The 144179-nt window shown below is 37.7% G+C and overlaps 2 protein-coding genes across 2 annotated transcripts in view; both read left to right on the forward strand.

Moving 5' to 3' along the window:
* Positions 1–7064: 7064 nt before the first annotated feature.
* Positions 7065–72649, forward strand: LEMD3 (LEM domain containing 3). The gene is made up of 13 exons (XM_039234291.1): positions 7065–8640; positions 37952–37989; positions 41959–42025; positions 44230–44297; positions 59794–59873; positions 59959–60104; positions 61190–61291; positions 61391–61493; positions 62161–62339; positions 69022–69103; positions 70653–70758; positions 70867–70945; positions 71172–72649. Exons 1-13 carry the CDS (start codon positions 7080–7082, stop codon positions 71333–71335), a joined length of 2775 nt encoding a protein of 924 aa, XP_039090222.1. The 5' UTR covers positions 7065–7079; the 3' UTR covers positions 71336–72649.
* Positions 72650–96511: 23862 nt separating this feature from the next.
* Positions 96512–144179, forward strand: part of MSRB3 (methionine sulfoxide reductase B3) — a 162353-nt gene continuing 114685 nt past the window's right edge. The window contains exons 1-3 of the mRNA XM_039234285.1: positions 96512–96610; positions 125192–125318; positions 143495–143603. Of these exons, the coding sequence (XP_039090216.1) occupies positions 125243–125318; positions 143495–143603 (185 nt within the window). The 5' untranslated portion in view covers positions 96512–96610; positions 125192–125242. The remainder of the gene's footprint in view (positions 96611–125191; positions 125319–143494; positions 143604–144179) is intronic.

Consider the following 144179-nt stretch of genomic DNA (forward strand, 5'->3'; position numbering starts at 1 on the left):
TGATGTCACTTTTGTTAATTGTAGTATCCCCATCACCTAGAACAATGTTTGGCCCACAATAAGCACTGGATAATATTTGCTGAACAAATGAATAAACAAATCCTGTAGTTTTAATCAGAGACTGACAAAATATACGTGAGCAGGTAAAAAGTAAAGGTGCCAGTTATTGATTTGATACAGTGAAAATGACTGAACTGCTTGCATGTGTCTGAATCTCACAAATAAAATATTGGGTAAAAATGTAAACTGCAGAAGAATTTCATAAGAATATATACATGTGTATGTGTGTATATGTATGAGTGTATGTATATATGTATACACATATATAAATGACATCATATATAAAATGCTTAAATACACATGTTATATATATATACATAGTGTGAGATATATATGTATACAGAAAGAGAGACACAGAAAGACAGAGGGGGGGAAAGACAGGAAAGAGATGATGCCTGAGAATGATAAATACCAAATTCAGAGGATAAAAATGGCAGATATCCAAAGGGGTAGTATGAGCGCAGATGTTCATGATATTCCTCTAACTTTTTGTATGCTACAGTTAAAAAATCAGTTATGTAGACCTTACAGAAAAATTCTCAGGGTCTCAAAAGAGAGACTTTTACATCTCATGGATGATACGACTGCATAAAATTCTCGTTACCCAATACTGTTATCCTGAAAAAACCTTCTATGCTACTAAGCATCAGATCTTCGTTTTTTTTTTTTTTTTTAAAAAAACAGGAAAAAAAACCTTTTATCTTGGAGTATTTCAAACATGTAGAAAATGTAGAGAGATTAGTATATTAAACCCCCACGCACTGGGATTTCTTCTTTTCGTCAAAATGGAGTAACAGGGATTAGATTTATCCTCCAGCATGAAACAACAGAAAAGAAACGGAAACAACAGTTCCAAACCACTGGACATCAGGCAATGAAGAGCAGTGAGCACTAAGAAAAGGGCAATGAATGAGGTGAGCCTAACATGGTCCCAGCGTCGTCGCAGAGAAGTTTCAGGCTTTGTAGCAGTGACAGAACTTAACGACATTGCTGCTCATTGTGGACCTGTGCTTCAGAGACCAAAGGAACAATGAAAAAACACACACCAGCCAGAAACACTCCTCTAGGGTGGATGGGAAGAAAATGTTCTCACTTGGAGGCAACATCAGAGGTCAAGTCTCAGCTATGAGTGATGGAAGAGGAAGCTTTCTATCCCGTCATCAAAAACTAAAAGTAGCACTCTCCCCTGTTCTCTCCTCTGTCCATGCTTAAAGTTCTGGGGAGAATAGATAAGAAACATCAAAGGATATGTAAACCAAAGTTTGAACAAACCTGATGATTCCCTATTCCTGTTTCATACAAAGTTCTCTTATAACAAATAAAGCCACATTTAAGGAAAGGGTTGTTTTGAAAAGAATGGGTAATCATAAGCTGATGTGTTCAGATCTCTTTGTTCTCTGTGTTCAGATTCATTGCTCCTATGATGTGAGACAGGAAAACATCAGTATTAAAATGTCTTTTGCTGCTTAAGGAAACCAATCTCTATAACAGCCTGAGCCACGAGCCTCTTTGCAGGTATATGCCTTAAACGTTATGCTCTTCCCCCTCTACTTCTAAATAATCCTACAGGAGTCCTATCCCTAATGTACTTCTTTGTGTGTTGCCTCAAAAATCTTCTTAATGCTATTTTGGGACATGTGGCATTACTTGACTATTCATTCAACACATTCACAATAAGGGGTGCAAATTTCAATCAGAAATACATGCTTGTCTCAAAGAACATAGAGGGAGAAATAAGGCAAATATATAAGTGAGTTTAACATAGGAGCACCTGGGTGGCTCAGTTGGTTGAGCCTCCGACTCTTGATTTCTGTTCAGGTCATGATCTCATGGTTTGTGAATTCAAGCCCTGAGCTGAAGCCATAGAGCTCACTTGGGATTCTCTCTCTCCCTCTCTCTCCGCCTCTCCCCCACTCACATTCTCTCTCTTTCTCTCAAAATAAGTAAGTAGTCTCTAAAAATAAATAACTATAATAAAAAAACACAGTAATATATACTATAAGAAAGTGCTTATAGTATATAAGTTTTGGACTTGTAAGATATCTTAATGGTCGAACATTCTTACTTCCTCATTTTAGAGATGGAGAAACTAAAAGAAAAAAGGTTAAATGACTCATTCTTTGGGAGAGAATCTGCTCATGTGAGGAGGCAGATTCATGGTGGACCAGATTCAGGCATTTCATGGTGGACCAGAAAGAACAGTGAATTCAGGGCCAGACAACCTAGGAATGATTTTTTTTATGAAAAAAATTTTTAATGTTTTATTTATTTCTGAGAGAGAGAGACAGCATGAGCAGGGGAGGGTCAGAGAGAGAGAGAGGGAGACACAGAATCTGAAACAGGCTCCAGGCTCTGAGCTAGCTGTCCGCACAGAGCCTGACACGGGGCTCGAACCCGCGAACTGTGAGATCATGACCTGAGCCGATGTCAGATGCTTAACCGACTGAGCCACCCAGGCACCCCCAACCTAGGAATGATTTTGGATTTCAGTCCTTAGTAGCTCTTATAAAGGATAAATGGTACTTGAGCCTTAATTTTCTCATGCACAGAACTGGGATAATAATGCTTGCCCACTAAGGTTGATATAAAGACAGTGAGATAATGAAATGGTTTTGTGGACTATGAGGCAATATGAAAATGTAAACCATTACTACAATTAATAAACTGCAGAATGAGGAATAAAACTCAAATCTCCTAACTTTGAGACTCTTGTCCATTATGTGTTAATGTGAAACGCTCTCCATGACTTCCAGTATAGAACTTAGCAGTTCACCTTCTTGCATAGAATAGAATCTAATTACCAATCACACATATGCTCTTGACTCAGATCATATGATCACTTTCATCTGTTTGAGTTATATACAGAAAAATAAAATAGAAGCTCTTGCTAGAAAACTTTCTTGGCTAATTCTTACAGTAACATAAGATAAGAACTTTGTCCAACGTTTCTCAATACCGTGTTGTATTTTCAGCCTGTTTATTCTGGCATCTTCCTTAGAAGCAGTGTTAGTGTTGAATAAAAGTTGAGCAATTAAAAAGAAAAATAAACACCAGGAACTTTGTAGATCAAAACTTGTGAACACATCCTTGGGCCACTTTAAGAGAAGTTAAGTGATAACATCACTATAATATTGTGTTACTTCTTTGATCTGCTGAAAAGCTAAGTGATATAATCAGTATTTTATTTCTGAATTTTCTTTCCAGTTGCTGCATGTAGCAACAAAGCTAAGACATAGGTTAATTGTAAAAGCTTTTGTCCTTTTCTTCACCCTATTATAGTCTCCTTCCTGCATAAAGATAGAGGGAACTAAGTTTATTTTAGAGCATGTAAAAATAGAGGGAATTAAGTTTATTTTTACATATATTACTGTATGATTTAAGAAAGGTATTCAAGAGGTGGGATGTTATAGTGGAGAAACACGGGATTTGGACTCCAAAATTATAGGTTTCAGTTTTCCATCTGACTCTTTGAGGCTGGAATCAAGTAAGTTTTCTAGCCTTGGTTTCTTTATCTGTAAAAGATGAAAACTGATGAAACCTACCCCCTTGGATTGTCAGAGGAGTTATATGGTATTCCCCAAGTAATTAAAAGGCAGCTAAAAATGCATATCATGATAGGAAGATAAAATAAAATTAAAAATCATTTAAAAAATGAGGCACACAAGTATAAAGTCAGGAAATTTAGAGTGAGCAATGGAATTAATTCATAACACGTTTTGCTATGCCTGGGCCACAAAATTGAGTCTGAACTTCCTTGCTGTTGTTCCAAAGAGAAAAACATGGCCAGTCATAAAAACAACAGTGTTGATCCATAGGGTCAAAAACAAATCAGTAGTTTTGTGACTCCTCAAAACTTTGAACATTGAATTATCATCTGATATGAGATTCCTAGGTACATACCCAAAATAATTGAAGACAAGTATTCAAACAGATATACCAATGTTCACAGCAGCATTATTCACAATAACCAAAAGGTGGAAACAACCAAAATGTCTATCAGTGGAAGAAGAGATATACAAAATGCGGTATGTTTAAGTAATGAAACATTGTTCAGCGATAAAAAGAAATGAAGTACTGATACATGGTACATCCTGGATGAATCACAAAAACATTATGCTAAGTGGTCAGACACAAAAGGTCACATGTTGTATGATTCTACTCATATGAAATATTCGGAATAGTTAAATCCATAGAGACAAAAAGTAGATTAGTGGTTGCCAGGAACTAGAAAGAGGGAGAAATAGGAAATCCTTGCTTAAGGGTTTTCTTTGGGAGTGATGAAAAAGTTTTAGACATTTGCACAACATTGTAAATGTACTAAGTGCCACTAATTATATACTTTTATTTTTTTTAAGATTTTATATTTGAGTAATCTCTACACCTAACATGGGGCTAGATTTTACAACCTGAGATCAAGAGTTGTATTTTCTACTGACCGAGTCAGCCAGGTTTATTTATTTTTGAGAGAGTGAGAAAAAAAGAGAGGGAGGGAGAGAGGGAGCGGGGAATGAGAGAGAGAGAGTCCAAGCAGAGGAGGGGCAGAGAGAGAGGGAAACACAGAATCTGAGCAGTCAGCACAGAGCACAGTATTGATTCATCATTTTCAACTAACACTCATTGAACGTTAATTGTGTGCCATGGAAGGCAGACAATATTATCAACATTTTAGAAAAGAATAAATTGAGTTTTTGAGAGCCTGAGATTTGCCCTTAGTCACATAACTTAGACTTGAGATGTTGGTTCCTAGTTCATTCCAAACCTTGCTGACATGGGTTTGACAGAGGCTGACATCACCAAGGACCATGGTTGCCAAAGCCCTTTATCTTCATTAACTATTAAATGTGATTATTAAATGCGTTGGGCAAAGTTTCACCATTTCTATTTGTCTGTGCAGTGGCATTTTAGTTACTGTTGCACTGTGTTCTCAGGAGCCACGCTACCAAACGCACACAATGCTTGGGTTTACATTATTAGCTAACATTTATTGAGTGTACATTGTATGCTCAGGTGTGGTGCTAAGCATTATGCAGACATATTCTCATTTAATTCTTAAAACAGCCTTCTGAGAAATGTTTATCATCCTTCTTTTGGTTATACAGAAACTACGGCTCAGAAAAATTAAACAACTTGCCCAAAGTCACAGGTAGAAATATAAATATTGTGACAATCCTCATAGGAAGATACATAAAGGTTCATGAAAATCAGAAGCCAAACTAACAGACTTCTATGATTCCAGTAGAGTGTGGAACAAATGTTGAACTAAGAATAAAAGGAAGAGACAGAGCTCAGTCCGTATTCAGTTTTGTTTAACTCCAAAGCTCACAGCTTAACTGCTATGCTATACTGAGACATTGGTCTGTAAGTTTGTAATCATTTGACTTCACACCTAGACAATTATGGTAATAAATTCTGGGTCATTACCATCATAGTGGATGAAATGTACTGTGTCTAATGCTCTTATAAGTGTTTAACAGTCACAGATTCAGAAACATTTGTAAATTTTAAAGTTCTCTAATAAAGGACAAGGAAGTGCCCCTTCATTATAAAAACACATTTTTTTTTTGGGGGGGGGGGAAGATGGCAAGCTTTTGCTAAGAGGTCGAAACTTCAGGTTACTGAGTGTTATTCTGCTGTAGGATTTGAAATGTTGAAAAGCTAGTATTTATGCTTTTGACTAACATATATTTCTGTTCAGATGTGTATAGGGTAAAATAACCTATTTGACAAAACATTACTAGAGTGTGCCGAATATTGTGTCGGGTGCTACCGGATAGCTGCTAGGATTTAAGTTCTCAAGAAATGTTAGCTTTGCCAGGGTTTGAGGAAAAGGGAAGTGATCTTTATCAAACTGGGCAAACTTCACCTGTCTGGGATTCATTATCTACTGGGTAAATGAGGAGTTGTGTACCCAAGACTTACGGTTTCTGGTTTTCTGGGTTTGTGTTCAGGTTTCTTCTTCCCATTTGCCACTAGTCCCGTGTTAAAATACCCATTTCATACTATCCTAGCTTTGCAATTCATTAATTAGTTCAACAAATGTTTATCAACCTTCTGGTATCAAGCACGATAGGAATGACGTTTCTAATAATAGAAGTAATAATGGAGCTTACAATTCAAAGGAATGAGATAATAATTAAATATCATTTAAAAATAAATACGTAAAAATAATCATTAGCAATAACTACAGGTTGGAAAGATACTAAGAAGGAAGTAAGATAAGATGATGTGTTGTCCTTTTTATAAGTCACAAAATGAAGCAAATGATAGGTTCTTTCAAATACGAAAATGACCATCTATCGAGGTTACCGGATTTTAGAAGGCGGAAAAAAACATACTTTACAACCGACTAATGAATGAATAATAGTAATAAAAAGAATGAATAGCCATTCTTCTTGAAGAAAATTGTATTGGGACTGGTTTATTCTGTATCTTTTCTTTGTAATAGAATAGAGGCTTCTCAAAAAGAGCAGCGAGAGAAACTCTCTTTTTCTTCTTCTTCTTCTTTTTAAGTCAAGCGGAAAGACGAAAGTGAAAAGAAACCAGGAGTCAGACAGGGAAATTGTCAACCTAGTCTGGCCATGAGGATTTCTTTGGGTCTAGGTTCCCCGCGGCAGCGGAGACTGGATGGGAAGAAAACAATGTCCTGAACTTCAAGGCAGATTTTAATTACTATTGCCTGGTGGCTGGAACCTGGGAAGAGGTCAAGGTGTGGGTTAGGAAAATGGAGCTCCAAGGAAAAGGTACTAGGAACGGCAGGGCAGAGAACTGCGGAAGAAAGCGACAGAAAGGCGGGGGAGACTGCGCTGGCACCCCAAGGTGAGGGAGTAGACAAACTCTCCGCTTGGGGAGCCGCGCGCCGCTCAGGTGGCCCTTTCCCGCTCAGGTGAGCTCCTCCCGCGCCTCCCATTGGCCAAGGCGCCCGTGGCGCTGGGAGGGCGACGCAGCCCGGTCTAGTTCAGGGTCTAGTGCGGCGCGTCACTTCCGGTAGCGCGGAGCTTGTAAAACACCCTGGAGAGAAAATGGCGGCGGCAGCGGCTTCGGCGCCTCAGCAGCTCTCGGATGAGGAGCTTTTCTCTCAGCTCCGCCGTTACGGCCTGTCTCCTGGCCCAGTGACGGAGAGCACCCGCCCGGTCTACCTCAAGAAGCTGAAGAAGCTTCGAGAGGAAGAGCAGCAGCAGCACCGGTCTGGGGGCCGCGGCAACAAGACGCGGAACAGTAATAACAATAACACGGCTGCTGCCGCGGTCGCCGCGGCAGGAGCGCCGGCGGCCGCCGCGGGGCTGGGGGGCCGGCCGGTCTCTGGCGACCTCTCCTACTTGCGGACTCCTGGGGGCCTGGGCCGAGTCTCGGCCTCTGGCCCGGAGAGCCCCGTGGGAGGGCCCGGGGGCGCCTCGGCCGCCCCCACGGCTGGCAGCAAAGTGCTGCTGGGCTTCAGCTCGGACGAGTCGGACGTGGAGGCCAGTCCGCGGGACCAGGCCGGCGGCGGCGGCGGCGGCGGCGGCGGGAGGAAAGACCGGGCTTCGCTCCAGTACCGCGGGCTCAAACCGCCGTCGGCGCCCCTGGCCGCCAGCGAGGTGACTAACAGCAACTCGGCCGAGCGAAGGAAGCCCCACTCGTGGTGGGGGGCCCGGCGGCCGGCGGCTCCCGGGCTGCAGACCCCGTCGGCGAGGGATGCGGCCGCGGAGGACGAGGAGGAGGAGGAGGGGGACGACGGAGAGGACAGGGACCCAGAGGCCGAGGAGCCGCTGCGGGCGAGCCGGACGGTGAATGGCAGCCGGCTTCTCCCGTACAGCTGCCGGGAGAACTATTCGGACTCGGAGGAAGAGGAGGACGACGACGTGGCCTCCAGCAGACAGGTATTAAAGGACGACTCCCTTTCCCGGCATCGGCCCAGACGGAGCCATAGTAAGCCTCTCTCTTCGCTGACTGCAAAATCTGCCGGCGGCCGGCTGGAGACCTCAGTTCAGGGAGGGGGAGGAATCCCGATGAATGACAGGGCGGCGGCTGCGGGGAGTCTAGACAGGAGCCGAAACCTCGAAGAGTCGGCGGCGGCGGCGGCGGCGGCGGCGGCGGAGGAGCAGCAGGGAGGAGGGTGTGATCCCCTGGACTCCAGCCCCATTCCTAGGTACCGTGTCACCGCAAAGAAACTGGCCCCTCTCCTTCCCCCGCCACTGACCGACATGGACTCAACCTTGGATTCGTCCACAGGCTCCCTCCTTAAAACCAATAATCATATCGGCGGCGGGTCCTTCAGTGTGGACGCCCCTAGGATTTTTTCCAACAGCCTCCCTCCCGGTGCAGCGGTGGCTGCCTCTAGTGCACTCAGGATCAATCACTCCAATCATACGGGCTCCAATCATACCTACCTGAAAAACGCATACAACAAACCGAAGCTTTCCGAACCGGAGGAGGAACTTCTCCAGCAATTTAAACGGGAGGAGGTGTCCCCTACAGGGGGTTTCAGTGCCCACTATTTGTCGATGTTTCTCTTAACTGCTGCCTGCTTATTTTTCCTAATATTGGGACTGACTTACCTAGGAATGAGAGGGACAGGAGTATCCGAGGGCGGAGGACTCAGCAGTAAGTATTAAACCCTGTGGGTAAGGTAACCATGGGGGTGTTGGTGTCTTCTGCCCTTAAGAACATGTATTAATAGTGACACGCAGCAGATCGACTGCATTTGTGCCATCTCCCTTTAAGAAAGAGCATTACCATTATCAGAATGAGAATCCCGTGACTGATTTCAAAATTTTTCTGTATAATGTATTGGGAAATTCAGAACCTCTTGTAAAAGAACAGAATATTGCCAGCTTGTTAGTACAATGCATTTGCATTTCCATGTGGGTCTTAAATTCTCTTTTAGCCTTAAGTAACTATGTGTGCTGATGCCAGTGAACAGTTTTGAAGTATTTTGATTGCTATGGGACATCATAAATGCAATGGTTTTTCAAATTGAGTTGTGATTCTACAAGGTAATGTGAGATCTCTTGAAATTCCAGTTAAATATTTTGTAGTATTACGTTATACATCTAGGTGAATCTATGATTTCTTTAAAGTGAATGAGTATAGAAAGTAGGAAGACACAACTCTAAATTGAGTGCTGAGCTCAGAGCGTCTCCCTTCCCACCAGTGAAAAAAGTAGTGTTAAGGCAGGGCCGGAGAGTTTGCAGTGAGATTGATCAGGTATTGGTTTCTAGGCCGTGCCATTTACCTGCTCAAGGACTGTAGGGAGGATGTTGTGTTCATTCATTCATTAAGCCAGCATCATCTATGCTGAGCACTTAGGACACAGCAGTGGTAAGTCAGAGTATCTGCTCTTCAACACAAGAAGATACACCCAGGTCAATTTGTGTTTTGTGAAAGAAATAAGGATGGAGTAATTGATATGTGCTATTTAGAGGTGGCGAGGGTAGCTGCTGTTTGCTGTGAGACCTGAAGCAGGAGGAGACAATATTGAAGGGCGACAGGAGAGCCTTCTGGGCAGAGATTATAAGAAAGGCGTTGAGTTGAGCAAGAGCCTGCCTGTGGGTTAGAGCATCTTGAGCCAGGGGCAGTGAGCAGAAGTTTGAGCTTCCCTTTCTTATTGTAAAATGATGCTAATATTGATTAGAATGATTCCTATGCAGATTTCTTGAAAGAGGGAAAGTAAATGTGCGTGATGGACTGCTGACTATATAATGTCTCAGTGTTAGGGCCGTCTCCCCTCTCCCCCTGAACTACCCCTTTCATCCAATATGAAGTCACTTTATCGTGATTTGTATTTATAAAATCAGGCTTACTATTGTTCTGTTTGTTTGTTTCAAAATAGTAAATGATGCTGTTAGCAGATTTAAAAAGAGTACGAGTCAAAATAGTGTAACCTTTGATTTGGTTATAGCCATTTCTAAGATCATCAAATAACAGACTATATTGCTTAATTAGAGGGGTTAGAAGGGGACTGAAACCCAGCACTCACTTTAAAACTGGTTCCCTGGGAGCAAGAGTAATATATTGTCAACTGTCTCAGATAATTTGGGAGAAAAAGAAGTAGGTCATATTAGAAGTTAAACTAATCAAGTTCATATAAATTAAATGACATTATCAGCACTACCTATTTGTATCTGTTTCTCTAATAGCTAACCGTATGACCTAGCCCTTTTCTGGGTGCTTTATACATACTATCTCATTGAATCTCTCAACACATCACAGATGCAGATGGTGTTATCCTCATTTTATAGATGAGGACAGTGAGGCAAGGAAGTTAAGAAATGTAGCTAGTGTGTGATAGGACTGAGGTTTGGCTTCAGATTTTTTAAAATAAACTTAAATTTTTTATTTCTTTATTTTATTTATTTATTTATTTTTTAAATGTTTTTATTTATTTCTAGGAGAGAGAGAGAGACAGCGTGAACAGGGGAGGGTCAGAGAGAGAGGGAGTCACAGACTGAAACAGGCTCCAGGCTCTGAGCTGGCAGTCAGCACAGAGCCCGACGTGGGGCTCGAACCCACAAACCGCGAGATCATGACCTAAGCAAAAGTCGGACGCTCAACCGACTAAGCCACCCAGGCGCCCCAAAATAAACTTAAATTTTTTAAAGTTTACTTACATATTTTGAGGGAGAGAGCATGAGTAGAGGGGCGGAGAGAGAGAGAGGGTTCTTTCTCTCTTTCTGCACCATCAGTGCAGAGCCTGATGTAGGGTTCAATCCTGTGAAATGTGAAATCGTGACCAGAGCTGAAATCCAGAGTTGGATGCTGAACTGACTGAGCCACCGAGGAACTCTTCAGATTTTGTTTTCAACTGTTAAAGTCCATATTCTTTTTAAAAAATTTTTTTATTGTTTATTTTATATTTATTATTATTTTTGAGAGAGACAGAGTACAAGTGGGGGAGGGATGGAGAGAGAGAGAGAGAGAGACAGAGAATCCGAAGCAGGCTCCAGGCTCTTAGCTGTCAGCACAGAGTCCTCTGCGGGGCTCGAACCCACAAACTGTGAGTTCATGACGTGGGCCGAAGTCAGCCGGTTAACCAACTGAGCCACCCAGCTGCCCCTGGAGTCCATATTCTTAACACTACTTTGGATACTGTTTGTATGTAGAGAGCTTTCTAAATAAGAGAGTACTTTTATTAGGATTAAGAAAATAATTGAATATTGGTAGAGTTTCATAAAGAATTACTGATGAGCCCAATCCTCAATTAAGTGACTGTCACATCTGTTAAGATAAATGAATAATACTTCCTTAGGTACTAAAATTTCAAATAGAATAGGAAAGGATAGGACTGCTAGGGTTTTAGTAGCCCCCTCACCTTCACCAGTGTGACCGGGAAGAAATTTTAAAGTTTTTTTTTTTTTTTTTTTTTTTTTACTGAATGGTAAACGTAAGGTAGTTTGAGTGATGGAAACAACAGTGACTAAGAAGTTCAGGACCTGGCTTCTAGGACTTGTCCCAATGACTTTAGTCAAGGTCTGTATTAAATGGGAGTAATAATTTCTGCTGTCCACGGGGACGTTAAGAGGATCAAATGAGATAGTTTATTAAACAACCATAAAGTGGTATTATTCAAAAGTTTAGATAAAATTTGTTGTATTCCTGGTAAATTATAGTATGTAGGTAAAGTGAAATCATTTCTGTAATATTATTTAGTAGTGTTTATTCAACATTTAATTTTTATTAAATTCCATTAAAAGTACACTGTAGACATTGATACAGATATTTGAATCAAAGTTAGGGAATCCTTAAATGTATTATATATTTGACTTACCGTTTACCTTGGTGGAAAGACGTGCCTGCTAATTCAGTTAGTTTGCACACCTAACGGTGAATAATTTTCACTCCCTATATTTATGTGTTTTGAGTCCCTTGTCATGAGTATAATGGTTAACCAATGCTTAACCATAGGGTTCATTGGTCAAATAATGTGCTTGAGGAAATAGTTTTCCTTTGAGTAATAATTTCGCTAGAAGATTGTAGGTTATATGTGAGAGTAAGCTTTAATAAGCTTTTATTAGTTGTCATTTAAATTGTGTACAACGTATAATAGATTAGCCTTTCAAATAGTTCATATTCATTTGGTCCTTGAAAATTTTTATCAATATTCTAGTTTTATTAAATTACTTTTATTAATTAAATTACTATGAGTCTCTTCTTCCTCATCTGTAAAATGAGGTGGATTAGATGATCTCCAAGTTGTCTGTAGCTCTCAGGTTTAAGATTTTAACTCTGAACTGTCCTGCCCAGAGAACCCAAGGATCAGTCTGCGGTGAGGTTAGATCATGACAACCCAGTAAAAGGCAATGGAAATGCAGAATAGATGGACAATCTTCAGTGCATATGGTCATTATTTAAAAATTGTTTTCCAGTTATAAAAGACGTGGTTTTTGAAAAATACATGATTTAGAAAATTTGAATAGAGGTCTATGAAGCAAAAAACGAATAGATATTATGTATATCACCCTCTAGTCTTCCCACTTACTCCTGGTATAAATAAGTTCAAATAATGCCTTTCAAAACTTTCTTAATGCTTTTCATGTAAATACCTACATTCATATATATGTGTGTTTGTGTACATTTTCATTCAACTGTAGATAGAATGCCTACTGTGTGCCAAGCACCATTTTACGCATTCTAGGGATGAAGATGGACAAGTAAATAAGAATTTGAGAGAGTGATGATTGCTGATACAAGTTAATGATAATAACTTCGTGTGGGGTAGAGGGATATGTAGTATTACATACAGGTGAGCAGGCCTCTCAAAAGAGGTGATGTTTGACTTGAAATCTGAATGACTTGGAGGAACTAGCTGTTGACAGGGAGAAAAGCATTCCAGGAAGAAATAACATCCAGTGCAAGACTCCTGGGGCAAGAACCAGCTTGGCAAGTTGAAGCATCAGAATAGAATGGCCAGTAACATTAGGGTATAATGAATGAGAATGGCATATGATGAAGTCAGAAGTAGGCAGGGGCCCGTTGTAAAGGACCTAAAGGCCTTGAGGGCCATGGAAAGGACTCTGAATTTTATCTTAAGTGATACACTGTAACATGTCTTTTCACTTAACCTTGTATTATGGGTAGCTTTATACTAAGTTTAAGTACAAGGCATAATTTAAAAATCTCACTCTCCATCTGTCCCTTTCTCATCCTGTAAAAATGCTAAAATCTCTGCCATCCTGAAAATGTTGTTCTTCACTCCTCTGTTCTGCTCTAGCTGTTAACTCTCTAATAGGCAAAGATTGATATCTTTTTGCCTCTGCCATTGACTCAGCCCCTGTCTAGTCTAGCTTTGTTTACCATCCATTCCTCTGGAATCTCTACTTCAAGTCACCAGTTAACTCAATTGCCAAATCCAAGAGGCGTTGAAGTTCTTATCTTTGCTTCTTTGAAACATTCAGTGCATTGATAACTCTTTCTTCATGAAACTCTCCTTTCCAGACGTCTGCATCACTGCTCTCTCCCAGTTTTCATTTACTCCTGTCTGTCTGTGTTTTACATATTGGTGGTCTCTGGAACTCTCGTCTTTGTCTCTATCCTTTTGTGCAGTTTCCCTAGGCCCTTTCAATCACCTTCCTGGGTAATACCTCTTGATTTTATATATTCACCTTAAATGTTCTCTCCTGATGTCTAGAATTACCTACTTGTTTATTGGACACTTCTTTTTTCCTGGATGTTCCAGAAGTACCCACTCTCTCTACTCATCAGCTTTCCTTTCACCTTGTTTCCCCCATTCTGTTCCCTGTTTTAGTTCATGGCGCTTCTGTCTACCCAGGACTCAGCTAGATTTTACATAGATTCCTTCCTTTCCTTCATGATCCTACCAAACCTCAAACATCGATCCAATTGGTTACTAAGTCCAGTAGTTCTGCCTCTTACATATCTTTTGAATCTTTTTCTCTTCATCACTGTTGCTCTAAATTAGCCTATTGCCTGAATTGTTTAAGTATTCTTCTAATAGGCTTCTATGCTGTAGCTCTTCAGTCAATTTTCAGTGCCAGAGCAAAATTAAACATTTTAAAAAATTAAACATTAAACAAATGAAATAATAATTCACTCAAGAGCTTAAAATTACTCAATGCCTTTACCTACCTTATTGGATAAAATCTTAATTCTTTGGCTAAACTGTTCATGATCTGACTGCTTTTGCCAGCTTCATTTCCTACCAGTTCTCTTTCCATATTTTACTTTCTGGAAAACTAGAACTTTCTGGATACTACTTGGTGTTCACTGAACATGTCATGAAATGTTGTCCCTTTATGCCTTTGCACATTATTCCTTTCTTTAGGAAGATTGTTTCTTTCACTCTTAACTGCTGTTAATTCTTTTTTTATTTTTTTAATTAAGAAAATTTTTTTAATGTCTTTTATTTGTGTGTGTGTGTGTGAGAGAGAGAGAGAGAGACAGCGTGAGCAGGGGAGGGTCAGAGAGAGAGAGAGGGAGATACAGAATCTGAAGCAGACTCCAGGCTCTGAGCTGGCTGTCAGCACAGAGCCCGATGCAGGGCTTGAACCCATGAACCGTGAGATCATGACCTGAGCAGAAGTTGGCACTTAACTGACTGAGCCACCCAGGCGCCCCATTGACTGCTATTAATTCTTTTTTTTTTTTTTTTAATGTTTTATTTATTTCTAGGAGAGAGAGAGAGAGACAGCGTGAGCAGGGGAGGGTTAGAGAGAGAGGGAGTCACAGACTGAAACAGGCTCCAGGCTCTGAGCTGGCAGTCAGCACAGAGCCCGACGCGGGGCTCGAACCCACAAACCGCGAGATCATGACCTAAGCGAAAGTCGGACGCTTAACCTACTAAGCCACCCAGGCGCCCCGACTGCTATTAATTCTTAAAAGTGTCACCTCTGGATATTTTCTCTGACTTCTGTCTTCGTTTCCCTGGTTTTTGGGTAAGCTCAAACTCTGCTCAAATAAAATCTAATGTATGCTTCATAGCACTTATGATAGAATATTATAATTTTGTATGTTCATTGTGTCAGTTAGATCACAGCTCCTTTAGGGAATGTTTCTGTAGGATGAATTGACTACACTGGTAAAGAGCATAGGCTTTACATTCAGCTCTGAGTTTGAATCTCATTTCCCTCTTATACCTGCTCTGTGACTTTACTGGAAAATACTCAGTTACCTCATATTAAAAATGAAGTTGATAATACTGCCTCAGGGTGCCTTTAAGCATTACGTGAGGTATGTGAAGTTTTTAGTGTTGTTGCCTGGCATATGGGAATTGCTTAATAGACCCAAGTCACATTAGTATCCTGGCACAAGTTCATTCCTCAGTAAATACTTATTGAGAATGATCACATATCTGATACCCAATTTATATGCACTGATTAACTCATCATGTAACTCAGTTACTGGCTACCTATTCAGTACCTAACTTAGTACTCAGTACTGGGAAGGATGCAGAAGAAATCTCATTCATGCAAAAGCCTCCACTCCACAAATAGTAGCAGAAAATGGTGAAGAAGGATACTAGACATTAGGTGATCAGTGACACACTTTTGTAAAAGAGGGGTAGGGAATTCACAGTGAGGTGGGTCAGTCTCAAATGGTCAAAAGTTCTGATTCCAAATTTGGACTTGATTCTGTGGGTTGAGCAGTGGGAATCCATGGAGGCTTTAACGCAGAGGACCAACATCAAGTTGATCTTTGAAGAAGGATAAACACGTGGTGGTGGTATGGGAAATGGAGTGGTGGGGCTGGAGAGCAGGAGTGGGGTGATAGGCACTGTAAGCACACATGGAGTGATGAACACCTGGGGAGGCTGATCATGTGGCCATGGAGCAGCGTCTCTGATTTGAGGAAGGTCATATAATATTTGGTGACTATTTGGATCCAGAGAATAAAGGAGAAGAGTCAAAGATTATTCTGAGTTTATGAGCCTAGATGACAAGAGAGAATACTGATACCATTGACTAGTGGATTAGAGATGTTGAAGAGGGATCTTTTTGGGGAGAAAAGTAGTATAGAGAAAATAAGTTTTGGGGGGACTTATTTTTTGAGTTGTTCAACCAGAAATATCCTGTAGGTTATTGTAGTTATATAATTGGATTGAAGATGAGAGAGAGATTGGTGCTGAGTTTACTAGTACTGTTTACTAGAGGAATCGATACCTTTTTAATACTTATTTTTTTATTAAAAAAATTTTTGTTTAATGTTTACTTTTGAGAGAGAGAGAGACAGAGCCTGAGCAGGGTAGGGGCAGAGAGAGAGAGGGAGACACAGAATCTGAAGCAGACTCCAGGCTCTGAGCTGTCATCACAGAGCCTGACCTGGGGCTCGAACTCATGAACTGTGAGATGACCTGAGCGGAAGTTGGACATTCAACTGACTGAGCACCCCTGATATTTATTTTTTGTAATGTATGTGTTTTCTTTTAAAGCCAAGATGAAGCATTACAAAAAGGTACCATAGTTTGTTTTTAATATATTTTTACTTTTTCAAATAATTACACTAGCCTCCTGGTTCACAACTTGATATCTATAATGAAATAGGTGTAGGGATTTTGAAAAATAGTTGTTTTCCTCATTCTTGGTTTTTTTTTTTTTTTTTTTAATTTCTTTAATGTTTGTTTATTTTTGAGAGAGGGAGAGACAGGGCATGAGCAGGGGAGGAACAGAGAGAGAAGGAGACACAGGCTCCAGACTCTGAGCTGTCAGCACAGAGCCTGACTCGGGGCTTGAACTCATGTACAGTGAGATAATGACCTGAGCCAAAGTCAGACACTTCAGCGACTGAGCCACCCAGGCGCCTCTGTTTCCCTCATTCTTGAATAATGAAAGCTGAGTGTTACAGAATAGTGAACTTTGAAAAACTTTAAGGAAGAAAAAAATTTCTAGGCCTCTAAGAATATTCCTGGGAACACCAGGGCTTTGCATATCCCAGCTGGATGATTTAAATAAAACCTACTCTGAAAAAAATGTCTTTCATTTGAAAATTATCTCTAGAATAACTTAAAATCATCAGAGTGAAAACATATGAATTCCCCGTGAGTATATCCAGGGAGCCTAGTTTGAGGAAAATGGGCATAGATATCAGGGCTTGGATTAAGGAGGCTGACCTGGGTTTGGCTCTTGCACAAATTAGCTTTTCTGTGAAAGGCAAGTTGCTGAACCACTGTGATCCTCAATATCCTCATCTGTAAAAGAGAATTCAGTGAGAATTAAGTGGAATAAGGCATGTAAAGTACTTGGCACAGTACATGACACATAGTAATAACGATAGCAGCTGACCCTATGTAGCAGCTGGTGCCAGGCACTGTGCTGAACAATTTTAACTGTTACTTAATCTTCATGAGGCAGATATTTGTCTCGTTTTGTAGATGAGGACAAGTGATTCCGGGCGAAGTTGAATTTCCTGGGGGTCCTGTGGCTAGTAAGTGCTGAGGCAGTGTTTGGATTCAGATAGTGTCTCTTCACCACTCGGCTCGAGTTTAAAAAAAAAATTTTTTTTTAAATGTTTTATTTATTTCTGAGAGAGAGAGAGAGAGAGAGCGCGTGAGAGCGTGAGCAGGGGAGGGGCAGAGAGAGAGGGAGATACAGAATCTGAAACAGGCTTCAGGCTCTGAGCTGGCTGTCAGCACAGAGCCCGACCCCGGGCTTTGACTCACCATCTGTGAGATCGTGACCTGAGCCGAAGTCGGACGCTTAACTGACTGAGCCACCCAGGGTCCCCTCGGTTGATTGCCTTTTATCATGTGTAAGTACATGAGGACTGTGTATATGTTCTCTACCATTACTGTTATCTAGAAAATTATGAAAAGATATGGATGGGTGAAGCAGATTAATGCATGAAATCCTAGAAATGCCAGGAATAATCTATGAAATCTAACAACTTTAGGATAAGAAAGCACAAATTTGTACTCAACAATTAGGAATCTTGTGTGGGACTATTTATCCTTACTTTAGATTGATTTGTTAATTCGTTGATATATGAGCAGGTCAGTCTGCTGTAATTAAATGCAAACTATACTAAACTATGTAAAACTAAGAGACATGGGGGCGCCTGGATGGCTCAGTCGGTTAAGTGTCTGGCTTCGGCTCAGGTCATGATCTCACAGTTCGTGGGTTCGAGCCCTGTGTTGGGCTCTGTGCTGACAGCCAGCTCAGAGCCTGGAGACTACTTTTGATTCTGTGTCTCCCTCTCTCTCTTACCCTCCCCTGCTCATGCTCTCTCTCTCTCAAAATAAATAAAACATAAAGTTTTTTTTTTAATTAGGAGATAAGCTATTTCTAATTTTTAAAAGATATGCAGAGTCTCAAAACTGGTGGGTAAAGGGGTCCTCTGATTTTGCATTAGCGCTTTCATACATGTTTTCCATTGTTCCAGTTTCAAGATGTAAAGACCTTTAAGTATAGCACATTTGTTCCTCCATTTTTGACTCTTTTAAATAAACTTTGTATGTGTTTTTTTCTTTGTTTATATTTCTTTTAGTGGAAGTGATCCATTCTGTAATTTCAGGGTTAATTTTAAAAGTCAGATATTTTTCATGATTAATCAGTAGAATTGTAAAGTTTTAAAATTAGCTGCTTCTTGTTCGTTACTTTATATTAACTTGACCTATCTGAAAAATATTTTCTATAAATAAAAGGAACCTTAATGTAAGGAGATTTATAATAACAGTACAAAGAGAGAGTTAATCTAGTTTATAAGTAGTCTAAAAATGAAGTATACCTTGAAGTATTAGAAATTGTCTCCCAAATTTATCGTAAGCAAGTGGTGGTAGTAACTTCTTTATGGAGATTATAATGATACATCTTTATTTTAATCTGGTATTTATTATACACTAAAAGTTACAACCATTTGGGATCCCAGCCTAATCTAACTGGAAATCATTAATGGCAGTTTATTGTCTGTTAATTTTAGATCTTGACTTCCATACTCAGATTTTATTTTTAAAAGATTTTAAACCTAACAGGTAGCAGTGTATTTAAGCAGTAACCTTGATTTTTGCTGTTTTAATAATGCATGCTTTAACCTGACTCTCACAGGTGATAGTTTTATTTATTTATTTTTTGAGACAGAGTGTGTACAAATGGGGGAGGGACAGAGGGAAAGAGAGTCTTTTTTTTTTTTTTTAAGTTTATTTATTTTGAGAGTGAGAGTGTATGTGCATGTGAGTGGGGGGAGAGGCAGCGGGAAGGGGGGTGGGTGTCCCAAGCAGGCTCTGAGAGGTCAGCATAGAGCCCAGTGCTGGGACTTGAACTGCTGAAGAACTCACAAAACCTGAGCTGAAATCAAGAGTGGGATGCTTAACCCACTGAGCTACCCAGGTGCCCCAAGGGAAAGAGAACATTAAGGAGGCTCTACACCTATCACAGAGCCCAACATGGGGCTTGAGCATATGACCCTGCGATCATGACCTGAGCCAAAATCAAGAGTCTGACATTTAGCTGTCTGAGCCACCCAGACACAACTACAAGTGAGAGTTTTTTTTAAATCTTGATTTAATTAATATTCTTTATTAACAGCGCTGCCAAAATAATTTTTAAACAAGTGTTCACCAGGAAGAAAGTGCTTATGTTTTAATATTTATTTGACATAATTAAATTTTACATGTTTGACCTCATTCCTTTGAAACTTCATTTGTAAGAAAATTAACTTTTTAAAAGGATTATAAAAATTTATACCGGGGTGCCTCAGTGACTCAGTCGGTTGAGCATTTGACTCTTGATTTCTGTTCAGATCATGACCAGGGTCATGAGATCAAGCCCCATGTCAGGCCCTGCACTGAGCGTGGAGCCTGCTTGATATTCATTCATTCTCTCTCTCTCCCTCCCTCTCTCCCCCTCCCTCCTTCCCTCTCCCTCCCTCCCTCTCTCCCTCTCTTCCTCTCTCTCTCCCCCTCCCTTCCTCTCTTCCTCTCCCTCTCCCTTTCCTTCTCCCTTTTCCTCTCCCTCTCCCTCTCCCTCTCTCTCTCTCCCTGTCTCTCTCTCTCTCTCCTTTTTTCCCTCTGCCCCTCGCCCCTGCTTGCTCATGTGTGCTCTTCCTAAAACAAAACAAAAAAATTATACTAACAGATAATAATGTCTGAAAATAGGATAACAGATTTATCATGTGGAAGCTATAATGTGTTAATTTTATGATGTCTTAATTTTTTCTTTGTTTTGGAGGTATAGATTTAAAATCATACTACATTTTTTGTTTGGTGGTAGCAGATTTATTGCTCTATGTCCACAGCTTTTTGCTTCAGGTAATATCAGATGGGAAGCTAACATTTAGAAACAAGGCTTGAGTGCAGAACTATGCAAGTTCAACTGTCCTGAACTAATTGAATGATGAAAATGAAACAACAGTTTCTTCCTGTCTTGAATGTGACATGAATAGAAAAAAAATGGCTTTAGGACCAATGAGCATTTTAACACATAGCGCAACATTAATTTTGTTTTGCAGCTAGAGACTCCTTTTATATGTCTATGGAATTTGCTGATTGTGGCTAATTTCTGAAAGTACTTATACTTATAAAGGAAGCTCTGTAAGAATTAACCTAGATAGAAAATTTTAAACTTCCAAATAGAGAGGATCACTGAAATTAATTAGGAGAGGGGAAATCTTATAACATCTGTTTCTTCTAGTCCCTAGGTTATGGCTTAGACCCTTGGTCGGCCTTATAATGACTTTATAAGGGTGCCTTCCATAGTATCAAAGTTGTTTTCTTGTTTGATTTAGTTTACTTGAAGCAGAATTCAGTTTCTCCTATTCACCCATTCACACACTCATAAATTATTGAGCACCTACTATGTGCCAAATAATGCCAGAAGATGAGTACATACTTTCTGGAATTACGGGAGTGAAACTCTTCTTTCAGACATACTGCCTCCCTTTCTCCCACATGGTAGTGGCATTCTCTTCTTTCTCCTGAATATTTATACAGTAGCTATCCTCCAGAATTGAGATTTGGTTACCATGCAACACTGTTTAAGTTTTGTATGTTGTGACTTAGGAAACATAACTTTAAAAATTATTTTCTGGGGGCACCTGGGTGGTTCAGTAAGTTGAGTGTCCGACTCTTGATTTTAGCTCAGGTCATGATCTCATGGTCATGAAATTGAGCTCTGTGTGGGGTTCTGCGCTGAGCATAGAACCTGCTTCGGATATTCTCTCTGTCTCTGTCTCTCCCTCTGCCTCTGTCTCTCTCCCCTGCTGGCATTCTCTCTCTCTCTCTCTCAAATTAAAAATTACTATTTCGTGCAAATTTGAGTATGCCCTATGGTAGAGTTTACCACAATGTGTACTAGTATACAAAGAAATAGTTTCATTTCTTGCAGGTTTTTAGAAGTACTTTAAAAAGTAAAAAAGGAGGAGACATCAAGAATAAATTTGCCAAAAATGGAAATGTTATCAATATGAAGTGTTTATGATTATAATTCAAGATGTTCTAGAAGTATTCTTATGCTTATGACAAAAAGTCTTGTTTTGTTTTTAAAACGTGTCATCTCCAAATGTTCCTTCTTTCAGATTTTAAAGCCTGAAATGATAAAAGCATTTATTGAGAACTTTGTATGTATAAGCACTTCATCTTAATTTTTATGAGTGGAACTGCTGGTATTATCTCCATGGGAATACTGAAATGTAGAGGGAGTACAGTCACAAGTGACTTGCCTAGGATTCCACAGCTACTAAGTTTTGCGGCTAGCATTTGAACCCATCATCTGACTTCAGGGTCCACAACCTAAACCACTAGGCAGCAGTAGATTTTTTTATGCATCTTTTCTCACCTGCTGACTTTATTTGGGCAGGTGAGTCACTCATAACCTCTGGGCCTTGGTTTTTGCCATCTGTCAAATTAGGGGATGGTAAAATCAACTTGACTTCTAGTGAGTGACTTTTGTAGGGAGCTTACGCGATAGTGTTTATGGAAATTCTTTGGAGAAATTTGAAGTGATACAAAACTGTATATTTTTAATACATTAAGTTAGAATTTCCTGGCTATAGTAGTCTAGTTAAAAAAACACATGGTCAGCACTGTGTAACTGTGTATGACATGTCTTGTCAATGATGTTAATAAGTAATAGAAGAGTCCTTTACGTTTATAATCCTTATCAGTATTTTTCAACCTTTATCTCAAGCTGTCGGAGCAGATTAAAGGAGTCCTCTTTTTATGTTACCTAATTATTGCTTTACCTCTGGGTGCTAAAAAGGAATGTTCTTATTTTTGCAGTTATGTTAATTTAGTAGATTATGAAGCACAACTTGAAATTAGAGTTTAGTCTTGTTGACCACTAGAGGCTTGACTTGCTGATCGGAGAGTCAGAGATGGTAATGTTGCTCTAATCCAAAATATAGTAGTGCATTTGAGATAGAAAACCATTTCTTGGGAATGTGGACGGTGTTAGAGTAAGCTTCTGTGAATATTATCTGAAGAACAGACTGCGTGTGCAGCTGGGAGAGAAGGGTGGCCTGTTGCGTGTTCTGCTTCAGCTGGTCTGTAAGATGCCATGAGGACTAGTATTGCTGAAGTGGGAAAATAAGGTGCGTCCCTGGGAATAGGCAGTAGGCTGCATGGGGGGTAATCAAGAGATTGGGAGGTATAAAATAATGAAACGAATTTGATAAACAGTATATTAAAATCATGCTACTTAAATTATAAGGAATTTAAAGTGCATTAGGATCTTCAGTCTCCTAGATAATTGATATAAAGCACATAATGAAATTTTCATCCCATTTCACATTTGAAACTGTATCAAAGATGTGATTTGTTAAGACCAGAGCTGCCTAATAGAAATATAATACAAATATGGAGTAATTAAATCTGAAGTAACTACAGTGAATTAGAAATAGCTGAGCAGTGGTAGAATTAAATCTCTCACCCACCTGTCCTAGATAAATGGCCATGCTTGATGGTATAAAGGAATAAAGTGGCATAAAGGAATCCTTAGCTTAAAGTAGAAATGGTATCACCTAAATTCTCACTCATTTTTTATTGGGAATATTTCTATGTATTCTTTTCACCAGTTTCTTATTATAAACTGCTTTGTATAGCTTTTCAAACTAGACATGTAGGAGGGAGGGATGGCCTTTTGATTCTGGCACATGACTCCCTGGAAATAAGGGGAAAGTTAGCTCCTATTTAGGAAAATGAAAACAGAATGACTAATAAAGCATCTGTTGGCATGAGTAAATTTTTAAGCGTTTCAATATCTTTTTGAGAAAGATTTTGGGGTGCTTTGATTCATCATTTTTGAATTTTAAAAATTACCTCAGTTCTTTTACAAGGTGCTATTTTATGGTAGATTTATACTTAGCAACATCTCCTAATGGATTTGAATAAATTTTTGAATTACATTCAGATTACTAGAGAATGTTTGCTTACAAAGTCAAGCAATTTACTTCCAAAAGGAAAACTGGGCTGTCCTTAGTTTTTGAATGGGTTGTCTTCCAGATCATGTGTAAGATACTTGCTTGAACTTGGAAATGTTTAACTAGACTATTTAAAAAAAATTTTTTTTAAATATTTATTTTTGAGAGAGAGACAGGGTGGGAAAGTGACACAGAGAGAGGGAGACACAGAATCTGAAGCAGGCTCCAGGCTCTGAGCTGTCAGCACAGAGCCTGATGCAGGGCTGGGACTCATGACTCCCGAACCACGAGATCATGACCTGAGCTGAAGTCAGATGCTTAACTGACTGAGACACTCAGGTGCCCCTTAACCACACTGTTTTTTAAGTTTAAGTTTCCAGGCTAGTCCACAGAAGCTTATTTAAAATTGTATCCTGTGTTAGCACTTATATAGTCTTGGTTTAACTTTTGAGTCCTCGGTGCAGTTGGTCATGTTCTGTGGGAGTTGGATTAGGAAGCAAATTTATTTTTGGCTTTTTATGTTTTCTTATACTTTTTCATCTCTTAATTCTTGTTCTTATACTGGCCTAAGCTTCCTGCTGTTTCTCTATAATCTTGGCCAAACATCTAAGTGCTCAATACTTCAAATCTTTTCTTTTTTTAAATTGAGAGATAACCAACATGCAACATTATATTAGTTTTAGCTGTACGACATAATGATTTTGTATATGTATATATTGCAAAATGATTACCACAATAAATTTAATTAATTAACATCCATCACCATACATAAATTATAGTTCTTTTTTCTTGTGATGAGAAGTTTTAAGATCTGTCCTGGCAGCTTTCAAATATACAGTATAGTGAAGTTAATTATAGTCACCATACTGTACATTACATCTCGAGGACTCTAATAATCTTTTTATAACTAGAAGTTTGTGTCTTTTGACCATCTTAACCTGTTTTACACCTCCACACAAATGAACCCCCATCCCTGCCTCTTGCAACCAACAGTATGTTCTTTATACCTATGAGTTTGGTTTTTTAGATTACACATATAAGTGAGATAATACAGTATTTGTCTTTTTGTGACTTAACAGCAAAATGCCCTATAATAAAATAGTAGGTCCATGTTTTGGGTGTTGACAAGTATAAACATTTAGTGTTCTTAAGCAGTTTTAACATTTTACAGATGAGGACTCTGTAATGGAAGATTAGGTTAATGACTGTCCAAGGTGATAGTTCAGAGGAGTTGATTGATTATGTCCTTGGTTGAACCCCAGCAGCATGACCTGAGAGCTCATCCACTAGCCATTGTACTCTGCTGCATTCCTTTTTCACATTCCCTCTCCTTTACGCAATTTCAACTCCTTTTTATTCCCTCAGTTCAGCTACTTTTAGCCAAATATTAGGGGAAGCCATTTGATTGAATTCACAGCATTGTAGAATTCTGATAGTATAATCATATGACTTTATGATAACATTTGATAATATGATTTTCTTTAGTGAGAATTGAGCCAATATAGAATCAGAGCTTAGCCCCACCTCTCTAAATCATCCTCCTTCTTTATATGTATAGTAGTTGGGTTGCTTACATTTTTCATTTAGAATTTATGTCAGCGGTTCTTAACTTATGGGCTGAGAACGTCTTGGGGACTGTACCTATTACAAAGTGTTATCTGAGGATCTAACAAATGATTTGTTTCTCTCATATTATGCATTGTTTTCAACTGTATATCAATACTGCTGTGGTTAGAATCCAAAGTATTATTCTTCATAGAATTTTGTCATATTTTCTTAAGAAGTGAATGTTAAAAATACTGTTGTGGGGATCTGAACATCTTTTTTTTTTTTTTTAATGTTTTTTATTTATTTCTAGGAGAGAGAGAGAGAGAGAGACAGCGTGAGCAGGGGAGGGTCAGAGAGGGAGGGAGTCACAGACTGAAACAGGCTCCAGGCTCTGAGCTGGCAGTCAGCACAGAGCCCGACGCGGGGCTCGAACCCACAAACCGCGAGATCATGACCTAAGCAAAAGTCGGAAGCTTAACCGACTAAGCCACCCAGGCGCCCCGGATCTGAACATCTTGATATGAATGAAGAGATTCTTTTACTTAAAAAATGGAGAACCACTGGGGCTCCTGAGTGGCTCAGTCAGTTAAGTGTCTGACTTCAGCTCAGGTCATGATCTCACGGCTCGTGAGTTAGAGCCGTGTTGGGCTCTGTACTGACAGCCCACAGCCTGGAGTCTGTTTCGGATTCTGTGTCTGCCTCTCTCTGCCCTTTCCCTGCTCATACTCTGTCTCTCAAAAATTAATAAATATTAAAAGTGGAGAACCATTGCTTTTAAAGCTTACTATAAGGAAATTATATAGACTGGTTATATTTTAGAATTTGTTTTTAAGACATTCATAATGAATGGCAAGGGATCAGTTGAAATGTTCAAATGACTGACTGGCAAACTTACCAAATGGTGAAAACTCTAATCTTCTCAATGTAATTGTACTCTAAATACAAGATCTTTATTATCTCAGATTCTATCTCTGATAAATGAGAAGTTTGGCAATTAGTAAAAAATTCAGGCATTATGAAAAGTTTTGGCAGGGAGTTTTACCTTGGGGTCTTCCATTTCATCCCTTCTTAACTTACAGATTTTCTTAATGTCCTTTCTTCCCAGTAGCTCCAGGGTAGAGGCAAATAGAGTGGAGTAGTGGTGTATTGTAGTATTTCGTAACCTGAGTGCTGTTTACTTTTTGTTTTGTGCTAGGGTTGGGAAAAGAAGAAAAAGCTAGGATTTAGTAATCTGCCCTCTCCCCACCAGTATCTCTATGCTTAGTTACAAAACATTCCATTTTACATTAGGTTACGACAGTGCCCAACCAAGATCCCAAGTCATACATGTTGGAACTAGCATTCCGTGCTCCAGATTTTTACCCCCACTGCCTTTTCAGTGTGAAGAGATACTTTTTATTCATCTCAGAAGTTAGATGTCAGGTGAAAATCTGATACGATTCCAATATCTACTGTGTTCATGTGGAAGCATGTGTTTTATTCTTAAGGTTCTGTATATTACTACCAACCAAAAAAGTCTTATTTCGTCTAGTTCACCACATGTCGTAACTGCTTACATTTTGATTTATTTAGTGGTTTTGTCTTTGACCTAATAATGACATACTCAAATACCTCTGTTTCCCAAGTGGCTTTCCATTTCTGTTTTTTTCCAGAGCCAAAAGTTAAGATGTAGTGTTGAAGCACATTGGTCATAAAGCCAATGATGGGGATTTTCTGTTCAGCTCAAAATTAAGTTCATATGTTTGTTTTGATCATACTTTAATCTTTTGCTTTGTTTATACATATAATGCCCTTTTCACAGTTACACTTCTTGTCCCCATTAGAAAAATGGAAAGAGAACTGTCATTTAAATTTTTTTTGGTAGTACTGTGCACCTTTTCATTGCAACTGCAGCTTTTCTCTCTCCAGTTTTCTTGTCTGCTCATTGCCTTTGTGAGACCCAAAGCTAATTATCTCTAATCATTTTCAGTGTTATGATACAGTGCATTGTAATTGAGAGTATAAACTGGAAGACCTCTTGTGTGTAAGTGTATGGGAAATGCGTGTTGCTTTGCTCGGGGCATAGGTTGTCCAGGGCATCACGAGGTCCTTTTGGATCTCTAGATTCTCATTTAATAATATTCTTTCAGAACAGACCTTGTTATAATACAGTTCCACTTGTATTCTTGGCAGTGTAAACCTTGAGGAAGTGTCATAGATAGTCTCTAGTGTGTAACAGTTAATGTTTAAAATCTCTTAATACAGGGAGCTGTCACCATGTTTAATAGATTACAGTATTGCATTAGCCTAAATTTGTTTGGGTGCCAAGTTATCTGTTGCACAGATGCTTGGTATTATTTATAGGTTTGTTTCTAACCTTTGTGGGTTGACTTGCTTTTATTTTTCTATTCACTTGTCACCATGCAATAGCATAATTCTTTAACTGGCATATGTGCAGAAGTGATTTTCAAGAAGAGATCTGTGAAAGTACTGAAAAAGCAGATTGCTCAAACTTTTGGACTTTGAGCAGTGTAGTAAGATGAGGCTTCTGTGACTTAAGTAGACACACTGCCTTGTCTTTATTTGAGTGTGTTATACTACCTTTCCTTCCAGCAGGCAGGCTCAGGTCAGTAAGTGCCTCTAGCTGACCAAATTAGATGGAGACAGCAGCCTGGTTTTTTCCCCTCTTAAGTTCTGAGACACTAAAACTTAAGGGTGTGTGTGTGTGTGTGGTGGGAAGGGACTCTTTATTAACTTTAGATTTTATCTTAAAATAAGTTTTGAAATTTTCTTAAAGTGTCAAAGTCTTTTGGATTAAACATTTTTGTTTGAATGGGAACTTCACTCTTTTCTAATAAGTCTGATTCAGTAATCAATAATTCTGTCAAATCTTGAGTTATGGATGCTCTATTAAGATATCAGAGTTTATTTTGAGAAGAAATAGACTCATTAAAGTCTTTTAAATGTGTAGTATTTTGATGTTTCCTTGATTTTCTAGTCATCTGGCCTTTGAATTTGGTAATAAATTGATTTTTGGTAAATAACGTCAGTCTTATAAAATCACTGGTAGGTGAATTACCTCTTAAGAGTGAAGCGTGTAAGAAAAGAATTTTGAATATTTGTGAAATGTTTAATCTTTAAAAATTACTAGACACAAGCTCCTATGACTATTTTTCTATATGCCAAGTTTCTGACATTATTTTAGTAAAAAAGATAAATGTATTTTGAATTTGTAAATGTAAAATACATGAAACAAGGCAAAACCAAAAAAACCTTTATATTACAATAACTTTTCTAGTTTTTGCAAAGGAAAAGGATATTTTCTTCTTCAGTTTTTGATTTGTTATAAATTTAGATTGAATTGGAAGAAAATATTTTTCTTGTAGAATATTTAAAATTAGGGTTTTTACCTCATGTATCTAGGTATCAAAGTGATCTTTTGCTAGCTTTCTGATTGGATTTTAGCATCATCTGTAAATATTTTGTTTTAATACTTTTTCTCTCCTAGCGTTTATGAAAACTTTCAAGCAGAAAATTGAAATAATTGGTGCTGTAAGCACTCATATATCCACATGTAGATTGTACAGTTGACATTTTCTCTATTTGCTTTGTTATATATCTTAACCATCACTCTGTCCATCCATCATTCTCTCTTTTAAATAAAAAAAAAGAACTGTATTTCAGAGTAAGTTGAAGACATTAGGATACTTCATCTTTACATATGTCATGCATAGTATTAACAAGAAGGGTGAGGTGGGGTGCCTGGGTATTTCAGTCGGTTAAGTGTCTGACTTCAGTTCAGGTCATGATCTCATGGTTTGTGGGTGTGACAGCTCAGAACCTGGAGGCTGCTTCTGATTCTGTGTCTCCCTCTCTGTCTGACCCTCCCCTGCTCATGCTGTCAGTCTCTCTCTCTCTCTCTCTCAGAAATAAATTTAAAAAAATAAAAATTAAAAACAAAAAGGGTGAGGTGTTTATTTTTTAAGGTAAAATTCACATACAGTCAACTGTATCAGTCTTTAATGTACCATCAGATGACTTTAGACAGATGCATCCAGCTGTGCAGCTTGAGTCCCTGCAGATACAGACCATTGACTTCACCTCCAGGAGTTTACTCATGCCACATCAATACTCTGGCACTGTTTTTGTCACCGTAAATTAGTTTTGTGTGTTCTAAAACTTCACAAGTGGATTCATAGCATACTCTTTTGTGAGGCTTTTTTCAGCATATTTTTGAGGTTCATTGATGTTCCATTTTCTCATAAAATACTTTCTCAAAAGTATTTTAGGCAGAAATTATTTATCCCTTTCTGAATTCCTGAAGTACTTGATACTACACTCTAAGGTTGTATTGATTATGTTATATTTCATAGCTACTCGTTTATCTCCACTAGTCCTTAAACACTGTGTTCTCAGAACACAGGTTATAGAATAAGCTTCATAAATACTTGTTGAGCAATCTGTAGTTAGCAGTCTTTCTTACAGTTTTTGTTGTAGAGATCTCAAACTTGAGGTATAACTATGATGTGAAATTAGTGCTTGGATAAAGACAGACACCTCAATTACAGTCTGTTCTCCCCGCCTGCCACCCCGCCAGCCAAGGAATCTTCATTTTTATGGTGAGCAAATGTGAGATTTGCAAAGAGACCATAATTGTTCTTTATTATACAGAGACGAAGAATAAGAACCAACCAAATAATAAGGCCATTGCCAACTTAATTATAAGTTTTGACCTTTTATTTTCTTGGACACATTATTTCAGTTTCTATTACATTCTTAGTACTTTGATATTCATATTTAAGGCTCCTTTGATTTTATAAAATCACGGTGTACTGTTTTTTGTTAAGAATAGCTTTTTTTTTTTTTGGGAAGTAGCACACATTGTTGCCTCTCTTAAAGCAGGGCAACTGAAAAGTTGAGAGTCTTATAGATCTGAAAAGTGGAGGAGCTTTTGAGGTTTTGCCCTCTTTTCTTCGCTTGCTATCCCCATCTAGGTCTGTACCTCTGTAAATCCAGGTAGATAGGTGGAGTTAAAATGGAAAGTTTATTTATGAGTAGAACAGGGATAGTACAAGAGTTCACCTTAGGCAGGTTTTATAGTAGCCAGTTTTTATCCATAAAACTTTGTTTTGCTTGCTGATTTAATCTCCATATTCATAGTAATTTATTAAGTATACTTGATGTGAACTGTTCCTGTCTTTTGGAATAACTATATTTAATAGAGCTATGAAACTATTAGAGAACTATCAGAGGACAAATGGGCAATGTGCTGTGTTGTAGAAGAATTGCTGCCTTGTTCACCCTGTCCATTTTTAGATCGGTCTGGCTGATGGTGAAATGTAGAAGTGTTGCCACACACACAGGTGCAGTGTTCTGCAGCTGTTGGAAACATTTGCCCCCCACTCCCCATTTCCTCATATATAATTATGCTCTGTTTAAACCCCTGAAGCTAAAAGACGGGATTTGAGAGCTTAAACGTCTGTTTACAGAAAGGTACGACTCAGAGAGACAATTGGTCATTTAAGTAGCTGAATTTAACTGTACCTAGACGCCTTGAAGTTTCCAAAGACTAAAACCTAGCCTTAAGGTCATAGAGTTCTAGAATTGTAAGAGACTGCCTTTGAAGGTGCATGTCTGCAGTTACTGCTTTCCAGACTGGACTTTTTGTTTTTTAATTTCTAAGTTTTTAAATTTATTTTGAGAGAGAGAAAGCACAAGAGGGGAAGGAGCAGAGAGAGAGAGAGAGAGAGGGTGTGGGAGAGAGAGAGAATCCCAAGTAGGCTCTGCACTGCTGGTACAGTTCAGTGCAGGGCTCGAACTCACAAACCGTGAGATCATAACTTGAGCCACAGTCGGACACTTAACCGAGTGAGCCACCCAGGTGCCCCCAGACTGAACTCTTTTTTTTAATGTTTGTTTATTTCTTGAGAAAGAGAGATCACATACGAGTAGGGAAGGGGCAGAAAGAAAGGGAGACTCAGAATCCAAAACAGGCTCTATGCTCTGAGCTGTCAGCAGAGCCTGACGTGGGGCTTGGACTCATGAACTGCGAGATCATGACCTGAGCCTAAGTCAGATGCTTAACTGACTGAGCCACCCAGGTGCCCCTGTAGTAGTTTTAATGAACAAAGTGTCGTGGTGGCAGAGCCCAGGAGAGTGACCAGTCCTGCCTCTGGTGAACATGGGACACTTTATGGTTTGATATACCATGGAAAATCTTTGCCTGGACTAAAGTTAGGGAACTTGGTTTTGAAGAGTTTTCCTCATGTATTCTCTAACAGCAGTGTCTTTCTTCATCCCCATTTGGGCATTTTTCATGAATTCCATCATAAGGAGATTAAAGTTTAATAATTCTGTATCAGAGAGTTCTAGAGAAGAATGCTTTCCTTAAACCAAAGAAAACAAGTATTTTCTTTTCTGTAGTTGTTTTTTATATAATGAAAAGAGTGTAGGCATTGGAGTCAGATGTAGGTTTGAATCTCTGCTTTAAAACTATGTTTACTGCAAGAAAGCAACCTAACCTCATCATACCTTTGTTTTTCCCTCCATAAAAATGGGAGTAATACTTGCTTTAAAATAGTGGTGAAAGTTAACCTCCTGAGTACATGGCATCAGTATACCTGGAATCTACTAAGAGTTTAATAAATATAATTTCCTTTTTATTCAAAGGAGAAGGTTGTAGAGTAATCAGGATTATAGTACATACTCCTCTGGCATCGGTGAAGCTGTTATTCTTGAGGCAGCAGTATGCCTTCAAGCTGCTATTTGTTCAGTATATATGTAGCATCAAGTATCTGCAAGGCATTGATATAGGTAGAGATGTTTCAGTCTTGTTGGGGGAGGAAACAAACAACAAATAGTTAAATTTTTAAAAAAAGTTTACTTATTTATTTTGAGAGAGATAGGAGCTCAAGTAAGAGAGGGGCAGGGAGTGGGGACAGAGGATCCGAAGTGGGTTCTGTGTTGACAGCAGAGAGCCTGAGGTGGGGCTCAAACTCACAGACTGCAAGATCATGACCTGAGCTGAAGTCGGACACTTAACTGACTGAGCCACCCTGGCGCCCTGACAGATAGTTAAATTATAATATAAGTTAGAAGAGATACTGGTAGTAAACACAGAGGGGTTCTGAGAAGGGGAAGGTCACAATGAGCCACAGTGGTTAGGCATCTTTTGTGACTATAGCATAGCTGCACATGGGACCTTGAAGACAGAATAAGGAGAAGGAAGACCAGAAAGGTCAAAGGCTCAACGTCTTGCAGGCAGAACTGTTTCTCAACTTCATTGAAATACAATTGACATATAACAGTGTGGAAGTTTCAGGTGTACAGTAAGTTGACTTAATGCGTTTATGTATTGCAAAAACGATCACCACCATAGCATTAGCTACCACCTCCATCTGTCACATAATTACCGTTTTTTACGTATGTTGAAAACATTCAAGATCTACTCTCTTAGCAACTCGCAGTATTACTAGCTATAATCACCATGCTGTACATTAGATCCCCAGAACCTGTTAATCTTATAACTAGAAATTTATGTCCTTTGTCCAGTAGCTCCCTGTTTCTCCCACTGCCCACCCTGGTAACCACTACTCTACTCCTTTTTTCTGGGTTTGACTTTTTTAGACTCCATAAATAAGTGATATCCCCCAGTATTTGTCAGACTTTATTTCACTTAGCATAGTGCCATGAAGGATCCATCCTTGTCACAAGGGGCAGGATATCCTTTCTCATGGCCGAATAGCATTCCATTGTGTGTATGTATGTGTACGTCTTCTTTATCCACTTATCTGTTGATGGACAGTTCGATTGTTTCCCTGTCTTGGTTGTTGTGACCAGTGCTGCAGTGAACATGGGATGCAGACATCTTTCGAGATCCTGTTTCATTTCCTTTGGTTACATATACCCAGAAGTGGGATTAGCTGGATCATATGATAGTTCTGTTTTTAATTTTTTGAGGAACCTCCATACTGTTTTCCAGAGTGGCCACACCTACGGTGTACAGGATCCCTTTTCTCCACACCCTCTCCAGTACTTATTATCTCATCGTATTGAAAGCAGCCGATCTAACAGCTGTGCAGTGATACCTCTCTGCGATTCTGATTTGCATTTCCCTGATGATGAGTGATGTTGAGAACCTTTTCATGTACCTGTTGATTATTTGTATGTCTTTACAAGAATGTCTATTCAGTTCCTCCTGGCAGAGTATTTTGTATCCAGATTGATAATTGATGGTAGTGTCAGGTATTCAGAACAGAAAGATGGCGAGGCTGACTGAAATTGGCTGTGCCGATCCAGAGAAAGCAGGAGGGAAGCGCCCTGAATGTGCTACTTCCTCATTTTTCCTGAGGCATGAACAGCAGATCATTTCTTTTCTAAATGCTTAGGATTCTTAAACTTGATCGAGAGTGGCCCAACCCCTTTATTGTATGTACTTTGCTTTTTCAAACATAAGCCACATAAAATGCTTCTAATTCTATGAGGTTTCTTGCTCAGAGTAATATATAAAAGTCTCAAAGGCCCTACACTATCTGTAGCTACTGACTCGGTTAAATATAAATCTTACCTGTTTGACTTCATTTCTTGCTATTTGCCCTCTCTACTCTGTCATTTCCGGGAATAATGCGGCAGGCATGCTACCCACTTCACTTTTTCTGTCTTTCTGTAAACATCATCCTTCAGGCATCCACATGGCATGTTCCCAGTGCTCATTCAGGTTTCTATCCAAATGCATGCTTCTGAGAATGGCCTTCTCTGACCATCTGCTGTAATACTGCTTTCCTTCCTCACACATTAACCACCTCTCTGTGTTATACCTGCAAGGCACTTAGAACCATTTGCCATACTATATATTTTTAAAATGTATTTGTTCGTGGTCTCTTCTAACCTCAGCCCTTGAAGGCAGGGATTTTAACATTTTGTTTACTGGCACATTTCCAGTGCCTGGCACAAAATACTCAATAAATGGGGTGCCTGGGTGGCTCAGTTGGTTGGGCGTCTGACTTCGGCTCGGGTCATGATCCTACGGTTTGTGGGTTTGAGCCCCATGTCGGGCTCTGTGCTGGTGGCTGGCTCGGAGCCTGGAGCCTGCTTCGGATTCTGTGTCTCCCTTTCTCTCTGGCTCTCCCCTGCTCACGCTGCCTGCCTCTCTCTCTCTCTCTCTCTCTCAGAAATAAAAAGACATTTTAAAAAAAAATTAAAAAAAACACAAAAAGCCAAAAAACACATAAAACAAAATACTCAAATAATTATGAAATGAAAAAACGTTTTCTTTTTGAGTTGTGAAAGAACTTTGGGCACCACAGACTTTTCTTCTTTTTATTGCCATTGAGTGACCAAACTGGAGCCTTTCTGAGGAGAATATCAATTTATTTGATCAACATTAAACATATAGTTTGTGAGTACTTTTATAGTATTTCATTTTTTCCTTTTTACCTGGGTTCATAAATGGTTAATGAACTTGATCTCAGTGTAAGAGAATGAAAAATAGTTAATGGGGAGGATCAGTAAAACTAATGATATTTTTGGAATTGATGTGAAAGAGAGAGGTTTGGAGAGTAATAGTCAACAGTATGAAATCAGAAAGTATCACAAGGTTAGAATTATTTCCCTGAAGCAAAATGTGATTGGAAATCATTGGACAATTTTGAGGGATCTTGTAAATATACTTAAACATTTTTAGGAATTTGATTTTTACAATCATTGGAGGAGTTTAAAGGGATGAGAAGTGAAAGTCTTAAAGACATTGAGAAAGAAAGGTTTGGTATGTTTGAGGTTTGGAATAATCTGAACAAGAAAATTGAAGGAGAAATGGTGAACCCAGGAGTATTTGAGGAAAAAACAGTTAAGAGAAGCTGTTGGGGGTATAGGGTATAAAGGAGGACAGGACTAGGTCTAAAATGGCTTCAAGGTTGTGCTGTTTAGGGGATGGAAGAGGAAAGTTTAAAATATCGACGTGGTATTATCATTCCTTTAGGATAAGAGATAAGAATTTATCTCTCAGGTCCATGCCTAGAAAAGAGGCTTGGAAATGAGGTGGCTTTATTATTTTTTTTATTTTTTATTTTTTTTGCTTTGGGATGCTTTTGGGTTATAGTTTCTTCTCTATAAATGCCCAATTGGTGGGAGTGGGGAAGAGTATTTTCATTAGAGGTGGCAATATGTATTGTTTTCATTAAATATTGTAGGTGATTTGGATGAGATATAAGATACTGATATATGGTGTTAGAAATACTGAAGTAATTTTGGGAAAGAAAAGTTAGATGTGTAAAGATGCTGCTTTTAGGGGCATGTGGCTGGCACAGTTGGTAGAACTTGAGACTTGATTTTGGGGTCATGAGTTTGAGCTCTGCTCTGGATGCAGAGATTATTTAAAAATTAAAAAAAAATCTTTTAATGAAAAGGTGCTGCTTTTAGAAATGAGGGCTTTTGGATTTTTAGAATTGTTGTTTTTAGATGGAGTTTCCTTTCTAAAACTTAATTTCAAGACTACTTTTTACTTTTTATTAACTTAATAGGTCTGTTAATAGGTGTTAGTTGTGGTTCTAGGTAGTTTTGCTATAAGCATCTTTGCTGCAAACATTTTAATGACAAAATAATTTTGCCATAAAAGATAAATAACTGGTTGACAGTTTGATTTCTCCATTGACTCAGTAGTCCCATTTTTATATAAATCTTAGCCCTCATCATGACCTATCTATACAGTGGTGCAGTTTTGAACTCATGCTTCCTATAAACTTTGGAATGTTACTCAGTGGATATGCGACAATATGCGAGGAACAAACAACAGTGTAAAAGACTTTCACAACACAGTACAAAGCTTATTTACAAATATGCATCTAGTATTTATGAACTGATCCCTCTCTTAAGGAAGATATTTTAGTGTAAAAAAAAAAGTGCGATGCCTAATGAGGAGATACTCAACAAGCAAAAAACTGTAATACTATGAACAAAAGACTTTCAAAACAAGTACTTAGGTACAGTCCAGAAAATAAAATCAGTTATTTGCACAATATTCCCCTGAATCTACACTACATTTTGATATATTCAAATATTTATAATTCATAATAAAGTCTTGTTGACTTTGTTATTCATCTTACATATTTCATCATGTCCTTTTTGATGAATGCCCCTCTTATTTTTTGTGATTTTATAAGCAATTAGTTATGCTGCAAAAATGCTGGCGGTTGTCATAAGAAATAGGAGAAAATTTTTGTTAACATAAGGTGTGTGGGATGGAAAGTATATTATTGACTTTTAAGATACACTGTTGGGTATCTCAGCCCGTTAGGCAAGAGGCAGAAATCTTGACGGATGCAAAGGGCAGAGCAGTTAACACACAGAGTAGAATGAAGAAGGGTGGAGGTCACCTAGATGGTGCAACCAGCACTATTTGAGCACTAGCTGTATGTCCAGTACTGTGCTTGGCTCCAGGCAAACAAATATGAGTGACACGTGGTCCGTGTCATGAGAAATTCACAGTAGGACAGTCCAGGGGGAGAACATCCACAGTCTACGTTCAGAGAGATACTTGAAGAGCTAGTTTTCCATTGAATAATCTTGACAAAAAAGGGCTTTTCTTCAGACATTAAAACCTGTTTTTAGAAATGCATGTTTTAATTTCTTCAGAGTCATTCTTCTTATAAAGAGAAAATAAAATACTTGACCTTTTAGTATTGTGTGACCAGTTTATTTTAAGTAGATCAAGAAGGCATGTTTTGGTACTATACTGAACAAAATACAGCTTTATTTTAAATTGTTCAGATTTTACATTAATAAAAAATAATGTTATTAAAAAGTATCTTTTTAGTCTAAGTGTGTTCTGATTCATAACATTTTATTTAATCTTTAAGCTATCTTAGTTTTTCTTCCTAGTCCCCTATTGAATAATTTGATCATTTGTCATTCAAAATGTATTCTTTTCTAGCATTCAAACCCTGTTACTCTTTAGAAAAGTTTCTAAAAATCCGTTAGCAAAATCCCTTTAGATGATCGTAAGATATACTTACTTTTCCTTGCTTTTTTATTGTACCTTGTTAAATTGGTCTCACCCATGAACTTTCTTAGAATCAGGCAGTTCCTGGTTTCTATGGGACTTCCTGTTTTCTCAAATAAAAATAGAAAAGCACCTCAGAAAGGAAACCTGGTCAGTGTGAACAACTTTGTAGGTTAGTTAGTCATAGTTATGACCTGGATTATAGAGATCCAAGTATCTGAAAGCTTTGAATATTTTTGCACGTAATTTTCAAATAGATGATACAGAGGATATTTGATTCTAAATAATAGCCATGAGAGACGTTTAGCCATAAACTTGTTTGTATTTTTTTTGGAGAGGAGGGTGTAGCGAGGTTGGATGCAAAGTGCTAAATCCTTTTTATAATATTTATTGGAAATGTGAAGTTGGTTAATATTGAGACAGTTTTTAGCTACTTTGATTTGTATATTTGTTTCTTGCCACCTTTCCAGATGGTAGCAAGGTAGCAAGGATTAGGAAGTTTGTTTTTGTTTTGGTTTTTTTTAATCTTTGAAGTCAGAATTCTGAAAGAATTGTTTAGTTTTAAAGCTTCTTGTAGATTTCCTTAAGTAGTAACTGCTTTTAATCTATATTTTGAAAAGAAACCAAGTTTGGTGGAAACAGTGTAGTCAGTTAACAACAACAGGTAACATGTATTAAGTGCTTGACATCAGGCCATTTTATCTTCATCTCATTTAATCCCCACAACAACTACACAAGGTAGGAATCATTGTTACATCCTTCCTCTGGAGGAGAGGAAACTACAGCTTAGAGTAGCTAATTAGATGTTAGTTCATGGTCATGTTGCTAGTAAGTGATGGAGCTGGGACTTGAACCCAGGCATTCAGACACCAGAACACTGCTCTCAGTTACTACAGAGAAAACCACTGTTTGAGTAAGAATGGTAAATATAGCAGGTCTCAAAAATTACTAACCTAACCTTTATTATCTTCAGTGTGTTTACATTCAGTTTTAGCAGAGTATATGCTGGCATTTCAGAGGGCTTGTTTAGGGGGATTCTAATTCTCATTCTCAAATGATGCTAATAGTTCTCTTTTTTTCTTTCCTTGATAGTAAAAAACCCCTTTGATGAAACATTTGGAAACATACAAGTAAGTAGAAGATCATAATACTGATTTTTGACTCATGTTTTATATGATAAAAGTATTAGGATGACTATCAACTAAAAATGTTAATTATAAAACTTCTCTTAAGCTGAAACAATAAATTTTCTTATTTTGAATATTCTTGAACAATATTATGATTAAGTCTGAAACAGATTTTTCTCCTAAGAGCAGAATTGTTTATCACTTTGAAGGAATTGCCAAGTGCTGAGTGAAATGGTTTTGGCGTGAAATCTGGGGATCTGGCCTTAATCTTAAGTATTTCTGTTGAAGTTACTGGATATTCTGACAATTTCTCTTTGCCCTCATCTTGTCTTTCTGGATCTTTTGCTCATAGGCATGCCTATTCAACCATCAGAAAGGCAAAGGACTAAGAAACATGTTTCTTAGGCTACCTATTTATGATTCCTTTTCTTTTTAAAGGACCTATAATATTGTAACCTAAATTTTACTCACATGAAAATATTTTTCACTTGCCATCATTACAGGCACTTCAGAGATTAAGGTATTTAAGCTTATATTATAATGCACAGTTAGTTATTAATTTATTATGGGAACTAATTATAGACCTGCATATAAAGCATTATTGTGCTGAAGGATGTGTAATAATGTATAATCAAATCCATAAAATGTTACTGTAGATTGTTAGAGCGAGACTTTGTAGTAATTATTTTTAGTAATATTCTTTTGTGGTGATATTTGTTTTAAAACAGGTTGACTTTATCAGTTACCATATTAAGTAGGCTGTTGTTGGCATCATCATTTAAATCTGTATAATATACTCACTGAACGTTGGAAATACAACACTTTCTTTTCTTCTGTATAATTTTCCCCACAGGAGGAACTGAAGTTCTGAACCTCTAAATAATAGTAATAATTGTAATAAAGATAATGACAGTTCATTTATATTAAGTGCTTATTCTGTGCCAGGCACCATGCTAAGTGTTTAAAATCATTATTATCATTTAATCAGAGACTTGATACAAACAATTGAAAATTTCCTCGAGGAGAAAGTTGGCTGAGGATAGAAGAGGGAACTTATTTAAAGGTGACAATATATGAGAGAAATGGGGAGAATTGCCCTACGGTTTGATTTTTTTTGCCACTCAAGAATGAGAACTTTGCTTCAGAGAATGGTATGGGTTAAAAAAAAAAAACAACCTGGATCTTATCAAAACAGACGATTGGAAGGTAGCTATTTCACATTAAAGTATAAAATCATTTTTGTTTAATGAAAGGTTGCTTGAAAGCTTACTTTAAATATGGACTTATTTGTAGATCTTTAACTTGCTTTCAGGGTGATTAGGAAAGCCAGTGTGAGACATCTTTCTAGCTGAATGTTAGGAGACGATTCAAGAAGCAGTCAGAATGGAAGAAGACTGTAATGAAACTATAAGTCAATATAAGTTTCTATCAGAACGTAACTTTAAAGTTAGATATACATATTTTTTCAGACTTATTTCTAGTTTAGCATATTGGTGCTAAAGATAATTGAACCAGAGCCTTTCTAGTTCTTCCTCAAAATTGATTTGTTAACATTAATAACATATTACATAAGAGCTATTTAGATGATAATTTAGTTACCATGCTCTTGAGAGCCTTGTAGTATATAGATGATCATTTTGAATAAATTGCCATTGGAGAAATAATTTTTGAAAAAATTATAGTTTGGCTTTTTGGGTGCTTAAATTCTCTTTGAGAATGTTAAATTAACAATATGTATGTATGTTTTCTTATGGGATTCAGTTACATCTGATTACATTTGATTATTCTACTTATCTAGTCCAGTGTTAATATCTGTGAATCAAATGATGACATCTATTTCCAAGCCTCTCATGTTCATTAAAGATGTAATCACAGAGGACAAGTGTCAGATATTTGGATTTAGTTCCGTTTTTGAAAGGGAAGGCGGAATGGGTGGGATCAGGACATATGAAAGAAAAGGAAATTGGTCTCTTTTCCACATGAGAGAGGAAATAAACTTTAAAACTTTTAGCTACTTTAACCCCAAAACTTAATCAGATTTACCTTGGTTTCAGGTATCAAGTCCACAACTAGCTATACTGTCATTAGAACTCCTTCTCATCCTATTATATTGGATATATTTCTTAAAAATTATTTTGTGCTTTAATGTATCACAAATGCATAGCTTTCAGAATCTTGGATTTCGGCCCCAGCAGTTGATGGCCGAGTCTTACAGTTTGGATATTTAAACTTTTACAAAGATAAGGTCTAGCTTGATTCACAATCTGCATGAGATAGAATTGAGGGGGGAAAAAGTTAAAGTTTGGAAGGTAAGTAGTCAGCTGAAGGAATGTCACTTAATCTCTACCAGCCATCTTCCATAAAACCAAGGAGTCTGGTGGTAGGATGGTAGAGCCTTTAATAAGTTTTCTTCTTCCTGGTATCAATGATTAAAGCTGCATTGACAGAGACATGCTGCTCATAGTGTACAAACTTGTCTCTCTGTCCCTGAAAATATAGTATGAAAATAAATGGGTGAAGTTGCATGTCGTTAGGCATATAAATGTTACTTTCCCACCTTTTATATCCTGGTCTTATATTTATAGTATTACTGTTATGTTTGACATGTCAGGAAGAAAGGAAATAATAAAGATACAGTCTCCTCATGAATCATGAATTTATTTCAGATAGTGTGATAAGCTTACTGCCTCTCCTAATTACACTTCCCCATTGATTGTGTTGGTCTCCCTTGTGATTGCTCTTAAATTGGGTGTATCATTGCCTTAGACTACTTGGCAGGGTGCTTAGACATTGCAGTGGTCTTCTTTGGTTTCCTTTCATATGTTCAGAGTACTATTCCTGATGTACAAGTTCTCTCCTAAATTTTCCCTCTCCTAAATTTTTAAAATGAAGTCAAACTCTTTGTTTTGGTCCCTAGCAGTTGATTCCAAACTATTTTTCCAGGAATGTGCTGAATCAAAGTAGGCTATGTAAGAAAGATAACCAATGGGGCGCCTGGATGGTTCAGTTGATTAAGTATCCAACTTCGGCTCAGGTCACGATCTCATAGTCTGTGGGTTCGAGCCCTGTGACGGGCTCTGTGCCGACAGTTAGCTCAGAACCTGGAGCCTGCTTCAGATTCTGTGTCTCTCTCTCTCTCTGTCCCTCCCCTGCTCACTCTCTGTCTCTCTCTCAAAATAAAATAAAGACATTAAAAAAAAAAAAAAAACATAACCTGTGCCTTTATGCCTTTGCTCATGCTGTTTCTTCTGCTTAGAATGGTAGTCAATTCTGTTCTTACTGTGAAGGCTGACTCAAATAGTCTCTCTTCCATAAGTGGATCTTCCCTCTCCTTCTCTTCTGTATTTACATTATATTTTGTTTGCAGCTTTAATACTTAAGTATGTTTTTTTGCCCTTGAGAGCAGGAATCATCTTGTCTCACTGGGCCTCTTGCTTTGCTGAGAATAGTTCTTAACTCCTAATACTAGATACTCTTTAAATGTTTGTTTTGCTTTAATGTTCATAATGTATACAGCACTGCTTTGGGGGCCTAGGAGAGGTTAAGGGTCAGTCAGTGTCATTTCTCATTCCTCTATTGTTTGATGGAACCAGATTAAGACAAAGCATGAAGGGCAGTCTTAAAGTCTCATAAGAACAGTATGTGTAATTGTACATTGTGCAGAGGGGGATTGAGAGGGATGCTTTGGTGGTTGGGAGAATTTTTGTACAGGAGACCTTTTTTTAGCAGTAACCTTCGTGCCAATTTCCCACTCAATCCTCAAGAAAAGTAAAATGTTTAGAGTGATAATTTAGATTCTTAAGATTAAGATTTTTTAAAAATATGGTAGCCATTGTTTAAATGTGAATTTGTCTTTCGGATTATGTAGCTTCTATGATTTTAAATTATTTGCTGTTTTTCTTTTTGAATAAGATTATTATTTGGGACATGTTTTTGAATTGGATATTTTATAATCATTTCTTTTAATTTTAGGAAAGTGAGAAAAATCTTATGATGAACACTTTATACAAGCTTCATGATCGATTGGCACAGCTTGCAGGTAATTGTTTAACATTCATAGTCTCTAAAAATGTTATGAAAATTAATTTGCACATATAGCATGCTGTATCAGTGGAAATAATTTTGCCCAAGTCTAATGTTATGTTTATGGAAAATATTTTCTTTAGAGGTTTTTGTTACCTGTACATAGTGGGTTTTATTCTTATAGACATATTTATCTTATAGACATATATATCTTATAGACATAATCAAGACCTTTTCTGCCTGCCCATATGTATTGGATGAAATATATATTACGTAATTTAAAGTCAATCAAATTTTTTTATCACACTAATAAGTAACATAAAAATTTGAAAGCTTAAATATCAGTTGGATTGATTGGGTAAGCAGTGATTTTACTAAAATCCTAGATTAAATATAAAACTGCAGGTTTTTCTTTGGTAGTTGATTAGGTATCAATTCCTTGGATAAAGTACATATATTCTAGAATTTTTCCTACTGATTCATTGTATTTCCCTCTACTCTGCTCTTAGTAAGTCTTTTAGCATCTATAAGTTGCAGTAGCAGCTTACCTGTTTATTACCTTAGTTTTTTTTAGTTATTCTTATTTCACATATAAGCTAAAAGAAGAGACTTAGGAATCTCTTCTTGTAAAGAAGTTACAAGAAAAGAAAAATGTAGTCTTCTGAACTTTTGTATGTGGTGGATCCTTTTGTAGAAATCAGTTCATTGGTAGAAGGTAAATATGGAAGTTCTCTGGTTGACTGGAGGCATTTAAGGATCCTTACAGTTTCTCATCCTCACATCAGTCTTTTTTTTTTTTTTCCTTTGGGTCCTTAATACTGGTCAGTTTTTTAATGCTCAGAATTCTGTGTATATCACTAAAAGCCTTCTTTGCATTGACTGACCATCATATTCATACACTGTAAACTAATGACATTTATTTGGTATGCTGTAGCACCCAGAAATCGGTGAAGTATATACTCTTGCTAGGAATTCCTGAAATTGCTACCACAGCTGTCCCCATAGCATTGTTTTGTGAAGTGTGCTAGATCAGCATGATCTGCGGTGCTTTTAAAGATACAGATTCTTTTCTCTAGAGCAGGGGTCAGCAAACTTTTTTCTGTGAAGGGGCCAGCTAGTAAGTTTTTTGAGCTTTGTGTGCTAGACTTGTCTCTGTCACAGCTACTCAGTTCTGCTATTATAGCATGAAAGCAGCCATAGATAATACACAAATGAAGGAGTTGTGGCTATGTTTCAATAAAACTTCACTTATAAAAAATCAGTGGTGGGGCCATTTGGCTGTGGGCTGTGGTTTGCTGACCTCTGCTGTAGATCTGTGGAAACTGAATTTTGGAAGATGCATCATAAATTTTGAAGACTTACTTGTTTATCTAACAGGTATTTTTTCCCATTTTATGACTATGACCATTAAAATCTGGCCTCTTGAACAAAGCTGATAAATAAGAATATGACTACTTTTATGATAGAACAATTTGTCAGAATTTTCTTTAGCTATTATGCTTTTGTGTTAAAACTTTTTTAAAAAATTTCAAGAGAAACGGCAGGAAAAATTTACAATTGAAGTTCATTGTGAGAAAATTGATTCTTAGTAACCACATATAGAAAGAAAAGGCTTTGTTTCTCTTCTTATAAATAGTTACAAGAAAGGGAAAATATGATTTTGTATGTAATGCATTTTTTTGAAGAAACCAGATCATACCTGGAAGCTTCTATCTAATTTCCCTGTTGATCTGTGTTATAATCATTTTTAAGGCATGCACACATTTTGCTAAAGATAAGCTTCACGCTACATTTTAATTCAAATTTATTTGAATTCTTGAATTATTAGCTTTAGTAATAGATGTGTACGTTACCACAGTGAATTTCTCCTCTTGAAAAACAGCAAATCTGTGGAGGGCCTGCTGTGTGCCAAGATCTATGGATAGGCAGCAGTGTGACGGTTCCTCCCACTCCAGGGATTTCATTGAAAATATAAAAAGAAGACATGTTCCTATCTGGACTATTTAGAAATGTATTTAAAGGTTGTGGTTTATGTAAAGATAATTGTTTATTACCTACTGGATTTTAATAGGAAATTAAATATTGTTTATATTCTTTCTTATTAATTATAATAAATAACCTATAATTGTGTAAATTGTAAAATATTTTGATTAATTATATTTGTTTTCTTCTGTTCAATATAGTACTGATTCAAAATTAATAATATGCTAATCTTTCCAGGAGATCATGAATGTGGCAGTTCTAGTCAGAGAACACTTTCTGTCCAAGAGGCAGCTGCATATTTAAAAGTAAGCAGTGCAATTAGAATTTTGATAGCTATTTTCTTAAGCTTCATATAAATTATTACAACTTGTATCAAAGTACCATGCATTTGATTAATTGTACTGTTACAAACTTGGGCCTGTTGTTTGGTGTAATGTGAGCAGTTAGAGAAAACAGAATTACTCAACATTTTTTGTTTTAGTTTGTTTTAGAACATTCTCTATGAGAGAATGCACATTAATTTGGAAAGGGTACAAACAACATTGGTGAGAGAAATTAAGATAGTTAAGTAGCATGTAAGAAAGCAAGTAAGCATCTAACCATTGTCATTTATTTTAAACCTTTCACCCCAGATTAATGTCATCTCAGGGTGCTAAATGAATTTTCTAAACCACTGTAAGTGATCTTTAGGAAATAGTATATGAAAGAAGGGTACAGAAGATTAAGATGGATAAGTGTTAAGATGGACAGGATTTTTTTTAAGGCTGAATAATAATATACACATGCACACACATACACACACGCACACACATACTCCTTATATTTATCTATTGATTCTGTAGGTGGATGTGTATGTTATTTCTACTTCTTGGCTATTGTGAATAATTAGATACTGCTTTCAGTTCTTTTGAGTAAATACCCAGAAGTGGAATTGCATATAAATAATAGTTTTATTTTAATCAGTTCATGTTGATTTCCATAGTGGCTGTACCATTTCACATTCCCACCAACAGTTTTGAAGGTTCTGCTTTTCTCCACATCCTCAATAACACTTGGGGTTTTGTTGTTGTTGTTGTTTTTAATAATGGCCGTCCTTACAGGTGTAAGGTGATATCTCACTATAGTTTTAGTTTGCATTCCCCTGATTAGTAATGTCGAACATCTTTTCTTACACCTGTCAGACATTTGTTTCTCTTCTTTGGAAAGATGTTTATTAAAATGCTTGACCCATTTTAATATCCGGTTATTTGATTTTGTTATTGAGGTAGGAGTCCTTTCTTTTGGATATGGTTTGGCAATATTGCCTCTCATTCCATAGGTTGTCTTTTCACTCTGTTGATTATTTCCTTTGTTTGCAGAAGCTGTTTATATTTAGTTTGATGCAGTTTCACTTGTCTGGGGTTTTTTTTGTTATTGTTGTTGCTGCTGTTACCTATGCTTTGGTGCCATTTCCAGAAAGTTATTGCCAAGACCAGTGTCATTAAGCTTTTCCTCTTAGAGTTTTATCTTTTCCTGTCTTACATTTAAGTCTCTAATCCATTTTAAGTTGATTTTTGTGTACAGTGTAAGATAAGGGTCCAATTTGATTCATTTGCATGAGGAAATCCAGTTATCTCAACACCATTTTTTGAAGAGACAGTCTTTTTCCCATTGTGTGTTCTTAGCACTCTTATTGAGTTGAAGATCAGTTGACTGTATTATGTGTGAGTTTGTTTCTCTCTTTTCTTCCATTGGTCTATATGTCTGTCTTCACTCCAGTACTATACTCTTCTGAATACTATAGCTTTGTAGTATATTTTGAAGTCAAGAAATGTGAGGCCTCCACCTTTGGTCTCCTTGCTCAAAGTTGTTTTGGCTATTTGAGGTTCTTTGGGTCTCCATATAAATTTTAGGATTTTTTTTTCCTATTTCTGAGAAAATGCTGTTGGGATTTTGATAGGGATTGCATTGAATCTGTAGAACACTTTGGGTAACATGGGCATTTTAACAATGTTAGGTATTTTAATTCATGAACATGGGATGTCTTTCCCTTTATTTGTGTCTTGAATTTCTATGTATAAGTCTTTCACCTCCTTAGTAAAGTTTTTTCCTAAATGTGCTTTTTGATGCTATTATAAATAGGATTTTATTAATTTCCTTTTCTGATTGTTCATATTTAGTGTCTAGTAATGCAACTGTTTTTGTATGTTTTTTTTTTATCTTGCAACTTTGCTGAATTTGCTTCTTATTATTGTATGAGTGGGAGAGAGAGAGTGTGTGTGTAATCTGCAGGGTATAAGATGTTATCTGTGAACAGAGATAATTTTTCTTCTTTCTTTACAATTTGGGTGCCTTTTATTTCATTTTCTTACCTAATTGCTCTAACTAGGACTTCCAGTACTATGTATTGAATAGAAGTGACAACGCTGGACATCCTTAACCTGGCCTTGTCCCTGATCTCCAAGGAAAAATTTCAAGTTTTTCACTGATTGAGATAATTTGCTTCTATTCCTAGTTTGTTGAGTGTTTTCTTTTAAATATTTATTTATTTATTTAGAGAGAGAGAGAGAGACAGAGTGCATGGGGAAGCGTTGGGTGGTAGGAAAGAGAGGGAGAGAGAGAATCTTAAGCAGGCTCCATGTACAGTACAGAGACTGATGAGCTTGATCTTATGACTATGAGATCATGATCTGAGCCTGATCAAGAGTCGGATGCTTAACTGACTGTGCCACCCAAGCACCCCTTTATTGAGTGTTTTTAATCATGAAAAGGGATTGATTTTGTCAAATGCCTTTTCTGTGCCTGTTGAGATGATCATGTAATTTTTATCCTTCATTCTGTTCACGTGTATCACATTGACTGGTTTTTGTATTTTAGACCATCCTTGCATTCCAGGAATAAAACCTACGTGGTCATGGTGTATATTCCTCTTAATGTGCTGTTAAGAATAACGCTGACTGCATAAAATGAGTGCATAAAAGTGTTCCCTTCTTTTCGTTTTTTTTGTGAAGAATTTGAGAAGGGTTAGTGATGTTTGGTAGAAATCTCCAGCGAAGTCATGGAGTCCTGGGCTCTTGTTTGAGAGGTTTTTATTACTGATTCAGTGTCCTGTCCTAACTAATTATAAGTCTGGAGTTTCTGTTTCTTTATGATTCAGTCTTGGTAGGTTATATGTTTCTAGGCATTTGTACATTTTTTTTCTAGGTTGACTAATTTGTTAACAGTTGTTCATAGTAGTCTCTTGGGATCCTTTGTATTTCTATGACATCAGACTTAATATCTTCTCTTATTTCTGATTTTATTTGAGTTTTCTTTTTTTTTATAAAAGTTTTTTTTTTTTTTTTTAATTTATTTCTAGGAGAGAGAGAGAGAGAGAGTGAGCAGGGGAGGGTCAGAGAGAGAGGGAGTCACAGACTGAAACAGGCTCTAGGCTCTGAGCTGGCAGTCAGCACAAAGCCCGACGCGGGGCTCGAACCCACGAACCACGAGATCATGACCTAAGCGAAAGTCGGACGCTTAACCGACTAAGCCACCCAGGCGCCCCTTTATAAAAGTTTTTAATATTTTTTAATTTATTTTTGAAACAGAGAGACAGAGCATGAGTGGGGTAGGGGGAGAGAGGGAGGGAAACACAGAATCTGAAACAGGCTCCAGGCTCTGAACTGTCAGCACACAACCCGACACGGGGCTCGAACTCACAAACCGCTAGATAATGACCGGAGCTGAAGTGGGATGCTTAACCAACTGAGCCACCGCAGTGCCCAAGTTTTCTTTTTCTTTAAAGGATTTGGCAGTTTTGCTGATCTTTAAAAAAAAACAAAAACAAAAAAAACACTTTTTTTTTTTCCTATTTTCTATTTTATTTATTTTTACTCTTTAATATTTCCTTTTGCTAACTTTGGGCTTAGTTTATTCCTTTTCTAGTTCCTTGAGGTTGTTTACTGAGGTCTTTCTTCTTTTTTATTGTAGCTGTTATATATCACTATAAACTTCCCTCTTAGTACCACTTTTGCTGTATCCCATAAAAAGCTGTTGGGCTTCTTGAATCTTAATATCCATTTCTTTCCCCAGATTTGGGAAGTTTGGGGTCATTATTTCTTCAAATAAGCTTTTTGCCCTTTTTTCTCTCCTCCTTTTGGGACTTCATAATGCCTGTATTGGTCTGAGTAGTGATGTTCCATTAAGACTTTTAAGCTTACTACATTCTTCATTGCTTTTTCTTTTTGTTCCTGTGACTGGATAATTGCAAATGATTTGTCTTCCAGTTCCTTGATTCTTTCTTTTGTTTTATTAAGTCTGCTGTTGAACCCATCTAGTGAGTTTTTCTCTCTTTCTTTTTAAAAAATTTTTTTTTAACGTTTATTTCTGAGAGAGAGAAACAGCGTGAGCAAAGGAGGGTCAGAGAGAAAGGGAGACACAGAATCTGAAACAGGCTCCAGGCTCTGAGGTAGCTGTGAGCACAGAGCGCAACGCGGGGCTCAAACCCATAAACTGTGAGATCATGACGTGAGCCAAAGTCGGACGCTCAACCAACTGAGTCACCCAAGCGCCCATAGTGAATTTTTCAATTCAGTTATTATGTTCTTCAGCTCCAAAATCTGTGCAGTTGTTTTTGATTTTTTTCCCCCTCTTGATATTCTCATTTTATTCATGTATTGTTTTCCTGGGTTTGTTGAGCGTCTTTATAACAGTTATTTTGAATTTTTTGTCAGGTAATTCATATATCTTTGCTCCATTAGGGTCAGTTTTTGAGAGATTATTTTGTTCCTTTATTTGAGCCCAGTGTTGTTATTTCCTTCATGTGCTTCGTTATTGTATTGAGATCTATGCATTTAAATTTATTTTTATTTTTATTTTTTAGAAAGAGCAAGAACACACATGAGTTGGGAAGAGGGGGAGAGAGAGTAAGAAAGAGAATCTTAAGTAGGCTTCACACTCAGCATGGAGTCTAATGAAGGGCTTGATCCCATGACCCTGGGATTATGACCTGAGCTGAAATTAAGAGTAGGACACTTAACTGACTGAGCCCCCCCAGGTGCCCCCAGGATCCATCCATTTGAAGACACAGCCGTATCTCCTAGTCTTTAGAGACTGCCTTCATGAAGGGGAAGACCTTCACCAGTGAGCTCAGATAGAGATTCTGAGGTCTTCTCAACCTTTTGTGTGGTATGTATCTTCTCTGGATTTTTGGGTTTAAATTCCCATCTAGAGAGGTTTTGCAGGTTTCTTTTTTCAGGAGCTTGTAATCTCTTGCTCCCTCTGGCGTCTGTCTGCTGTATTGTGGGGCCTCTGGAGCAGCAGCAAGCTGGCCAGCTCCTTTTTGTTCACAGCAGCCCCCAGGTGTTGACAGGATGTCAGGTGTCCTTGGTGTGCTGCTACAGGTGCTACAGAAACCGGTTCCTTTGGCAGCTTCCTGAGAACCTGGAACATTGGAGTCCTGCTCCAACTCTTTCTTTCCTCAGGGGGAAGCCAGGAATTTGGGGTTTTCTCCCACTCATTCTCCACTGAGCTGTGGAGAAGGACAGTGGTGAGTGAGCAGGTGCTAGCTAGTTCATAGCATTGCCTTTGTTCTCAGCTGCCTCCCACCTGGTGCTTTTACCTGTCAGCGCTCAGGTTCAGGCAAAACAGAAACCAGCCGTCGAAAAGTCTGAACGTTAGAGATGTCTAATGTTCTTGCCTTCCCCTCTTCAAGGAAAGCCAGGGGTTGGGAATTTTCCTCTGGTCGTATCACGTTGTGCCATGGGCCGGGGCTCTGGTGAGTGCTACCAGTTTTCCTACTGGCTTCCCTGCTGCGAGTTTCACACTTGTTTGGTGGTGTAGGAGCCTCAACTGGTTTCTGGATTTCTTACAAAGGGAATTGGTCTTTTTGTTGTTGAATTTTTATCTCCGTGGGGAAAGAATGGTCTGGGGCTTCCTGTTTTGTCTTGCTGATGTCACTGTGCTCTCTCTCTGTCTCTCTCTCTTTTTTAACTTAGAATATAGTATAGTTTAATTTAGAATATAGTATAGTTCTAAAGTTTTCAGCAAGGTTGTGGTAAGTTTCCCATGATATACTTATTAAAAAAGAAATGTGGGGGTGCGTCGGTGGCTCAGTTGGTTAAGTGTCCAACTTTGGCTCAGGTCATGATCTCACAGTTCGTGAGTTTGAGCCCCACATCGGGCTCTGTGCTGACAGCTCAGAACCTGGAGCCTGCTTTGGATTCTGTCTCCCCCTTTCTCTGCCCCTCCTCTGCTCGTGCTCTGTCTCTCCCTCTCTCAAAAATAAATTACAAACATTAAAAAAATTTTAAAAAACAGAGAAATGTGGACTGCCTTTAGCTTAATTCATGACTTATATGTAGATACCCAAGAGGTGTTAAGATAATACGATCTGTTGGAGATGAGGTGTGGATTCACATTCTGGTACTGCCAGTACCTGTGTGTCCTGGTAAAGTCCCTTTGCTTTTCTGTACCTGTTTCTTAGTTTGAAAGTGGGGCTGTTATTAATTCCTATAAGAGTTTTTGGGTAGATTGAGTATACAATATGTAGTCGGTGCCTGATGGTATAGTAGTTCCCAGTAAATTTTGTTTCTTTTCCTGTGTTTCTTAACTAACTAAATCTGGGTCACTCTGGAGGGAGGTTTCTAAAAACATGTTACAGAATTTGCCTCTCAACCTACCTTGTTCTCTTCTTCATTTTCAATTTTGACCTACATAGGAACACTGATGACAGACAAATTTGTGCAGAGTGTAATAAATAGCTCATAGATTAGATAGCTAAAGAATCAGGAGCTTAAGGAATCAAAGATCTTAAATTAGGAAGAGCTATGATTATGGGACTGTGTCTTAGGGATAGAAGAATTGCTAAATGGATTGTGGGGGCAGGAGCAAAGAAGGGATTGCATAGAGTAGGCTATAGGGACATAGAATAAAATATTCCTGGAAGAGGGTATAGCATGTGGGGATTCAGAGCAAGCAAGTAATTCTTTAGGAGATAGTTGAAGGTGTTTTACATCTAGCAATGGGAAAAATTGATCCCAGCCTTTGCTTCCTTCCTGCTTTCTCTTTCTCTTTTTTCCCTCTCTTTTTTTCTTAGTTAAATCTCTTAGAGAGGTAATGGCACAGGTGTTATGATTGGTCATAAATGCCTAGAACCAGATTAATTTACATTTCAGGAGAATCCTGAGACTCTTAAAAGCTCCTAAATACTCTCTTTGAGGGGATAGGGCTTGATTAGTAGTTATGCTGGAGCTGAGGAAGAGGCAGGGGTTGTTCTGGAAGCATCATTAAGCACCTTCCTCTGCTCACCTCCATTTGACTGTAGCTGTGGGTCAACAATAAGAGAAAGTAAAAAGAAGGGACACAGAGGCAGGGTTGGAACAAGTTGGAATCTAAGCCAGGCAGCAGTCGGGTATGAGAGATTACTTATGTTAAAGACTGGCAGCAGAGGAATTACTGGATGTACCCATGCATGAGTTGAGTTGAGAGCTGCCTGTATTGAGTTTAAAAAAATTGAGATTAATGAACTCCAGTCTTAAAAGATTTTTGTATCTTTTCCCTGGAATTATTTTATGTTTAGATTGGCTTTTGCCTTTTTTTTTCTTCTAGTAGAATTTCTAGTGTACATTTTTACAAAAGATTTTGAATTCGTTCCAGCCTTAATTAGTTCAGTGCTGTTACTTTGTGTTTTCAAATGCTGTGAAACCTGGTATGCTATGTCACCACCAAGGATGGAGTTTGGATTGCTACTTCAGAAGAAGAGCAGTAAACAGGAACTCCTCTGCCCCCCACCCCAAATAAAATGTTAAGGTCTAGATAAACGCTTTTAAGTGCTACTTGTAATACTTTTTTTTTTTCAATATAACATTAACCCATTCTCATGATGTAACTGATGGGAAAAAAAGGAGAAGAACATTTCAAATTCACCACTTAAGGTTAACCACTCATTTTTGGTTTGTTTTTCTCTATTCTTATGTTTTCTTTCATAAAATTAGTGTCACCATAAATTTTATTTTATTAAAAATATTTTTAGTGTTTATTTTTGCAAGAGAGAGACATACAGACAGGCAGAGTGCGAGTCCGGGAGGGGCAGAGCGAAAGGGAGACACAGAATCAGAAGCAGGCTCCAGGCTCGGAGCTGTCAGCGCAGAGCCTGACACACGGCTCAAACCCACGAACCAGGAAATCATGACGTGAGCCAAAGTTGGACACTCAACTGACAGAGCCACCCAGGCACCCCTCACTATACATTTTATATGTATTTTATATTACAAATGTTTGTATATTTTTTTCCTTAAAATCACTATGGGCATTTTCTCATCCTTGTTCAAGTTTCTGAAAACTGTTTCTTTTTGTCACTGGGTAATATTTCTTTACACGATTGTACTGCATTGTGGTTTTTCAGTATTATGAAAGCACTGTAATCTTTGCATATAGTATTTGATTTTCTAATTGTTTCCTTGGGAAATAGTCCTAGAAAGGAAACTACTTGCTAAGGAGCGTGAGTTTTTGTTAATGCTTTTGATATATGTTGCCAAATTACTTTCTAATTTGGAGTGACTATTTTAGCACAGTCTGGTTAAACTTGGTGATTTTATTTTATTTTACCCAAGTTCTAACATAAATATGGAAGACCCTCACTACAAAGCTGATATCAAAAATCATGATCATAATACCTATACTGTAGGCTTTCTGCTTATGGAGAGAGAGAGAGAGAGAGATCTGTTTTACATTTCATGTATTTGTACTATAGCTTCATGAGCAACACAAGTTTTTGTATTCAGGAGCAAGTGGGCCAAAGGATGCGTAGAAATCCTATGAGTGTAAGCTGATTTTCCCCCAACTGCCAGGGCATTTTAAGCACAATATTAGTAAATGTTTGGTAGAGTATAAAATGAATGAATGAATAAGTACGCCTCAGTAAAATTTTTTTTCTTGAATTTGATTGTTCACATTGCATCCTTATTTTATTTCTCCTACTTTCTCTTTCAAAGGATTTGTAAATAAACCTAACAATTAATTTAAGTAATTTAGACACTGCTTTTCTAACTCCCCCAGTGTTTTTCTTGAGTTTTTTATTAATCATTTTTGAGGATGAAGGATTGTTTTGATTTTTGAAAAGTTAAGAGGTCCCTCTGGTGGAACGTTTAGGAAATACAAAGCATTATATATTTTCATGAAAGGACCGACTTGTTCAAAGGTGTGAGCTTAGTATGATAACTTTCTGACTGAATGATGTAATGAATCGTGGTTCATTTTGTAGTTATTTTCAAAATGTTTTTAAACTTCAGCACAATGAATATGTTTAAGATTTGTGAGGAAAATGGGGCACCTGGGTGGCTGTCTGTTAAGCACTGACTTTGGCTCAGGTCATGATCTTGCAGATTATGAGTTCAAGCCCCGTGTCAGGCTCTGTGCTGACAGCTCAGAGCCTAGAGCCTGCTTCGGATTCTGTGTCTCCCTCTCTCTCTGCTCTTCCCCCACTCATGCTCTGTCTCTCTCGCTCAAAAATAATAAACGTTAAAAAAATTAAAAGGTTTTTGAGGAAAATAGTAAGAAAGAAGATAGCTGCAAATGGTGCCCAATTATGAGGCTGGGTAGACTTTTATGGCTTATCTTGGAATGCTAATCTCTGGTCAATATATTTCTGGGGAAAAATAAGTGCTCTGAGAATGGAATGATGGATAAGTTTCTTAATTATAATTAATCAAGTACAGTTTATCCTGGGACTTTGTTAGTACCTCTGACTTTACAGTGACCCAGCAAGGTAGGTGGTATCAAACCCACTTCATAAAGAAACTAAAGCTCAGAGGGGTTTAATGATTACATCATTCAGCTATTAAGTAGTGGAGCTGGGAATAGAATCAAAGTGCTTGGCCTTCTCACTGTAATGTTCTGCCTTTTAGGTGGAAGGACTGGGTTCAAAACCACTAGGAAGAGACTTGGGCAAGAGACTGACCCTAAATAAGGGTTAAGATCTGAAGAAGTGATCAAAATAGATACATTGGCACAGATGACCTACTTTCTCTTGTCTCTGCCTAGGGTTATACATATAGCTAGTCAGTAGTAGAGTCATGATCTGATCCCAGACCTGCTTGATTTTAAGGACCATGTTCTCTCTGGTATTCCTTGAGGTGAATCATCAAGAGTTAAATCATATTTACTCTTGTTTTGATTTCTGTGGGTCCTATTTTAATTAATTTAAAGGGTAACATATATAGCATATGTCATGTCACAATTAACCAGAATATTCACTAACTGGGAAGCCATAATAAGTTATTAGTATCATGTAAATTAATCCATTTTGGGAGCTATCCAATAGGTTTTTAATCATTACTTGACTTCTCCCTGTATCAGCATCTCTCCCTCCTTACTAATGCTTTGTAGCTTTATTTAATGAGCTGAGCCTTTTACATGAAACAGTATTATTTCTATACTTTGCAACTGTAATCTAATTGCTGTGGGTTTTTTATAAAAATACACGTTTGCCAATTACTTTGAAAATAAGGCAAATTTGGAATTGGGAGTCATGTGTGTGTGCTCACACACAGTATGTTAAAATAGATTTGTTAAAGATTTGGGAAAGTATGCTTTGAATTTCAAAAAATTTAAATGAAGCAGTCAGCAGTATGTTGACTGAGCTATTGCTTGTAAGTAGAGAGTAATAATAGTAATTGACCTGCTTTGAATATGACAAACTTAGTTTTCTCCTGATTTGTGTCATCAGTGATTAAAAAATAGGCATTTTAGGATACAGGTATGCTTCACCTGAATGGTTGGCACACTGTCGCCTGGGGACCTGTTTCTGTATGGCCGCCTCGTTGTGGTTATACAGCATTTTTTAAAGGTTGCTTAGAATGTATGTGACAGAGACCAGACATGTATATAGTTACAATACTTGAAATATTTACTCTTTGGTCCTTTACAGAAAAGGTTGGCCTACCCCTTCCTTATAGCTTTTTAGGTTGCTACAAAAAATGAATAATAAAATATTTTCTACTCTTAAAATCAGGAAGATACCTTAATGTTAGCCTGAACTGTTTAATTGGCATAAGCCAGGAAAAAAACCTTATCTTTTACTTCTTCAAAAATTCTACTTTATAATACTATAGAACTCTGTAGGGGCGCCTGGGTGGCTTAGTCGGTTAAGCGTCTGACTTTCGCTTAGGTCATGATCTCGTGGTTCGTGGGTTGCAGCCCCGCGTCGGGCTCTGTGCTGACTGCCAGCTCAGAGCCTGGAGCCTGTTTCAGTCTGTGACTCCCTCTCTCTCTGACCCTCCCCTGCTCATGCTCTCTCTCTCTCTCTCTCTCCTAGAAATAAATAAAAAACATTAAAAAAAAAAAAAAAGAACTCTGTATACTGTGTTAGAATGTCTGTGGAAGTAATGGCCTGTTTCAGACCTTAATATTCTATTACATCTTTAATAAGATTTTAAATAAATCATCACTTGTTTTTTGAAAATGTGTATTCATAAAGAGAATGGTTCTCCTGTATTTCAGATAGTAAGTAGATATTAAATGGTATTAACATGGGAAAGTAAAACAAAGTGGGAAAATATCAACAGATACCCTTTCTTACCCTTATTATTTTATAACTAAAAGTTTTAAGCTCTTTGTTCCTACACATAATTAGTTTACTAGAGTAGGTGTTCTTGTTAATTTGAACCATTATGGACATTTTTAAGGATAATTAATGAAGACAGTAATGCTATTTATAGTATCTTCAGCCTTCTAAAATTTTTATATTTAAAATATACAACTAATAAACTTGGAAGCTTATTTGTTTTTACATAATTTGAAACTTAAATGTATAGTCTAGCCTTCAGAGTTCTGTGTAATGCAAAAATGTCATTGTATCTTGCATATTGTTGTAATATAAGCTGAAGAACATATATAAATACAGGTAAATACAAAATGTATATTTCACTGATTTTTAAAAATACCCATGTCTTAGGATTTCATTTATATGTGGAATCTAAAAAATGAATGAACAAATAAAACAGAAACAGACCCTTAATAGAGAATAAACTGGTGGTTGTTAGATGGGAGGCAGGTGGGAGGATGGGCAGAACGAGTGAAGGAGTGTGGGAGATTCAGGCTTCCAGTTATGAAATGAATAAGTTATAGGGATGAGGTGTACAGCGTAGGGGATATAGTCTGTGGTATTATATGGTGACATATGGTAGCTTCAATTGTAGTGAGCATAGCATAAACTATTGGGACCACATCACAATAAAAACTTCTGCAGAGTGAAGGAAACAATGAACAAAACTACAAGGAATCCTGCAGAATGGGAGAATATATTTGCAAAGGATATATCTGATAAAGGATTAGTATCTAAAATATATAAATAACATATAAGACTCAACACCCAAAACCCAAATAATTCAGTTAAAAAATGGGCAGAAGACATGAACATTTTTCCAAGAAGACATCCAGATGACCAACAGACACATGAAAAATGCTCCGCATCGCTCATGATCAGAAAAATAACATATCAAAACTATAATGAAATATCCCCTTAAACCTGTCAGAATGGCTCAAATCAACAACACAAGAAACAGGTGTTGGTGAGGATGTGTAGAATCCCTTTGCATTGTTGGTGGAAATGCAAACTGGTGTAGCCACTGTGAAAAACAGTATGGAGGTTCTTCAAAAAGTTAAAAATAGAACTACCCTATAATACAGCAGTCTCACTACTGTGTATTTACCCAAAGAATACAGAAACCTAATTCAGAGGTATACATGCTAGGCATGTGTTTATAGCAGCATTATTTACAATAGCCAAATTATGGAAACAGCCTGTATCCATTGATTGATAACTAGGTAAAGAAAATGGGATATACACACACACACACACCTATGTGTGTGTGTGTGTGTATATAACGGAATATATGATGGGTGAAATAGGTCATGGGGATTAAGGAGTGCGCTTGTGATGAGCACTGGGTGATGTATGGAAATTTGAATCCCTATATTGTACACCTGAAACTAATATTATACTGTATGTTAACTAACTGTATTTAAAATAAAAACCTAAACTTCTATACATTACAATGAGTGCAATGTCTCCAACTCCATGGATAACCCATATTAATCTTGCTTTGTGGATTTTCAAAGCCCTCTATAGCTTGTGCTTTTTCTAATCCTGATCTATTCAATATAACCAGAAGTAAGTTCTCTTGATGTTCCTTCATCAGTTTTTTTCTTCTCTAATTTTAGAGCAAATGAATATGAGTTTTGATTTTTAGTTATATACAAAGTGATTCCTAATAGTGTAATTATAACGATTAAAACTGTAATTGCCTGAAATTATTTTAGTGTAATTTTATTGCAGAACATTTTAAAGCAATAATAAAGTGTAAACAAAAATCACTGAAAAAAATTTTTAGTTACTATTTATGAGTAAAATTTTTATAGTTATATATAAATCACATATTGTTTTTTAAGCATTAGCTATTTGGCTCTTATGATCATCGCTAAATTCATAGTATTCTCTGGAAGTGATCTCATCTATAAGCCATTTGTCATTTATTACTTATATTGGCTATAAATTTTTTGATATTTATAAATAATGATGAAAGATTACACTTTTTTTTTTTTTTTTTAAACTAACAGGTAGTTTGTAGTTCTCTTTACCATCTAAAAAGATCCTGGTAGTAGTTACACATGAGTAATGATGCCTAGCAAGATTAGTTCTGCTTCATAAAGCTTTCTGTATTTTCAGATTTGATATATTAAAAATACTCGCCAGTTTCCTATTAGGAAGTAAATTGTACTGATCAAATGAAAACCTCAATTTCCATTGCTATTAAAGAATCTGTTGATAAAATGCAACAGCTGTTACTTACAAAATTCTTTTTTAAATGTTTTTATAAATGACTTCTTGGGGCACCTCGGTGTCTCAGTCAGTTAAAGTGTCTGACTCCTGATAACGGCTCACGACATGGTCTCATCGTTCGTGAATTCGAGCCCCGTGTTGGGCTCCTCGCTGACAGCATGGAGGCTGCTTGGGATTCTGTCTCTCCCTTTCTCTGCCCCTCCCCTGCTCTCTCACGCTTTCTCTCTCAAAATAAACTTAAAAAAACTTTCTAAAAAAAAAATCTTCTTACTGCTACTTTTAGAAGTTCATACTTTGCACTTCAAAAAGTACATAAAATATAGAATATAAGTTCCATGAGCAAGGATGTTTGACCATTTTGCTTAGTGCTACATCTCTGGTTTCTAGTACAGTACCTGCGACATAGTGAACCCTCAATAAATAGTTACTGAATGGAAGAATTTTCAAGGGCATTTATTATAGTGTTATTTGATACATTAAAATAATTGGTAACACTCTAAATGTTCGTTCATAGGAGGTTGATTAAAGCATAAAATAACCAGCCATAGACTAGAACACTATGTTGCTGGAAAAAAATAGGGTTGTTCCATGTTTATTGACATTGGCACAGTAATACTTCATTTTGTGATAAAAGCAAGTGGAATAAACAGTATATGTAATGTGATACCACATTATTTTGATTAAAAAAGCACATAATCTACGTATGCACAACAGTTCTTAAACCTTATAGCTTCATGACCCTTTTGCAGTCTTCAAATTACTGAAAACCTTACATGCCTTTTGTTTGTGGGCTATATATACATAGATAGATAGATAGATAGATTTAGATATATATTTACCTTATTAGAAATTTAAACAAAAATTAAATTTACTTAAAGTAAGAATAATGAACTTATATGGTAACATAGTGTATTTTTATGAAAAATAACTGTATTTTCCAAAATAAAACTGTTTAGTGAGAAGTGGCATTGTTATGCATGCGTGCAAATCTCTGTAATCTTTAATGTGTAGCTTAATAAAACTAAGCACTGCATTTTCATATCTGCTTCTGTATTCAGTACGTTGTGATGTTTTGGTTGAAGTACGTCAAGAAAATCTAGCTTCATGTAGATATGTAGTCACAACAGGGAAAGTATTTTAATACTCTTTTTAGGTGATTGTAGATACTCTTCTTTGATACTGTACTAAAACTCTGAGTAGTAGTTTCTTCAAGATTAGTTGCAATGTGCAATTTGAAACTGTATCAGTGATTTTTATTTGCTCTGTCTCTAAAGTCCATTGTCTATGTTACACGAAGAACAGAATAGATCCTTTACCTATGCAGGACTTTATGACTCCTGCATTGGTCGTTTGGAAAATACTCGTTTGTTGGTTATACAGATCTTCCTAGTGGTGACACATTTCATGATGCCGTACCCCAAAGTCACATTCATTAATACAACACCAGTCTCATTGCAAAACTTTTTAAGCACTGTAAGGTTGTCAAGCTTATAGTAATGGATGCAACTTTTTCCAAATTTTACTTTTGACATGAAAGCTTGAATGTCATCATTGGTAACAAAGTCAACTGTTTTTCTTGAGTTGACAGGCTTGCTTCATTCACTTGTTGAGAAAATGTCAGTGAAACAGCCAACTCTGAATAGTTTGCCATTTGTTCATCTAAAATTAGTATTCCATAAAAAAATTAGCAAATCTACTCTTATCACAGTGATACTTAAAAAGACAAATTATAGTTTAAAAAATCCTTCAAATCTGTAAATGAAAAAGAACCAGAAAGAAAACGTAACAAAATACTAATTCTGCTTATCTTAGGATGGTGGGGGAAATTGTGGCTTTTTTTCTCCTTTTGTTTTTCTATAATGAATAATACATTTTTGTTATGTAATATAGCTTCAAGTGTTATATAACAATGAAAGTATGGTATTTATAGTATAGCTTACACAGAGTCAAAAGAATGTAAATTACTAAGAATAGTTAGTTATTTTCTCCATTTTTCTTATTAGGATTTAGGCCCTGAATATGAAGATATATTTAATATTTCTTTGAAGTGGATTTTAGAAAATGGAAAAGATGTTGGAATAAGGTAAAGGATTTAATTTCCACTTTGGTCATTTTGTAGTTTTAGAAGTGATTTTGACTCTAAAGTCTCCTTAATTATTTTTAAATAGGTGTGTTGGTTATGGCCCTGAGGAACAATTGACAAATATAACTGATGTGCAGTTTTTACAATCCACAAGACCACAGATGTCTTTCTGGTGTCGTTTTCGACGTGCTTTTATTACTGTTACCCACAGGTTATTGTTGTTATGCTTAGGTAAGTTGTTGGGATGAGAAAGAAGATACATGATAGTGTAGAATTTTTGTGTCTGTATTTTACCAGATGCTAGGGTTGAGAATTTACTTCTGTGATAGTTGCCATTATAAATCACATCCAGAAATCTTCATTAAGAGGTAATAATAGTGAAGTTTATATATATAAACTATATATATATAGAGTCAGTAATAATCTAAGGGCTTAGAACACAGTACTCTAAAGGACATTGGAATAAAACTTTATCATAAGAATGTCAGAAAAAGCAAGTTTGGTACATAAATAGAAATCTTTAGAAAATAGAACAGGAAAATTTAAAAATTAGGCTTATTTTTTAAATAATAAAATATTGTAAATTAAGTTCATTAAAATTATTTTTAATTTAAAAAATATCATTTAACGTGGATTCCTGGATTTTCTGTGACTGTTTTGATTGATTATAGGAATTTATTTTTTTTAAGTTTATTTTTGAGAGTGAGTGAGCAGGGGAGGGACAGAGAGAGAGGGAGAGAATCTCAAGCAGGCTCCTGTGTGGAGCCCAACTCCAGGCTCGATCTCATGAATCATGAGATCATGACTGAGCTGAAATCAGGAGTTGGATGCTTAACCGACTGAGCCACCCAGGTGTCCCATTTATAGGAATTTAGAAGATATTTTTTTTCTTTTTTCTGTTCAAGTCCTTTAAAAATAATTTACTTAGAGTCAGGTGTAGTATATTTGCAGTCTTAGGAAACTCACTTTTCTAATAGTTTAATGTGGCAAAGGAAAAAGTTTGTGAGATGTCAACATAATGGAAGAGAAAGTTTTTCTAGAGAGATTATATGAAATTCAGGAAAATGTTTAATACTAAATTGGTCCATGTAATAGTAATTATGTTGCTATAATTCAGCTCACTATTTTGAAGGCCCATTCCATTATGCCATTATAGCAGTTAAGTAATCATTATAGAAACTGTCATAAGATTTCTTTTTTTGTTGTTGTGTTTTGTTAATATCAGATTTAACAGACCAATAACTTCAGACTACAGTGACTGTTATTGAATGCCACTGACCACAATTTTTAAAACACGAAATATGTAAACTTTGCAGGTGTAGTGATGGTTTGTGTTGTTCTGCGTTACATGAAATATCGCTGGACTAAAGAAGAAGAGGAAACAAGACAGATGTATGATATGGTGGTGAAGATTATAGGTATAAGTATTTGAAAAAATCTATTTCTAGAATAGTCATGTGATAAATTACAACATGATGTCCAATGATTGATTCATTTGTAAATTTGTTTATTTTCAGATGTTTTACGAAGTCATAATGAAGCTTGCCAGGAAAATAAAGACTTACAGCCTTACATGCCTATTCCACACGTGCAGGATTCCTTAATACAGCCTCATGACAGGTGTGTTCAAAATTTTGTGAGGCGAAGTAGATCTGAATGTTGGTATCTTCTGAAGTCCTGACAATTATATTGAGAGTTGTGGCCCTTTTTAAGTTGACTTACTTTACTTTTGTACTTTAAACTCTCCTTTCTTTCTAAATTCCCTTCTCTTCTCCTCCTAATTTTGAGTGGCATGATAGACAACTGGATTTCTAAATCGTTATCACTTCTATACTTGTTTGATTCTTTGTTGTCAGTCTTCACCGCATTTCCTTTAATTTCATCTTGATAACAAAACAGAGATAGACAATAGCCTGTGATGTTTTACTAACAATGCCTTAAATATTTTGCTGTTAATGACGCTTTTTAAATGAAACGACTAAATAGTAACTTCTTGAAAATAAAAGAGGATTTCATATCCTAAAGCAGTATTCTTGACCGTAGCAACACCTCAGAATCATCAGTGGAGTTTGGGGGGAAACTTACTGATGCTTATGTTCCAGCTCTGGAGATTGAAATCCAATAAATCTGAGATGTTCTTCAAGCATCTGAGTCTTTTTTGAAAAAACTTCATGAGCAGTGATAAGAAAAACCGGAGTTAATAATAACCATTATCTGCAATTACTAATACTTGAAAAAGATGACAAGCCAAGATGATAGTACATTTGCTGTTTTGTTCACATGATAGAAAAAAGATGAAGAAAGTCTGGGATAGAGCTGTTGACTTCCTTGCTGCTAATGAGTCCAGAGTTCGCACAGAGACACGAAGAATAGGTGGTACAGATTTTCTAGTTTGGCGATGGATCCAGCCTTCTGCTTCCTGTGACAAAATATTAGTAATACCGTCTAAAGTATGGCAAGGTCAAGGTATGTATTTTTAAACAACAACAAAAATAAACATGGATTTTTCTAATTTTTTCAGCATGTAAAAGTGTTACATGTTTAAAGTAAAACAGTACCACTGAAATATATGAAGGCCAAGTTCCCTTTGCAATTTCATCCCATAGAAGGAATTCGTGTTAGCCTCTTCTATATACTTCCACTTTCCTCCTTGCAAATATAAACATAAGTAGTTTATCTTTACTTTAATAGAACACTATATATATCACTTTGAGTTTTTCCTTTTTCACTTAAAGCAACTTAGTATTCTAGAGCTAACTAATTTTTATGCAAAGAAGACTAGTTTATGTTTTAACATATGGTATAAAACATATATCAGTGAAACATAACTTTTTAACTGCTCTTTTTCTAAGTTTTGCTTGCCTGCCTCTTTTTCATTAAGACTTCTCCACCAGTATATCCCTTGTGCCAAGTAGCTTTTGTGACTGTCTTTCCATATTGTTCCTAATTCTTGCATAGCTGCAAAAACAGGTATATGTTTTTGCATATATATATATTTTGCAATATACATATACAATATATATAATAGATATATACAATATACAAAATCTCCTGTTTTGTATATAGGAGAGTCAGTGGTTGGTTGCCTGAGGTACCCAAACCTTTATTAGTGATAACTGTTACCTCACTTGAATTATTGGATGGTTAGTTGCAAAATTTAAACCTTATTAGTTTAATGTACATTTCAGAACTAGTAGTTAGTTGAGTTTCTTTAAATCTTCTTGTTGGATAAAAGTATATTTATCAATGTTTGATAAACACGTATTTATGAGAAAGTTAAGTAAGCTGTTTTGACATTGAAAAAAAATCCAATCACTCGTTCTCTAATTTTCGCTTTTAGAAAGCTTTAATAATAATAATAATAATAATAATAATGAAAGTCTTCAATAAACATGGCATATAAATGATGCTTTGATGATTTCAAAGATGACATTAAACAATAAACTTTTTCTTTTAAAAGATGTCTGCAGAAGGGTCTCATGAAATGAAAACGGAATTCAAAGCCAATCAGATTAGATTATCTTAATGCCTGTTGCAATGGTTATGGATTCTCAGCCTAATTTCTTCATGTGGCTAGCAGTTGGTGCTTCTGTATGCATGTAATGTTCTAGAAAAGGCCATTATTTTGTTCACGTGAATCTATTATAGTCTTGTTTTTATTTTGCTTATATAAAGTTTATTTATTTATTTTGAGAGAGAGAGAGCATGAGTAGAGGAGCGGCAGAGATGGAGGGAAAGTGAGAGAGAATCCCAAACAGGCTTTATACTGTCAATGCAGAGCCCCATGCGGGGCTCACACTCAGAAACTGTGAGATCATGACCTGAGCTGAAATCAAGAGTCAGATGCTTAACCAGTTGAGCCACCCAGGTGCCCTTTTAGTTGTCTTCTTTTTATTTATTTATTTATTTTTTATTTTTTTAAATGTTTTATTTATTTCTAGGAGAGAGAGAGAGACAGCGTGAGCAGGGGAGGGTTAGAGAGAGAGGGAGTCACAGACTGAAACAGGCTCCAGGCTCTGAGCTGGCAGTCAGCACAGAGCCCAGCGCGGGGCTCGAACCCACGAACAGCGAGGTCATGACCTAAGCAAAAGTCAGAGGCTTAACCGACTAAGCCACCCATGCGCCCCAGTTGTTCTTTTTAAAATGTGAGATTTTCAAGATGAATCTAAAGACAATTTCTTGACCTAGATAATCCAAGTTGTTCTTATAAGTTAGTAGGGGGGGGAAATGACAGATTCTTAAGTGTGTTAACGTGGATGCTTTATATCTAGAATTTAAAACCTCTAATTATTTTCATTTTATCATTGTCTTTAGATAGAAAAAGACTGCATAAGTGTGATATAAGACAACTTTAGGTCAATTATATTAGTTCTAAAACTCAACATGAATTGATAGAATAGTTTTAAAATGTCCTTCTACTTTGTTTCATCAGGGTTCTGGTGTAGTATATGTTTATAAACTATATGCCAAATACTGAGCTATCTTTCTTTAAAATTTTATTTATTTATTTATTTTTAAAAATCTTTTTTTAAAATAGTTTATTGTCAAGTTGGTTTCCGTATAACACCCAGTGCTCATCCCAACAAGTGCCCTCCTTCATGCCCATCACTCCCATTCCCCTCTCCCCTCCCCCATCAGCCCTCAGTTTGTTCTCAGTATTTAAGAGTCTCTTATGGTTTGCCTCCCTCCCTCTCCCCAACTATTTTTCCTCCCTTCCCTCCCCCATGGTCCTGTTAAGTTTCTCCTGTTCCACATATGAATGAAACCATATGGTATCTGTCCTTCTCTGCCTGACTTATTTCACTTAACATAATATCCTCGAGTTCCATCCGCGTTGCTACAAATGGCCAGATTTCATTCTTTCTCATTGCCATGTAGTATTCCATTGTATATAGAAACCATCTTGATCCATTCATCAGTTGATGGACATTTAGGCTCTTTCCATGATTTAGCTATTGTTGAAAGTGCTGCTATGAACATTGGGGTACATGAATACTGAGCTATCTTAATTTGAATACTTCTAAATGCACAATGTAAAGACTTTTAAAGTCAAATCTCTCTTTACTTACAGTCTTGGATAAAAAAGTTACAGTGATTAGTTACTGAACCTAGAAAGGGATCGAGAGTAAAATATGATGGCTGTTGCTTAGTTACCAAATCGATAAAAAATATAATGGCTAAGATTGTTATTCTGAAGGCAGAAAATCCTGGGGTAGAACCTACTAGCCATTTGCTTGAAGTCTACCTATTCAAGTGTTTGGAGGGTTGTGATAATAAAAGTCTATTAGCACTACAAGATAAAAGACTTGTAGCAAGAGAGATTTGAGTTCTCTTAAGAATTTGATCATAAAAGAATTTGTTACAAGAGCTGAATAATGAGAAGTTGGTGGGATACTTCTTAATGATAATTACGTGTATACCCTCATTTAAGACCATATAGCCCTAATAGAGAATTTAGGGGGCCTGGGTGGCTCAGTCAGTTAAGCACCTGACTTCAGCTCAGGTCATGATCTTGTGGTTCGTGGGTTGGAGCCCCATGTCGGGCTCTGTGCTGACAGCTCAGAGCCTGGACCCTGCTTCAGATTCTGTGTCTCCCTCTCTCTCTGACCCTCCCTGTTTGCTCTCTGTCTCTCTCTCCCTCAAAATAAAACATCAAAAAAGTTTTTTATTTAGAGAAGTTAGTTTTAAAATTACTTATATTTTATGCCATTAAATGTGTTGTCTAAGTATAATTTAAATGACTGACTTAGCTTGTTAAAAATATTAATACATAAACTAAGTTTTGCTTTCACTTAAATGTATCCGAACACAAATATTGTACTGTAAGTAGTGCTATATAGTGAGGGGCGGGGTATTTGGTGGTTGTTTATGTAAAATAATAGTTTACCGTATTAACAGGCTAAAAGTTTATCCTCTTAAAAATACTGTGATTTAATTAAAAGGTACATGACTGGAGGGTTGGTAATTATACTAGTCTTTTGAATTCACTCCCACTGTAGGCTGTTGTCATTTAATAGTATTTTTTTTCCAAATAATTGGTAAATAATCAACCTTATTGAATTTTTAGTTCTCTTTCTAAAGGGCTGTTAAGTATAAATTGGATTCTTACATAGCAATAGTATCTCTAATGATATTTTAAAGCACTAGTTAAAAATCGGACCATACTACCTGCTGGAGAGAATTATTTATGTTTGACAGATGGAGCCTTCAGAATAAATAACATTCATTTGAAGGATCCAAACATAGTTCTTAAAGTATTTGAAATGCATCATCATTCGGTAACCCTTGTCTCTGCTTCTACCAGGAGGTGATTACAATTTAGTTAGGGAGACAAACATCACTTTGATCTACATGACTACTTTGTGGCTAGAACTAGCCAGGAATAACTTCTCCCAGAGCCATTATTTTGTGAAAACTTGGGTCTAGACTAGGATAAGATGGTATTAATGCTTCCATTTTCTCTGGTTCATTCATTCCCTGCTGGCCTAGGCCAGTATTGGAATTTCAAGGAAGTCAGATTGCCTACAACGAAAAGGTCATCTAAGAATACAACTACATACACTGCCAGAGAAATCTGGGTGGTGACAAGAAGTTCATAGACTTTCTTGATCTGGGGTTTGGCAAAGATTTTTCATGTCCAGGGGCCTTTCCCCCACCCCTTATCAAGCACCTTTAGGACATTCACACCCCAGACATTTCTTTTCACTAGATACTTCTGAAATCTTTAATTAACTAATTTATTTTCTTACAAGTTTCTATTTAAATTCCTTTTAGTTAACATGCACTGTAATATTAGTTTCAGGTATAAAATTTAGTGATTCGACACTTACATACGACACCTAGTGCTTATCACAATAGGTGCCCTCCTTAATGCCCGTCACCTATTTAACCCATCAATACACTCTGGTCTTTAGCCATAAACTCATCCTTTCAACTTTCTTGCTTTGTATATTTGTTTTTTGTTTTTTTTTTAAACTCCTTCCCCATACTTTCCATTTCTTTGATATACCTACTTTTTCCAGTTTTTCAGCCTTCCTCCTGGGTTTCTTTCTTTTCCTGTCCATCTTAGTTTCCATAACCTATCTTTGCAGTCCTTTTCTTGCTGGTACCCTTAAGTCATCACCTATCCCTCATCTTAGCCTGGTAAATTCCAACCAAGGATGAAACTGTTTTGTCTATGTGCAGGTAGCTGTTCACAGCGAGAAAAAGTCATACAGTTTTGCAGACTGGTACGTCATAAGTAATCCACTTCAGTTAGGCCCTCAGCACTACCTGACTTTCGTGTTCTTACCATATTTGGCCAGTTACTTCACTTTCCTGCTCTGCTCAGTAACAATTTTAGATTTCTTTCCATCTTTTCAAAACTTTGCCTTTCTCTCCCAGTTCTCAGTTGATGACTCGAAGAGAAGCAATCAGATAGTACCTGCCTCAGAGTTCCGCCACCACCAGTAAGATCTGCAGAACTCACGCTCTCCTTCAACTCCTATTGCATTTAAGGAGCTCTCTCACTTAACAAAGACCCTCTGTAGGCAATGGGATCTAAGCCCTCGGAGTTCCATTCCCTCCAAGTTTTCTCAAGTATCTTCCCTTCCTGTGTTATAAATCCCTGCCTCTCCTGGACCTTTTCATCAGGACTTAAACATGCCGTATAGTCTCTCTCATCTTTAACACACATTGTTAGAGTCTACATTGTTCTGTAGCTATCACTCTGTCTCTCCCCATAGCGTTAGTTTACTGTACTCAACTGTTTTTACTTCTTCACTTCCCACTGATCTTCAGCTAATTCTAATCTGTTTTCCATCCCTGACATTCCAGGGAAACAGCTCTCAGATACTCATATTGCTAAACCCATTGGACATTTTTCTTTTCTGTCCTTATTTTGCTTAACAGTGTTAACAATTGAGCCTGCTTTAAAACTTTTCTTCTTTTGGCTTTGGGGATGCCACTTTCTGCTGGTTTTCCTGATACTTCTGTCCATTTCTTCAATCTTTTCCAAACTTTCTTCTTTTCCTGGACCTCTAAGTGTTGGGGTTTCTCAAGGCCAGCGTCTTTTCTCATTCTGCCTGTCTTCCTAGATGATCTCCCTCTGTGACTTCATTTACCATAGATATGTTGATCACTCCCAAACTTATATCTTAAATTAAGTCCTATGGTTTTCAGATTTTTATGCCCACCTGTATACTTGTCTGCCAGGATGTGGACACCACAAATTAAACATGTGCACGACTTCAATAACCTCTCTTGCCAAACAGACCTCTTCTCCCAGTGTTCTTGGTCTAATTAATGATACCCCTTCTCAGTTGGTTCTGCCATAAACCTGAGGGTCATCCTTAATCCCTTCCTTACCTCCCGTGTATAGTTTTTAAATAAGTTGTGTCAAACCTACTCCATATGCCCCGACTCTATCCACTTATTTCCGTCTGCATTGCTGGCCTCTCTTATCCACAGTAGTATCTTCTCTCTTAGACAGCTTTGATGACTTTCTGACTGGTCTCCTTGCATTCTGTTTGTTTCCACCTAATAGAGGTTTCATATAACAGTCTATTTTTAAAAATTATAATTTTAAAAGATAGTCTCATATTATTCCTCTCCTTAAAAAACTTGAGTGGCTTTCTGTGGTCTTATGGTAATGTCTGAGCACTTTAGTGTGACCTGCCAGGTCCTCAATAATTTGATCTGTCCCTCTTAAGGTTTATCTTTCTATTGTCCCTGCTCCAGCCATGGAGCTCTTTTAGTTCCTTGACTGCACTGAGCTCCTTCTTGCCTCGGGCTGTGTATAAGCTATCACATTTGCTTGAAATGCCCTCTCCACCTCTCCACTCTGTCTACTTTTATTACTCTTTGGGTCCCAACATAAATTTCACTTAGTCAGTGAAGTGTTATACTTCCAGACAACCTAAGTTACTTTCACAGCTTCTTGTATTCTTCTTTCTTAAGATTTGCCACAATAACAGTTTTTGGTTTTTTTGACACGGTTTCTCATCGGTCTCACCCACCAAACTGCAGACTCTGTGAGAGCAATGATTGTCTCTCTCTGATTGACCTTAACATCCAGGGGTCTGGCTCCTAGTAAAAGCATGCAGTGAATATGTTTTGAATGAACTAAATGGAACAGTAACAAATAGTAACACTAATTTGTTTTTTATAGCATTTCATTTAGATAGAAGAAATTCACCGCCAAATAGTTTGACACCGTGTCTAAAGATTCGAAATATGTTTGACCCAGTTATGTAAGTATTATGATCAGAAGTATATATAATTTTTATTTGGAATATTTTAATAATGTTACATGTGTAATCGAACAATCTCTTTTCCTTTTGAACCTCTTACTACAGAAATGTTATGTTTTTCTTTTCTCTTCTTTTGTTAAATTTCAGGCAAAGGTTTGGCCAAAAGAAGACACAGATATATAATAACTTGTTAAACTACAAATCTTTGTATGCGCTCCCAATGGCAGAAAAATGTTTGAGTCAAATTAATGATATACGTGGTGATAAACAGTACTCATTGTTAAGTGTATAAGACCTGTCTGCCAACATTCTGTGCTTTAGTAGGCAATATAGATAAAAATATCTACTATATTTAAATTTCCGATCTCTAATTATAAAAATTCTCTGCAAAGAGGTACACACTTCTCCCTCTTAAGTCCTGTCTACTTGTCCATGTAATATTCAAGAAACTTTTGTATCCATTTAATATTTGAGAAACTTTTCTTTTATGTATTACAGCAGCACATGCACCCAGAGATTAGCACAGTCAAGTTGCTGCCTTAGAATCTGTAATATTTCATATATAAGCTGCAATAATTTCTAGAATTTGCTTCCTAGATGTGACTGCTTATTCATCCAATGATATGACAGGTCAGATTCTGTTTTGTAAAAAACTTCTAACAGTGGAAACTATTACTCAGAAAATAGCCATACGTCTCATTTAGTAACTTACTTATTTCAAGAAATGGTTGATATGACAAGATTCCAAATCAGTGACAACAAAATTGGAAATGCGGAGAAACTCTGTCAGTACACACACACACACCCCTGCTTTGCAGAGATACAAGCACTTAGTGGTACGCTGAGCCCTCTTTTGGGAAGCTTACCTCATTACCTTAGGGATTAGGGAATCAGTGCCAGTCTAGTATTTTGTCACCTACGATGAAGATTTATGATTTATGATTTAAAGTGTAGCCGCCCTCCCTTTGGCCTGCCCTCTCTCAACAAGTAAAACAAATAGGCATCGGTGCAGCAGAAACTCAGTGCTGAGAGCTCTCATAACAGTAAGGGGGTGCTTTGTGCAAAATGTTTGCCTTGTATCATTCCTCCATTACTTTGAAAAAGAGAACCTCAGTACACACTATTTACTAGGAATTTTCCTTAAGTTTAGGAATTTGAAAATATCATTAAAAAATAATACTCAGCTTCTATAAGTTCACTACAAACTCATTAAAGTGTTAACACTTGCTAGGGAGAAAAAAAGAAATGACTACAGGTACATAAGATTTCTGACGTAAAAATGACAGCACATTTGTTCTCCTGTGGTCAGTGCCTCAGTTCTGTGCCTTCTTACACTGGAAATGAGAGAAGGTCTGGGACTGTGAATGCCAGTATTTTTTAAATTTATATAGTGCTTGTAAGAAGTATTTACCTAACTACTAGTTTTAACAGTATGTGGTTTTGAAATTATCTTCATTCTTCTGGTAGGGTATATATGTTATAAGAGACAATAAAGGTTTTTCACGGAGCAGGAATATGGTTGTTGATTTTTGTTTTCATTAATTTTTAGGGAAATAGGGGATCAGTGGCATTTGGCAATTCAAGAAGCAATTTTGGAAAAATGCAGTGATAATGACGGCATTGTTCATATTGCAGTAGACAAAAATTCACGTGAGGTAAAATAACTTTTGCTACTGAATTCTACATTTTGGACTTGTTGCTGTTAAACTAAGACTGTTTCTTTTTTTCTTCTTCTTTTTCTCTCTTTTTTCTAAATATCACAGGGCTGTGTATATGTTAAATGTCTGTCTCCAGAATATGCTGGAAAAGCTTTTAAGGCATTGCATGGCTCTTGGTTTGATGGTAAGAAGTTTGAGTATTACAAACATTTTAAAAAGACAACTTATGGCTTACTGTTAAACTATACCAGATTTTAAATTAAAGAATTTTTAGGTCAACATTTTTAGAATAATAATTTAAGATTACTTTATTTGCATATTATGTTCATATGTCTTTTACCACAGTTTGTTTTCTATAAATATTAAGCACAGTTTTACAGATCTAAAATATTATTTTTATCTTACAACAGGGAAATTGGTTACAGTAAAATATTTACGACTAGATAGATATCACCATCGCTTTCCCCAAGCTCTTACTTGCAATACTCCCTTGAAGCCATCAAATAAACATATGAACTCTATGTCTCATCTTCGTCTTCGGACTGGCCTAGCCAATTCTCAAGGAGGCTCCTGAAAAGACTTTCTTCCACTCCTAGGACTGGTATTTACAATAGGAAAATTCCTGTTTGGCTTCTTGTCTTCCTTTTAAATGCTTTTTGTATGTAATATTTTTATTGAATACAGCTCTGTTTGAATGTTCCAGAAATCTTAAGGTTCCAAAGGGACTTAACAGTGAGGCAGCAATGCTGAGTACACAGAACAATGGTTTCATTTAGTTTTTGGAGCTCAGTTAAGCCAATGCATTTAAAGTTTTGCATGAGGAACATTGATGTTATTAAGCATTTTCAGATGTGATGGTTGTGTTTTTGCACCACAAAGTGTTTGGATAACCACACAAAAGCATGGTGAAGAGGCTTCTTGTATTTCCATAATTTCCTGTGAACTAATGTTGTGAATTTTGGTATACAGTCACCTGCATAGTTCCTTACCAGGCTAATGTGGTAAAACTGTTAATTTCCCAGTTTAACCTTAGGTTTCTATTGCTTGTAAGAGATTCATTTGTTACAGCTCGAATACAGGAAAATTAATTTGGGTTTAGTGGTTACATATACGTGTAGGTGGATGTACATGTACTTAAACTGGCTTTTGTATATATGTATAAATGCTGGTGGTGGCGAAAAGTGTCTTGTTTTGTGAGGATGTCTGCATTAAAGCAGTAAAATAAGCTTCCTATTTTATTCATAATCTAATGTGTATATACGTATGTGTATATATGTGTGTATGTGTATATATATGTATGTGTATATGTGTATATATACACACACATATATACATGTGGCTGTACTATCACATAGATCAAACAGCCAAACACCTGGAAGTATTAGATACAAGTTTAAAATATCTTTTATAAGTTTTATATAAAAATGTCTGAGTATGATTTTGTGTGAGAGTTCCGATATCAGTTGTAATGGATTCCAGTTTATGTGAGCAATAAAGATGCAATTGGCAGATATTGGAAAAGTATTTTGTGAAAAGCTGTATTTATTATAAATACTAGGACTATGTCATAGTACTATTGGGATTAAGTCATTTTCCCAACCTATTTATAATTTAATGAAATGTCAGCTCCCCTGTTCTATGTCAGGTTTAAAGCAGGGCACATTGTTGCAGCAAAATGTGTATTTGAAAAATTGTATTTGAAATTTTGGGTCATGAAAGCTTGCAATATAGTGAATGCACGAGTGACTGTCGCTTTGTGCCTCAGTATTTACTTTGTTTCAGTAAAGTTGCTTTATTACTGTTTATGATTTCAGATTAAAACTGTTGCTGAGCAGAGTTTATTTGTAATGTAACAATTGGCTTTTTAATAAACCACCTGTCGATATATTGTCAGTCTGAACAAATATGTGAAACAGCTGGAATTGTACCAATTATTGATTTTGTTTAAAGCTCAGTTTCCTTTTTGTTTTTTATTGTATATGTGTTGGGTTTGCAGCATGAACTTGCACAGATAATGCACGTTTTCTGGTTAAGTAAACATGATGCACACTGTTCTATAACAGAAAACCCTATCGTGCCTTACCTATGTGCTTTTGTGGGCACCATGTTTATGGAAAATAAAAAATGATTTGTTATCTGAAGAGAATAAATTTTAAATTCTCAGTTTATGTCTCAGATGCTAAAGTGTGAGAATATAAATATATATATAATATATAAAATAACCAATCTTTCTGTATTTTATGTGCATCATAGTGATTTATCTGAGCTTAGTGACCCCATCTTGTGACCTGTTGCAAGAGTGAATGTAAAAAATAATTGTGGCATTTTAAAAGGTCGCCTTTTGATGCAGATGCATCTTTTTTTGTTTTAATTTTTGCTTCTAAAACATATTTCATGTAAACATTGTACATTTATTGTAACATATATTATTATGCAGCTTATTTTACCTGAAACTGTTAAGCCGACCAAGATCCCTCCCTGCAAGTCAGATGGGAATGTGTATAATAACTAGATATTTGAGAAGTTCTGAAGTTTGATGTAATCTGTTACTTGTCCTGTTAAAAAAAAAAAGTCTAATTAAAAATTTATTAGGTTTTTTTTTTTTTAATGCGTCTTGGCTTTTAAAAAACTTTTTAAGTGCCCTGTGTCTTTACTATTTTTTTTAAGCAGTTAAAATAGGTGCCTTTACTTTAAGTCATTTTGGGGATCTGTAAATATATGTATGTGTGCTCATAAAGATGGATGAAAACCCTAAAGTTAATTTTAACCATCCGTTCCTCAGCATCTTCCTTTTCTTTATGAAAATGTCTTTTTCTGACTCTCAAGTGTTCAGATCAAAGAGGGAGGGGCAAAACTATAAATCATCTGTATCACTAAAGCATTGATTTTTTTCACAGCAAGGCTTTTTCAAAAAAGGAAGCCATTCTTTTACACATTCTGCTTAAACTCTGTATCACATTATAAACCAACAGTTTAAGGGCTAACTACTTTGAATAGCATTGGTTTAGATTTTTTAAATGGTGTAATCAAGTAAAAAGAAGGCTTGTTAGTCAGTTGGTAGACTTATTGATTGCTAACAAAGGTCAAGTATTGTTACTTGTTATGGAGCAAAGATGAAAAAGACATGGTCCAGTCCGCAAGATGGTCACAGTCTAGAGGAAGAACATGGACCAGCTAAGTTAAAAAATAGTGTGGAGAACATAGAGAAAAAAAGCAGAAGAAATCCTGCGAATACAGAGAGGCACCTTTTGCATCTTAATAGATGGAGAAGACATAAGGCAGATAAGGCATATTTTAATTTAGTTTAAACATTTATTAAACACTTCTTAATTAGTACAGAACAACGATAAGTCTACTTTCCCTTGAGCTCTTAGGGGAGCTTTTATTCTTGTGATGAGCTCATAAAAATTGATGTGTGGAACTGAGGTTATTACAAAATCCATTTTCAGACTCATTAGTCTGTAGAGTCCTGAATATCCTGTGAATATTGAAGCCTGATGTTCGACTTCTTTGTGTTTTCCTTGTATGGTATTCACTGTTTGGATGACACGCTGTCTAAATGAACAATGTTTTTTAATATCACATGCCCAGAATATTTCCTTTAATACGATTGACATTACAGTTCTCACTGCTCCTAGTAACGTCACATTATTATAGGTCATCTACATGGCTTCTTCGCCCTTTTTTCCTAGACTTATCTCAGCAAGTTACTTCTTCCAGATGACTCAACAGAGGATGCTAAATCAAGGAGAATTTGGGCAGCCATTCTTTTGGAAAGGATGCTGAGGAACAGGTACTTGAGAACTGAAAATAATTAGAAACCAAAAGTTGTGGTTTAAAAACTGAATATCCAGGATGCTCATTCTCTTGGTCCAGTAAGCATAACTAGCTACTCCCTCTAAGCCTCATTGGAGAAACTTATAAACAGAGATACATCCTGATGGTAGATTTTTGCAACTGAAAACCTCTACTAGGGCTAGCAGGATAGATTCATTTTGCTGATTCTTAGATTTTAAAACCTATAGAACCTATGTACTTAGATTTACCTTTTTTTCCATGGGTGGACATTGAAAGCCTACACATGCCCTTGAAATTGAAAAGTTTATCTAGGCATGGAAAGCACATGAAAAAAAGGTAAAATAAACCAACTGCATGTATAAACTACTGAATATAAAAGTAGACTGTGATAAGATCATGGAAGGCCTTGTGGGTCACATTATGAAGTTTGGATGTTGGTTAAAGGGAGTTCAGGTGAGGATTTGTTGTGATGAAAAATCGAGAAAGGATTTAACGAGTAAGAAATGGGAAAGATTTAATTCAATATTGGGAGATAAATTGAAGTTCATTTTTCTAGTGTGGGAATTCTAACCATCACAACCTTTGGAGAACATGATAAGTAACAAATTGGATGAAAAAGATGATAATTGAAGTTTTGGACGTTTTGTGATTGGGGTGCCTATGGAATATTCAGGAGGATATACCTAGCAGGTGATTGGATTTCTAATTTTGTAATATTTTGAGAAAGTTCTGAGCTAGAGTTACAATTTAGGAATTAAAACCCTAAAAGTAAATTAGATGACCCAGAGAATGATCGAAAGAATCCACATATAGAGAGAAATTTGGTTCAGTGCCAATTCTGCCATATTTAATGATGTGCTTGGGGATGGGGCAAAGTATTAATAATGGAAGATTTGAAACAAATTAAGGTGGAATTTAACAAGGTCTTTGGGGTGAAGTTAAAGTGGAAATTTAGTATGACTGTCACATTTCTGGCTTGGGCAACTGGTTAGATGGTGATGACATTCCCAAAATTATGGGTCATTGGAGTAGGGAACAAGAGGCCAGTCAAGGATGCTAGATAAGATGTCTCAGAACTATAGCAGTTAATCAAAATAATCCTCTGACTTTTCTAATATAGGACATTGTTAGAGGAAGGGCAAGAGAGACTGTCTGAGAATCTTTCCTTTCCAACCTACATAATTGTTATTTTACATAGTAATGTTCTGGCATTGTCTGTGATTCTCTGATAATTTACTAGAAATTTTCCTGGATCATAGATCAATGAGATGATGAGTAGATCTGGAAACCTATGATTGTCAAAAGAAAGAACAATTACAAAAGTTGGCTTTTAAGTAGAACGATTCATAAATGGTTTGCCAGTGCAAAACCAGAAACTTACTTGAAGCTATGTCTTATGCGGCCTTTACAAACTGGTCAGGACTTATAGGCCTGGAGCGTTTTTTTTTTTTTTTTCTTGGCAAGTTCATTTCTTCTTTGATCTGTTGAATTAGAATTTTAACTTTTTTTTTAAATGTTTTTTAAATTTATTTATAGGAGAGAGAGAGCGTGAGCAGGGGAAGGTCAGAGAGAGAGGGAGTCACAGACTGAAACAGGCTCCAGGCTCGGAGCTGGCAGTCAGCACAGAGCCCGACGTGGGGCTCGAACCCACGAACCGCGAGATCATGACCTAAACGAAAGTTGGATGCTTAACCGACTAAGCCACCCAGACGCCCCTTTAAGTTTTTAAAATATGTATGTATACATTTATTTTTTCAAGAGAAAGAACAAGAACATGAGCAGGGTTGGGGCAGAGGGGGAGGGAGAGAGAATCTTAAGCGGGCTCCATGCCCAGTGTGGAGCCTGATAGTGGGACTTTCATGAGATGACCTGAGCCCAAATCAAGAGTCGTAATGCTTAACAGACTGAGCCACTCACACGTCCCCAAATTTTCAACTCCTTTTTGAAGTTATTTATTTTGATGATGGAGTGGGGAAAGGGGCAGAGAGACCGTCAGAAAGAGAATCCCACGCAGGCTCTACACTGTCAGTGCGAGGTTCACACTGAAAAACTGTGAGATGACCTTAGTCAAGACCAAGAGTCTGATGTTCAACTGACTGAGCCACCTAGGCTCTCCTAAAATTTTAACTTTCAAGAGGCAGTCTTATTTTTGTATTTCCAAATGCTGAAGTACTCCTTTTACTGCCCCTTCACCAAAGGCTACTAATGTTTGAGATCTTAGTAGCTTCTTATTTTGTAATAATAGCCTAGTTGAAGTTGTTATTCAAGACCTGCCTTTATCTAGACCAGTGCTTGTCCAATAGAAATATGCCAGGCATGTGTAATTTAAAATTTTCTGATGGCCACATTAAGAAAAGTTAAAAATAGGTAAAGACAGGTATATTTTGTTTAACCTTATATACTCAGGATATTATCATCTCATCATGTAATAGGAAATTTTATTAATGAGCTATTTTACATGCTTTAAAATCTAGAATACAGTAAAACCTTAGTTTGTGAGCATAATTCGTTCCAGAAACATGCTTGTAATCCAAAGCACTTGTATATCAAAGCAAATTTCATCATAAGAAAAAAAAGGAAACTCAGATGATTCATTTCACAACCTAAAAATATTCATATAAGAATTATTACAATACTGTAATATAAAGAAAATCATAAAATACAAAATATAAAGAAAAATAACCTGCACTAACCTTTGAAAATCTTCATGGCTGGTAGGAGGGAGACCAGAGAGGAGTTACTGTGTAGGACGACTTTCACTATCACTAATGGAGTCACTGCTATCTATTGGCTCAATGGAATCTTTCTTTAACGCACCTCTAACAAGGAACCTATTCAATGACACTTGCTTTTTGACGATTTCGTGAAACTGTGATACTGCATTGTCCTTAAACATTCATGGCTCACATTGCTACAGCCTTATTCAGGTGGTGCTTTTCTACAAAATTGTACTGTTTCCTACATTTTACACATCTCCCTAATCTCACTTGAGGTGAGAGTTTCCTCCGCCTTTTTCTCCTCTGCAGACAAGATTTCCTCCATAATCTCCTGCTGTTCCTCGAGATGCCAATCCATCAGTTCATTGGTGGTCACCGTGGCCTGAGACCAAGCATCCGAACACAGGAGACGATCACCCACAATCCTGCAGTGAGAGAGAGAGAAAGAAGAACCATTGGCTCAGTTGTGATCATGTGATGTTCAGTGTAATTACTACTTGTATTGCAAGACATTGCTCATTTATCAAGTTAAAATTTATTAGAACTGTTGGCTCATCTTGCAGAACACTCACAGAACAAGCTACTCGCAATCCAAGGTTTTACTGCATATATTGCACTTAGAGCTAGTGTGACCCTGTGTGGTAGGACTTACGGTGCTAAAATGTACACAGTTGGTTACCTTATTAACAGTCCATCTCAATTCAGATACTATATTTCAACTGAAAATACTTGATCTGTAGTTAGATTTTATAACCTTTATAGTTGGAAAAAAGTAGATTCACATACCCAAGTTCTTCCAAACTTAAAAAGTTTTCCTATAACTGAATCAGGTATCGCTTTTTAAGTTTACATTAGTTCACATTAAAACCTCAGTTCTTCAGCTCTAGGAGCCCTATTTTAAATCCTCAGTAGCTGTGGGTAGCAGCACAGGTCTAGACCAGCCTGTATCTTTGTAGCGAAATCCTGCTTGTGTTGCCACTATGCTCCAGCTAAAGGGCACTGCTGTCTTTCCAGGGCACACTAACTTTTGCTTGATTCCACTTTTCCTGGCACTGTTTGCATTCTTTTTGCTTGAAACATCCTTCATATCCTGTTTCTATAGACCCAGATCTTGTCCAGCCTCTAAAACGTCATACAGATGTCTCCTCCAGGAAGTGTTTGTGATTATTTCTGGCTAGAAGTAATTCCTTCTAGGTGCATTTCTGAAATATTTGATTTGCACTTCTCTTACTGTTTTCAGCAGTTTCTGTCTTCATGTTTTCAGTCTGCTCTATTTTTTATTTTCTGTCCTCATCGTTCCTCTGAAATTGCTCCTCTGGAGCACCAAAAACCTTACTTTTGCCACATTCAAGAGTCATTTCTATAGCTTCATCTTTCTTGAACTCTTAGCACCATGGAACATGGTCATCGCCTCCTTTTTTACTTATTATGAAATAATTCACACATATAAGAATACATTCAAAGTTTATATTTTGTTTATATTTTGAAGTATACATCACTTTTAAGATCTAGAATATTAATGTGGAAGCACATCTCTGCCTTTGCCTGATTCTTCTCTCTCCTTCCCAACGCCCAGATAACCATTATGCTGAATTGTTTGTTAATAATTCTTTATTTTCCATTATAGTTTTGCCACATGTATGTATCTCTAAATGCTATATGGTACCATACTGTTTTTGACCTCTCTGAATAGAATCAAATGCATACTTAAACTTCAGTGACACCTTTTGTTCAACATTGTTCTTGAGCTTCATCCCTAGAGTATGTAGTGCTCATTAATTGTCATGGCTGTACAGTATTCCCTTGTAAAATATGCCACAAATGTTCGAGTATCTCTGAGATGGTTTTCAGGTTTTAACTATTATAAATAAGGTAGCTATGAACATTCATGCTTGAACATGTTTCCTGCTGCACACATTCAAGTTTCTCTAGGTCAATAATGCTTAAAAAGTGTAGTTCTCAAGTCAGCAGCATCGAATGGGAACTTGCTATGCCAAGCAAATTATCGGGCCCCATCTAGGCTTGTTGAATCAGAAACTTTGGAGTTGGGGCCTCATAATCTGTGTTTTCACAAATCCTTCAGGTGATCCTGATTGCACATTCAAGGTTGACAATCATGGGTCTAAAGGTACCCTTTGTGAGGTTAATTTGCATGTCCTGATTAAGACTTTTGTCTTCCATATTCTTGAAATAACTTTCCTTTTTACTGTGATTCTAATCACTTGTGTTCTTTAAAGAAAAGTAATCTCACTCTTGTGATTGGTACCTTGGTTCAATAGAGATATTCTTTTGTAGATGGTGATTTAATAGATAGGTACACTGATATCACCTGTGAATAAATTCAAGAAATATGAAGACCTGTGTGAAGAAAACTTTCCTAAAAGAGATCAAGGAAAACAAATGGAGATATATATCATTCTTTCTTGATATAAATACTGAATATAACATACACTATCTAATTTTTCCTAAATTACTAAAGAGGTTTAATGAATCCCAATAGATTTAAATTAATTTCCAAGGGTTTTAAATAAATTTATGTTATATCAACTAGAAGGATAAACAAGAAAGAGTAAGTTTTTAAAATTAAAATATGATTGAAAAGCAGAGACTGGCCCTATCTGATATTACAGCAAATGAAATCTGTGTTAACACTGTTACACAAATACAGGAGTAGACAATTAATACCTTGAAACAAATAATTATCGAGTATAACTCATACCAAAAAGTCACTTACATTAAATCCACTTAAATCAGGGACTAAATTTTCATAATAAATAGTTTTACTAAAACCTTAACTTGAAATATTTTGCTAAAACTATAAAAATAAACTTATTTTCTATATAATGAAGTTAACTTCTAAATATTTTATCTCTTAGAAATAATTTTTGGCATTTTTCTTGACAAAATTATTTGAAACATGAAATGATCATTTTCATTTCATGTTTGATTGCTGCTCCTTAATTGAATCATTTTACAAAATTATCCTAGACCTCATATTTGTAAGGATTTCTTTCTACTCAGATCATTCCTTTGTATACTTCTTATATCATTGCCCTTTTGGCCTTAGCTTCTGCCCTTTAATTGCTATCTGGGCTGACACATTCTTAGCTCTGCTCATGATTCGAATAGTTTTCCATCATCTTTATCAACTTCATGAAATCCTGCATATTTTGTGAGATTTGCTAGTTTACTTTGTAAGGAGTTTTCATTACACTTGCATTATATTTTTGAGTGACAGTCTGTAAGACACTGGCAAACACCGGCAATAATATAGGTGATACTGTGAAGCAGAGAGAGACCTGAAAGGAGGCCCTGACTTTTCAGGAGCACTTTTTGTAAGAGTATGTTATGACTCAACATCATAGCAGGTTGCATGGTCCATGAACACCTGAGTTATGAGGACTCTTTGGTATATAAGAATTAAGTGTATGATGAAGTTGACTTTATTTTTTTAATTAAAAAATTTTTCAAGGTGACTTTAAAAATAAGGAAAAGTAGGTCATTCAATAAAAGCTAAAAAATTTTAAGAGGAAAAAGAGCCTAATGTCCTTGAGCCTTGAGTCCTGCAAGTGTCTCCTTTGTAGAGGTCTGACAGACTCTTGGCTTATAGAGACTTAGAAGATTTTAATGACCAGATACTTCCACACTGTGAGAGTCACTCAGTTTCCTTACACTGACCTGACTGAGAGTGGATTCACAAAGATTTCGTATGTTCTGATAACACAAAGAGTATTGTGTTGTCTTCTTGAGGTATAGTATCCTCTCCTTATCACAAGGTCTAGGACAAAAGGGCAGGAGGATAGTTCCCTGATGCTTATTTTGTTCGGGACTTTCTCTTTTTATTTAACAGGCATAGTTGGGCTTCTCTACATCACTGCCGGCATCTATCTTACAGAACTCTAGCAACATATCAGCAGAGAAGGAAATCTCATCAGAAGAACATGATAAGTAGCAGAGCCCTTCTGAAGTAAACCTTCTCAACTGTTAGGCCCCAAATGGGCTACAGATGTGCTAACGTGCTGTTTGGGTGGTGGAGCTCAAGGCATCCTTAACTCTGGCAGCTGTTAATGCAGTCTTTTCCATTTAACTGTGCACTGTACAATGCTTTTCCTTTTCTTTCTCTGCCATGAAGTAAAAAAAAAAAAAAAAGGGGAGCACTGTTATAAGCAATTAGCTGTAAACAATGGGAACATGAATAATATCGTTATGCAAAGAGTCATTTGGTTTAGCGAAGAAAGTAGATTGTGGCAGAGAATGGATGAGGGGCAGATTAGACTTTTTCCTGAGTCTTTGAATTCACTCCAGTTCTATTTTCACATTAGATCATATCATCAGTTTACATTAGTATCAAGCTTGTGCAGTTTTTATTTGTTCCTAGTCCTTTTACACATACCTCGATCATTTTCAGGAGGAATAAAGAGTTGAGAAATAGTCATAAAAGTTAGAGGAAAACATTTGATGTAGGGTTTAGCACAGAAACAAAGAAATCAGAAAGAAAAATGCTACATATGGTTGTATTGGAGCAAAAATGATTGGTATATCTAAAAATTCTAAGAAATTTAAAAACAAGCAAATGGAAAGACATTAGCAACATATATGATTTGCAATAACATTCTACAAATAAAAATCATTCTAACATAAAAGACTAACGTCCCAATAGGAAAATAACCAAATGACATTAGGAGATGATCCACAAATGAAGAGCTATAAATGACCAACTAATATTTGAAACATTCAGCCACAGAAATAAATGCAAATTAACTAACAATTGAGAATTTTTTTTACATAAGAAATTTGACAGATGTTATTTAAGTTTAGGGAAAATAGGCCCCTTGTATAAATAGTGGTAGTGATGTAACGTGATGAGCATTTTTATAGGTCAATATGGCAATACATTAAAAAATGTTTTAATCTTCACACCTTTGACCTTATGTTTTACATGTAGGAGTTCATTGTGGAGAAATGATCAGAAATGGTATGAAGATACATGAGAATGATATTCATTACAGCCTTATACTGCGAAAAATGAGAAGCAATTGAATTCTACAAAAGTGAGAATAATGGATTATGGATTATAATATTGAATCCTGGATAATCATTAATATCTTTGGAGAATACTTAAGGTATGGAAAATATTGTCTGTACGCTGCTTAAATTGCATGTACATTATTTCAAATATATTTCATCTAAGATACTATTATTTGGAAGAGACATCATTTTCTCTGGCACTAAGAAAGAAAACAATAACGAAAATAACACCCAAGATATGAATTCTGATAGAAGACCCTGGCGTAAAGCTAGGCAGAGTCAGGATAGATGATGAGAACTCAACTTGTCTTTGGAAAAGGACAACAAAGAAACCAGCTGGTCCTCATTCAGAGTGTGGTTCCAACTGCTACCACCACCGTGATCGAAAAAGCTTCAAGCAAAGAGAAAATGCTGTGTTCACAATTGGTAGCGCCGCCCGTCGCCCCGCCCCGCCCCGCCCCTGCCTCGGCCCCGAGGTAAACAAACATCAGTCCTCTGGCAGAAACTGGACTTCATGCAGATAGCAATCTTTTTTCTTTTGTAACTTTGTCAGTGATTTTTTTTTTTTAAGATACCATTGAATCTACAATGAATGTCTATATCAGAATTGTTAGAAACGAAAAATTGTGTCTCGAGTGAAAGGCATATACTAAATATATGCAACTGGAGGGAGATACTCCAAAATTTAGCAGTGAAGCCCAATGTGCTGGATTACATATGTGCTTTACAAAACTTCTCCACGCACATTTATTACATATACTTAAATGTTGACCTTAGTTAGGATTCCCATAATTGTTTTTAGTCTATTCTCTTAATTGGATCGCTTCTATCGTATATTTTGAACCATTACCAACCTTTGGCAGTGAAGCTCAGGCATTTTCGACTTTTTATAATTTCAGCACTTTGGAAAAGAGCTATGTTTATTTTGGCTGCAGACCTGTGGGTTATTACTGTTAGCAGGTGTGTGTGAAAAGTCTTCCAAAACACTGGATCTCTACATTGGGGGATAAAAAAGAAAAGAAAAAAGGAGAAGTGCTTAAGAGCACACTCTCTGGAGTGAGACCCATGCTCCAATTTCAGCTTCTACACGTATTAGTTGTATGACCCTAGGCAAGTTATTTAAGTAGTCTAAGACTCAGTTTCCTCATTTTTAAAACAATGATAATTGTCCAATCGAAAGAATGAAACAGTGTAGAACCATGTATCCCTGTTATCATTCTAAATCAAGGTCTGTGCGAGCAACTGCTTGAAAATGTGATTTATTTTTAATATCCCTTTGCCCTTCTTCATTGTAGTCACTCTTAACAGTGGTCATGCATAAGAGAGACCTTTCAAAATTTATAATCTCTCAGTGTTCCCCCTTTTAAAGTACATATTCTTTATTCCAGTAAATAGAAAAAGGGGGAGGTACTCATGATTAACAACCTTGATGCAGAAAACGGAAAATTTCTAGGCCAGTCTCACTGAACAAAGATACAAAAATCCCCAAACTAAAATGGCCAGCAAACCAAATTCTGCAGCACACAAGTAAGAATTATACACCGTGACCAAGTTGGATCTATCCAGGAGGAATGCAGGACTAGTTTGAGGTTAGAAAATCCATATAATTTGTCATATTAACACAATAAATGAAATAAATATGATCATCTCATATAGATGGAGTAAACCATCTAATAAAATTCTACATCCATATATCTTTTTTGAAAAAAAGTAATTTTTAGCAAACTGGAAGGGAACTTCTTCCTAAATCTGATAAAAAGTATTTACCAAAACCCTAAAATAAACATATTAATGGTAAGTTCTCTAGTATGCCCCTATTGGTATGGTTTGGAAATCTAAGTTTTGGCTTCTTCCTTTATTTCTAAATGAATCTTTTTTAAAAAAAATATATATGTCTTAAAATGCTTATTTTTGGACACACGAGAGAGAAATGGAGAGGGACAGGGAGAGGGAGACAGAGGATCCAAAGCGGGCTCCATGCTGACAGCAGAGAGCTCAATTTGGGGCTCAAACTCACGAACCTCGAGACCATGACCCAAGCCAAAGTTGATTGCTTAACTGACTGAGCCACCCAGGTGCCCTCTTCCTTACATTTGTAAAACAGGTTATTATTGTTCACTATTTTTATTCTTTTGAAACTAATGTATTTTCCCATTTTACTTTGAAACGGTATACCTTGTTAGTCTTTTCATCTCTCTGAAATTATGCATTTTATTGTTAGTTTTTCCCAGCTATTGTGTCCCCAAATTCTTCCTTTTAATGCTCAGTGCTTCTGCTTCAAAAAGGTAGAAAATCTAATTGTAAATTTATTTTTCTCAATATAAATAGCATTGGGATTCAGATCTCAGCGACGACAGTGTTCAGGATTATCACTGAAACTAGGGTAGTGTCAGTCATTAGAGTGGTGTCAGCGCCTGCCTGAAATGTTGTGTTTCACCAATAGAAGCCACTAAATCTTGAAAATGATTGTCTACAGTCAGTCCTGTGTTATTAAATTGTTCCTTACTGTGACTCTAGACATAAAGGCTGGTATACTCTTTTGACTATAGAAGTCATAGAAATTAATTTTATGCTGTCCACATCTGGTGATAATGAGGCTCTATTGCATGGGGTACATCCCTGGAAGGTACCAGGAGCACCAGAGAAGGTAAAGAGCAGACAGTGAGCAGGAGACACTGTTTCTGTGAACACTATTGTGGGTTCAGTCATCTTCTCAATCGGAAGTGCCAGCCATGAGCCTTCTGGGTCCACTCCTTCTGTTACTCATCATTGTAAATTTTACATAGTTTCACACTGAAATAAAACCTCATTTTCAAAAATTGTGTGTCATATCTCAATAAAACTCAGTCTAATTACATACAAAATTACCTTTTTCATTCTCCACGATGCTTTAAGAACATGGAACAATCAAAATTGATTTCTTGGTTTTTCTCAAGGGCAGCCGAATGTACTTGAAATACTATTTAGTTATAAGACAACCTTATCATGTTTAGAGATTGGTAGAATAAATACTGCCCCAGGTAACTGAAATGTTTGGAGAAGTATGCTATTTTCATTGTGTTCAGAAAAAAAATATGTACTTATACTTTAAGTATATCCTATCCTAGTATTAGGGAGATTGGTATCGAAAATTCCTACTTACCTGGAGTAATTTTTAAAGATATGTCTTGATAAATGTAGTTATTTCAGTTACCTAAGAGTTATAATCTGATTTTAAAATAACCACTTTTCAAAGAATACAATAAAATATTCACAGCACTAAAGCTCTGGGGAGCTTAATTTAATCATTGATGACTCCGGAAGCAGCTGAGAATCTTGCGGTGCCTCATTTTTTTTTTTTTTTTTTTAATACAAGGGTCTCAGATTCTATTTATTTTTTTAACGTTTATTTTTGAGAGACAGAGCATGAGCGGTGGAGGGATAGAGAGAGAGGGAGACACAGAATCCAAAATAGGCTCCAGGCTCTGAGCTGTCAGCACAGAGCCCAACACAGGGCTCAAATTCACAAACCGTGAGATCATGACTTGAGCTGAAGTCAGATGTTTAGCCGCTTAACTGACTGAGCCACCCAGGTGCCCCACACTGCCTCATGTCATAATGAACCTCACTTAGTATAGGGTAAAATGAAAATTCTAGTTATTTGAGTTTCCTGAATATATATGTTTTGTAAAGGTCATGAAAGCTGTGTTGTATATGCCTTCATGTAATTTCCTGTAACCCTGTCTACCTCTGTTATGGGCATTATAGAAAAGAGAGGTCGAAACTTAGCCTCCTCAGTTGGAAAGCAGACATGAAAATTTCTCTGGTTACACCCAAATTTCTCAAAGAACGACATGTGGACTGTCTGTCTTAGAGTCATCTGGGGGGTGCTTGTTAGAAATGCAGATTCCTGATTCCTTCACCAAACCTGCTGAGTCACTATATCTGGGAAAGATCCCAGGATAGTAACAGGCTCTCCAGGCAGTTCTGACAAAAGTTTGAGATTCATTGCCAGCTGGCTTCTGGATCTGAGATAGCAACCTAGGGTAGGCAGCACCAAATCAATTCCTCCCATGGATGCTGCTACAGGAAACAAATGACGAAGACTGAAATGGGTGTGCTACTTCCTGCAGAGTTTGGGAACAGGAAATAATATGTTCTAAGGTCAGACCAAAGGAATTTTAGAGGCAACATTGGCAACAGTTCAGAGCTATTTCACCATATTTATAGCATCATTGCTTACTTAAGGTATGGATTTCTTGGTGTATTTTTGTTTATTGATGTGAAGCAACATGGAATTAGCTGAGCATCATTTGATTCGTTTGGAAAATGTTTTTATGATTTTAATGCTTTGTTTTACTTCAAACACTATAGTAAATGTGTCTTGAGGGTTCTTTCCACTAAGTATCTTGAGTTTTCAGAGCTTTAGTTGTGATATAATTACATATTTTCATTAATCAAGCCAATTTTACTTGTAGTTCTAGTTGTAATTATCAGTTACCACTGGGAGCAGAATATAATGGTATTTAGAAGGAACTTTTTTCTTCTTTTTTTTTTCTTTCATTTTATGCCACTGTGGAAAGATAAGTGGTTCATAGTTTTAGTTGATAGTTTCCATTTGTTTTTCCAATGAGAGTTGAAACATGTATAAAGTCTTCCTTAACCACCTCCGTCCTTCCTCCTTCAATGATCCCCTTTCTGTCCTCCTAACCCCATCTGAAGGGTCAATCAACAGCATTTATTTATGAAGCACTTATACTATGGGAAGTCACAAAAGAAGACTCCACTCTCCTTTCAATATTCTGTTGCTGTTGAGAATTCCATCAGTACCCAAATCTTGCTCCACAGTTCTGTTATCCCAAAGTTTCCATTACTCTCTTTTGCTCAGGGGCAGCCTTCACGAGGCCATGGGGCAATCCTCAAGGCTGACCTTAGTCTTCCACCTGCTGTCCCCCAAGTGCTTCCCAGCCCTATCACTGTGGGCCTTCTGGTTTCACCGTGTGCTCTTCTTAAATACTGTTGGTCATCAGTTCTGAATCCCAGTCTGCCCCTAGGTTTACAAAAGGAGTGGGCTGAAACCAGTCTGCTTCCTCTTTGTTGCCTTGATCTTTCAGCCTCCATGAGTGAGACAGTAGCACCTGGTGAAGGAGATTTCGGACAGAATCACTGAACTGGGGAGATACGGGCTAAAGCTCCGCGGCACTATTTTGGGTTTTCACTTGCATCTCCCAGGGGATAAGCCCTCAAGGGTTGGGAGCTTATAGACAGAGAAAGTCACCCTCCTGAATGATCCTGCTTGCCCTGCTTTCAGGTTTGTGTTACCACCTCAAAAAGCTTTCCTTTTTTCAAATGGCCCTATTCCTCCACTTGAAAGGGACATCCTTGTCTGAGCACATGCGTGTGCATGTGTATGCATGCGTATAGGTGGGGGCTGATAGACAGACTGACTGAGGGTCTTCCAATTCATGTTTCTTATTCAGTAATTCTCTCCAAGGCAGCTGTGAGCTGGTGGTTTCTTTGCTGATAAACCCACATGTTAAGTGGGCGTGCACACACACATTCATAGAGATTGTACTGGATGGTATAAAATCCAAATATCGAGAATAGAATATGGCCACAATATTAGTAAGGCTCATGGCCTGGCTGGAAAATAAGTAGGTCTGTAAAGAACTATTTGACATCTTTTTTTTTTTCTTTTTGACATCTTTATGGGTGTCTTTAGGAGCCACAAAAGAGCTGGACTAGCTCTTGATGACTTTCTCTCCCTCTCACGGTGGTCACATTGCACACATTTTATTTCAGAAACTGCCTTGGAAAAATATGAGGATGAAGGTAGGAAGAAGTTCACCAGTTTCTAGGGTTGCCAGATTTAGCAAATAAAAATATAGGCTGTCCAGTTAAACAGTTTCAAATAAACTATGAATAATGTTCCAATTAAATACTTAGGATATATATTTGGTGTTCATTTAGAATTCAGATTTATCTGGGTCTCCTGCATTTTTTTTTTCTGGCAACTCTTCCTACCATAACACTTTATCTCTAGTCTTTCTGCTAATATCTTGGGTTAGGGACTCTACCTCCAACCTAGGGGGCCTTTCCAATACTACTCTTCTGATTTCCCCTCATAGCCTGCTACACACTGAATTTTTAAAAACTGCTGTTTTCATTATGTTTCTCGTCCACACAAGCATGATGCTCCGTGGCTTTCCAAAGCCATTTTCACTGTGCAGTTGTGTACCAGATTTTGTGTGTATGTCTTTTATGCCTTTCTCTTTTATCAGAATCTCAAAGAGGTATCTTCGAGCTATGTGAAGAACTGTGGCTTACACAAAGAAACAAAAGTGGGTGAGTTTAGAAAGATGCACCTTACCTCAATCATGACTTTTCCTTTAGACATCAATAGGTGGAAAGCCACCTCATATCATTCGACTCCCGCCAACATCTTGCAAGATAGGCAGGTCAGGTATTAATTATTACTTTCAGTTCAAAGATAAGATTGCTAAGTCCCAGAGATGTGAATTGTAGAGTCATACACAACTATTAATGGCATAGCCAGAGTTTAAATAGCAATCTGCCAATTGAAGTTGATTTCTCTATTTTTGTGGACCACCAGCTTTAAAAAAATGTAAAATCAACTTTGATACAGTATATTAAGAAACATTAAAAAAAATTTTGGTAATGTTTATTTTTGAGAGCGAGAGAGAGAGCGAGAGAGAGCGCACAAGGAGAGGAGGAGCAGAGAGAGGGAGGGAGACACAGAAACTAAAGCAGGCTCCAGGTTCTGGGCTGTCAGTATAGTGGGTCTCGAACTCACAAACCATGAGGTCATGACCTGAGCTGACAGACTGAGCCACCCAGGCGCCCCGTAAGCAACAGTTTGAAAACTGTTTTGTATATATCTGAGCCTCAGAAAGGTTTCTCTCCCATCCCTGAAGAGATGTTCTCATTCCCTTCTGTCTGGTGGACCTTGTCACTTAGCTGTAAGTTACATAGCACAATTATTGGATCTTTGGCCATTGACCTACAGGGATGGGTTTTTAATGTGGTCACAATGGTGGAATATGCCTGTATTCCATTGCTGCTATTCCTCAAGTATTTAGAGATTATCAGGGTGTTTCAGAGTTCATTTATAAGTCACAAAAATCATTAATACTTTATGTTTACTCATTTCAAAACACAAAAAGGGAATAACTTAATCTGGTTATTCATCTACTCTGGTTCTAAATTTTGTCTTTTTCTACAAATATGTTCTCAAAAAAAAAATAAATAAAACTTCATTTGCCTCCCAGTCCTCCATATTTTCCTCCTATCTCTTTAGCCTCATCTTTTTAAAAAAATAATTTTATTTTATTTTTTTCATCATAAGTTCACTCTTTATCCTCATCCCCTATTCTCCTATCCCCCCACCGTGGTAACCATCTGTAGTTGAGTCTGTGGTTTGTCTCCCCCACCCCTCTGTTCATTTGTTTCTTAAATTCCAGTGAAATCATATGGTCTTTGTCTTACTCTGACTTATTTCACTTAGCATTATACTCTCTAACTCTATCCATGTTGTTGCAGAGGGCAGGATTTCATTCTTTTTTTAATCGCTGAAATATGCCACCTCTTCTTTTCCTGTTTGTCAATCAATGGATATTTGGGCTGCTTTTATAGTTTGCCTATTGTATAATGCTATAACAAACATGAGACTGCAAGTATCCCTTTGAATTAATGTTTTTGTATTTGGGGGGTAAATACCCAGTAGTACAATTTCTGAATTGTAGGATAGTTCTATTCTTAACTTTTTGAGGGAACTCCATACTGTTTTCTACAATGGCAGCACCAATTTACATAGTCACCAACACTTCTCATGGCTTAAATATCATTTGTATGCTATCTGTAGCCCAGTCATCCTCTATAAATGTGACTTTCATATTTAATCATCTAGGTGAACATTATCTTGTGTGTCTAAAAGCCATTTGACACTTAACATATGGAAAACTGAGCTGCTAATATACTACCCCATCTCCTACTTCCACATCATCCCTATCTTATGAAATGGCAATTCTGTAATGCTTGGAGGAGGGGGGGGGCACAGAGAAAAATAGTTCAGAGGCATTCTTTTCTTTCAAACCCTACATTTGGTATATCAGCAAATCTTGTGGGCCCCTCCTTTCAAATATATCTTCAGTTTGATCACTTTTTGCCATGTCCACTGCTTCCCTACCCCAAATCACTGTTATCTCTCACCTGGATATCTCCTAACTGGCCTCCTCTTCTGTCTCTGCACTCTTTAACACAACAGCCCAAGAGAGTTCTCTGTTGAAACGTAAATCAGATCCTGTTGCTCTTGGGTGTAACGCCCACCATAGCTTCCCATCCCACTACAAAAGAAACCAAAGTCCTTCTAACTGATCTAAATGATCCATAAGACCCTGATAGGGGTACTACCTTTGATGCTCTCATCACAGTCCCTTTCCACCCTCTTCTCCCCATGCCAGCTTCCTGGGTGGCCCTCCTACAGGGCAGCGTGCTTTGGGTGTGGACTTTTTGCTTGCTGCTCCTCCTCTCTCAGACACCAGCATGACTTCCTTTTTTCTTGTAAGTCTTTAATGTTACTTTTCCAACACTTTTAGCAACCTTCCCTGTCTTATTTCTCTTATTTGCAGTTACCACTTTAACATACTAAATATTTTAGGGATGCCTGGGTGGCTCAGTCAGTTGAGCATCTGACTTCAGCTCAGGTCATGATTTCATGGTTTGTGAGTTCAAGCCCCATGTCGGGCTGTGGGCTATTTAGAGCCTGCTTCTGATTCTGTATGTGTATCTCTCTCTCTCTCTGCCCCTCCCCTGCTCATTCTCTCTCTCCCTCTCCGCCTCTCTCTAAGCTAAACTAAAAAAAACCCCAAACATTTAAAAACATTAAAAAAACATTTTGCCAGTTTATTTTCTGCCCAGCTCATAGTAAGCATTAAGTGAATGAATAAATGAATGTGGAGATGATTTTCCTGTGTTGGAGATATTTTAAAAATTTCATCATATATTTTGATGCAAATCTAAAAGTGTTTTTCACAAATAGTTTGAATAATCATTCATAAGTGTGTGTAGCCTTCTAATATGATTACTTTGAGGAAGTAAAGACTGAAAAACATATTTACTGTTAGTAAACCTGGATGGAAATATAAAAAGTATTAGAAGACAACACACATTGAATGGATTACTAAATCTGAACAGACTTCCTTAAGAGGTGATTATGAATACAAATGTAGGACTCTGAGCTGTGCAGAGAAACTATGAGTCATTTCAGACACATGAAATCATATCAGATAAAGCTTAAAGGCAAAGAGTGACTCTGGTGATTAAAAGTTGGTAAGTGATGATAAAGGTTAATAATATTAACATTATATTGATATTTATTAAGGACTTACCAGTAGGTAGCATGAGACTGTGCTAAGCATTATGCATGGTAGTATCTTTATTTTTTCATTCTACAGAAAAGAAAGAATGTCAAAGCTTAGAGCAGTTAAGTAACTTGCCTATTGTCCCATGAGCATTAATGGTGGAGGCCATGCATGAATTTAGATCTATCTGATGCCAAAGCTCAAGTCCCTGACTACTGAGTGGAGCTGTATCTGATCATGAGATTAGATTCTAATGGCAGCTCACTGGGTGAAATTTAGGCAGAGGTACAACTACTGCAGAAAATCCTGTAAGGAGACCATTTTGGAGAGCAACATACCATTTCCCAGAAAGCCCAACACAGCCAGGATTTTCCCTCCCACTGGATCAGATTGTAACTGCTTTTGCTGAACAACACATGAAGGAGGTAGTTTGCAGTTAGGGACAAATTGCGTGTGGTCCAAAAAACACACACTTTTAAACCCTGGATGCACACACACTGTGGGGTTAAATGCTCTCAAGAGAAGAAGCAGAAGGAGACTGAGTGAAAGTAGAATCAAGTCTTACGTCAGAATTTTCCTGTACAGCTTCAGTTCTTCATTCTTGCTCTTTCCCTTTCTCTCTCTTGTATTCTGTATATGTATGTAGTTGATGTAGCACATACCACTTTATGTGATACAGTCTTGCTAACAGTCAAATAGTTTTGCTGGTCTAGAGAGGATTATTTGATTCTCTACAATGTTGAAAATCTTGTTATCAAATAGTTTTTGTTTGTTGTAGCATATCCGCATATCCAAAGCTGGTAGAATCAGGTAGCGCATCAGCCATGGGAATACATCCAGTCTCTCCAGAATTAACAAAACGGATGGCTTCAACTGTGTAAAATAAGAGAGAGAAAATTTCAAGTGTCTCCCTTAGCCAGTCAGCATGGACTCTGCGTCCCTCATGTTGCTGAGACCAGTTCTCAACTCTATTCCCACCCCAGCACATTGAGGCAAGGGGCTCACTTCTACCAGTATAAAGTGTTCTCAGCAGAGCCGAACCACACCGTTCTACTTCCCAGGTTAGGAAAGCAGAATCTGCAGAGTTTGGGTTGAATGTAGTTTGGAAAACTTTCTCCTTTCTGGATAGTCTATTACATCCTCCTACGAGATGATTCCCTTACTCTCCAGTCGTCATTCTTGGTTTAAAACAATGGCGCCTGATAAATGTTCACTGAATTTAAGTACTAACTTAGGGTTTCTCCTGCTAAGTGAGGGGGCTTTTGAATCCTATGCAGTCCTAACCTGTCCATTCTCCTGTTTGCGGTTGTTGGCATCTCCCCAAGATGTTCCTTGGGGTATGCGGAGCAGAGGCTGTCCCAAAGCTTTGTGTAGTGGCAGAGAGGATCTTACAGAAGAGCCGAGAGCGGTGTGTCAGAGAGGTTACCGCTTGAAAGACTGTCATGCTTACAGACTCCTTTTGAAAGAGGCCGCCCCGACCACAGCCAAGAAGGTAGCAATGCAGTCGGTTTCTTCGGCATTGGTGACCGTGTTCTGTAGCATGGGAGCCTTCCAGCCTAGCCACACTGGGAGCAGGAGAGGACACCGGCCCAGAGGTAGCCAATCTATGCACCACTCAGTGGCTTCTGAGATAGCCGCAAACGAGAACTTTCCCTCAAAAGGACAATGTTGACAGATTCTCCCCTTGGCGACATTTGATAATAGAGAAGTGGCAGCAGGTGGGAGCAGGATGAAAGGAGCTGCGGTTGTTCGTGCACCTTGAATTATGGCCGCGTTCTGAAGACAGCTAACGACGAGTTGAGGCAGTGGTGTGCTGGGGCTGGCCCTTACAGGCCTGGGAGCCAGTGCGCGCGAGTCCCTTCCCGGCTCTGCCTCAGGTCGGTGGGAGTACTGACACCACAGAAATTGGTTTTTGTTACAGTTGAGACCTCCTGCCTGCAGATTCGGGTGGTAAATGTTTACTAGCACACCAGTGGGTAGGGGGAGGGATGGCACTTGGAGAAAAGGGGAAGCAGTTACCTCTTCTGGGCCCTTTGTCTTACAAGCAACCAATGTTTAAGGTAATATGTCAACAGGGCTGGTATTAAGATTATAATAAAAAGAGACATTAGGGAAAACATTGTGAAATACATGATCAGTCGTTAAATTACAAAGCTCCTAGGAATGTGGTCAGAATGTGGTAGTACTTTTCTTGTTCCTGGTACCTATCAAAGGCACAAACCCCCACCTTGCAGGCCTACAAAGGATGACCTGACAAGCCGGTTAAGTCTCTGGTCTTATTTCCATGCATATTCTTTACCCCTGTTACTTGAGGTAACTTGAGTGCACACCTGTTACTTAAAACCACAGAGCCCAATGAACACAGTGTTTGAGTGCCTTTTTTTAAATGTAGGGAAAATGGGACACATTAGTACAGTCAAGAGAGTAGATATGATTTTGGAATGAGGTTTGACCCCAATACTACTTCTCCCCTTCCTAGTAGCATAATTTATCTCTGCCTCAGTCTCCTTAGCTGTAAAGTAGGGATGGAAACTAATAGGCTCAGGGATATTTGTTGGGATTAAATGAAACACTGTGTGTAAAACACCAGCACAGCTCCTGGCACGTGTCACGCATGCAAGTCACCTTAGCCCTGTCTCTTCTCTTTAACAGACTTCTTGAAGCCTTTAGAACAGCTGCTGCTCTTGCCGTCAAGTCAACAGAATCGATACAATTACTTCACTCTCCACTTACATTAATACGAATTAGGTTGTATGATGATGCATTCTTTACGATTTTATGTTTTTGTATAGGTCAACTGAAATATTTTAAATATGGCTTATTACAGTCCTCTTAAACAAGTTTTGCTTTACACTTAGCTCAGTGCTCCTGTAACTCAGTCCACAAATTACTGTGCTCATTTCCTTTGCTTTTTAAACAACTCCTTAGACTATGGGCAAAGACCCGTTAGGCACTGTACGGGAATTAAGAAAAACAGATGCTTATGTAATACACAATTAAATATACAGAAAGGAGGAAGGGATGGAATTCTTGAGAGTTTTCCTGAGAATTCCCTTCCCACTGCCCAGCTTCTAGGTAGCTAAATTGATAATATAATAATACCGTGTGTCTTTTAAATCCCTTATTTAGTGTATTACAGTTTATTTACCCTTAGTTTACTTAGGTCATCTGCCTTCAGTCTCATTATCACTGCTAGTACATGAAGGCTGAAATCTGCCCATTTGCCAGGAGTAATTCATGGGATGTTGTGTTTCTCAGTCCCAGATGATTTAAAGGGAGCCACTTGCAAATGCACTCGCTTTTGACATATGGGCCTTAATACTTTGCCAGAATTAAGTTTGCTTTGAAGTTTCTGATTTTCAAACATAGCATCTTCAAACAAGTAGTGTGATGTACAAACTACCATACTTTAGTTCATGTTAGAATGATCCACTCTAAATCTGTTTGACACTTACCCCATAAGAATTTTGCATCAATGAATCATTTCTGTAGCATCTTAAAATGGTCATAAGTAATCATATGACATCCTGCATCTCCAGGGCCTGTCCCGTTAGTGTGAATAAGAAAATAATAATAGGGACACCTGGGTGGCTCAGTCTGTTAAGCATCCGACTTCAGATCAGGTCATGATCTCACGGTTTGTGGGTTCAAGCCCCGCGTCCAGCTCTGTGCTGCCAGCTAGCTCAGAGCCTGGACCTGTCTTCGGATTCTGTGTCTCCCTCTCTCTCTGACCCTCCCCTGCTCATGATGTCTCCATCTCTCTCTCAAAAATAAAACATTAAAAAATTTAAAAAAAGAAAAGAATAATAAATTACAGTACTTAAGACGTAATTATGTTGTCTTAAAAAGCTAAGGGTCATTTGGACTTGATTGCTGAAGGCGTTATCAGTGCCAAAGAAAAGTCCGGGAACTAATAATGGGTTGGGCCTGTAATTAAACATCTGGGACTGACATTTTGGTCACCAGAAGTAGCACCTTTGGAATAAATTTCAACATTGCCTTTTAGACAAGCTACAACAAATGCAAAACCAGTGTAAGGGGCTGAAGAGAGGTTGGTGGAGGAAAGGACGACTGGTCTCAACATCGACATTTGGCTATTTCGAACACTGATGTCGCGTAGCCTGCCTAAACTCCATGTATAGTGTTCAGATATTAGCTTGGGAAGAGTCCCTTTGTGATTCTGGCCCTCCGGGGAACCCGCACACCCGGTGTCCGGGCCCCGCTCACCTGGAATGCAGGAGGGTGGCTTTAGGTCTTGGGATGCCTGTTTGTTGTGTACTGGATGGCTCACCTGCACGTGCCGAGCGGGCCGTGCCGCTCCAGCCTCACCCTCCCACACTCAGAGAAGTATTTGCCAGATCCTTTTATCCCCTCTTTACCCAAAGCTCTCAACTGATTAGGGGCAGCGCAACAGTCTCAACCCCCTTACGCGTCCTCCGGCGGGCCGCTGGCTCGCTGTCTCCTGGTGGTGGTTTCTCTCTCTTTTCTACCCCTTCAGGGGTCTCAGGTGGGACCTGGGTGGGGCGCTTGGCGCTGCTCTTGGGCCTCAACTCTAGAGAGAGATGCTCCCTGGCCGAGGGATTCCACCGCCCGCTCGCGGCGGCGGCGGCGGCGGGCTCGGAGGAGGCGGGAGTTGGCGGCCGCCGAGGCCGGGCAGCGGGCCCCGTCCGCGGCGGGCGCGCTCCGCGGTCCTCCCTCGCTCGTCTCCCATGCTCATATTTGGACTCGGCTGCCCGTGCCCAGGAATTTCCCGTCATGCCTCCCGCCGCCCCGTCCGTCGCCCGGAGCCTGGGAGGGAGGGAGGGAGGGACGCAGCGAGGCTCGGACGGCGGCGGCGGCGGCGCCCCGGCCCTTCCATGAGCCCACGGCGGACCCTCCCGCGCCCCCTCTCGCTCTGCCTCTGCCTCTGGCTGGCCGCGGCTGCGGCGCGGGAAGCCGCGCAGTCAGGTAAGTTTGGGCTCCTTCCCCGCCTCACCTCCCCCTTCCCACCCTATTCGTGCCGAGTTGAGGTGTGACCCCGATCCCGGGTCCCCTCGGAGCGCGGGCTGCGCCCCCTTCAGATTCCTGCGGGGACGCCCCCTTTCCTGAGCCCGGGAGGGGCGCGGAAGGGGAGCGCCCCGCGCAGGCGTTCGGGGGTGGGGGGGGGGAGCGGATGGAAGGAGGTCAGGCTCGCTTCGCCCCCGCCTGCGAGAGGCGTCTGGCCGCCTGGCTGACACCTTATCTCGTCCCCGGTGCGAACCTGAGCCCGAGGGACGCTCTCGCCCGGCGCGGGCCCCCGGGGAGGGGCTTGGCGCGGCAGCCCGCAGGGGGCAGGGGAGCGGCGCCGCGCCACCCGGAGCCCTCAGCTCGGGGCAGGACTGCCTCGCCGAAGTGGCCGCGCGGATAACGGGCCGGGGCGCGTGGGAATGCGCCCGCCAGGCCCGCGCCTCCGCCGGGCGTCCGGGAGGGGCGTGGGGCGCCGGCGCGCAGGGAGAAAGCCGGGAGCGGCGGGCGGCGTGGAGGGGGCACCGGGGGCGCCCGGCCGCGCGCCGCGTCGCCCGCGCCTCGGGCTCGGGCTTCCGCGGGCCCCGCTGGTATCTAATAGGCCAAAACCGAACAAAATCCCGAGTATGCCAGGTACCAGTCTTGTTGTTTTTAAGCGGAAAAAAAGGCATCCAAATCTGTTTTGTAAGTTTTACAGTGGACTGTTTTAAAGTCAAACGTATGTGAGCGAAAGGTACCATTCCTGCCTTCCTTGGTTTAGGACTATAATAGTGGTAATTCTGAAGTCTTAACACAATAATTTTTGAAGATCGTTCTTTAAATCCCGTGGAAAATATTAGGATTTTTTTTTACATAAGGTTATTATAAGAGTAATCATTTGAAATGACAAATGTAGAGTTTTTGGTAAATGTGAAATTGCACGAACGTTGATATTTATCTTACTAATCATCAGAGCTTGTCAGTTCTTAATTTTTTTTTTCTGGACTGATAGAACAAATCCTCAGTTGAGATTAGACAATTTTAGTTTGCTTTGAGTTTTACCACCAGTAGACTAAATTGTCAACATTAGATACGACTAACAATTAGGACTTAATAAATTAGTTGAAAACTGACTCTATTAAACGTACATTATATTCAGAACCCTCTGGTCTGTCTCTTAATATTTCCTTTGGTAACATTGGTGGCAAAATAGATTTTAAAAGTTGGTCTCCTTTATAAAAAATCTTCGGTATTCATGTAATTTATAAAATTGCCAATTTAGATTAATGGGAGATTCTTAAAATGTTTAACTTTATTAAATGTGCAGTTTATAAATATTAATTCAAGTAATGATAGCAGTTTCATGATTGAAAACAGTACTGATTAGTACTGTTTTTTTTTAAGACCTGCTTTTATGGATTCATATTTTAGGAGTACCTTTAATAGTACTTCTTGGGAAATACAACAGGTCCTAACAGCACTTTTTATTAGTGGTCGTCTAGAAGATACTGTGCTGCAGGATAAAGAGTGGATTGTACTACCAGGGAATAGTTGTTTTTTTTTTTTTTTCCTTCAGTGATATGTTGACTTACCTAATACTTGTGGTAAAGAAGCCCTTGAAGACCCAAATCCACTGTACCATGGCCCCTTGCCAGCAATTTTGAACATCACATTTATATTTGGACCATTTAAACATTCATTCTCTTAATTTTGGTCCCCGCTGACATATAAGTCTAATTTCTGGTGACTTTTATTAGGGCCCTGTGTGAACGTCTGGAATTTTTTATATTAAAATAAGTAGCTCTCTGCCATAGAGAATTTTGTCACAGTGCCTAAACTGCCTGTCCGCCAAGGTTGCAAACATACAACATAATTTAGGTTTTGAATCAACTCATGGTCCTTTTGGTTGTTAAAGGTGCTTGTTCTAATATCTTCACTAAAGTGTTAACCCATTAAGTCAGAAGTCTTTCCTGTTTCGCTAAACCCAAGTAACAAGAATATGCAAAAAAGAGATCCCAACAGTAGTTTCATGGGTTTTCCCCACATATTCTAATGCATTTATTTTTTTTAATTAAAAATGAAATTTCAACTATTAAAGAGGAACTTTAGGAAATAATGCTCTTTTCGTTCTGTTATCTGGTTGCAATTCTTTGTTTTTTTTATCTCACCCGTGCTAACTTAATAGTTGGGGATTTGGTTCAGATGTTTAGTAGCTTCCTTCTTTGTAAAGTGATGAAGTTGGACATGTCTCCATGTCCCTTCTGACTCCAGGATACTGTAATATTGTTATTGTTTATTAAATGTCGCAGAGTTACCCACACTACATTGATTCAGACTTCTGACTACTTCTGATTCAGACTCTTACTTGCTCTGCATGTTAAACTGGTCTACCTGTAGTCAGAAATGATTGGCATAGATCCAGGTGTGGGGAGCCTGGATCTGCCTCGGGGTCATCTTGATACCTGGCCTGTGCGCACAGATGCACACCCCTAGACAGAGGTCCGTGACAGTAAGCTTCTGTTACTTTCTCTTTCCCTCTCTAGTAGCAGAGAGTGCTGGTTATGTCATAGCATAAATGTCTCACTGCTCTTTGGGGACAGTTAAGCCCAGGCCCTAAGATGGTCTGGTATTCAGTTTTGGAATTTGTGTTTGGGTTAGGGATACCACTGTAGAGCACCCAAACTCTTCTGGAGTTGGAGGCCTGTGACTAGTTGTTTGGAGGCACTCCAGATGAAATGCCCTACATTCCTACAAAATGCCCTATTGATCATACTCGGACCTACCCATCTTGCTTACGCAGAATTAAGTTGAGTTTGGATAGGAGGGTAATCAGATAGCTATTTAATTTACCATTTGTTAGTTAGCATCTGTGATTGCTATACAAACATCTCAAGCCTTTACTTTGGATATTCTTATATTTTCTCCTTCCTGGGCCTGATGAGATTGTCTTTTAAAATGCTCTGCGTGATCTCGGCTCCTTGTTCATGTACTTTCTCTATAGCATACCAAAGTCATGTTTATGGCTCTTAAGGAAATGCAAATAAAAAGAAAAGAAGTTATAGAAAAGTTAGGCCAGTAATAAATCAACCAATTGACTTTATAGAGGATTTGGTTATTGCCTCATTTCAGCTTCTGTTGCAAGTAACAGAAATGAACATGAACTAGTTTTAAGAAAACGAAAGAAAGAAATTTGTTGGGAGCCAAATGCAGACAGACCTTATTAGGGACCAGGGACTGGAAAACCTGGAACTTTTCTGCTCTCTACTGTTTGACTTTCTTTGCTTCATTGTTCTCTCTTTGCTGACCATTTTTTTTTTTTTCCTGCTTTCCTGTGTTCATGGTTGAATGTGACTGCTGAGCAGCCCCTGAGTATTTACGCGTCCCTTGGTTCCAAGCACAGGGAGAGACTAATACATTGAGACTTGACCCTAAATTCCTGAGAGAAAGAACCCGATAGACATAGTGTGGGCCACACTGTTCACACACATTTACCCTAAGGTCTCTTTTAATTCTAGATTTCTTTGTAGCGTGTTCTGCAGACATTGACATGGTTTGATTTTGCATTTTTACATTTTGTATTATGGCGTTGTTAGTCCTTAAAAGGTATAATTTTCTCTTGATTGTAGTGTGTGTGGAGGAGAGTGTGCCAGCCTCACTGGGATCCTAGGATGTTAGGGCAGTTCATTCATACTGAGGCAGGAATGCTGAAGGGGAGCCTCTGGGATGTAAGAGGGGGGGGAGAGGAGTGGGGTGCACTACCTGCAGGAGTTACAGCGCAGCTTGGGACCCACCTGACTTGTGGAAATCCTGTTTAGTGACAGCTGATCTGTCCTTCAGATACTCTGCATATTTTAGGAATTCACTGAATTAAAATGCGGAGCTCAAATAGCTCTTTTTAAAAATATTTTTTAATGTTTTATTTATTTCTGAGAGAGAGAGAGAGAGAGACAGCGTGAGCAGGGGAGGGTCAGAGAAAGAGGGAGACACAGAATCCGAAACAAGCTCCAGGCTGAGCTGGCTGTCAGCACAGAGCTTGACGCGAGGCTCGAACCCATGGACCGTGAGATCATAACCTGAGTCGAAGTCGGATGCTCAACCACCTGAGCCACCCAGGTGTCCCTCAAATAGCTCTTAAGGGTGAATTCATTTAAACTATCTAAGTAATAATTAGAGACGTTCAAAATAGTAATAGTTGAGGGGGTTCCTTAGTTATTTTCCTGTTTCTCACACATGTCTACCATTTTCCATCTCTACTTTCCTTTAGACTGCTTCTGCTGTCTGGAATACTTTTCTCTTGTAACCTGTCCTTAAAGCTCCATCTCATGGTCTTTTATGAAGCTTTCTTCACCTCTTGAATTGTCATTTCCTTGTGTTTTCAAGACGTTTGGTACCCTGATTAGAGCATGGTTTTATCATCTTGCATTATCAAATCCATACGTATTCACCTTCTTCATGAGACTATAAGTTCTTTTAGACAAATGAATCATCTAGAAGAATTTGGATAGGCTGTTAGCATCCATCATCCCGGGTATAATGATTCCAGCTTTTTCAAATGTTCTGAAGCTTATATGGCATCCTGCTTGTCACTGCCTTCTTTTTCAGTCGTTAGAGCTCAGTCTTTCTCAGTCCTTGCCTGGTTTTTAGATATTATAGGCGTTTCCATGAACATTCTAATTTCCTGTGTGATAATCACATGTATAGAATGATAGGATCTTTTCCTGCAAACCAAGATGGATGGGGAAACAGAATATAGCAAACTGATGTGGAAGGGGTCAACTTGTGTTGAGTACCCAATATTTACCGGATCAGATAGAGAGGGCAGGTGTAGAAAAACATTGGAGCATATATGAAGGGGAACAGTGTGAAGATAAAAGATTGAAGGTTAGGTGCGGCCTAGAACATGGAGGGCTTTTAACGCGAGGCTAGAAAATTTGGATTGGGTTAGTAAGCTATGAGATAGAAGTTTTTTTGTGTCCTCAAAATATTATAATCAAAGTTGGAGTATAAGATATATTATCTAATAATCCAAAAGGTGAATTGAATCAGGAAAGAAACCATTGGACTAATAAAGAAGGGTTATAAGATATTTTCTCTTTTTAAATGTTTAGTTTTGAGAGCGCACACGCAGGGGAGGGGCAGAGAGAGAGGGAGACATAGGATGGGAAGCAGGCTCTGTGCTGATGGCAGTCATCCGTGTGCAAAACTCAAACTGATGAACCATGAAATAGTGACCTGAGCTGGAATCAGATGCTTAACTGACTGAGCCTTCTAGGTGCCCCAAGTTTTTCTTAGAGAATGAAGACCTGAGCTAGGGTAGTGGCGATGGGATTAGAGGAGTGTTCCTGATGTAGATTGGACAGAAATAAACAATTAATTGGAGATGGTGAAAGAGAGGGATGGAGAAAGGATGATGGAAAGACATTAGGCCTGGGTGATTGCAAGAATGTGAACTCAGGAGGTTTGTGGGTGGGGATAAAAAACGAGTTTGTTTTAGATCTGTTGCATTTGAGGTGCTGGTAGAATATTGATGTGGAGACAAGTAGCTGAATTAGAAATGGAAGTTTTGGGTCTGGAGATAAAACGTTTGTGACACCTGAGTGGCTTAGTCCGTTAAGCATCTGACTCTTGGTTTTGGCTCAGGTCACGGGTCTCATGTTTCGTGTGTTTGAGCCCTGCATCTCACTCCGCGCTGGTAGTGGGGAGCCTTTTGGGGATTCTCTCTTTTTACCTCTCTATCTGCGCCCCCACTGCTCACTCTTGCGCTCTCTCTCTCTAAAATAAACATCTGAAAAAAAAAAAAAGAATGAAGCAGTACAGTTAAAATAAACAAGAGTAAATAAGATTAAAAATAAAGGGGAGAAGAAAACAAAACATTTTTGTTGACTGGAATAAGAGGGTGGGGACAGGAAAAGCATCATCAAGATGCAGTTTCATCTGGCTCTGAAAGATTCCCAGTTAGTAAATGGCGTTTTGTCCGTGAACTTCCTTGTTTAGGGGACATCACATTTACTCACTCCACGAATAGTACATGGGAAGCCTTGAACAAAGGATACTGCAGCCAGAAAGACCTTCCCAAACTGCAAAATTGTTGCTATGTCTTCCCTTCTTGACCTCTCCAGTGGCTTATCTTGCCTAAGATAAGGGACTAACTCCTTAAATGTCTTTCTCATCACCAAGCCTTGCTTTTCTCTATCCTCTGAGCTTCCCACAAGTGATTCATTTGGGCTTGAACACACATTTTACTCTGTCTCCTCCTCATTTCTCCCTTTACCTTCCCCAAGCACATGAAGCCAATGTGATTGCCACCAGATGAAGTGCTCTTTGGCTTTTTTTGTGTTGTTGTTTTCAATGGGCACTTATCATTGCCATGATCAAATTCTTATCCATAAAATAACGATTTCCTTTTTAAATTCTTATTTATTTATTTATTTATTTAAAATTTCTGAGAGAGAGAGAGAAAGACAGCGTGAACAGGGGAAGGTCAGAGAGAGAGGGAGATACAGAATCTGAAACAGGCTCCAGGCTCTGAGCTGGCTGTTAGCACAGAGCCTGATGTGGGTCTCGAACCCACGAACTATGAGATCATGACCTGAGCCAAAGTAGGACGCTTAACTGACTGAGTCACCAAGATGCCCCATTGTTGATGATTTCCTAAACTAAAATTTTAAAAAAATGATAATAAATCACATCCCTACCTCTTTTTTGCAGAATGCTGTGTTTTTCTGATCTTTTCAAATGTCCCCTTCAAGATCTTGAACACTTGAGTTGGCCACCTGGGCCGCCATACACTGGTCTCTGACATTTGGCCATGGTGGTCTAGAGCAGCATTGTTACCTGGCATTTGTAAGAATGGGTTACCCAGCTGAGGGCTGACTTGGAAACCGCGAGACAGTTTCTTGATACGTGACTTTGTGAAGGAAGGCAGAGGGGAGTTACTTCTTTGAGAGGTCTTGAGTTGCACAAACTGGAGAGGCTTGTAAGATACGAAGATGACTGCAAGTGAAATAGAGGAATAATGCTGGTATAGGAAATGTGTTCTCAGGGCCTGGCTTCCTGACCAACGGTATAACCTGATTCTGTTTCTAAAAATAGTACACTGTTCATAACATTTGTCTAAAATGACAGGTTTATATTCAGTGTGGTGTATTCAGAATACTTTCTACCTTAATTTTAAAAAGGGAACCCTCCCATGTGCTAGTATTTGTGCTTTTAGCGGCTGTTGAGTGAGAACATGCCTAATAGCAAAGGGCCACTATTGAAGTTTTAAATGAGGTTTATTTTAACATAAAAAAGCTGCATTCTCATGTTTGGAGCATACACGTGTGTGGACATTAGGGTGTACAGAGTCTACCGACGGCTTGATTTTGTGCTGTGTGGATACTTGCAGAGAGGTTCTGGTCTTAGCTTTCAGTGGCTCGTTGTCAGCTCACTTTAGGATGTGGTGGAGAGTTTTGTTTCAAAATCTGAGCCGTGGTTGGAAGTTTGGAATCTCAACGCCCTCCTGCAGCAGCACTTGGCTGTTTTATGCCAGACAGTGCACTTTATGCTGAGCCCGGACTGTGACGCAGTCTCAGGGCTTAGTATATGAATACTTGTTAAAAATTACATTTTCAGGCATAAGAGCCTCATTCTTAGGGCTAGCCTCCTGTGTTTAGGATGAAATTTAATAGGTTATTTGCATACAAATACATATGTCTCTGTTATGGCATAACTGTCTTCTATTACAGTAAATTACACGATGAATCTTAATGGCTTTTTAGGTCAGTTTATTTTATTTAAAGGGAAAAAACCTGCAAACCAACCAAGATGAGCCTGTGCTGCATGTTAGAGTCTTTAAAAAATATCAGGACAGCTTTTGTATAAATCAGGGAGCCATGACTTTTATGGTTTTTTTTTTTTAATTCCTCTTAATTAATTATTGTGTTTGATTGTCAGAGAGCTGGGCTTGGTTGGGCTTGAGAGCGATCTACAGTGACTATCACAGGTGGATATTTTATTTTAGATTAGTGTGTATAAGGAAAGGAAGGTAGGGCTGTATCTCCCTGTACACAGTCCAGAACATTAGACAGGACAGCGATTGAGGGACCACAGGTAGCCTGGGGGCCCTGGCCTCACAGTAACTGAGAATGACAAGGTGCAGGCACTGCCGTCCTTCCCATATGCCCTCTGGTTAGGCCACAGTAGGAGCAGGGAGAACATGGTTGAGGTGGGGATGTTTATCAGTTTGCAGAGCCAGTTGAAAAACTGCAGACTCATTAGTATATTTGCATCCTGCATATGTTCATGTTGCAAAGGAATCAGTGTATTGCGATAAAGAGAACATTGGATATAGCGAATTGGAAGACTGGGTTTTCCTAGTCCTGTTCTTGCCTAAGGCATGTAAACTCTATGTGCCTAAATCTTCACATCTGCAAAATGAACCGGTTGGACTGAGTAATACCTAATATGTAAGATTCTGTAGTGTATGGGTTGTCTCAAAGGCTCCAAGTAGTTTTCATAATGTTTAATGGAAATGATATAATTATTAAATTATACATAATTATGTCTTCTCTTGTTTCTGCTTGGTTCAAGTCTGTTTTGTGGAATTAAGTATAAATATTATTCTATGACTAAGATCTTCTGTTTGAACTTTGTAGCCTAATGTGCTCAGTAATTTGATCCATAAGCAAAGTTACATAACCCTTTTAAAGATTTAGTATTTATTTAGAGGATAGATTACAGTCTATTAGAAGCATCATATTAGGTATCCCATTTGAAGTAAAGGCATTAAGCACTAGAAATTATGTTGGTTCTAAATGTATAGCTAAGAATTGCTTATTTAGGCTTGATGATGTATCTCAGATAGGAATAGTCCTCTTTTAATTAGGGTACACTGCTAGTAGAATTTGCTTTTGACCATCCTAGGAATATATTTAGTTCTTTCTTTTAATTGAAAAAGTTGTTTTTAACAGTTACTCACTTTTGAGAGAGAGAGGGAGCTCGAGCAAGGGAGGGGCAGAGAGAGAGAGGGAGACACAGAATCCAAAACAGCCTCAGGCTCTGAGCTGTGAGCACAGAACCCCCTACACAGGGCTCAAACTATGAAACCATTAGATCATGACCTGAGCCAAAGTCAGACGCTCAGCCAACTGAGCCACCTAGGCACCCTGAAATATATTTAATTCTTAAACTAGTTACTATGCTCTTAATGATTAAGAAGAAAATCTCCATTGAGTTTTAAGGAAGAAAAAAAACTTCACTAATTAGGTAAAAAAAAAATCCCTTGCCTTTAAAATATATTAGTAAATTTTTGCCCTTTTTTATTATAAATATTTCACATGCGCAAAGAGACTAATTATAAGACATAAAGAGTAATTTTTAAAAATATAGTATCCCCACTCAGCTTCACAAGTGGAATGGTAAAGCTGCCTGTGTGACCTTCATTCACAGCTTCCTTCTGCTCACAGTACCCACAGTCCTGCATTCTGTGATGATCACTTAACACAAATGATAACTGATACACTCTTGCTTTTTTTTTTTTTATAGTTTTACCGTAGGTATATCTATCTCTACATATTTTATTCTTTTTTTAATTTTTAAAATTTTTTTTTAATTTTTATTTATTTCTAGGAGAGAGAGAGAGACAGCGTGAGCAGGGGAGGCTTGAACCCACGAACCGCGAGTTCATGACCTAAGCGAAAGTCGGACGCTTAACCGACTAAGCCACCCAGGCGCCCCTCTACATATTTTATTCTTTACTTTTGTATGTTTGGAGGTCTGTATTAATGGTGTCATTTGTGTGTAACTTCTGTGACTTGCTTCCCCTCTGCCCCTATCACATTATATTTGTGTTACCCATATTGGTGTATGTAACTCATTTTTAAAAGATTAACATTTCTTTTATTATATGTATGTTTTTCTACTTTTTATTTATTTTTTGCTCCTTTCACAAAGGAAGCATATTTTCCTTTGAAGTCAAATAGTTGTATTTTTTCCCACTGCTTCTATTCTTCACCATCCATATATCCAAAATAATGAGAATAATGGTAGTGATAATAATAATAGAAAATATGCACATATAGATGTGACTAGTCTACTCACTGTGCCAGACACTAGTCTAAGTGTTTGCTATTTACATATATTAACATATTTACTGTTCATGGCAACTTTATCAAGGAGGTACCGTGTTACCATGAGAGTTCATATATTGCGATGAGGCCCACAGACCCAAGGAACTCAATAATTTGTATGACTATGATTTGTTTTTTTGTTTTGTTTTTTTTTACTTCTAGGAGAGAAAGAGAGAGACAATGTGAGCAGGGGAGGGTCAGAGAGAGAGGGAGTCACAGACTGAAACAGGCTCCAGGCTCTGAGCTGGCAGTCAGCACAGAGCCCGACGCGGGGCTCGAACTCACGAACCGCGAGATCATGACCCGAGTGAAAGTCGGACGCTTAACCGACTAAGCCACCCGGGCGCCCCTTGTTTCTCCATTCTTAATATGGGCAACACACTTTTATCTTTTATTCTTAGTTTAAATGTTACTACCTTCAGGAAGGCTTTCTTATGCCCTCCCTGTGTCCTGCCTTCTCCCCCGCCACCCCAATACAACTAGACTACTTCCTTTTGTTACTACGGATATTTATGCCCCCTTTGTTTCTCTGTGATCTTTTGCACTTGCTAATAGTATCTATCTCACAGTACATCAGCCTCACAGAGACAGGGACCAAGGCATATTGTTTCTCACTTTGTCCCTAGCATCTGTCTGTTAAACAGAGTGAAGGGTGAATGCATGGTGGGCTTGCCCAGTTTGGGAAGGGAGAGGCCTTGTAGCTGAGTTTGATGTGTGTTTTTCCTAATCTTTCAGGGTGATAAAAGGGAAGAAGAGAAAAGTTTAGGTTTACTGTAGTTTAATTTTCTGACTCCGGGGGCCATGGTGTAGGGAAGGAGCATCAGAACTGGATGTGACCGGAACAAGAAGTGGTGCTTTCAGGGTTCAGTGTCTGTCTCTTAGTGAAGTGACGTCCACAGTTTCCAGGGTGGCACGCCTAGGTTCCTACATTTGCCCGTCTTTTACAGAAGTCCGCCCTGGCAGTGCTCCCCGAATCTGTGGTCTGCTAGGCACACGCGTTGCCTCAGAAGCCCTGCTCGGTGTGCGTTCCACGCCAGGAAGTGCTTGCCAGACTTAACTGTTGGCTCCACATATACCCTGTGCCCGTTATTCAGCTCTTTACACTTGTGACCTACCTGCTCTCTGGCCCGGGTGCCTGTTTGCAATCCTGGCAGGAATCTGCTGGATTCTCTTGCACTACACTTGCAAGAACAATGTTTGCACAGGAGAGGAGTTGGGATTGGCCTTTTCTTCCATACTTTGTTTAGCAGAAGTATTTCAGAGCGGGTTTTTCCTATTTCACTTTCCAGCGTGGGAGCAGTTTCCTCTCCGTTCTCTTTAAAAGATATTTATTTGTACTGCCACCTTTGTGTGTGTGGTGTGTACGTGTATGCAAGTGTGCAGGCTCTCTCTGTCTCCGGTTTTTAAAAAATCCCTGCCTGTCATTCGTTTTGTAACTCTCTATGAGAATCATTTTTTAGTAGGTGCATTTAAATCCTTTATATTTTATGTTATGGTGGACGTATGTGATGGCATGCCTCGCCCTGTCGTTTCATCCTCTTTTTAGGATCTTTTCCCTCAGTTTTCAATATTTTGCCATCTGGTTTCTGTGTTTTATTTGCTTTTCTATCTCATAGGGATTTGAAACGTTGACATATTTTAAGTTCTGTGACCTTGAAAAGGTGTTGAAAAAAAATCATTGAGCCTAAACTAATCTAATTACTAAATTTGAAAAAAACCAGGATACAATAAATAGCATTTGTCTCTTCTCTGCAGGAGGAGTTTTGGATTCTTTTATTTTTTTCTGCTCTGCCTTTGTTAACTGAAGTGGGGCTATAGATCCACATGGATATTGTAGAAGTGTTATTTTTATATGTTATCTCTTTTAAGGAGAGATGTGTGTTTTTCTCTTTTAAGGAGAGAACGTATTACATTTAATTATGTAACAGCTACTGCATTTCTACTGCATTTAGTGATTATCATCATACTTTTTCTACCTCAGCTTTACTGTTCTTAAGGATATTATGATCATTGTATCATTTGGCTAGAGGTTTTTAAAAAATTTTTTAATGTTTTTTATTTATTTCTGAGATAGAGAGACAGCGTGAGCAGGGGAGGGTCAGAGAGAGACACACACACAGAATCCTGAACAGGCTTCAGGCTCTGAGCTAGCTGTCAGCACAGAGCCCGAAATGGGGCTCGAACCATGAACCGTGAGATCATGACCTGAGTCGAAGTCGGACGCTCAACCGTCTGAGCCACCCAGGCTCCCCTAGAGTTCATCCTAGAGGTCTTCCCCCCGCCGCCCCCTCGCATCCAGAATATATGCATACATGTTTCCTGAGCTCTCCTGTTACCTGAAGGAATTACAGAGTGTTATATAACACGTTAGCCTTTTATTTGCAAAACAACATTTAATTGATAAGAGGAATCCACTAAAGCATGATTAAGAGGCTGCGAAATTCTTGTAGAATGACCCTAGTGTAAATAATTGTATAATTATGAAATGTAAAAAGTGGTTAGCATTATGTTTGGAAGAAGAGCCTAGGAATGATAGAATTTACTGGCATTCAAGTGACAAATTAGTATCAGTCACAAGGTTGGTACTGGGAATTCAATACCTCTAATTCTGAGTCATGATGCAAAATCATTGTAAATTCTAGAACAGTTTTGTCTCTGAGTGTGAGTGATATTGGCAATTTTTAGGTGCAATGAAACAGTATTTTCTAACTCTTATTGAAATGTTGAAATTAGAGTCAACCAAAAGTTTACTTTGTCAGATTTCTGTTTTATTAGTATGTTAGTGTCATTCATACATAAAGTTAGATCACTCTTATATGATTGACTGAAACAGTTGATTGCAAAACTTGAAATTTTTTTTGTCAAAGATAATGATTTTTTGGGGGGGCCATTCACTGAAACATATTGCTGTAATAGAAAACATCTTAATTGTCTGTTAGACAAGCGCCTCATTCTTATCGGGTCCAAAACTAAGCTAATTAAACCCTGCCATGTATGTACATATATGCACATCCACACACATGCACACATACATACATATTCTCTCATTTTCTATCTCTATCTCTACACAATATCTCTTACTTTTCTTTCTCAGTAAGGGGAGCAAAATTCATTGAGCAGCCTGCTAATTACTTCCAAAAACATTACCTCATTTAAGCCTTCCAAAACTTAATGAAGTGTTATGATCTACATTATGTAAGTAAGGAAACTGAGGATCAGAGAAAGTAACTAATTTGCTCAAGCATTTATTGCATGGGCTAAGTGATGGAGTCAGAATTTGAACCCAGCTCTGCCTAGATACAGCATAGGACTCTAGTCTTATGGGACCTGGGATGTTATGCACAGAGATGAGGGAGAACCGGAAGCGACATTTGAGTTTAGTCTGATGAAAACATTAATTGAGCTAAAACAGCATTTTACAATGGTGAATACCACTGATTACTCTCAAGGGGGTTGTAGGAGAGGCATATCTATAAACCTGAAACTCTAACGTGCAGTAGTAGTTATAATAATAGAGGCACTGAAGTAGGAAGTACTATAGAAGAAGAGCTGATTCATTTCTAATGGAAGGGATCAGAGAAGAGGTTGGGCAACCACCGTAAGGGAAAGTTTCCTGCAGGAAATGATGGCTAAACTGGGTCTTGAAGGATAAAAATGAAAGTTCGTTCCTTATGAGTTTATGGGTGGTATGGCAAGGGTAGGATAAATAGTAGGCCACCACCAGAACAGAGTATTTATTTATTTATTGAAAAATACTTACCAAATGCCTACTAGGGGTTAGGTACTGTGTGAGGTACTAGAGTCAAAGTAAAGGACGAGAGTTCATGGAGCATATCGCGTACCAGGGAATGTTGAGGGCAGAAGTTATACACATAGGACAAGAATTGAAGCTGCTAGGTCTTGAATGCCTGGGTAGATTGGTTGAATTTTCCCTTGAGGTGATAGTGAGCGTGAAAGCACGTGAAGCAAGGTTATTGACATGGTCAGAACTAGTACACGGCACCTTAGCAGCAGTAGGGAGGGTAGATATGAGGGGACTCAGGTTAGAGGCAGGAAGACCAGTAAGGGGCCGTGACTGCAATCTAGATGAAAGATGAAAAGAAAAGGATGTATTTGAGCAGTGTCTTGGAAATAAATTTGATAGCACTTTGTGTCAATTAGATATAAATGGTTACAATTTAAAAAAATGAGGATGACTCTCAGATTTGAAGTTTAATGACTGGGTGGACTGGAGTAGTTTTTAACAGGATCAGGAATACAGAAAGAATAATAAATTAGTAAAGAAAGAAGCAAGTTGAGTTTATGAATAATAAATTGGTAAAGAAACAAAACAAATGAATTGTTTTAGATGCATGTGGAAAACCCAAATTCTTTCAAAAACATGATTTGATCACCTAAAATTAATAAAGAAAACCACTGTGGGACAAAATAGAAAGAACATTTTGGAAAATATTATATTTCTTTCACTCTGAGATCTCATTGGCTTCTCCTCTCTCCTAAGTCCAACTTGGTATCAAAGGATAGTTGATAGAGGCTGTGAAGATTTGTCTTTCAGTGTAATAGGAATCCATTTTCATAAAACTCCTCCTTTGTCTTCTCTATCAGATTCAAGCCACAGCACATGCCATCAGAATTTCATTTTATAATTTTCTTACTTTTTGCTATAGAAAGTAAACTTGGAGGGGAGGAATGCTAAAACTATGGTACAAGAGCAAATATTTATTTGCAGTTTCCGGTGCTAAAACTTTCTATTTTCCTGCAATAGTGGCAGAGTTCTAACTTAAAATATTTGAGACATGATTTAAGGACACATATGTTTAGGGCTTATATTCAACTCATTAAAAATAGTCTTTCAGTGATAGATATAGATACTGTAGTTTATAGTCCCAGGCGCAGGATTTAGTCAGCCTATATTAGCAACTCTTTCTTTAGATGAAATGGTCCGTTAAGGCATTGCATCTTTTTTGCACGTATAAGCTTTATTTTTATGAAAAACCTGCACATGGCTCTTGGTACATGGTACTTAAGATGAAAAGCAACCATCTCCAACTCCACCCTACTCCATCTCTGTCTCACTCTATTGGAGTAATGTTTTTAAATCATTCTGGTAGTTCACTAATTTTAGTCAATATAGTTAGAGCACTACTTCTTGATTCATCTATTTTGTATGATACCCCAGTCATGAGAAAAATGGATCTATTTGCTCTTTCTTTTCCAGTCTGTCTACTGCTGTTGACTTTGAAATTCCCTTACTGTTCACTTTTGTAACAAAAAGTAATATATTTGTTCATCAACTGTTGTTAGGCTACATGCCAAGCAGTTGTGACAGAGATTCCAAGGAGAGTGACTTACATGAGCAAAAGTTTCTTTTTCTCCTACAGGAGCCCAGGGTAGGTAATAGCCCACGGTTGGCCCACCTTCCCACTCAGGTGGCTTCTGTGGCTGGGTCCAGGCATGCTGCTACAGTTGTTGCCATTTCCCAGAGGAAGAGGGTGGCTGAAGTAAGTGACTTTGTCTGTAAAGGAGGGGACACAATCTTCCGGATTATTTACCATCAGCCAACATTTAGTATCATGGTCTCAGCAAGGGAGGCTGAGAAAAGTAGCTGTATATTCAGCTAAAATTTCAGAGGGTTCTGTCACTAACCCAAAGAAAGAAGAATGGATTCGAAGGGTCAGTTCGTGTTTTATGGTCTGGTTAGTATCTCCTGATGCTACTTTATAAAATGAAAGTCCTGGTATTCTTACCCCTACCTCTACATTTCTTTCTGGCCTTCTGTACATCTTGTACAGAACATGCAAGAACACATAAATGTTCTTTTTGTTTTAAAATGTGATGTTACTAATGTTTACTTTCTCTTCTGAAACCGCAGCCAAATCTCTGTGCATAGGTGCTCATATTGTTACTTCCATACCTATTATTTACTTATTATTTACTTTCAGATAAGAAAAGTGAGCTATAGTTCCTTCTTCTTAGGCCCACGGTCATGATCTCTGGGCCACTGGAAAGGATACACATCATGGCAAATGCATTGTTTTTACTTCTTATTTTTTCATAGATTGATTAAAATCAGGGCACTGTATTTCTGAGGTCTGCATCTAATCATTGACTTGTTTATTCAATAAGAGAAGCAGACCAAACGAATATGGTTAGTGCTCAGGGAGCTTTTTTCCAGTCACTTCTGGAGTTGAGTTCATTGTATTTAGGCATTTTATTGTGACCAAGAACTACTCAGTTAGTTTTGAAGCTGGGTGAAAACTTTAGTCTTGAAGGATTGAGACTGGTTTGTTATCTCCAGGTGATCCAAGGTGAAGTAGGTCTCTCCTAGCCTTTAATATCTTAATATGAGAGGAGAGCCATGTTTTCTGACCAAGGTAAGAATCTCTTTGGGGTATTTAGGAATAGAAAGGCTGACTAATGAGAGAGATTCTGGGCTTTTCAAGGTGGTCTCATTGTCTTTCACATTGGTCCTTCCAGACCCTTTCTTTGCCCAACAAGGACAACAATCTGGAGCACAAGAGTCCCTACCCTGGAAGAATTCTTTCATGTGGTAGAAGAGATTAACATAGACTATGGTTCATATTCTGGCTCCATCATTTCCTGGCCTTATGGCCTCCAGAAAATTATTCTCTGAACCAGAGATTCTGCTGGAATGTGTAATCCTCAAATCCCAGTGGCTTAAAACACTGAAGGTTTATTTCTTGTTTGTATTGCACATTCATTGTCAGATGGGGGAATTCTGTTCCATGTCTTCTTCCTCCAGGATCATGGTTAATAGAGCAGCCACTGTCTAATTATAGAACATTGCTGGTCACTTTTGGAGAGGGAAAGAAAGTTCTGGAGAGTCTCATAGCAACAATTAAGTGCTGTGGCTCAGAAGTGACATACATTATTATTTATGTTCACAGCTTATTGCCAAAAACTAATGACGGGGTCTCACTCAATCACAGGGAGTTGGTCAGGAAGTACATTCTTGATTTGCCTGAAAAGCGGAGAGCCAGAAATGCCTGGCAAATAGCACTAATGATGACAACATAGAGGAATGCCTGCCTGAGGGTGGATAAGAGCATTAAGTGATCTATACCCACATACAGAATCACCTAGTGCAGGTGCTCAAAAATGATTATCATTAATAGTAATATCAAGTAAGATGTATGTGTGCCAAATATTGAATAATATCATAAAGTGTGACTGAAGATTTTTCTTGTAAGCTATATAAGACTATCACGATGTATATAAAAGTGCCTTGTAAATTAGAACACAGCATGCAGATGCAAGCTGATGTTATTATGCAGTGGATCTTAAAAGATGCAGCAGTAGAGCTTGATTCGGTGCTGGAGTTAGGTCTTCACATGGTTGAAGTTGTAGGAGTAGGTGAGATGTGCAAGAAAGAGATTAAATAGTGAGAAATATTCAGAGGGCACTGAATAGGTAGCTTTGAAGCATAATCACAGTTTGGAAATCAGAAGGGAATACAATGAGAGATAGAGGAGTGATTTTTGGAAAGGGAGGGAGAATATGATACTGTGTAGTGTCATAGAAAAGTCAAGTGAAGGGGTACCTGGGCTAAGCGTCTGACTTCAGCTCAGGTCATGATCTCATGGTTGGTGAGTTTGAGCCCTGCATTGGGCTCTGTGCTGAAAGTGCATAGCCTGCCGGGATTAACTCTCTCTGTCTCTCTGCCCCCACCCTCACACTCTGTCTCAAAGCAAATAAACTTAAAATTTTTTAAAAAAAGAAAGAACAAGTGCAGAATGTTTTCAATAAGGAAAATCGACTATATGAGATGTCCTGAAGAGGCATTGACATTCAGTTCTGCAGATTCCATAGGAGAGTAGTATTAGTGAATAATCAGTAGAGAATGTTCCTGAAGGAAGGAATAGTGATACTAATTTAGAGGTGTCTCTGCACCAGGTGCTTCTCTTGTAGCAGTCTTGCAAGGAAACTGTTGTAAATTCCATGTTTACAGATATGATTCTCAAAGCTCAGAGCAAAACGTGCCAAATGAAACCTAGCTAGTCAGTGAGAAAGTTTGAACTCAAAACCAAAAGGGAACTGCACTATGTAAACGCAACAAAATGAAAAAGCCATACTGAAAATTTCCGAAGGCATTTTTTGTAGTAATCAAATGATTGACATGTATTTTGCTCTCTTGTTGGCACTTTTTAAATATTAAGAAAGACTTTTTAGATGAAACATATATAATGTAGATGCTATGAGCTATGAAATCAGTGTACATTTTAGAATAAAAAGATTTATGTTTTATATTGAAGATAGAAGTCATAGAATATTACTATGAGAATGAATAAATCCCTGTATTTGACTAGATGTTTTTCAAAATAGGAATCCTGAAAAAAAAAGTGTTTAGTAAAGTTATAATTGACAGCAGAATAGGATGGACTTTTGTCCTTGATTCTGTTTTAATTATACCATTGGCGTTCCCTACTGGACACAGTGTAACCTTTCCATTATCAGCATTAGGTACACTTCTTTATGTCCTTTTCTTACTTTTTATGTGAACTGAATAATAAAACGTAGATGCTGCAGAATGTAGACAAGAGGGATTTTAGCCTAACCTTTTCTCCAACTGGCCGTCTGAACTTTGGGAAGTCTCTTTATCTCTGTTTTGCTGTTTACAAAATAAGAGATTTGGATCAGCTCATTGTTTCTCCCACTTTTGTTCACTGAGATATACATGATGGCTGATATTTTCTGAGCAACATACTCACATAGGCATACGGCAGATTGTGATTATAGACTCGAGGAACAGATGGTCTAGGCTGCACATTCCTGGTGCGAGTTCTAACTCCGCTCTTCTCTCTCCCACTCAAGAAAACATGTCAGAAAACTCGTAAAACGAGGGTGACATTGTTAAAGAGATAACTCTAAATACATCCTAGTTTTCTTAAAAATCTTATTCTCAAACTTTGGGATCTAAAGTTAACTTGAGGCGCCTGGGTGGCTCAGTCGGGTTAAGTGTTGGACTTTGGCTCAGGTCATGACCTCATGGTTCATGAGTTCGAGCACCATGTCAGACTCCGTGCTGACAGCCCAGAGCCTGGAGCCTGTTTCAGATTCTGTGTCTCCCTCTCTCTCTGTGCTCCTTCCCCCACTCATGCTTTGTCTCTCTCTCAAAAATAAATAAACATTGAACTTTTAAATATGTTAATTTTTTTGGTATTTTTCTTTTTTTCAAGTTTTTAATTTTTTTTCCTTAAAGAGTTTATTGTCAAGTTGGTTTCCATATAACACCCAGTGCTCATCCCAACAAGTGCCTTCCCCCATGTCCATCACCCCCTCTTCTTCTCTCCCCCACCCCCATCAGCCTCAGTTTGTTCTCAGCATTCAAGAGTCTCTCATGGTTTGCCTCCCTCCCTCTTTCCCACTATTTTTGCCCTTCTTCTCCCCCATGGTCCTGCATTAAGTTCCTCCTAATCCACCTATATGTGCAAACATATGGTAGCTGCCCTTCTCTGCCTGACTTATTTCGCTCAGCATAACACCCTCGAGTTCCATCCATGTTGCTACAAATGGCCAGATTTCATTCTTTCTCATTGCCATGTAGTATTCCATTGTATAGACAAACCACATCTTCTTGATCCATTCATCAGTTGATGGACACTTGGGCTCTTTCCATGTTTTGGCTATTGTTGAGAGTGCTGCTATAAATAAGTTAATTTTTAACAAATTACTTATGAAATACTTCATAACTAATATTTTACCTGTGGTGGGTGGTGACTTATGTTCAAAAACTTATGTATTAGGTGTTCTCTAAGATTTTTTTCTAGTTCTAAACTTATTTAATAATACATTTCTGTTATTGTCAAGCATTTCCAAAAGGTCTAATTCTTTGGTTATTCTACTTGCAGGTGTTTGTTGGTGGACATTACATGATTAATACTACCATGTATGTGATAGAGGTTCAATAAATGTTGAGTGAATTTATCAACAAGTTAACTTCCCTTTTCTAGCTATAACACTAATTCACAATTTGGTTTCTTCTTCCTTATCGGGTCATATGATTTTGTGAATTTCAGAGATTGGTGCTGAGAAAATTTGGGTTGTAGCATTCTGATTATTACTTTCAGAAATCTGTCATAACTCTCCTCTTCATTTTGATAAAATAGTTTAACATTTTGCATTTTTCCACAGACTGTATGAAATAGGAAATGTACTAACTACCTCTAGAAGTAGTAAGAAGTCAAAATACAGGGATGCCTGGGTGGCTCAGTTGGTTAAGTGTCCGACTTAGGCTCAGGTCACGATCTCACCACTCATGGGTTCGAGCCCTGCGTCAGGCTCTGTGCTGACAGGCCAGAGCCTGGAGCCTGCTTTGGATTCTGTGTCTCCCTCTCTCTCCGCCCCTCCCCCACTCACACTCTGTCTCTTTCTCTCTCGAAAATGAATAAATGTTTTAAAAAATTAAAAAAAGTCTAAATAGATTACTGGTACTATTTTCTAACCACTTGTTGTTTCTTAAACATTATGGGATAAATTATACATATATTTCTCTGTTCATTGTCCATTTATTCCACAAATATTTATTGAATATTTACTGTGCTGGCTATGTGCCAAACAATATGCCAGACTAGCAGTTCTTAAGATATGGACCCTTAGAGTCTCTTAGACACTTTTAAGGGCAAACTATTTTTCTACTAATACTAAGATATTATTTCCCATTTTCATTGTGTTGACATTTGCACTGATGTTGGAAAAGCAAAAGTGGATATTAGTAATCATTCTATTCTTTATTAGCATACTCATGGGGGGAGGAAGCCATTTTTACATAAGAATGTCCTTGATGAAGTAGTAAAATTTATGTTAATTTTATTAAATCTTGACCTTGATTACATCTTTGTAATACTCTGTGTGAAGTCATGGGAAATAAGGTTTTATAAAGTGCTTCTGCGTACCAGAGAACAGTGGTTATCTCTAGGCGAAGCACTTGTGCAGTTATTTGAGACACCATTTTGCTTGACAGAATGACCAGCAGACAAATTGTGCTTATTTAGACTTGGGTATTCGGAATGCATTTTCTTAATGAAGGAAGTGATGCTGTCACTTTAAGGAAAACAACTGACAGCATTTGTTGGCAGTGGCAAATTTGAGCTTTCAAGGTAAAACATAAAAATTTGGAAAACTTGTGTCTGCCTCTGTGAGCTTGCTTGACAGCTTCTCAATATTTAAAGACTTTTCTGATGAAATCAGCAGTGATATTAATGCATATAATTTTTGATATTGATAATGAAATGTGTCAACTTATAAAAGATCTGCATAACCCAAGTGAACATTGCATGATGGTGCAAAATCATGTCAAGTTAGAAGATCCATTCAAATGCAATATAGATCATTGAGTTTTAATTAATTGTATGAAAAGTTTACTGATAATAGTTTCAGACTATCATTTGTTGAGTTTTGGTATAATATCAGAGAAGAGTTCCTATAATTCTCTGAAAAAGTTATTAAAATATTCCTCCCTTTCCAACAGCTTACCTGAGTGAGGGAAGATATTATTCATTCAACCAAAACAGCATATCACAACAGACTGAATGCAGGAGACATGAAAACTCAGTTGTTTTTTTGTTAAGCCAGATATAAAAGAGATTTGCAAAAATAAAAAACTAGTGTTTTGGACAACGCAGTTATTTTTCACTAAAAATGTCATTTAAAAATGTGTATTTTTTGAATAAGTAAGTATTTTTAAAATTACTCATTTTAATTTTCAACATAGTAAGTATTGATAGGTATAACCATATAAACAAAAGACATCTTGAGTCTTTGATAGTTTTTTGGAGTGTAAAGAGATCCTGAGATCAAAAATGAAAAATGGATAACCCCAGAGATATTAAAAAAACTAAAAAGCTCTTTACATAGCTTTTCTTTGGCTCCCAGCACCCCTGGTTCCCTGCCACTCCTGCCCTCGTAGTTGGAAGCAGTATTTCTTTCTCTACGATTCCATGTACTTTATTTCTACCTCTATTAAGGCATTTAGCTTTTGTCTTATGTTTCCATCTAGGTTCGTATATTTTTTGATAGCACAGACTATATCTTATGTCTTTGCATATTCATCAGCTCTTAGCACATTGTTTTCCCAGGAATGTATATAGATGAACTGAGTAACTTTTTAAAATTCCTTATCTTATTTGTTCTTTGAATTCCACATATGAGTGAAATCATATGGTATTTGCCTTTCTCTCACTGACTTATTTTGCAGATGAACATAGGGGAAGGGAAGGAAAAAGAAGATAAAAACAGAAGGAGGTAAACCATAAGAGACTCTTAAATATAGAGAACAAACTGAGGGCTGTTGGAGGGGTGCTGGGTGAAGGGATGGATGGGCTAAGTGGGTGATGGGTACTAAGGAGGGCACTTGTTGGGGGGTGCCTGGCTGACTCAGTCCGTTAGGCGTCGGCTTCAGCTCAGGTCATCATCTCACAGTTCGTGAATTTGAGCCTTGCATCGGGCTCTCTGCCAGTCAGCACAGAGCTTGCTTCAGATCCTCTGTTTACCTCTCTCTCTCTGCCTCTCCCCCACTCTCTCTTTCTCTCTTTTCTCTCTGTGTCTCTCTCTCTCTGTCAAGAATAAACAAACATTAAAAAAAAGGGCACTTGTTGGGATGAGCAATGCTCTTATATGTAAGTGATCAATCACTAAATTCTACTCCTGAAACCATTATTACACTACACGTTAACTGACTTGGATCTAAAAATAATAATAAATAATTAAATAGATTTTTTAAAAGTTCCTTATCTTCAAAGTGTTATCTCTAAAAGGCTTGGAAGATTGACTTAGGATTCTGACTAGCCAAAGTTCTGGCTGTTTCTTGTAAATACAAACAGATCTTTGCTTAACAAAAGGGATGTTTAGTTCTAGCTAACGGCCTCTTGACTGCAAGAGGTGAATGACTGAACACTTCATTCAGCAAACACTAGTTGAACGTAAACTGTGCTAGGCACTGTGCTAATAAGAACAACGATGTTTTTACAGAACTTGATAGTAGATGCTTGGTTCTCAAGTGGTGGCCCATGATGTTTCTTCTTTTCATAATGAAATAAGAAAGGCAGCAACAATGAAAAAATTTTCCCACAAGACTAAATATATTCTATTCAAAATATTTCTTTTTCTAGTCTTGGTGTTAACAGTCTTTCGTTTCTGATAGTATGGTGAGATTAGGGTTTGGGCTTTTGTTTTTATTTCATCTCTATTTGACAAAATTCTAATTTGTCTGTTCTTTGTTGACCCCAGCAGTTTTGGGGGGGGTATTTTACCAGTCTGTGGAGAACCAATGATGTAGACATTCCTTTGGTATTTATTGGAAAGAGATTTGACCTTTAGGTTTGACATTTTAAATCCTCTAGGACAATCAGCTCATTTATTCTGGAGCTAATTATCAACTTTGTGAGTTCTCTGGATTCCATTTATACCATCTCTCTTTGGCGGTTTATTGTTCAACTGCAAGGAAAAAAGTAAAAGGAAATAAAAATAAACCCAAACCAAAAAACCAACAAACTAATTTTAGTCAAATGTTTGGATGGCGGAGTTCTAGGGGGAAAAAAGATGGAGAAGAAGTAAAAATTTTTGACCAAAATAGGGCATGTGAATGATCTTTGGCTCTCAAGTCAGATTGCGGTTTCAACTTCTCACCTCTTTGTAGGAACTGCTGGTTCCTGTGAAAGAACCAACTGGTCCTAATTCCAATTCTCACCTTTAAGCACCATTAGCAGTTGAGATGGCAAAGGTAATAGCAAGCTGGGAAATGATGATCCGCGGAGTGAGTCATTTACGTAGTCATTCTTCCACTCAGTACATCAGTGACTACTGGGTGCCAGGTACTGGGATTCTAAGATAAGAAAGATACGGTCCCTATGCTTAGGAGCTCTATAATCCAGAAGAGGGAGACAGAGACATAAGCAATTAGTGCCCTGAAAATGGTTTTAGGAGATGGGCTAGTGTGTTGGCCCCTCAATGGAGGCCAGATGGGAGAGGTTGGGAATGGTGATAAGTGGAGTAAGGCTATGGAATGAAGAAGGACGTGGAAGTAAAAGTGGGAATATTTGGAGGAAATTATGAGCCTCCTGGTGTGGCAGGAGCGTGGGGCAGGGTGGGATGCGGAGGTATGGTATAGGAAAAGTCTCAAGAGTTAGGTGGCAGTGGATGTGGAACTTCAGGTGCTTTGTTTATGAATTTGGGGTGGCGATAGGAAAGAAAACGGTTTCTATGGTCAAAACAAACCCTTGTTTGAGAGGCCTCAGTTGAGACAAGGTAAGCACGTAATTACTATGCAACCTCTTGGATTCTTTATATTGGATAGCATTTCCACGACTGTTTGGCTACAGACTTGCTTGAAAGGGTATCTCCTGCTTCTCAGAACATGGTTTGGGAACCCCTGAAATATGCATTGGAGAATCAGCAAAAAGTTTTAATCAGAAAGTTATAGACAACCATGTAATCTGACTCTATTCTTAATGCATAATGTGATACTGCACTAGGTGTTGCTGAACCAGTGTTCTTAAACAGCAGATATTTTCAAAGTGATGTACTAGATAGTCTGGGAAATTAGAAAGATGCATAGGGCATGTGTCTGGCATTAAAAACACAACATGTTGATTACTTATAAACGTTACTCTGCCAGGCAGTTATTTGAGTCAAAGGCGATACAAAAGTGAGCAAGTTGAGAATAAACTTGGAGAATTAGAGATTTTCTGAGTGGTCCTTGCTCAGAGCTGATTTCTACAGGGTGTTTAATGCCAATTCTTTCCCCAAAGATCGTCACCCGTCAGATGCATGTGCTTCTTTCACCTCTTTTTGGACTAGGGTTGTTTCTGGCGAGGGTCCTTACCCAGGCGGCTCAGGGAGTATAGAGGGAAGGAAGCTGCCAAATGGAGCCGTGTTTCTTTCCGGGCGTGTGGGGAGGTGTAGCTGTTGGGTTTCTTCACCCTCAAAAGTACTATATTATCAACATACTGGAGCTTTGGTAGATTCAAGTGGAGTCACTTCTAGACATCTTTAGGAGGTATCCTGAAGGTGTATCCAAGGGGTTTAGAGAAAATATTGAAAGTGAAAGAGGGAAGTTGAACCTGGTGGAACAGAAAGAGCAAATCTAGAAATCTGAGAATGTCTCGGGCTTTTTTCTTCCTTACTCTTTACTTGTTTCACTCAGTGTCCAGGGAGCGAATCTTCAGATAACCTTCTTGAGTTAATTGGATCCTTATTAAACGTTTGTTATCAGTCACGTTATCTAGTAGGAAACATGGAGTCAGCATATGTAGAGTGGGCGGGCACGGCCTCAGACTTTCATTGCCAATCGTGTTGTGTGGTCAAGAGCGCCGGCCCTGGAACTAGATGGCCTGTGTTCAAATCTGTTAAATCATTTCAGTCCAGTTACTCAAGTGCCCTAGTCCCTAGTGGCTGTAGGGTTTTAGTCAAGTGACTTAACCTCCCTGTGCTGCTATATCTGAAAATGGGAAAATGATAATAAGTATCTCGTAAGGCTATGAGGATTAAAACCACTAGTAATTTGAGGTGCATAGAGCAGTGCCTGCCACCTGCCGAGGGTTTCGTCAGTGGTTAGGCTTAGGATATCTGTATCCTACCAGTTTTGTTAGGGTCATAATTTAGTGTGGAAATGCATCAAAGAGTAATGTTTTCTGGACTAAAAAGGATACTGTCTTTGGAGAATGGCCTGCTAAGTCTAAATAGGGTTGGGTGTAAACGGGCTGTTAGAAATATCTCATTCATATAATTTTAAAATACAGTGAAGATTTGTTCATTTAAACAATAATAACAGCTAACATTTGCAGAGCATATTCTTTGTGCCAGGATTCTTCCAAGTCCTTTTTATCAATTCCTTTATTTTAGAGTTGAGGAAACTGAGGCACTGAGGGGGTAAATGATTTGTCTGAGATAACACAGCTAGTTAGGAGCAGGGCCAGGGTCAAACCCAGGTTGTCTGACCCCATAGCTCACACATCCACTGTGATATCTCATCTCTGGTGCAAATGTGTTCTGTATTTTAGATCACTTTGTCAAAATGATTAATATCATTTACTCCAAATGTAAGTGGAAAACATGAACTAAAAATTAATTTTACTGAATCATTTCAGCATAAAGGTAGTTCTTTTTCTGTTCTAGAGTTGCTCTTGGCATCACATGTTAGAGCCATATGAACTATGATTCTTGTGTTCTGTTGCTGTATAAGATTGAGTTGTATTTCACCAAGGCATCCAGATACATGAGTCCATTCTTTAGAACTGTTTTTCACTTTATATCTTAGCTACATATTTTCAGAGTAGTGTGTAAGTAATGTCACTTTACATGCAGTTTGCAAAATTAGCTGCTTTTTCTGCTATAATTAGGGTTAGAGCATTAAAAACATGAGTTATATCTATCCCTAACCTATGAAATGTGTGCTTCTTAATATTTTAAAATGGAGAAAATTGTGATGAATCATGCATTTTGCATTTTTCGGTGTAAAAAGACTAGACTGCTCTAAAAGTTATGTTATTTTATTTGCTGTGCTTTCTTGGTGTGAATGTAACACTTCAGGGTTTTGCTTTTAAGGAAAACTGGGCAAAACTAATTTGCCACTAGATGGAGCCGTGGCTCTTTGGGTAGAAAGAAATGCACCAGTCTGGACATTAAATCACACAGTCATATTACGCTGGAGGGCCCCCGGTATTTGAGGCCCCCAGCTTTTAATTGTAGAATGCATCTTTGTTCTTTGCCTGACCTGCAGAGTGACATCACTCCCTTTCTTCCTGTGTGCTGGCTTTGACACAAGCCAGATGGCCGAGGCCATCGGTAGGCGCGCAGGCCGCCTGGTACAGCAGTTGATGAAACAGAATAGGAAGACGTTTTATGGTCAGCTGTGGGAGCACAATGAGGCTGCAGCTTCGCTAAGTAATTACATTTATCGTGCACACTTTATTCCTCTCAGAGAAGGTCACAAGGAAAAAAAATACATTTTTATTTATAGTGTTGCGAGGTATAGACCTTTGATCTTTTATTAGTCAGTAGTCTGCTCCAAAGGAATGCTCTTTTCCCTGCTCTGCAGTCACTCGTGAAAATGACATGTTTATTTATGTTTAATGGTTCTTTTCGGCTGTGCATTGTGATACTTACCTTCCCTCTTCCTCCCTTTTGTCTCCAGTTCATAACACAAAAATGTTTTAGTTTTGTAGTGAGTTTAGTTTGAAGAAGTCAGAGTTCAGGTATGTTAATACAAGCAGATTTCTGTCAGATATACTCCAGAGTGATTTGGTAAAATATATTACTGCTTATTATGTGTTTGTTCTTCAAGGATGTCAGAAGAGACCAGGAACAGACTTTTATTCGGGGGGGGGGTAGTCGGGGGGTGAGGGGCAGGAAATGAAGAAGACTTTCATTTTATATCCATTTTTGGACATTTAGTGGTTAAGATCACTTATAATGCCAACCTAAAATAAAATATTAGAAGTTAGTATTAACCTAGTATTTTCCAGGCTTCATTTGGAGTTTATCAGTGGAAAGATCGTGCAAAACTTTAAGGAAAATACCAGCTGAACTTTTCTCTAAAGTTTAACACTTAACACAATTTTGAGATTCTTCCATATAGATTCATTTCCAAAACCTTTATAAAATAGTTTAAGCCTTTTGAAGGCTGGGTTGTGAATATGACTCACAGAATTGGTCTAGAAATTATAAATGGTAAGGTCAGATGAAAATTCATATTTGCGATGCTTTGTTCAAACTTAACACGTTCTAAAGTGAAGTCTCCTAATTGTCTGTAGGGTACTTGGCTCTCTAGTTTAAAAAAAAAAAAGATTAAGAAAGAAACTCTAACAAAAGGAATCTCTTAATCTTGCAATATTTTATAGTCTTCTATAAATTACAAATTTATATTTGTATTTTTTTTTTTACAAATTGTTTTTTACAAATTTACAAATAATTGCTGGAAGGAGGCAACATGGTGTAAAGGAAAGAACATGGCTTTTCAGTCAGATAAAACAGGGTTTTCTAATACTTTTTCCACTGGTTATTTGCTATATGCCCTTGGATCTTTGAGCCTCGATTTTCTCACATATGTACTGGGGGATAAACCTACCTCCTAGGTTTATTGTAAGAATTAAATGATACAATGTGTATATTAGGCCCCAGACAGTTCCTGTCACATGGTATGGATGCACTCAGTAAATGCTAATTCTTTTCAACTGTTTTAAACTTGGTCTCTTTTCTGACCTCTTGAGAAGTGTGTTCACAGGTCACACTTTTATATCGTGTATATTTTATTCATAAGATATAAATAAGCCTGGGTTGAAAGTCTGCTCACCATTTGAAAAATAGGCATTTGAAATTTATTATCACTGTGTGTATGTGCTCAGTTCTAGATTAAACCGTAACCATCAATTGTGCAATGAATGTGGTTAACATTTGTTGATGTTTTAATTTGTTTTTGTTTTCTTTTTTTTCTCCTACTCAGCTCTTGCCCCTGTTCTTTGCCTCTCGTTTTGTTGGTGAAGATATCACAGTGATGTCTGCATTCAACCTGCTGCATTTGGTGACAAAGAGCCAGCCAGTAGCCCTGCGAGCCTGTGGGCTTCCCTCAGGTTGCTGCTTCTTGTCCTGTACCTAGTGAGGGCACTGGTCTGGGTGGGCGTTTCTGCTGCAGGAAATGATACACCAGAACATTTTGCTAAATTCCGTTTTCTTTCACTTGGGCCCTAATTTGAAGACGGAAATCGGTTATAAATCACCACTCTACTTTGAGTAACATTCATTTCCACAATCCTTATAACCCTTGGAAACATTGTCCAGTTTTCTTGCTCAGACTATAGTTGTCACTAATATTTCATGATATCTTTGTTCTTTAATGCACACTACACATCTTAAAATCATAATGTTCAGAAGAGGCTGGCAGTCTTCATAGGAAACTGCCCCAAATCACACAAATAGGATATTCATCTTGGTAAAGGATAATGAAAGTGGTTTTCATTTCACATGTGGCCATTACTTTGGGAAGAGAAAAATGAAAATGAACAACTTTAGTATAATACAGTTACTTATTTATTATAGTTAAAAAGAAATGATGTTCTACTTAACAGTGACCAAATAAACAGCATGAGTCAGCTGGTTCATAATTTAGAACCACTATACTTTAAAAAAATTTGATTTTAAGCATGTACACAAGTGAGGCATGAAAGTCCAAAATTTCATTATGTGCCTATAGCATAAACTTAATATTTTAATTTTATTCTGAAAGTCAGATATTTTATATGAATATTAGTATCAACATTATTTCTGTTTTCTATTAATATGCATATCTCTGTTGCTATATTGTATAGAGAATTTAATTCCAACTCATTAAACATTCACTGAACATTAACTCTTGAGTGCCAGGCATTGTGTGAAGCAGTGAGAAGATCAAGCTGATGTCTTTAACTAGCACAGGGTGGAAATGGTGCTGTGTGAAGACCATTGAACCATATGGTGATATGGCTAAATAAAGGATGTTAGGGGAATTCAGAGGAGGATGGCCCTAGCTCTTTGGTAAGGGGAAAATATTTGGAAATGAGGGAAGGTCTCTGACATTTAAAGGAGGGCTTCATGGAGGACATCGTTTTTAAGCTAACTCTCAATCTGTGCACATCAGTTAGCCAGGTAGCCAAAGAGTGGGAAGGACACCTCTAGGATATGGACTAGCATGGGCAAGACATGAAGGCCTGAAAGAGCCAGGTATGTTCAGTGAGAGGCAAGTTATTTAACATGGCCAGCTCGGGCGGGTGAGCGCAAGCCCAAGAGGCGAGAAGGAGGGTAGCCAGATCATGAAATGTCTTAGGTGATGTTTTAAGGAATTTAAATCTTGGAGGAGGAAAGAAGGTGAAATAACATGACTCAGTGTGCATTTTATAAGGATTATTGATTTAGTAGGATGGAAAGTCCATGCCGGTTCCAGATGTTTCAGAGAAGGCTGGGATGGCAGCCTGATTCGAAGGGTGGCTAAAGGCCTTTGTTTTGAAGCTGTATTTGAACGGTAAACATCTGTGGCTTTTATTGTTATTGTTAAGTAGGTCTTATGTCTATTGTGGTGACTTGAGAGGCCGATGAAGCTTAATGCACTGAGGGCCCCAATCACTCGGTACTTTTCCTCCCTGAGCCAGCCATGCCCCTGCACCAGCACCACCACAGAAAACACTGGGGGAGTAGGAGGCCCGAGGGGACTCAGGAAGTGCTGAGAGCCTCAGCGGTGCTCATTGCGGTAGGTTTGGAATGAAGAGGGAGGGGTTCGAGAGAGACTGAGGTTGCAGAGCTGATGAGGTTTACCTGCTGAATTGTGTGTGAGCTTGAGGGAGAACATCAACCAGTGCGCTCACTGTGCCATGTGGAACTTTGTCCTCACTCTGCATTACATGTGACAGTTGGAGCATCAGGGTTATTTAGTTTCCACGTAGCCATGTTTCCCACTGAAAAACCCCCAGACTGTGAGAGCACCAGTATTGTCCTTGAAGCATGAGTTTTCTATACAGGGAGGAGGCTAAGTATTCACAGAAACACCTCATTAATTAACAAATAATTAATAATGTATTCCTTGAGATGTTAGAATCATGGAATGAAAGGATTTCATAATGGAATCGTTTAATTGAGATATAAGTGTCTTTAAATTTTGGTATCAAAATGATTCAACAATAAATTCAACAAAACTGCTTAAGCTGTAACCATTACTGTACAGGGCTTAAGCACACTGATTCTGGAGTTTGAGTTTGCAGGCTGGCTGTGCCACTTAACTAGCTGTGTACCTGCTATTCCTCATTTGTAATATGGGAGCTTATAATCGTATTGGGTGGCTGTGGGGGATGAAATTGATTAGGATGTGAAAAGTGCATTAGACAATGGCTGGAATTCAGTGAGCACCATATATAAATGTTCACCGTAAGTCTCTGTGTCTGTCTAGCTAGCTAGCTAGCTAGCTATGTATTTTCCTAGTTTTACCTGTTTTCCTATCTTTATTTTACTTATACATGCTGCTGAACCAAAATTCAAGTCCTATAAAATACACGTTTCTTTAATTGTAACTATCCAAGGCTGATGGAAGCTCAGTCTCTTGTCTTTCTGGCTTGCAAATCCATTTTAATTTGATAGATGAATTGGCTAGAATAGTATTCCATAATTCCTTAGCCATTCAAGCACCAATTACTTTTTTTTTTTAATGTTTTTTTTTTTTTTAATTTATTTCTAGGAGAGAGAGAGACAGAGTGAGCAGGGGAGGCTCAGAGAGAGAGGGAGTAACAGACTGAAACAGGCTCCAGGCTCTGAGCTGGCAGTCAGCACAGAGCCCGACACGGGGCTCGAACCCACGAACCGCGAGATCATGACCTAAGCGAAAGTCGAAAGTCGGACGCTTAACCGACTAAGCCACCCAGGCGCCCCACCAACTACTTTTTATAGTGTTAATGAAAGTCAGTCTTTCAGCATTTACATATTTTATGACTTGAGTATTAGTAAAACTGTTACCATCCACTTCTCTAACAGAATTGTACTCTTAGAAATATAGAAATGTTGAAGAAATAAAGTTCAACAGTAATAAAACCAACTATTTATATTTTGAAAAGAGAGGTTGGAGTGGGCATTCTTATTACTTTGTGTAAGTACGGAGGGAAGAGGCCAATATTGGAGATATGGGAAGTTAAGGCGAAAGTCTGGAGTCTTGCTTTAATTTAGTGTTCCCTGGTCAAAACCCATTTCAACAAAAATCTCTGTAAATCAAAAAGATTTCTGCTCCCTTAGCCAGTACCCTACTAACTTCAGGTATTATTCAATACAAAATAATTCCAGAACTAAAAAATAATTGGAACAGGCTCTTAAAATTGATTATAACTGGATTGACCCATATGAAGGCCATATCCCAGAAGAGTGATCTATCATTTTTCAGCTTTGACTTCTTTTATTTCTTATTTTTAAATAAAGCATAATTTTAATTTAGAGCTTCTTAAGTGCATCTGAGTTATGGTTCACTCATGTTTGTAATTAAAGGTAATTTCTTTCTCTCTCAGAATTTTTTCTTAATTTCCTTATAACAGTTTCATTTTGTATTAAAAGAGCACTGGGATAGGAGTCAGAAAACTCTGACCACAGCCCTGTCATTTACTTGTGCGACCTTGAACATGACTGTAAACCTCTTCAGATCTCAGTCTCTTTATCTTTAAAACGAAGAATTCAAATTAGATCATCTGTTCAGTTCTGAGATTCTGTCTGTGATTTTATTGACTGTTACTTGTTTTCATTTTTGGTTTTGGCTTAATCAAATCTGGAAACTAATTAATGGCCAGGAATTTATAGAAAAATCTGCTAGGTTATGGTGGGAGGACAGAAATCTTTTCCACATTTGAACATTAGAATTCCTTACCACTAAATTAAGACTGAAGCATTATCTGAGAAGGGATTAGGGAGCACAGTTTTATACATAGTTTCAGTGCTTGAAAAAAAATTAAGTCTAATTGTAGCTTAGACTAGATAACATGGTAGCTTTCAGCCAAGTGAGAGTATTTGTCTAAATAGTACTAATTGCAGTGATAAATTGTACTTTTCTCTAACATCATACACATAATATGTGGTTGTTATTTGACTTCATTGGTGTATTTAACGGTCACCATGGATTGAAGAGCCACATGGCTCTTAGGCAGCTTGTAAAGATATCATATCATAATATTCTAATATAGAAGTTATAAGTCTTAAAGAGAGATATTTTGCAAATGGTGTTTGCAAGTCATAGAATATCATCTGTATAACTAGAACTCTCTAGAGTTTAGCACAATGCCTGGCACTTAATAAATATTTGTTAAGTGAATGAATAAACATTTGGAAAGTTTACATGTAGGTGAAGTGATAGCTAAAACAGAGAGTACAAATTTATTTGAGCCTCTTTTGCATGGGGAGATTAAAAGAAAAGGTTATAGTTTGGTTGGCTTTTGAATATATTATGGAAAACAATTCCCTTCTCTTTTATCACTTTATTGCATTTATCTAATGCAGTTGATACCTGAGATATAAAACACATTGTAGCTTAACAGAGAGCAAAAAAGGGGTTACACAGATTCAATATATATTATGCAGACTTGCCTTTATTTTTTTCTCTCAAACAGTTTGAGTTTTGGTGGTAGATAAAATTTTGAGGAAGGGAATAAATACATACTATGCTTATAATGAGAATTAGGAATTCCGGTTTTTTTGATCACTTTTCTCTGTAGCAAATTAATGTTTGCTATGCTTTAAAGTTTCCATTTGTAAAGAAGAACTACAACAGATATGCACCAAAGCGCCATCCACAAGTAAGAATAATTACTGTCCAAGTTTAAGCTGGTAATAGTTCATTAATGGCATCTAATATTTATTTACCTTGAAAAAAATAATTGAAATGATCAGTGTACTGTTCATCCACTGCACTGGCTGGCTTTTGATTCCAGTTTGATTTTTTAACCTTTTAGGTTTATGAAAAGATGAATTATCTTCATGATTCTTTGATAAAAGTTGTGACTCTCCTCTTCCAGAAAGTACTTAATGTGCACCTACACACAATTTTGCATATGATTGCAAGGTTTTTGTTAGATTTTCTGAAACTCATAAGGAAGGGCTCTTTGACCATAGGTTTAGAATCTGTGATCTAAAAGATACACATGAAACCAACATAAAAAGTCTCATTAGAACACAATATTTCTGATTTCTTTATTTATATCACCAGTGGCATTCTCGCCCATGTATTTGGATGAATGCCCTCCATTCTTCAGTTTCACCATTGTCTTACATGCTCATATTACCTAACTTTTTTGATTATATTAAAAATGCTTTGAGGGAGATTTTTTTTTTAAAAGAAGCTTAAAAAATAGACCTACAAATTTCAACTCACATAATTCACAAAATAATTTGCAATTAATTGATTGAATGGTACCTACTTTTCCAGTAGGTGGCACTAGATTTACATTCTTTCACAGCATGAAAGTGTACTGATATTAGCACATAGGTGCATTGTAAAAACTTAAACAAAAGTGTGTAAAGAATATCCAGTTAAGAACATATGGATTTACAAACCACAAATTTTTTTGCTTATATTATGTTCAAACAATATTTGTAGAGTGCAAAACCTTTTTCCATTTTCAATAGGATTCCAAGTCCCTTATGCTTGGACATCTCATCGATATTGTCTTTCATGTGTAGACATTCCATAAACTAAAACAAGTTTCATAAATTAACTTATCTTAAAACCAAATAGCTGATTTAACAGTAATTTATAGTATTATATGCAACAAAATTTTCTTCAGCAGACCACCCAAGAATGAAAGAAAATTTCACATTTTGTTTTGCTGTGTTTTGAATTTTTATAGAATCTTGAAAATGTTATTAGTTTAACATGTTGACTGTTAAGCATGAATAGTTTTTTACGTGAATTAAAATATTTTTGGAAACTAAGAAAAATTATATTTAAAATGTTGACTAATGAATACTCTGATGCAGCGATATTTTTTCCCTAAAACAAAATGTTTTAGTGGCTCTATGACATAATAAAGTTTTAATGTTAATGTTGAAAACTTGCTGTATGACATCTAATTACCACATACATGAGTTTTAAAAGTTATTTGTGCACAAGGCTAAATTATTATAGAACAGTACATCTGTATGAATAAGGTGTTGGGCATATGGTTTGTTAAATGTGGATTTTGCTAATTTGTTGTTATATGGAATAAACTCTTCATATATACATTAATAATTACAAGATATGTAGCAATATCTAGTAGCAACAGAGATAAAAATGAGCACGAATGAAAGATAAAACAAATTTTAGTTTGTTTAAGAAATTCACTGGTCACCTAATTAACAATGACTGTAAAGAATAGAAAACATATTATGAGTTCTGAAAACAAATGATAATTCTACGGGGTTAGGTTATCTAGACAATATGGACTTTTGGGGAATCTTAGAAGTAGAGTTATTAGATGTTTATCTATCTAAACATGTTCACAGTCATATTACCTTTCAGGCCATAGGAGGATTTACTCACATGAGCCTGAGCCACCTTTTGCTCTTAGTATACTCGTTTAATGGAAGGATGAGGACTGCTTGGAGGTTCACAGAGACTCACTAATATTGAGGTTAGATGCTTGATGCATTGTCATTGTCAGTCTTTTCTAAGTTATAGCTTCACTCTAACCATTTTATTTGGAAATTAAATTTCTCATGGCTGTTTTTGCTAGATACATTTTAATTTAAACTGCTTTGAAATAAAAAGATTTCATTGAGACGCAATGGCAAATTATTTCTAACGATTTTTTGTGCCTTTGCATTTAAAACCAAGCATTTATTTAAAATATTAAAATTTCCATTAGTTTATTTTCAATTCCCTAATATTTTTCTCTTTTCTTTTTTTATAGTTAGTATATTTGCACTTGTGTTAGTCACTTAAAAATGCATATTATAAAAAGTATACCATGAAATGACAAAGATATCAGTTATTTAGGTGATTTGTGAGAGCTATACATTTCTAGAATTTAAATTTACTCAACTATTATGATAAGCATTTCCTTCAACAATAGATACATTTATTATAGTAAGCAAATAAAATCCAAAATTCTATAGCTGTAGTTTTTAAAGTTTGTTTTGTTGTAGAAATGCATGATGGCTCACAGAATGATAAAGCTATACAAACTATATTCTATTTTGATTAATATTTTAATATTTCTTATGCAAACTTTAGATAGTGTCATAAGTTTCAGAGCTTGCTATCATATTATTGGTATTGATGAAGAAACAGATTAGAAGCTTAGTCTGTATTTATAAGTTTATTTCTGCCACCAATTTTCTTTCTGGCCCCATGAATCTGTTTTGTACCTTTTATTCTTTTCATCTGTAAACATAGAACTTTCTTGTCAGATCTTTCACAATTAGATATAACCCCCAGCTATTAACATTATGTCACATTTCCCACAATTTATTCTGTGTGACTTTAATCCCTGGCTGTAAGAGGAATAAGCTGGAAAAATTTATAAAAAGGAGGGGGGTGGGACATCAAATAAGTCTGGGAAAGGTGATGGGACAAAGTCTATTTCTCATGTAAGAAGCCATGTAATCTCCAGAAAGGCAGAAATTTTTTGTGTCTTTAGTTCACAACTACATCTCAGCAACCAGAATTGCATCTGTCACATAATAAGTATTCAGTAAATATTTGTGGAATGAATGAATGGGTGTAAATAAGTAGTATCAGCTTATGTATCAAAATAATGCCACATTATAAGTAGTGTCTGTTTTCAAGCCATGTACATTCTGGTGAGAAAGATGGCCACTTAAGTCATCTATAGGATGAAGGGAAGTTTTGTTATCTATAGGATGAAGGGAAGTTATATATTTGATGGTTTTATGATTCTATATAAATATTTCCTCCTTTGTTTCACTATGGTGGGAGGGAGTCAAAGAAGTGAGAAGCCCTGTGCTTCTTTCTGCACAGAATGGCAGACTGGCGTCTTGGAATAGGATCTGAAGCAATGACAGTTCTTCTGAAGGATATTGAAGGAATGTGTAGATGTAATTAGCAGGAAGTGGTAGGGGTGGGGGGAGGGCAGCATGGGGGTGGGAATGGACTGCGAACACATGGGTTAGTAAAAGATGGGCATGTTAGAGCACAACAAAGCATGAGTTCAAGAAAGAAATGTAATGAATGAATCAATTAAAGCAGGAGCTCTGCAGACCAGAGAGCCTGGCTCTCATTAACCAGGTGTGTGACCATGTCAAGTAACTTTGCTAGGCCTCGGTTTCCTCATGAGAACTTTGGGCTAGGGGTTTATCATTTTCCAAATTATAACCCAAGGAACACTAGTTCTACTAATGACCTGTAAACTTATCCCACTGTCAAATTGAGAAACTGCATACTACCATGTTTTATAAATTCCATTTTCACATTTTATCATCTTGATAATCAGGATGCAGTTTAAACCATTGTGTGAGAAAATACTGTGTCACTGTCAACTTTTTAACTTTTCTAGTGGAACATAAAATAACGGCGTGTCAAAATACCACATACTTAATAATGCACATCAGCATTAAGAAAATCTCTGAGATCCTCATTAAAAAGCTCATGTAATGTTGATTTTTCCAATCTGGTTAGACTGTGGAAACTTATTCTGGCCAGTCCCCTGCCCCTCCTTGCTGCTCCCCACAAGAACAACCTGTTAGCATTTTTTTTAAGAGCCAGTGTTTTACAGATTACATTTTGGGGAAGGCTGGATTAGGTAATCTCATAGTCTTAAATCCAGAGACTTAATGGAGTATTAGCCATAGTAATAGAGGTAATAAAGGATTCAGAGTAGTAATAAAGGCAAAAAAAAATTAATCCATCATCATTTATTCTTTTTCCTTTTCACTGATTTAAAATATTGTTGCAGGTGGTTTGTTTGTTTGTTTGTTTTCTGGGATTTTATTTTTTTAAGTAATCTCTACACCCAGTGTGGGGCTTGAATCTGTAACCCAGAGGTCAAGAGTCACATGTTCCACCGACTGAGCCAGCCAGGTGCCCCTGTTATCACAGTTTTTTTTAAGTTTATTTATTTATTTTTGAGAGAAAGAGAGAGAGTGAGCGAGCAGGGGAGGGGCAGGGAGAAAGGGAGAGAGAGAGAATCCCAAACAGGCTCTGTGCTGTCAGCGCAGAGTCCGACGTGGGGCTCGATCTCACGAACTGTGAGATCATGACCTGAGGTGAGATCACGACCTGAGGTGAGATCAAGAGTTGGACCCTTACTCGACTGAGCTACCCAGGAGCCCCTGTCGCAGTTTTAAAACTAAATTCCAAGAAACATAGCCAAAGGCATCACTTAGAACACATCTTTTTAGGAAGAAAATTTAAATATAATTAATTAAAATGGAGAGTTGTGTAAATATTTAAATACAGTATATACTTAGTATTTACTCTTGCCCAGGCACATTGCTAGGTGCAAGGGCTGCAAAGATAATCAACATGTATATGTACACTGTCTTTTAAGGAGATTGACTAGTTCAGGAGAAGCCTTATGGCTTTCCTTTACTTGTCTGGGTGATAAAAAAAAAAATGTAAAATTTTTGACTTATTTCTCCAGAATCTTTCACATTTTTCTGCAACATATGGACTCAAGTTCAGGTGACCACTGAATGGCAATTGTAGACTTGTTTTCTGCCCATTGTTTTATAATTAATTTAGATTTTAAATTTGATTTGAGCGGTAACATAATTTTGGAAATTTACAAAGCTGAGCTCCTAGACCATATACATTTTACTTTCTTTCTAATGAAGTATTCTTAATGTTACATTTAAACAGAATTCTGCATGATCATGTAAGCGAGGGATCCTGTCCTTCGTTTTTGTGGATGGTTACCCTTCATCTTCCCTGCAGTCTGTGCTCCCAAGGGGGTGAGGGAGGATGGGAGAGCGAGTTATTTTTTGCAAGTCTTTTTTGATTGCATGTGAAATGTAGAATGGAAATGAGCCGTCTGTTTTTAATTTTTTTTTTCTTTCCCTGTATGGGCTATGATGTTCTAGTGAAGACCCGTACTAGAAAAAAAAAAAAATTAAAAACAGGGAACGCCAACTTTGTCAGACATTTCACATGCAATCAGATAGACTTGAAGTGACTTTCTCTTCCACTATTGTCACTTGATGATGGCAGTGCCTTTAAAAAATTCTCATTCTATTCAAATGTTTTGCAGGCAAGAAAATGCTTTTGGATCAAGACATCTTTTAAATATTTTCCTAAACTCTAGGCTTTTTGGTCCACATTAATATAAAAATCGTTGCTCTTGATATTTGCATTACATTCTGAAGAGCTGATAAAGTACTGTTTAATTCTATCAGCACTTAAAGAATGTTGATAAAATTATTACTACACATGAATTCAACAATTAAAAATTTGTAACACCCGAGTAAAAGAAATGCAAAATGTAGTTTCTGTCATACAGAGTCATTTAGGTAAATGTTTCGTCAGGACACACGTAATGGTAAAACTCTCCCTGTCTCCTCTCAAGAAAGTCACATATCTCCACATATGAGACCTTACTATTAAAAACTAGAATTTTATTTATTATAAAAAGATTATATTTGTTTTTTATTTATTATTGAGACAGAAACAGAGCATGAGCAGAGGAGGGTCGGAGAGAGAGGGAGACACAGAATTGGAAGCAGGCTCCAGGCTCTGAGCTGTCAGCACAGAGCCTGACATGGGGCTCGAACTCATGAACTGTTCAAGCTGAATGAAATCGTGGCCTGAGCTGAAGTCAGCGCTTAACCGACTGAGCCACCCAGGTACCCTAAATGCTAGAATTTTAAACCATATTAATAGGCTTTGGAAGTTGTGGGAACTAAATTTACTCCCAATGACTTCCAGTGAGGAAATGGTTGCACATGCTCCCCTTAATATTAAAACTGCCCTATTTCTTAGCTCTCCAATTTCTCCCCTTCCAAATCTAAATCTACAACTTTATCCTGGCTGTTTTTACTTTGGAAAGTAGGCCGATATCACGTACATGAAAGACTCTCTGCATTCCTTTCATCAGGGCAGGATACCTACCATCTTGACATGGAACATATTTGATCATCATACATCTCAGCTTGTCTAGATGGAGGTTTGTCTCCTATTTGAATCTCCCCTGGCCCTCTGATCCTTAGATGCTGTTTCTACAAATTATGTGAGTTATACATATCCTAGTTACAATTGGACCTAGCTAATCTAGATGGGCAAAGTTTAAGAGTATTAATGTCTTCTTTGTCAATTCTCCATGCACAGTATTTTGCACACATTTTTCACTGTATGACTGTACATTGTATTGATTTTTTTATCTTTTGTGCTAGAATGGGTGCTCTCCTAGGACAAGAACCTTGACTTACTCATGTTTAACTTTCCAGCACCTTAGTGCTTGATTCACTGTAGATTTTTAGTAAGTAGTTGTAGGAAGTATGAATTCATATGAGGTTAAACAATTTATATTGTCAAAGAATTTATAATCTGGGAAAATAAAGCAGGAACACCTGAAGACATTTTGAGAATAACTGTAAAATGCTGTCTTAGCTTATGTAAATAGCACCTCGCAGAGTAAATGCACTAGTACTGAGGGTATCCAGAGGAAAGGAGTTTCCAGAGTAGGGATTAATTTATTAGGCTATGTAGACTTGGAAGGAAAACTTGCTTGAAAGTATATTCTCAGTTTATCTATTCAAACCTTTAGTATGGAAGCCAGAAGACTAATTTTATCACTTAACTATGCCCCACTGAAACATATGGCCTTGTTTAATTCAAGAAGGTTAAAATGGCATATTGCTTTGGCATGCTTATGATGTCCATTGATGTTAATTAGAACTCTGGGCATGCATCAGTAGAATATAACCGAAACTGATCTGTAGAACTGTCTTATGCAAAGTAATAGAAAAACAGTGAGAAGGCATGAAATGTGATAATTTCTATGACAAAGATATGATTTTTCTCACATATAGATAAAGAAAAAAATCTTTGACTTAAGAAGAAACTATTGTCTTGCTTTCTGACTCCTGAGACCTGGAATTTTATTTTCTTTGTGTTATATCTAGGACTTGGAGGATAGATGAAATTGAACTGATTCTAAATGTAAAAGTTAAGCATGTTATTAAAAAATGGAAACCAAGCTGAGGTACAAATTTTATACTCTTTTTAGTTATGGATATTCCCTGACATCCCCTACAAGAGCACTCTGAAGAGGAGAGTGACTGGGTGTTCCAGAAGGGCAGAAGCATCATCATTTGGCCATAAGATTTTGCTCTCTGGGTCCATCAAAAATTTATCACTGAAAAACATCTATTGAGTATCCTCTTACACATGACTCCAGGTTGGAATGACAGTCTATAGTCTGAAAGGGATGACATTAATTACACAGAGCAAATTAGCAGAGACTGCACTCTGATGCTGGGTTCAAAGTTCAGCCAGACAGATACTCTCCGAGAGCTATTTTGAGGATAGCACTTTGCTAAAAAGGATATTCACTAACATTTTTCTCTTGGGAGTCAGAAGTAATGCCAGACAGCGTCTGGACTAAGATACATAATTGTAAATTTCCTGGTTTAAAAACGTATTCTTCGTATGTTTAAATTGTTGCTTTCTGCTCCATTTACATTCAGGTTTTGCCCTGTATGTTGTTGTTCCCTGTCTTTGTCTCTAGCACTGGAGCATGAATTTAGTGTATCCATCTCTGCATTGGGCACGTCCCCCATGTGTTCAGAAAGCACTTCCCTCTGATACCCGTACAACCAACTTCCTCTCTACCTTCAGGGCTTTGCTCAAATGTCATCTTCTCAGTGAGGCCTGCCTTGACCACTATATTTAAAGTTATAGCCCTTCTAGTATTCCCAGTCTTTGCTCTGCTCAGTTTAGCTTTTTTCGTTCCTGTGTACTTATACCACCTACTAAGCTATCCCATGTACTTGCTTGCTTTCATTGTGTTTTTCTCTGTCTTCCCCTACCTATTCCTGCTGCTTTCCTGAGAGCTTCATGAGAGCAGGGTCTCTATTTTGTTCACTGGTATATCCTAAGTATTTAGAATAATGCCGGCATGTATTAGGTGCTCAATAAGTATTGAGGGAACGATTGAATATATTTTACTTAGCACAGTACCTGGCACATCAACCCTTTTGATGACTTTAAAAAACAGAAAGAAAAATGCTGGATCAGTGTCCCTGTAAGTAAGATCTGCCACCCTTGTTTCATGGAAGCCACAGGACTGAAGCAAAACTGTCATGACTGCAGGTTAATCTTGGGACTATTTTTCTTGTGTACATCTCCTGGGGGAGAAGAATCAGAATTAGGCATGCTTCCACAAAGAGGAAAGCTTTTCTTCCCTGTGCTTGACGTTTCCTTTATTGATTGCTGGAAAGTAAAACAAACAAACAAATAGGTATAGGGGGTTCATGAAATACATTCTCTTCTAAAAATGGACTAGATTTGGCTTTTATAAATGCCCACTTAATTTAGAAATTTCTAACACTATCATATCTGGATAGTGTTCAGCTTTCCAATATGACAGACTAATAACCAAGAAAAAATTGAAAGTCATAATGAAAATTAAGGTATACCACTTTGAAATATAGTAGCAAGCCATTTTAACATGAATTTTACTGTTTAAACTCGGCAAAGTCAAAGCAAAACAAGATGGTCTTGTCATCTTTTATTTATTTATTATCTTGGGAAAATATTTAATAGCTTCATTTTTTCTGATCCTAGAACCAAAATTAAAGTTATGGGATCTTTGGGTCTTGTTTTGTTTTGAGTTTTCACACTGAATGTAAGATTTATGACTTAAAAGTGTTCTAAGACTTAAGTAACAGATCTGATTTACTGAAGTTAAAAAGCCTTCAGCATTTTATAGACTTTGTGAGAATCCCATTTGAACCTTGTCAATGACCCTATGTTGAAGGAATGAACACAGGGAAAACAGACATGGGCTAGCAGACAAATGTATTTATTTTTCTGGATGTACTGAGGCAGTTATTACTTTTCTCCTCTATTACTTGTTAGTGATAGTTCTGGAGCTAAAAAGTTATTGCATAATTTAAGAAGAAAGAAGAAAGTTGTAGCATAATTTTTCCTCACAGGAAATATAATGACTTTGGACTTTGCTGTCAGAGAGCCCTGGTTTGACTTGCTAGTTCTGTTTTCTGTTTGTCCTTACTAAGTTATTTTACAACCTCTCTGAGCCTCAGTTTTAATATCTGTAGAACGGGCATAGTATCTATATCCTTGAATTTTTGAGAGGATTAAATGTGGTTACATAAAAATGCCTAGAAATGTGCCTGGCACAGAGTAAATACTCAAATTTTAGTTTTCTTTTCATTCTTATTTTAATCATTCTTGAAGTCAATTTGTTAGAAAAATACTGTTCTGAGAGAATTATTATAAAAATAATCATCAATAAGATATTGCAGCACACTGAAATACTTGACCTGGCTACCTTTCAAAATACGTTTTTAACTTCAGAATTACTGTAATCAGAATGATAATGTGATACTGCATTTATTCAGAAAGTGTTTGCTAAGTGATAATTGCTGTGATCCTTACAGCAGGCCTGTGAGGGTGTCAGTACATGGACAAGAGACTTACTTGCCTAAGGTCACAGGACTGGGAAGCAGGCAGAGCCAGAATGTGTTTTTTGCTGTAAGTCTGTTTCTACTTAGAGCAAGAGCTTTCCATTAGAGCTTCAAGATCATAGTAGCAAGCCTCAATGGAACAAGCGTCAATATAAAAAGAGAATTTGGGCATCTTTCAACAAATAAATACCCTTGAGTGGGGTTCAGGATGGATCTTCTCTATACCAAAGTTGCTCTGTAGGGAAGGGTGTGATGAGTAGATACCAAAATAGCAGTGTCACCCCCTCAAATATGCTTCGTGTTGCACATATATACACACGTCACTTGTGCCTTCGAAGTAGTGTATTAAACATTTAAATAAAGGAAAAATCTTTCCCTAGCATACTTCTAAGCCAATTTGGAGGTCATTGAACAGATGTCATATAATACTAATGTTAAATTACCCTGTGTAATAAGAAAATTACAGTTCCTAAGTGAAGATAGTAAAGGGAAACCATCCAATGAATTATTCTAGAATTTCAAAATGAAATGATTTCTTCAAAATTAACAGTGGCACCATATGACTTTAGGGAAGTGAGTCTGAGAGGGAGAAGGGAAATGAGAGACAAAAGAGAAGCCTTTCTGTATTTATATATGTCAGTTTTAGGTTATGATGCTAGAAGAACTAATGTAATTGTAGAGTTTTCAATTGTCCAGGAAGTGTATTATTAAACTGTGTGGCAAGAAATTTATTAAAGTCTGACTAACTGCTCACTGGGTTGTTTAATATAAAATCACAATTGCTGTTTCTAGTCTACATATCCTTCCTTCTGCTATTAGGTACACTTTAAAAGCCTAATTATTTTGAGAACATGGTACGGCCAAAGAATGAAAACGTACAAAGTTTGACAACTTTAAATAAGCACTAGCATTTCCTAACGAAAAAAAACCCCTCACTTACAGTTAGGAAACAATATTTATATTTAAGGTTGAAAAGCCAGGATATAGGAAAATTTTGCTAATTTGGAAGATGACCTTTAAGTGCACCAAAACCAAATAATTTGTAGGCTATGACATAGGGCACATTCCTACAAAATTTGTGTGAATGCTGCTTTAGTGGTTCTTGAAAGACAAACAAAGAAAGCTGGAATGAAATCTTTATCCCCCTCCCAAATCAGATGGGGTCTGACAAAAGAGCACAGCAGCACCCTTTCAGAGCTGGTCATTAAACCGAGGTCTCTGTAGCACAGTTAATGAGAAGGTTCATCGTGGAAAACAATCTGTTTTTAAGAATGTTTAGATCAAAAGTAATTTCTAATCTATGAAATAAAGTCTCCTCAATACCCTTCATTCACGAGTAGAGCTTTTATGTTTGTATTATTTACTTCAATCAGATGTTTTCAATTTTACCTTTTCTCTCTGTACAAATACTTGACACGGTTCGTCAATACTGACCAACAATTTTATTCTCTTTCTTCAGAAAAGAGAGAGTTTTAAGAGAGGGAGAAAGAAAAAGAGAGAAACATCTTTGCCTAAACGATTTGCAAGCATCTGTGCTTTAAGCTACTTTTTATGAACACTCCTTAGTAAATGACTCAAGGTAAAAAAGCAGAAAAGCATCCAATGTTAGGAAATTGCAATCCAATACCATGTAATTTAAACCTGCAGTTTGCTTCTCTTGTACTAAATGACATACAGATGGGTAGCTTAGTTCTCTCAACTTTGGGAACACAATTGGTCTTTTTGTATGAATGAATGTATATTAAAAAAAAATTTTTGGACAGAATTGTTTAATTCTAATTGTATAGATTTTAATTATCCATGCCATTGGACAGAATGCTTTTAACCAATAGATTCTGTCATGTTAGACGTGCAGTTAGTGAATTTTGGGGGACAAAATCCACAAAGATGCAACCCTTCCAACTGATAAAGAAATACACACAAAAAATAATTTTATGAAGTCTGGAGTGAATGGAGCAGAAACCCAGCTGTGTCCCCCCCACCCCCCTGTCAACTGCTACGTAACAAAGAGCAGCTCAGCATTCAGGCTCTCCGGTGGCTTGTTCTGACAGGACGAACACTCCTCATCTACCCCTTGGAAAATACTATGTAAGTAATAGGTGTTCAGAGAAAGCCTAGTATAATATGGGTTCCCCTGAGATGAGAGACCAGCACGCCATTAATGGTATGCCAACTGTTCTTGTGGATCTTTCCAGGCCAGAGCAGGGCCAGCATGCTCCGTGGAAGGTCAGGAGAGGCGCTCTTTGACAACCCACAGGCCTGTTCCAAGGTGCGCTCTGCGTGGCCCTGCTTAGCCCTCTTCCAGCCTCTGTATTTTCTTACAGAGAATCAACCACTCTATCTTGGTGGCCCTGATCCTGGAAGCTGATATGCCCTTTCCATCCCGCAGTCAGGGTAACTGGTTAGTCCCTTTTCTCCTGGTTTAATTTCAGTGATCTCACATACTATGACATCAGGGGGCTTACAAGTAAAAGAAGGAGAAAACATTTCTATTCTGAATCATAATTCTTTTGATTTCAGAGGAAGTTGAGTTTAGTGTTCAGGGAACGAAGCAAACTCTCTTTTAGTAATTTCAAAACGTGGTAAGAAATTTTTGCACATGGGGCCCTCTTTCCCACTGTGATGGATGGCAAAGGGGGAAAAAAAAAGCAATTTTACTGCAGCGAGCAAGGGTTGCCCTGTCTCGGAGTTATATTTCTTTTCCAATCATTTGTGTAGGCAAAATAAAATACTACATATAAACAGGTGTTGTCTGAACATTTTGCTGCAGTCTGCATAGGTTGAAACAAAAGATGCCATTGTTATTAGAATCACATTAAAAATATTTCACCATCCAAATACACTCAGTCAGTGAAGTCTTCCAAGATACGCTTTGCCAAAGGAAGATGTAGGTCTCTAAATAAAATCACATTCCCTTTTCTTTTTCTCTTTGTCTTTTTCCCCCCCTCCCTATTTTTCTCACCTTTTCTTTGGAGCTTATTGAATCTACATTAGTGTAAATGCCTTCTTCTGGAGTCTATTAAAATTGTCTTGCTGCCTGCTTAACATGGCAAGATACAGTCTTTAAAAGACATTCGTTTTTCAGGGCTCCACAGAACCTAGTGCAGTGTCTGACAGAATCACAGAGAGCAGCAATTCCTAGTTATGGGAAAGATGCATCTTTAGGGTTTAAAAAAATTTGGATGGTATTTAAATCACCCAGAATGGAAATTAAATGGCAGCTTCAAGCTATTCTACTGAGTCGCAAAATTATTGAATGGGGAGTTATTATTTAACATACTATGCCCATCATCTTATATATATACGGTGTAAATGCTTATAAATGGAATAATGCTTCTTGAATTTTTTTTGAAAAAAGAAGGTCATGGTTTTAGGAGATGCAAAGGATGCGCCACCATCTTTGTGAATGTTCCAGGAGTTGTTCCTCTTGCATGCTAGTGTCTTTGGCTCTAGCACCTTGTCAGTGCTCCACTGGAATCCCCTGAATCTTGAGAAAGATTCTCTTTAAACTGAGAGAAATAGTCAGCAGTCAGTTCAAGGAAGTTTGGTGTGCTAGGGGCTGGCCTGGTGGTTGACCAGGGACTGTGAAAGCTGGGCTGTGGCGGCCAGCCAAAGCAAGGATTCAGGGTCCAAGCTAAAAAGACGCCTTCTCCCATATCCTCTCTTTTTCCAGGGTCATGTAGGGATAAAAAGAACTGTAAGGTGGTCTTTTCCCAGCAGGAACTAAGGAAGCGGCTAACCCCCCTGCAGTACCATGTCACTCAGGAGAAAGGGACCGAAAGGTAAGATGAGCTATAAGAAAAGGTCATTAAGTAAGAGCTAGTTTTCTTCACCCCTCCCCCCCCCCACCTCACGTTGAATCCTGTTCCTTGCCATTTCATTTAAAGAATGCTACACTTATTTGCTAAAATCTACAAATCGGTATCCTTGAAAAGGTTGAAAATGGTATTGTTTAGGTTAAGACTAAGTTTTATTTATTCTTTCCCCCATTTAATGAACACTGTATCTTATGTAAAGCCACAAGGCTTTTATTAAGGGCCTGTTTTTAGTTTACTACAAAATGTGTGGAAGTAATAGCGATTTAGGTACATTTTTTGGGAAGACATCACAGTAAGCAAAACCATGAGGGACATGGCACTGTGCCAGGATGCTGAAATTTTGAAGGTGGCCATTGTAAGTATAGACGTTTTGGCTGCAAAAAGAAGGTAGCATAATTTAGTTCCTTTCTACCCCACTCCAATTTCTTTTTGAAGCACATGTGGAGAAAGTATTTATTGGCTCATTTGTGGTTGGAATGTCAAAAATTTTCAATAACTGCCCTCACATGGCTTTGGTCCTTGGAAGTTCGCCCCAAGTCC

This window comes from Hyaena hyaena, unplaced genomic scaffold, assembly GCF_003009895.1.
Source record: "Hyaena hyaena isolate Hyena2069 unplaced genomic scaffold, ASM300989v1 scaffold_87, whole genome shotgun sequence".
NCBI lineage: Eukaryota > Metazoa > Chordata > Mammalia > Carnivora > Hyaenidae > Hyaena > Hyaena hyaena.

Coding starts and splice junctions, on each gene's coding strand:
- LEMD3 (XM_039234291.1), top strand. CDS start 7,080: ATGGCGGCGGCAGCGGCTTCGGCGCCTCAGCAGCTCTCGGATGAGGAG. Junction 42,026..44,229: donor TCGATTGGCACAGCTTGCAG/GTAATTGTTTAA, acceptor TAATCTTTCCAG/GAGATCATGAATGTGGCAGT. Junction 59,874..59,958: donor GGAAAAGATGTTGGAATAAG/GTAAAGGATTTA, acceptor ATTTTTAAATAG/GTGTGTTGGTTATGGCCCTG.